The sequence below is a fragment of the Hypanus sabinus genome, chromosome 3, assembly GCF_030144855.1.
Source record: "Hypanus sabinus isolate sHypSab1 chromosome 3, sHypSab1.hap1, whole genome shotgun sequence".
NCBI classification, from domain to species: Eukaryota; Metazoa; Chordata; class Chondrichthyes; order Myliobatiformes; family Dasyatidae; genus Hypanus; species Hypanus sabinus.
In genome coordinates this window covers 164,670,152-164,795,978 of record NC_082708.1, presented here as the reverse complement: position 1 = coordinate 164,795,978, position 125,827 = coordinate 164,670,152, and the positions used below count along the sequence as shown (strand labels likewise).

General features: G+C 40.5%; 3 protein-coding genes across 4 annotated transcripts; 1 reads left to right on the top strand and 2 right to left on the bottom strand.

The window, feature by feature from the left end:
- Positions 1-4,337: 4,337 nt before the first annotated feature.
- On the bottom strand, positions 4,338-58,531 carry LOC132390869 (uncharacterized). The gene is made up of 7 exons (XM_059963413.1): positions 58,141-58,531; positions 57,227-57,512; positions 42,809-43,135; positions 37,648-37,767; positions 22,536-22,602; positions 10,984-11,048; positions 4,338-6,025 (listed from the first exon to the last, which is right to left on the bottom strand). The coding sequence occupies exons 2-7, from the start codon at positions 57,375-57,377 to the stop codon at positions 5,898-5,900; spliced, it is 858 nt and encodes a 285-aa protein (XP_059819396.1). The 5' UTR covers positions 57,378-57,512; positions 58,141-58,531; the 3' UTR covers positions 4,338-5,897.
- A 7,541-nt stretch (positions 58,532-66,072) lies between these two features.
- Positions 66,073-85,830, bottom strand: tmem129 (transmembrane protein 129, E3 ubiquitin protein ligase). Its single transcript, XM_059965584.1, has 4 exons — positions 85,071-85,830; positions 78,690-79,161; positions 78,286-78,445; positions 66,073-73,203 (listed from the first exon to the last, which is right to left on the bottom strand). Exons 1-4 carry the CDS (start codon positions 85,273-85,275, stop codon positions 72,955-72,957), a joined length of 1,086 nt encoding a protein of 361 aa, XP_059821567.1. The 5' UTR covers positions 85,276-85,830; the 3' UTR covers positions 66,073-72,954.
- An 8,646-nt stretch (positions 85,831-94,476) lies between these two features.
- Positions 94,477-121,155, top strand: LOC132391868 (transforming acidic coiled-coil-containing protein 3-like). 2 transcript variants are annotated; one of them, XM_059965582.1, is made up of 17 exons: positions 94,477-94,571; positions 96,549-96,723; positions 97,274-97,419; positions 99,019-99,062; positions 99,433-100,519; positions 102,388-102,442; positions 103,990-104,197; positions 111,575-111,633; positions 112,604-112,734; positions 113,038-113,089; positions 113,776-113,961; positions 114,437-114,513; positions 114,598-114,641; positions 114,803-114,963; positions 115,813-115,919; positions 116,420-116,540; positions 117,711-121,155. In XM_059965582.1, exons 2-17 carry the CDS (start codon positions 96,559-96,561, stop codon positions 117,774-117,776), a joined length of 2,709 nt encoding a protein of 902 aa, XP_059821565.1. In that variant the 5' UTR covers positions 94,477-94,571; positions 96,549-96,558; the 3' UTR covers positions 117,777-121,155. The 2 variants fall into 2 exon arrangements, with proteins under 2 accessions (XP_059821565.1, XP_059821566.1); XM_059965583.1 differs by lacking the exons at positions 94,477-94,571; positions 96,549-96,723 and adding an exon at positions 98,490-98,626 and having other exon boundaries at positions 97,287-97,419.
- Positions 121,156-125,827: the final 4,672 nt, after the last annotated feature.

The following is a 125,827-nucleotide window of genomic DNA, read 5'->3' as shown; positions in this document are numbered from 1 at the left end:
GTATCCAATTTAGTAGGAGAATGAAATCTTAAGAATGTAGAAGACAATGGTGGGTTAATGAGAGGTAGCTAAGAGATGTAGATTAGAACATGATTAAGTCAGTGGGTAGAAACAATAGTGGCGGATGTACTAGTGATATGCAACTGTAGACCGATTGGATATGCTAATGCAACTAAACCCAGGAGATTGCTATAAAAAATGCTATGTACAAGGATCGGTGGGCATTCAGCGACTAGCTCAATGACTGTCTCAGCTTTGATTTGCAAATTAAAGTTTAATACTTCTTGAAGAATCTTCTGCGTCTCCTGGTCATTTGTGGGGCACGAGAAACCATGACACTAACCGCTATGTGTTTGGTCTAAGGGAGAAAACTGAAGCACCTGGAAAAAAACAACACATTCGATGGGGAGGACGTACAGTCTCCTTATAGGTGACATTAGAATTGAACCCCAAACTCCTATGCTCAAGCTTTAATAGCATCATACTACCCTGGCACCCATAATAACCAAGTGGCTCTTCATCCATCACACTGGGAAGCTGTAAGTTATGGCATTTCCATTGGCTTACTCCAGTTGCTAGTAGTAATGAGTTAGAGGGAGCCCGCAGCAGCTTCCATTGCAACGCACACAAAATGCTGGAGGGACTCAGCAAGTCAGGCAGCATCTATGGAAATGAATAAACGGTCATCATTTTGGGCCGAGACCCTTCTTCAGGACTGGAATAGAAGGCACCATGATAAAAAGGTGGGGAAGGGGAAGGAGGTCAAGCTGGAAGGTGATAGGTGAAGCCAGGTGGGTGGGAAAGGTAACGGGCTAGAGAGGAAGGAATTTGATAGGAGAGGAGAGTAGACTATGGGAGAAAGAGAAAAAGGAGTTGCACCAGGGGGAGATGATAAGTAGGTGAGGAGAAGAGGTAAGCAGCCAGAGTAGGAAATAAATGAGGGGAGGGGAGGGGAAAAAGAAAAAAATACCAGAGGGAGAAATTGATGTTCATGCCATCAGGTTGGAGGCTACTTATATGGAATATGAGGTGTTGCTCCTCCAGTCTGGAAGTGGCCTTATTGTGCCACAAGAGGAGGCCATGGACGAGAATATGGGAATGGGAATAAGAATTAAAATGGATGGTCACTGGGAAATTCTACTTTTGGCAGATGGAATGGAGATACTCGACAAAGTAGTCCCCCAATTAGTGTCGGGTCTCACTGATGTAGAGCAGGCCATATCGGGAGCACCAGACGCAATAGGCAACCCCAACAGGTTTGCAGGTGAAGTATTGCCTCACATGGAAGGACTGTTTGGGGTCCTGAATGGAGGTGAGGGAGGAGGTGAATGGGAGATGTAGCATTTCTGTCCCTTGTAGAGATATGTGCCAAGAGGGAGATTATTGGGGAGGGAACTCTGTTGTCAGTTACTGGCTTACCATTGAGCCGTTGGTGAATAGGTAATGCTTAGGATTGTAGATCAAATGCCAGTCATGTGAGTTGCTTTGTTCTGGATGTCAATAGTTTTCCAGGAATCAGAAGTACTTGCATTTTTTTGAAGCAGTTCTTATTTAGACAAATATGAAAATTAAGGGAGGGAAGTTTAGGGGAGAAATCAGGGGTAAGTATTTTACACAGAGGGTTGTGAGTGCCTGGAATGACTTGCCAGGGATGGTGGTGGAGGCTAAAACATTAGGGGTATTTATGAGCCTCTTGGACAAGCACATGGATGAAAGAAAAATGGAGGGTTATGGGGTAGTGTGGGTTTAGTACTTTTTTGTAAGGATTATATGGGTCGGCACAACATAGAGGGCTGAAGGGCCTATATTGTGCTGTAGTGTTCTATGGTTCTATGGAAATATCTCTGATTTGTGTTTTCAGATGATTTGTGCTTTGGGATTCAAACTCACTCATCACGACAGGTCTTGCAAGCATAGTATTTATGTAGCTGATCTATTTTAAATTTCTTGGTGATAGCATTGCTGAGGATATTGAAGGACTTAGTGGAGTAGATGCTAATGGCATTATGGAGAACACTGTGGAGTCTTTAGAATGACCACAGGGACCCTGAAAATCCAATTCAAATTTGGAAAACATACGTTTCAAATTTGTGCTATAGTAACTTAGAGAATTGTCATTGCAATTGTCAGATACCCATTTCAGAATATTACTTATCAGTCATTGGTTTCAGGGGCTAATACCGAATGAAAGGAGGTCCTCCTTGATATATCCAAAGTTCCAACAGGATCATGGCATTTATCTATTTTAATATTTGAACAAATAAAAAGATTGGCTTACATTGTTTACATCAGTAAAATTGCTTTGACATTTTGATAAACATTAGAAGAATATTTATTACAGTATCTGTTTTCTGAACCTGTACATAAAAGCAAACAAATATTTTAAATTCACATAGAAACCTGACATGGTGAAAAGGGTGTTAGTGAGATCAAGAATCTGTTTTACCGTACTCAGGAGCTGTTTCCAGGATAGCTGACATGAGAGTTGCTCAAAAGCCAGTTGATCAAAATTTAGGATTGGAGTGTTCCAATGAGGAAGCAAAACCAGGATAGCAAGGCTCGGGAACTTTGGATGATGAGAGATGTAAATTCAGAGAAAAAGAAAAGCAGATGCGAGGTTTAATAATCTGAAATCAGACAGGGCCCTTGAGAAATATAAAGAAAGCAGAAAGGAACACAAACAAGGTATCAGGAGGGACAAGGAGGATCATGAAATGTTCTTGCCTGGTAGGATTAAGGATAATCCTGAGGAATTTTATCCATATACTAAAAAAAGACGGTGATGAATAAGTGTTTAGGATCACTCAAGAATGAAGGAGGGAATTTATCCCTGGAGCTAGAGGAAGCAGGCAAGGTAATCAATGAGTACTTTGCATTGGATATAGTGAGATCAGTGTGGGGTATTCTAATATTCTTGGGGGCATACTAATATTAAGAATGAGGTGTTGGGTGTCTTAGATAACATTAAGGTGGATAAGTCCCCTGTGTCTGATCGGATCAATGCCAGGGTATTGAGAGAAGCAGGAGATGAAATTCCTGTGGCCCTGACAGAGATCTTTGTTTCTTCTCGAGCACACAGATGGGGTTCCAGCAGACATTACCTTAGCCAATATTGTTCTTTTGTTCAAAAAGGTTAGAAGGATAAGCTAGCAAATTATATATAGGCTGGTGAACTTTATATCAGTGGCAGGGAAGCTCCAGGAGAGGATTCTTAAGGAAAGGATTTACTTGTGTTTGAAAAACTTTGGGCTCATTAGGAAAAGTCAGCATAAATTTATTTGGAGCAGCTGACATCTTACGAATTTGAGCTGATGAAGATAATTGATGAAGGATGTTGGCTTCATTAACTTTAGTAAGATGTTTGACAAGATTTCTCATGGTAGACTAATATAGAAAATTATGACTCATGGGACTCATGGTGACATCAGAGACTGGCTTCAAGATTGGTTGGCCTTTGTAGGAAGATGACAGTGGTGGAGGGCTGTTAATTTGACAGGAGGCCTGTGGCCAGTGCAGTTCCCTAGGGTCAGTGCTGGGAACATTGTTGTATGTGATAGTTATAAAGGATTTCAATAAAAATGTATGTGGGTTGATTAGCAAATTTGCAGAAGATAAAAAAAAATTGGTGGAGTGGTGAAGAGTTAAAAAGGCTTTCAAAGAATGCAACAGCATATACATCAGTTGGAGATATGGGCAAAGAAATGGCAGGTGGAGTTTAATCTGAACAAGTGCGAGCTGTTCCAATTTGGAAGTTCAAATATAAGAGAAAAATATACAGTAAATGGTGGGATGCTTAGGAGCACTGATGTAGTGAGGGAACTTGGGATGCAAGACAATCACTCCCTCAAAGTGACATCACAAGTAGACTGGGTAGTAAAGAAAATGTGTGGCATGCTTGCCTTCATTAATCAGGGCATTGAGTATGATTGTTAAGAAATTATATTACAGCTATATAAAATGTTGGGCTATATTTAGGGCATTGTGTGTAGCTTTGGTGGCAGTATTACAGGAAGGATGTGGAGGCTTTAGAGAGATTACAGAAGAGGTTCACCAGGATGTTGCCTGGATTAGAGAGGTTAAGCTATATGGAGAGCTTGGACAAACTTGGTCTGCTTTCTGTCAAACATTATAGGTTAAGGGTCAACCTGACAAAAGTATATAAAACAGTGAAAGGAAGTAGATAGGGTAGATAGAGTGCTTTTCAAGAGTGGAAATGTCACATATCAGAAGGCATAAGTTTAAGGTGAGAGGGGGAAAGTTTAAAGATTTACAAGGCAAAGAGTGTTGTGAGTGTTGGGTGCCTGGAAGGTGCTTCCAAGGGAAGTCATGGAAGCAAATGCAATAGCAGCATTTGAAAGGCATTTAGACAGGCTTGTAGCGGTGTGCTACACGCAGCGCTAAAATTACGACACGGAGTCGGTAACTGCAGTCGAAGGAAAAAACTTTATTCGAAAACTTCAGCCTCACTTTTAAGCCTCTGTCAACCGGCCCCCCATGGCACAGAGGCTCCAAAGCTCTGTGCTCGCAAACCCCCGTAGGCTATCTAATTGTGAGTCGGTTCGGATACGCTAGGAAATGGGTCGCCACAGGCTCATGAATAGGCAGGAGAAGGAGGATGTTATACTGTTCACCATGTGCAGGCAAATGATTAGTTTAATTTACTTCCTGGTCAGCAAAGACATTGTGGGCCAAAGGGCCTGTTCCTTACTGTATTGTTCTATTTTTGCGTGAAAGAAAATCAGATCTATCAACCATAAGGAGTGGAACCAAACTCAAGCCGCCATGCTTTCTGTTCTGTGCAGAGGATGTTAAAATGAAATATCACATCAGACAGGCTCATTGCTGGTCACCATTCCTGTTGGTCTCCCTCTTTATCATCAACGATGACTCAGTTTTCCTTCTTCTGTCAATTGTCCTGATGCTGAATGGTATTTAAAACAAGCTTTGAGGAACTTTGCAACCTGTGTCTGTCCAAGATAAAAGTGATGCTCCTTAACTGGGAAGCATATCTGTAGATATTGTTTCCTGGTGGTATATTAAAATTTTTTATAACAAAACTTTCTTCAGTGCCATCTTATGCCTATTGCATCACTACAATGTAAAACGTTTCCATGTGCTCTGAATCTAATAAGACCTTCATTTCTGCGTGGATAAGTACAGCTCAAACACCATTTGTAAATTCACAGGTGAAACCACTGTTGTTGGTAAAATCTCAGATGGCAATGAGGAGGCATACAGGAGTGAAATAGATCGGCTGGTTGGTGTCATGACACCAACCTTGTACACAACGTCAACAAGGCCAAGGAATCGATCATGAACTTCAGGAAAGGGAATTCTGGAGAAGACACACCAGTCTTCATTGCAGGGTCAGCTGTGGAAAGGGTGAGCAGCTTCAAGTTCTTTGGTGTCAATAACGCCGAGTATCTATCCTGGACCCAAACATTGAACCAATTACAGTAAGCAGAAGGTATGCTGGTGGCTCTACTTCATTACGAGTTTGAAGAGATTTGGTATGTCACCAAAGACTCTAGCAAATCTCTACAGATGTACCATGGAAAGCATTCTGACAGGCTGCATCACCACTTGTATGGAGGTTTGCAAGAGGCGACAGAGTGTTGTAGGTTCAAGCAGCTGAACCCGTGAACACCGCCAAATTTATAAAATCCAAAACAACACATTTAGCATCTATAAGATATGATAATAAATCTGATTCAGAATTCAGATTTTGACTCCATATTTTCTTTTTCTTCTCTGTTCTAGCTTCTACCTGCAAACCCCAGTATCCTACTTACTGGCTTGTTTCAGCTTGATGCTGCCTGACTGGTACATCAACTGGCATTACAAACTCTTCAAGATATATAATCCACAATACATGTTTAGATCATGTCCTCAATTATTTAATATTCACGTTTTCCATGACAGACGTTATTCTGATATATTACTGATGGAAGATCTTTTTTTGGCATTCCTTTCATTGTCTGATGTTTCCTCCACTGTGCAACTGAGATATTTTTGTAGATATTGTCTAGAAAGCAAGAAGGCAAGAGCAAAATCAATTCTTGACAATGATAGTATGCTTTATGAATAATTAGACCAATCTTCCATCCTTGGACTCACTTTACACCACACGCTATCAGAGCAGTGCTGCCAGGATAATCAAGGACAAGACCCACCCAGCCATCACACTTTTTGTCCCACCTCCCTCCGGGAGAAGGTCCAGGAGCATGAAGATTCGTACGGCCAGATTTCGGAACAGCTTTTTTCCAACAGTGATAAGACCGCTGAACAGATCCTGGCCCAGTCTGGGCCATACCTTCCAAATATCTGGATCTGATTTGCACTACCTTATTTTCCCTTTTCTATTTTCTAATTATGATTTATAATTTAATTTTTTATTATATTTACTTTGATTTGTATTTCAGGGAGCGCAAAGCGCAGAAACAAATATCACTGATGATTGTACGCTCTAGTATCAATTGTTTGGTGACAATAAAGTAAAGTATCTAAGATGAGCTTCATCCTTAAACTGCTGATACCTTAGTGTACCTTCTCCATTGATAAAATGTGTTAGTTTCTTATGGAAGGCAAGGAACACTGAATATAGAACAATACAGCACAATCCAGGCAATGTGGCCCACAATACTGTGCTGACCTATTTAAATCAACTCCATGATCAATCTAACCTTCCTTCCTACACAGCCTTTAACCCTCCATTTTTCTTACACCCATGTCATCTATTGAAGAAACTCTTAAATGTCCCCATTGTATCACCCTCTACCACCATACCTGGCAGTGCATTTCAGGTACTCTATGTACCACTCTATGCCTATAAAAAAACCTGCTTCTGACATCTCCCCTAAATTTTGTTCCAGTTTCCTTAAACAGATGTCCTCTGGTATTGGCTATTACTGCCTTAGGAACAAAGCACTGGCTGTCCCCCCTATCTATGCCTCTCATAATCTGTACACCTCTATCAAGTAGCCTCTCATCCTCCGTCACTCCAAAGAGAGAAGCCCTAGCATGCACAACCTTTCTTCATATGACGTATTCTCTAATCTAGGCAGCATCCTTCTATATCTCTTCTGCACCATCTCTAAAGCTTCCACATTCTTCCTATAATGAGAACTGAACTCCAAGTGTAGACTAACCAGAATGTTATAGAGCTGCAAAATTACTTGATGGCTCTTGAACTCAATCCCCTGAATAACGAAGACCAACACACCATATGCCTTCTCAACCACACAGTCAACACATGGCAACGTTGAGAGATCTGTGGACTTCGACGCAAGATGCTCTGTTTCTCCATGCTGCTGACAATGCTGCCATTAACCTAGTACTCTGCCTTAAGTTCACTTCATACTTTTCTGGATTGAACATCATCAATCACTGCTCTACCTCACTCTACATCCCGCTGTAACCTACCTACAGCAATCATTTACACAAGCCTTTTCCCAACTACAGATGTTAAGCGAACTGGCCTATAGTTACCTGCCTTTGGCCTACATCATTTTTTGAACAATGACATTACATTTGCCATCTTGCACAATCTGCCAGGACCTGCCCAGAGTCCAGAGAATTTTGGTAAATTATCACCAAAGCCTCTACTATAACTTCTGCCATTTCTTTCAATACCCTGCGATGCATTCCATCAAGACCAGGGGACTTGTCTATCTTCAGGTCCACAGGTTTGCACAGCATTATCTCTTTAGTAATAGCTATTGAATCGAGGTCCTCACCTCCCATCGCATCCATAACATCTCTCTTTGGCATGTTAGACATGTCCTCCACCATGAAGTCTGACACAAAACGGTCATTCAAAACCTCTGTCATTTCCTCATTACCCAATATCAGTTCTCCCTTGTCTTCATGGGACCTACATTCACTTTAGCCACCCTTTTCCACTTTATATAATTATAAAATGTTTCACTATCCATTTGTATATTTTGTGCTAGTTTATTTTCATAATCTGGTTTCCCTTTCTTTATTGCTCGCTTAGTGGTTCTTTGCTGCTTTTAAATTTTTCCCGATCTTCCAGTTTCCCACTACTCTTGATGACTTTGTATGCACAAGCTTTTAGTTTGATGCCTTCTTTTATTTCCTTAGCTATCCAAAGCTGGCTCTTCTCACCCTTACTGTCCTTGGTTTTAAATGGAATATACTTTTGCTGAGAACTGTTGAAAATTTCTTTGCAAATCTTCTACTGTTCCATAAGACCATAAGACATAGGAGTAGAATTAGGCCATCTGGCCCATCGAGTCTGCTCTGCCATTCAATCGTGGCTGATCCTTTTTTCTTCTCCTCCTCAACCCCAGTTCCTGGCCTTCTCCCTCGTAACCTTTGATGCCATGTCCAATCAAGAGCCTATCATTCTCTGCCTTAAATACACCCAATGACCTGGCCTCCACAGTTGCATGTGGCAACAAATTCCACAAATTCACCACCCTTTGGCTGAAGAAATTTCTCTGCATCTCTGTTTTGAAAGGGTGCTCCTCTATCCTGAGGCTGTGCCCTCTTGTCCTAGACTCTCCCACGATGGGAAACATCCTTTCCACATCTACTCTGTCTAGGCCTTTCAACATTTGAAAGGTTTCAATGAGATCTTCCCTCATCCTTCTGAATTCCAGTGAGTACAGACCCAGAGTCATCAAACATTCCTCGAATGATAACCCTTTCATTCCTGGAATCATCCTTGTGAACTTCCTCTGGACCCTCTCCAATGCTAGCGCATCTTTTCTAAAATGAGGGGCCCAAAACTGTTCACAATACTCAAGCTGAGGCCTCACCAGTGCCTTATAAATCCTCAGCATCACATCCTTGCTTTTGTATTCTAGACCTCTTGAAATGAATGCTAACATGGCATTTGCCTTCCTCACTGACTCAACCTGCAAGTTAACCTGTGGGGTGTTCTGCACAAGTACTCCCAAGTCCCTTTGCATCTCAGATTGTTGTATTTTCTCCCCATTTAGAAAACAGTCTGCACACTTATTTCTACAACCAAATGCATGACCATGCATTTTCCAACATCATATTTCATTTGCCACTTTCTTGCCCATTCTCCTTATCTGTCTTTGTCCTTCTGCATTCTTCCTGTTTCCTTAACACTACCTGTCCTTTCCTGAACTGTCCCACCATATGGCCTGTGTTCCTAGTCTACACTAGCCAAATACTCCTTCATCCCATTGTAGTCTCCATTGTTTCGGCATAATACACTGGTTTTAGATCAAACTATTGCACCCTCCATTTGTATGAGAAACTCATACAGTGATCACTCTTTCCAAGGTTCAGTAACATGCTGTTCAAGAAAGCCATCACGGATGCATTCTATGAAGTCCTCCTCAAGACTTGATTCACCCAATCCAGGTGCAAGTTAAAATGATAACTACTGTTCCATTCTTACAAGCCTCAGATATTTCTCTGTTTGTTGCCTGTGCCACTGTCATGTTACTATTCAGCCGATAGACAACTCCCACTAGTGATTTTTTCCCTTTACTATTTTTAATCTCTACCCAGGTGGATTCAACATTCTGCTCATTAGATCTTATATCATCTCTCACTATCACCCTGATCTCATTTTTAACTTAAAGCGCCACCCCACCTCCCTTACATTCCAGCCTATCCTTCTGTATTACCTGATATCCTTGGATATGTAATTCCCAATCCTCTCCACCCTGCAACCACGACTCTAAAAAAGCCACTAAATCATACCCCCTTGTGCTGATTTGTGCCACAAGTTCACTGACCTTGTTTCGAATACGACAGGCGTTCAAATAAAGTGCCCTTACAGTCATTGTGCTTTTAAAATATTGTAATTTTTTTACTCTTCTGAACTTGACTTTTCCTCACTCCACTCTTACTTTTCTCTTTTTTATCTTTTGCTTTTTCCTTATCCACACTTTTTTTTTGTACTTTACTTCTTCAATTTGTTGAACCCACCCCCCTACTATTTGGTTTAAATCCCTATCCACAGCCCTAGTTATGCGATTTGCTTGGATCCAGATCCCATCATGGTTCAAGTCGAGCCTGTCCCATTGGTACAGCTCCCTCCTTCCCCAATACTGGTGCCAATTTCCCATGAGTTCAAATCCCCTTCTCTCACACAAATCCTTGAGCCATGCATTTAACTCTTCTTGACCCTATTCCAATTTGCACGTGGCTCAGGTAGTAATCAAGAGATTACCACCTTTTTGGTTCTGCTGTTTAATTTAGTCCCTAGCTACTCAAATTCCCTTAGCAGAACCCTTTTCCTCATTCTACCTTTGTTGTTGATACCTACATGGACCATGACAACTGCATCTTTCCCCTCCCACTGCAAATTCTTCTACAGATTAGATAAGATGTCCGGAACCCAGGCACCAGGCAGATAACACAGTCTTCAGGACACTCAATCCTCACGAAAGAGAATTCTCTCTATTCCCCTGACTATAGAATCCCCAATTACCAATACATTTCTCTTCTCTTCCCATCTTGAATGGTTCACAGTCAGGTTAGCACCAGCAGGAGGTGATGGGTGGGCAAGGAGATAAGGTGAGAGAGGGAAAAGGGGATGGGGAATGGTGAGAGAGGTGGGGGGGGAATTCTCAACACATATTTCAACACAATTATCAGAACACAGGGTTCAACCCCAAATTCTTTCATATATGTAATTTGCTGAAAAGATTAAGTTACCATGTATTAATTGTATCTTCCCAAATATTTATCCAATTAAGATTTACTTTTTATAATTCTGAACCCTTCAAACAATAGTCCAGACAAACTGCTTCAGAGGAATTGTTAAGTTCTAATTGCAGAAGATCATCAGAAAAATATGCACTGAGATCAGTTTCTCTGCATGATTTGCCACTAGTCATCCTAGGTTCTGCTAACTGTGGACATGCATTTACTCAGACCACTGGATTTCTTTATACTACATGTGTGAAGGTTTGCAATGAGATTGCTAAATTATAAAGTATAGCCATACTCTAAGAAAGACATTTGCTTTTTTACCTGGTTTATCCTTGGTTTTCTGACAGTAGTGTCTCAACTCTGTGCTGTTAACATAAAATTGGGATCTGTAACAGATATTTAGGGCATAAATTAAACAAAATATTTTGACTGGTTATAAAAATTGATGTAATAACTTTCAAACTGTTGGCACTAAATTTTCTGTTAAATTTTAGGGGATGCTATGTCAATAAAACAGAGATGAACTATTCTATGTGCTTGCTCACTTTTTGCCATCTGCATAATTTGTTCTTTTTTGTGTGATGGGTGTTTGATGTTTTCTCTGAATGGTTTCCATCGTGTTTCTTTGTTCTGTGGTTGTCACCTCCTCATTCTTTACTCCTTCTACCTTCTTACTCTGGCATCTTCCCCCTTCCTTTCCAGTCCTGATGAAAGATCTCGGCCCAAAACATCAACTGTTTATTGATTTCCATAGATGCAGTTTAACGTGCTGAGTTCCTCCAGAATTTTGTGTATATAGCTTCTTCCCCTCTGCCATCCGATTCCTAAATGGACATTGAAGCTTTGGGCAATACCTCACTTTTTTTTAATATACAGTATTTCTGTTTTTGCACATTAAAAAAAAAATCTATTTAATATATGTAATCGATTTACTTGTTTATTTGTTATTATGTTATATTTTATTTATTATTATTATTTTTCGCTCTGCTAGATTATGTATTGTATTGAACTGCCGCTGCTAAGTTAACAAAATTCACGTCACATGCTGGTAATAATAAACCTGATTCTGATTCTGAATTGTCCCAGGTAGTTAATTTACAGTAACTGCAGCCATTTACCTAAAGTACTCTGAGGTTTTTTTTTGTGCAAACACGAAGAAATCTGCAGATGCTGGAAATTCAAACAACAACACACACAAAATGATGGTGGAACACAGCAGGCCAGGTGGCATCTATAGGGAGAAGTGCTGTCGACGTTTCGGGCCGAGACCCTTCGTCCCGAAAATTTGACAGCGCTTCTCCCTATAGATGCCACCTGGCCTGCTGTGTTCCACCAGCATTTTGTGTGTGTTGTTGTTTTTTTGTAATACTTTATTTCTTTCCTTCACTAAAACAGTTTAATACAGTTTCTAATCCCTTCTCCAGCAATTTCCCCAAATCCCTCATCTCTCCTGAACTCTTCATACTCCAGCTCAGTAAAATAAGCTGTGAGGTTGATTCTGCCTAATTAAATTCTAACTTGCCTACTGACACCAAGTTTGCTGCAGAGATACTCGTAGGGTGAGTTCAGGGGAATTGTAATAGGAACGGATTTAAGGATGATATTATACTGCAGTTGTTATCAGAATCTTACATTTTAATAAGAATAATCAAAGTGGATTCCACATTTTTTGGAAGGTTGATATAATAAAAATCTAATTTATACATACAACACAAGAGATTCAACAGACACCGGAAATCCAGAGCAACACACACAAAATGCTAGAGAAGTTCAGCTGGTCAGGCAGCATCTATAGGAGTGAATAAACAGTTGACGTTTTGGCTTTAGACCCTTCATCATGACTGGAAAGGAAGGATGAAGATACCAGAATTAGAAGTTGGGCAAGGGGAAGGAGGACATGCTGGAAGGTGATAGGTGAAGCCAGGTGGGTGGGGGAGGAGGGGATGAAGTAAGGAGCTAGGAGGTGATACGTGGAAAAGGCAAAGGGCTTGAGAAAGAACCTGATAGGAGAGGAGAGTGGACCATGGGCGAAAGGGATGGAAGAGGAGCACTGTGGGAGGTGATAGGTGAAAAGACGTAAGAGGCCAGAGTGGACAATTGAAGAAGAGGGAAGGTGGGGTGGGAAACACTACTGGAAGTTAGAGAAATTGTTGTTCATGCCACCAGGACTGACATGTCAGAATAGGAATGGGGAATCTTCACACTGTGAAACAATGTAGGGTAATCTTAAATCAATGTAATTTCTTTGGTGACTGCCTTCTGCAGTATATTTTAAATAGCTGTAAACTACTACACATAATATTTCAATGAACTGTCATTGATCTGAAATTTTAACTATTTATTCCACAGTTACAGTATTTATTGTTCTTATCTCTTAAAATCCCCAACCCTATTCACTAGTGATTTTTGTTTTTGAGTGACAGCTTAATATGAGCACACGTGTGAATTTGGTGCAAAAGTGCATCACATGGCTGTTGGCCTGCTCCAATAGTTAATAACATCACAGCTGATTTGATTGTGACCTAAACTTGGCATTCCTGACTACCTGCGGAAATCTTTCATCCCTGAATCAGGAATCTATCTATGCCTGCTTTAGAGATTTTGAAGGGCTCTGCTTCCACTGCCTTTTAGGGCAATGAGTTCCAGACTCTGAGAAAAAACAATATTGTCTCACAGGATTTATTAAATGTGTTGAGGAAAGTTTTCTTAAACAGTGCATACAAGTCCCAACAAGAGAGTATGCGATACTTTATCTGCTATTAGGGAATGAGACAGGGCAGGTGACAGAAGTTTGTGTGGAGGAACACTTTGCATCTAGTGATCACATTGCCATTAGTTTCAAAGTAAATATGCAAAAAGACAGGCCTACTCCATGGGTTAGGATTCTAAATTGGAGAGAGGTCAATTTTGATGGTATCAGAAAGGATTTATCAAGTGTGGATTAGAATAGGCTATTTTCTGGCAAAGCTGTACTTGGAAAGTTGGAGGCTTTCAGAAATGACATTTTCAGAGTACAAAGCTTGTATGTCCCTGTCAGAGTAAAAGTTAGAGATAACAGGTGTAGGAAATCTTGGTTTTCAAAACATATTGAGGCTCTGGTTAAGGAAAACGAGGAGGTGCATTTTGCAGGTATAGGCAGATAGGAACAAAAGAGGTGCTTACAGAGTGCAAGAGATACAGGACAACACTTAAGAAAGAAATCAGGAGGGCTAAAAGAAGGCATGAAATTGTCTGAGCAGACGAGGTGAAGGAGAATCCTAAGGGATTCTATAGATATGTTCAGAGCAAAAGAGTTCCAAGGATTAAAATTGATAATCTGTCAGATCAGGATGGTAATCTATGCGTGGAGTCAAAGAGATGGGGGAGACCTTTATTTACTCAGGACACAGGGTCTACAGAAAGAAGTAAGGCAAAATGGCATCAACTTCTATAGAGACGGCAAAGGAGGAGGTGTTTGCTGTCTATTATGTCTTGCAATGGAATCTGGACCAGCTGCAAAAGTGGGCTGAAAAATTGCAGATAGAATTTAATGCAGACAAGTATTTGGTGTTACAACTAGGTCTTACAGTAGGACACTGGGGAGTGCGGTAGAACAATGGGATCTGAGAATACAGGTCCATAAGTCATTGAAGGTGCTGTCACAAGTGGAGGGGAATAAACAGTTGATGTTTCAGGCTGAGACCCACTGCATAGATGCTGATCAAGTATCTGGGTTCCTCCAGTATCTTATGTGTGTTCTTCGAGCATATTGTTTGTTTTACTCAAGTCCCTTCTCACTTTTCTAAACTCTGGAAGACACAAGCAGGTCCTGTCCAACATTTCCTCACAAAGCAGCCTGATATGAGATAAGCAAAGCTCTGAATTACTTCCAACAATGTAGACCTTTCTTAAATGTGCTTTGTGAGAGGGGCAGGTTGCATCTGAACCAGACGGGACGATTATCCTGGTGGGGAGATGTGTAAGTGTTACTTGAGATGATTTAAGCTAGTCTGGCAGAGGAGTGAGACTCAAAGTGTGGCAGATGAGAGGCAAATACAGAAATTAAAGCAAGCAAGTTCAGTAGGCAGAACAGGGAGAAGCAGGAGAGAGAGAGTGAGTTCTGCCCATCCCCCACATGATTCATCTGTTGTCAGCCCCCAACCAACACATACTCCACTCTCCCCTCCTACCCCTCTTCACAGCTCCCCACCCTGCTCTCGTGACTACACCCCTCCCACACCTGAAACCACCATGGTGGGCTTCACAACTGAACAGGTGAGAAGACAGCTGAAACGTCTCCACCCCGGATGGTGTCAGCTCCAGGGTGCTCAAAGCCTGTGCCCCCCAGCTATGTGGAGTACTTCACCTGACGTCCTGCCTTGTTTCTGTAACGAAGACGCCGCGCCCTAGTGGCTCCAATGACTACAGATCGGTGGCATTGACCTCCCACATCATGAAGACCCCAGAGAGACTTGTTCTAGAGAAGCTCCACCCTATGGTTAGGCCACACTTAGACCCCCTCCAGTTCGCCTATCAGCCCCAACTAGGAGTTGAGGATGCTATCGTCTACCTGCTAAACCGTGTCTATGCCCACCTGGACAAGCCGGCGAGCACTGTAAGGGTCATGTTTTTTTACTTCTCCAGTGCGTTCAACACCATCCGCCCTGCTTTGCTGGGTGAGAAAATGACAGTGATGCAGGTGGATGCTTCCCTGGTGTCATGGATTATTGATTACATGACTGGCAGACCACAGTACATGCGCTTGCAACATTGTGTGTCAGACACAGTGGTCAGCAGCACTGGGGCTCCACAGGGGACTGTCCTGTCTCCCTTTCTCTTCACCATCTACACTTTGGACTTCAACTACAACACAGAGTCTTGCCATCTTCAGAAGTTTTCTGATGACTCTGCCATAGTTGGATGCATCAGCAAGGGAGATGAGGCTGAGTACAGGGTTACGGTGGGAAACTTTATCACGTGGTGCGAGCAGATTCATCTGCAGCTTAATGTGAAAAGGACTAAGGAGCTGGTGTGGACCTGAGGAGGGTTTCCATCCAAGGGGTCAGTGTGGACATGGTGGAGGATTACAAATACCTGGGGATTCGAATTGACGATAAACTGGACTGGTCAAAGAACACTGATGCTGTCTACAAGAAGGGGCAGAGCCGTCTCTATTTCCTGAGGAGACTGAGATCCTTTAACATCTGCCGGACGATGCTGAAGATGTTCTATGAGTCTGTGGTGGCCAGTGCTATCATGTTTGCTGTTTTGTGCTGGGACAACAGGCTGAGGGTAGTGAACACCAACAGAATCAACAAACTCATTCGTAAGGCCAGCGATGTTGTGGCGGTGGAACTGGACTCTCTGACGGTGGTGTCTGAAAAGAGGATGCTGTCCAAGTTGCATGCCATCTTGGACAATTTCTCCCATCCACTCCATAATGTACTGGTTCAGCACAGGAGTACATTCAGCCAGAGACTCATTCCACTGAGATGTAACACTGAGCGTCATAGGAAGTCATTCCTGCCTTTGGCCATCAAACTTTACAACTCCTCCCTTGGAGTGTCAGATACCCTGAGCCAATACGCTGGTCCTGTACTAATTTCCACTTGGCATGATTAACATTATTATTTAATTATTTATGGTTTTACATTGCTATATTTCTTCACTATTCTTGGTGCGACTGTAATGAAACCCAATTTCCCTCGGGATCAATGTCTGTCTGTCTGTCTATCAGACGATAGGCTAAGCTGCATTTATTACAATGTAAAGAGCTTATCAGGTAAAGCAGATGAGCTCATGGCATGGATAGGCCAAAGGGATTGTTCTTGGCAAAATTTTTCTACAGGAGTGATTTCCCATTGTCTTCTTTTGTGCAGTGTCTTTACAAGACAGGTGACCCCAGCTATTATCAATAATCTTCAGAGATTGTCAGTGGTCACATAACCAGGACATGTGTTATGCACCAGCTGCGCATACAGGTATCCTCCTCCCACGGCTTCACGTGACCATAATCGGGGTAGGGATGGTCAGCAGGTTCAATAGCTTGCCCAAGGGTGACCTGTAGGTTAGTGGAGGGGAGGAGTGCCTTACACCTCCTTTGGTAGAGATGTATCTGTACCCTGCCAACCTGATGTGATATTTTCCAAAAACATGATTAAGGGATAGGCAGGACTGGCAGCTCAATGTTGTGGCATACAGGTGCTACACACATGACAGAGGTGGAAACGACAGATAAGAGGGAGTTATGATTTCGATTAGGAAGGATATTATGGTGGCACAGAATATTCTCAGTAGGAGAATTACTGAGAATGTATGGGTAGAACTGATGAATAAGAAGAGGGTGATCATTTTGATAGGATTGTACTATAGGCACTCCAGTAGTCAACGGGAGCAAGTGTGTAAGGAAATTGGAGATAAGTATAGGATTGTAATAGGAGGTGATTTAAACTTCCCTCTTATTGAGTGGGACAGCTATAGAGCTGAAGGATTATAACAAAGAACTTAGAACATTATGGCACAGTACAGGTCCTGCAGCCCACAATATTCTGTTGGCCTCTTTGCCGAATCTAAGATCAATCTAACCCTATCAAAATGGACAATTTGATATGTTCCCTATTGTAATTAATTAGTTTTTTGTTTTGTCCACTCATTTAACTTATCTATAAGCCCATCTATAAGAATTTTCAACAATCTCTTTTTAACACTTGTACTCATTCAGTACGTATTTATTCCTGTCTATAACAGTTAATAACTTAGTGCAGGTTGGTTATGGCTAGTTGTCTGCCTGAGCAAGGATCTGGACCCACTGCAATTTGCTTACCACTGCAACAGGTCCACAGTGGACACAATTTTACTGATTCTCCACTCTGCTTTGGAGCACTAGACAACAACAAAACATACATCAGGCTGTTGTTTAACAATTACAGCTTGGTATTCAATCATATTAATCATCTAGCTTCTAAACACAGGCCTTTGTAACTTCCTCTGCAAATGGATTCTTAACTTACTCATCAGGAGACAACAACCAGTGCAGATTTGTAATAACACCTCCTCCTTGCTGTCAATCAACACTGGCGCACCTCAAGGATGTGTGGTTAGCTCACTGGTCTACTTTCTCGAAACTCATCTCTGTGGCTAACGCACAGCTCAAATGTCATTCATAAATTTGCAGGTTTCAGTGCTGTTGTTGGTATAATCTCAGATGGCAATCAGGAGGTATATAGGAGTGAGATAGGTTGAGTGGTGTCACAGCAACCACCTAGAGACACCAAGCGAACAAAGGTGAAAAGAAGGCTTCACTTCCAGATGAGCTCAATGCCTTCTAAGGAACGTTCATGAACTCCCACAGCCCCTGGTGACCCTGTGATTTCAGTCTCTGAGGCTAACAAGAGACCATCCTTCAGGAGGGAGACTTGCTACCATTGGCCACCTCAAAGGTTTCATCACTCTTTGCCTTCTCACCAATCAGCGATGTTGACAATACACTCACTTGAGTACTCGTGTCACACAGTAAGCATCGCCTGAAAGGGTCTCCGTAATGAACAGTAGATGACCATGGCAGGCAAAAGCCATGGTGTTCACAGACCTCTGATGTGCTGGCACTGTTGAAGTTGCAAGGCAGTTGTCACTTCCTTGTGGTTCATACCAAAGCAAGCATGGTAAAAAACATAGCCTGCGTTAGTTAGTTTCGTGTGCTTATGTTGGAGGCCTTGCTGCTTATTGAGGCAGGGAAAAGAGGAGGAATTACATACCTCTGCCTGGCTGAGCATAGATTATCAGCCATTTTAGCAAGCTTCCTATAGTCCTGCACGGTGCATTAACGTAGGCTATGTAAACTTGATCAGGCATTTGCTGAATGCAAATAAACCAAGGATGGTGATTTTCCAGGAGAGAGAGCATGTGGTCTATTAGCTTTGAAGTCTTAATATCACCAAGGCCGGTCATGGAGAGCAACGGTTTGGGCGCACTCAGATTCCGAAAGTCCAAATGATGAGTTTTCAGTGATCAGTATTTATCATCAGGCAGGTGTTCTGGTAGACACTCTTGCAGCCATGTATTTTCTGAGCAGTGCTACCACATGGTAGAATTTGGTGTTGTCGGCGGTGTTTTCTCACAGTACAAATTGGGCCTCAGCTTGTACAAACCAAGCAACAGCATTTTGCTCCCAAAACTCCAGCAGTTTCTAAGTGACTGATTGGCCAACATGTTCAATAACTCTGGAATCATCCTTGAGAATCAGGATCACCAATGTAGGTTTTCACTAATAAAATAACATGAGGTGTTTTATGTTTAAGAAACAATGGTACAACTCATTTATGGAGCTCCAAAAACTGAACATGAAAAGGTCTTTACATAATTATGTCATCAGGTCAGACCAGCCTCTGAAAGGGAACCCCAACTCAATGTATGTTTCCATCAATTACATTACTCTACACAGGCAAGAGGTACAGGAGCCTAAAGACCCACACTCAATGACTCAGGTAGAGTTTCTTCACATCTGTCAGATTTTTGAACCCATGAATACTACCTCATTATTCATTTTTTTCTGCACTATTCATTTATTTTGTAATTTGTGGTAACGTTATGTCTTTGCACTGTTCTGCTGCCTCATTTTAAATTTTTTGACATATAAGACAGTGATAAATAACCTGGTTCTGATATATAAATTAACTAACAATCTAGGTTAAAATTATTGCACAGATCAAAAATCTAAATCAATTCTTTACGAAACATTGGCAAAATATCTTCCAGCTGCCAACAGCAGGACTATCGGACTATCAAATTTGGGAACTTTCAAAAAGGCCACAAGTAGAGCAGATATTTCAGAGGGTTTAGGATTTAAGGAGATTACAATGAAAGGGAGGGAGGGAGGGACAAGGCAATAGAGAGACTCGTAAACAAGATGACAACCTAGAAATTCAGCAGTTTCCCAACATGGAGCCAATATACTGTAGGTCAGTGAACAATGTACTGATGGGTGTAACTGGCTAAGTACAAGTTTGTACCCTGGCAGCTGAACTTGTGAGTTTTCTGGTTTATGGAGAGAGGCACGAGAGGGTTTTTTTAACAGTACATTGGCATATCAATGTTTGGAGGTAACAATGGCATGGATAAGTGTTCCAGCAGCAGATGAAATGAGACAATAAGGCTATAGAGGTGGGAATATGATTAAAAGAGCAAGTATTAGGACACTCTCAACAAAATCAATTTTTTTTGCCTATCTGTTTAGTATCTACAGTTGGCTTAGGTTGTAAAAATTTTGCCGAGTGAGGGAAGGAGCAAATGATCCTAAAAATTACAGTGCAGTACAGGCCCTTCATTTCATGATATTTTGGCAACAATAGAGTCAGGTACTAGAGAGTACCCCTGTGGCTGTACCCCTTGACAATAAGTACTCCTGTTTGAGTACTGTTGGGGTGGGGGGGGAGACAGTCGAGCTGGGGGAAGCAACAGTGGCTGTGCCTCTGGCACAGAGTCTGGTCCTGTGGCTCAGATGGGTAGGGAAAGGCAGTAGTGATAGGGGATTCTATAGTTAGGGGTCAGACAGGCAATTCTGTGGATGCAGGAAAGAAACTTGGATGGTAGTTTGCCTCCCAGGTGCCAGGGTCCGGGATGTTTCAGATTGCGACCAAGATATCCTGCAGTGGGAGGGAGAACAGCCAGAGGTTGTGGTGCATATTGGTACCAATGTCATAGGTAGGAAAAGCCAAGAGGTCTTGAATAAAGACTACAGGGAGTCAGGAAGGAAGTTGAGAAGCAGGACCACAAAGGTAGTAATACTGCCTGTGCCACACGATAGTGAGTACAGGAGGTGGAGGATAAATGTGTGGCTGAGGGATTGGAGCAGGGGGCAGGGATTCAGATTTCTGGATCATTGGGACCTCTTTTGGGGCAGGTGTGACCTGTACAAAAAGGATGGGTTGCACTTGAATCCCAGGGGGACCGATATCTTGGCAGAGAGGTTTGCTAAGGCTACTCGGGAGAGTTTAAACTAGAATTGTTGGGGGGGTGGGAACCAAACTGAAGAGACTGAGGAAGAGGAGGTTAGCTGACATATAGAGAAAGCTTGTAGACATTGCAAGAGGGAGGATAGGCAGGTGATAGAGAAGGGATGCACTCAGACCGAACACTTGAGATGTGTCTATTTTAATGCAAGGAGTGTTGTGAACAAAGTGTATGAGCTTAGAGCATGGTTCAGTACTTGGATATATGATAAAAGTGGAGAGTGGTTCATTTTGGTAGGTCAAATATGTTGGCAGAATATAGTATTAATGATAAGACTCTTGGCAGTGTGGAGGATCAGAGGGATCTTGGGGTCTGAGTCCATAGGACACTCAAAGCAGCTGCGCAGGTTGACTCTGTGGTTAAGAAGGCATATGGTGTATTAGCCATCAATTATGGAATTGAATTTAGGAGCCAAGAGGTAATGTTGCAGCTATATAGGATCCTGGTCAGACCCCACTTGGAGTACTGTGCTCAGTTCTGTTCACCTCACTACAGGAAGGATGTGGAAGCCATAGAAAGGGTGCAGAGGAGATTTACAAGGATGTGTCATCAGCAAACTTACTAACCCATCCCTTCACTTCCTCATTCTCATGCATTATGAGAATAGGTTAAGTGAACTCAGCTTTTTTACTCCTTGGAGTGACAGAGGATGAGAGGTGACCTGATAGGGGTGTACAAGATGATGAGAGGCATTGATCATGTGGATAGTCAGAGGCTTTTTCCTAGGGCTGAAATGGTTGCCACAAGAGGACACAGGTTTAAGGTGCTGGGGAGTAGGTACAGAGGGGTAAGTTTTTTACTCAGAGAGTGCTGAGTGCATGGAATGGGCTGCTGGCAATGGTGGTGGATATGATAGGGTCTTTTAGGAGGCTTTTATATAGGTACATGGAGCTTAGTAAAATAGAGGGCTATGGGTAAGCCTAGTAATTTCAGAGGTAGGAACATGTTCAGCACAACTTTGTGGGCCGAAGGGCCTATATTGTGCTTTAGGTTTTCTATGTTTCTATTAACCTACTCTAAGATCAATTTAACCATACCCTTCTACATAGCACTCCATTTTCCTATCATCTGTGTTCTCATCGAAGAGTTTCTTAAATGCCCCTAATATATCTGCCTCTACCACTCCCCCGCACCCACACATCCACTACACTGTCTGTGAAAAAAACTAACCTCTTTCCTTGAATTATCTTACAATACACCCCCTTGTATTAGCCATTTCCACCCCGGGAGAAAATAAATCTCTAGTTATCCACTCTATCTATGCCTTTTATCAACTTGTACACCCCTATCAAGTCACTGCTCGTCCTCTTCCACTCCAAAAGAAAAAAAGCCTCGCTCAGTCAACCTATCCTCGCAAGACATGCCCTCTAGTCCATGCAGCATCCTGGTAAACCCTCTCTAAAGTTGCCACATTCTTCCTCTAATGAGGTGACCAGAACTGAATGCAATATTCCAAGTGTGGTCTCACCAGGGTTTTATAGAGGTGCAACATTACCTTGTACTCTTGAAGTCAATCCCCTGACTAAAGAAAGACAACACACCATACGCCCTCTTAACAACCCTATCAACTTGTGGGGTAACTTTGAGTAACTGCACCCATCTCTATTACCGTCCTGGCACTTCTTCATAAGGGGTGCTTTGATAAGGATGGAAGTGATAGGCGAGCCTCTCCCAACACTGATGAGTAGCAAATGCTGAATTGTGTGTCAGGTGGATGTTACCCTTTGTGGAATTGTCTGTCATCCATAACAAGCTCAATCTTCACAGCAGAAAGAGACAAGATGATATTGAAACAAAAGAAATTATTCATACGGACAGGCGACATTTATTGTGAGGGCATTTGTGAAGAATCATCTATGGCAGGCTTTCATCAGTGAATCATTCACCTTTTATCCTCCTTCTCTTTAACAGCTTCTCTCTTTTTTGCAGTAGAATTTTCATATATATATCTATCTGCACAGAAAATATGAAAAGGCATCAAAATTAATAATTGTCAGTGCTTTTGTTTGCAAGATATGGTGATATCCAAATTCTAAGAAAAATACCATACTGGATTACTTTGACAATGTTTTGCAAAATTGGCCTGAACTCCACATCATAGAACATAGAACAATACAGCACAGTACAGGCCCTTCGGCCCACAATGTTGTGCCGACAGTTAAACCCTGCCTCCCATATAACCCTCCACCTTAAATTCCTCCAAATACCTGTCTAGTAGTCTCTTAAATTCCACTAACGTATCTGCCTCCACCACCGACTCAGGCAGTGCATTCCATGCACCAACCACTCTCTGAGTAAAAAACCTTCCTCTAATATCCCCCTTGAATTTTCCACCCCTTATCTTAAAGCCATGTCCTCTTGTATTGAGCAGTGGTGTCCTGGGGAAGAGGCACTGACTGTCCACTCTATCTATTCCTCTTAATATCTTGTATACCTCTATCATGTCTCCTCTCATCCTCCTTCTCTCCAGAGAGAAAAGCCCTAGCTCCCTTAATCTCTGATCATAATGCTTACTCTCTAAACCAGGCAGCATCCTGGTAAATCTCCTCTGTACCCTTTCCAATGTTTCCACATCCTTCCTATAGTGGACACGGTACTCCAAGTGTGGCCTAACCAGAGGTTTATAGAGCCGCATCATTACCCCGCAACTCTTAAATATCCCTTGACTTATGAAAGCTAACACTCCATAAGCTTTCTTAACTATCCTATCTACCTGTGAGGCAACTTTCAGGGATCTGTGGACATGTACCCCCAGATCCCTCTGCTCCTCCACACTCCCAAGTATCCTGCCATTCACTTTGTACTCTGCCTTGGAGTTTGTCTTTCCATAGTGTACCACCTCACACTTCTCTGGGTTGAACTCCATCTGCCTCTTCTCAGCCCACTTCTACATCCTATCAATGTCTCTCTGCAAACTTCGATAATCCTCAACACTATCCACAATACCACCAACCTTTGTGTCCACTGCAAACTTGCCAACCCACCCTTCTACCCCCACATCCAGGTCATTAATAAAAATCACAAAAAGTAGAGGTCCCAGAACCGATCCTTGTGGGACACCACTAGTCACAACCCTCCAATCCAAATGTACTCCCACCACCACGACTCTCTGCTTTCTGCAGGCAAGCCTATTCTGAATCCACCTGGCCAAACTTCGCTGGATCCCATGCCTTTTGACTTTCTGAATAAGCCTACCATGTGGTACCTTGTCAAATGCCTTACTAAAATCCATGTAGATCACATCCACTGCACTACCCTCATCTATATGCCTGGTCACCTCCTCAAAGAACTCTATCAGGCTTGTTAGACACAATCTGCCCTTCACAAAGCCATGCTGACTGTCCCTGATCAGACCATGTTTCTCTAAATGCCCATAGATACTATCTATAAGAATCTTTTCCAATAGCTTTCTCACCAGAGACTTAAGGCTCACTGGTCTATAAATACCTGGATTATCCCTACTACCTTTTTTGAACAAGTGAACAACATTTGCCTCCCTCCAATCCTCCGGTACCATTCCTGTGGACAACGAGGACATAAGGATCCTAGCCAGAGTCTCAGCAATCTCTTCCTTCGCCTCGTGGAGCAGTCTGGGGAATATGCCATCAGGCCCTGGGGACTTAACCATCCTAATGTATTTTAACAACTCCAATACCTCTTCTCCCTGAATATCAACACAATATCAACATGCTCCAGAACATCAACCTCACTCATATTGTCCTTACTGTCATGAAGTTCCCTCTCATTGGTGAATACTGAAGAGAAGTATTCATTGAGGACCTCGTTCACTTCCACAGCCTCCAGGCACATCTTCCCACTTTTATCTCTAATCGGTCCTTCACATAATTTGTTCTTCACATAATTGAAGAATACCTTGGGGTTTTCCTTTACCCTACTCGTCTAGGCCTTCTCATGCCCCCTTCTTGCTCTCCTCAGTCCCTTCTTAAGCTCCTTTCTTGCTACCCTATATTCCTCAGAAACGTTTTAAATTTCTGAAGATCTGCAAGGTCTGGCACAAGGAGTGCTGGAAAATGCAGTTAGTATAGATATAAGATAGCTGGTGTGGAAACAATGGATAGAAACAGATCATTTGATCCACTATCCATAAATTTATTCTAGAAAGCAGAGGAACATATCAAGGTAGACGAGTGGCACTGCAGCACAGCGGTTCGTGCAATCGATTGACTGCACCAGTGATCACTGATTAGAGTTTGATTCCTGCCGCTGTCTGTCAGGAGTTTGCACGTTTACCCTGTGATTGCATGGGTTTCCTCCGGGTGCTCTGGTTACCACCCACAGTCCAAAAAGACATATGGATTAGGGCTAGTAAATTGTGGGCGTGTTATTTTAGCTGCTGCCAGCAAAGCTGTGGACTGTGTTGGTCGCTGATGCAAATGAATAATTGCACTGTATGATTTGATGTTTCAATGTGCATGTGACAAACAAAACCTAGCTTTAATCATTAAATTGCAAACTAATGAGAAAAAAAGACAATTCAAGCATCAGAAGAAGCAGGCTTTAATCTGGCCTGAATTTCAGTGTAGCCCAGTGGACAAAGACCAGCTGGCAAGCACTTCACAGAGTATAGTTATGTTACTGGATGTTTCAATGTCTTAGTTCTGCAACTCTACTCTGATAATACTGTGCTTTCTCTTTGCACATGATTTTAGAAAGATGTTTATGAGCTTTTACCTGGGTGTACTTGGCTATGGTTAAGTGTTAAATATCTGAAAATTAGGTGTGTTCCATTATAAGCACCATTCCCGTTTATGGAGGATTTGTGTGACCAAGTGTGACTCAACACAGACCAAGAACGTGTTACGTGTCCTCAGTTCTCTAATGTTATATTTGTTTTCCATCTGTTATGATCTATGTATGACTAATTTTCCCAACAGATACATCAATTTATTACACCACTAACCAGCGACAAATATATGTTTTCGTTTACATTCTTATATGAGTTTAATTTGATACAGTACTTGAATCTGAAAAGCAAAAACAAAACTGCAAATGCTGGAACTCCTGAGAAAAGCTAGGAGTCAGTTTGTACAGAGATAAACAGAACTAATCATGAAATGTCATCGAACTGAAATATCATAGTTCAGTATGACCTTTCATACCATAGTATTTCCAGTTTGTTATGTTTTTAATTTTTATATTTAAAATGTCCAGATATATTTAAAATGATCTAGATTTGCTTTCCTATTCATGTTTTTAAAAAATTAACAATCTCAAGTGTGAAAGTTCATCAGGAATTAGGTGTTCTGTAAAATATCAAAGGAAGAGAATAACTTCCTGAACAGCCTGAGGCAAAACATATTGAAAGAACCCATCAAGATTAACAGAAGCCAAATGACAGAAGTGGAGAAATTAACTGCATTGAAGGGTAACAATTTCCTAAGGATGGATGGCTTTCTTCCCAGGGTTGTAAAGGAAGAAGGTAAAAATATTGCAATGTATGACCCATTACACATTGATGTAATGCTCAATTTATTGCTGAACCTGTGATTAATTCATCTGGATTCCCTTGCTGTCTTTATATTAGACATGTATTTTAACTGCTTTCTTAGCCTGGCCTGCCTTTTTTAGTGAAATATGCATTCATGTCCCCAGGATTTACTGTTCTAAAGATCGCATGGATGAACTACAACAATTGTTCATCCCAGTTTGGCAAAAGAATAAACCAGGGAAGGTAGTGCACCCGTGGCTGACAAGGGAAATTAGGGATAGTATCAAGTCCAAAGAAGAAACATATAAATTAGCAAAAAAAAGCAGCACACCTGAGGACTGGGAGAAATTCAGAGACCAGCAGAGGAGGACAAAGGGCTTAAATAGGAAAGGGAAAAAGGATTATGAGAGAAAGCTGGCAGGGAACATAAAAACTGACTGTAAAAGCTTTTATAGATACGTGAAAAGAAGAAGATTGGTCAAGACAAATGTAGGTCCTTTACAGTCAGAAACAGGTAAATTGATCATAGGGAACAAGGACATGGCAGACCAATTGATTAACTACTTTGGTTCTGTCTTCAATAAGGAGAACATAAATAATCTTCCTGAAATAGTAAGGGACTGAGGGTCTAGTGAGATGGAGGAACTGAGGGAAATACATGTTAGTAGGGAAGTGTTGTTAGGTAAATTGAAGGGATTAAAGGCAGATAAATCCCCAGGGCCAGATGGTCTGCATCCCAGAGTGCTTAAGGAAGTAGCCCAAGAAATAGTGGATGCATTAGTGATAATCTTTCAAAATTCCTGAGATTCTGGATTAGTTCCTGAGGATTGGAGGGTGGCTAATGTAACTCTACTTCTTAAAGAAGAAGGGAGAGAGAAACTGGGTAATTATAGACCTGTTAGCCTGACATCGGTGGTGGGGAAAATGCTAGAGTCGGTTATCAAAGATGTGATAACAGCACATTTGGAAAGAGGTGAAATCATCGGACAAAGTCAGCATGGATTTGTGAAAGGAAAATCATGTCTGACGAATCTTATAGAATTTTTTGAAGATGTAGCTTGTAGAGTGGATAGGGGAGAGCCAGTGGATGTGGTATATTTAGATTTTCAAAAGGCTTTTGACAAGGTCCCACACAGGAGATTAGTGTGCAAACTTAAAGCACACGGTATTGGGGGTATGGTATTGATGTGGATAGAGAATTGGTTGGCAGACAGGAAGCAAAGAGTGGGAGTAAACGGGACCTTTTCAGAATGGCAGGCAGTGACTAATGGGGTACCGCAAGGCTCAGTGCTGGGACCCCAGTTATTTACAATATATATTAATGATTTAGATGAGGGAATTAAATGCAGTATCTCCAAGTTTGTGGATGACATGAAGCTGGGCAGCGGTGTTAGCTGTGAGGATGATGCTAAGAGGATGCAGGGTGACTTGGATAGGTTAGGTGAGTGGGCAAATTCATGGCAGAAGCAATTTAATGTGGATAAATGTGAGGTTATCCACTTTGGTTGCAAGAACAGGAAAACAGGTTATTATCTGAATGGTGGCCGATTAGGAAAAGGGGAGTTGCAACAAGATCTGGGTGTCATTGTACACCAGTCATTGAAGGTGGGCATGCAGGTACAGCAGGCAGTGAAAAAGGCAAATGGTATGTTGGCATTCATAACAAAAGGATTTGAGTACAGGAGCAGGGAGGTTCTACTGCAGTTGTACAAGGCCTTGGTGAGACCACAGCTGGAGTACTGTGTGTAGTTTTGGTCCCCTAATCTGAGGAAAGACATTCTTGCCATAGAGGGAGTACAGAGAAGGTTCACCAGATTGATTCCTGGGATGGCAGGACTTTCATATGAAGAAAGACTGGATTGACTAGGCTTATACTCACTGGAATTTAGAAGACTGAGGGGGGGATCTTATTGAAACGCATAAAATTCTAAAGGGATTGGACAGGCTAGATGCAGGAAGATTGTTTCCGATGTTGGGGAAGTCCAGAACGAGGGGTCACAGTTTAAGGATAAAGGGGAAGCCTTTTAGGACCGAGATGAGAAAAAACTTCTTCACACAGAGAGTGGTGAATCTGTGGAATTCTCTGCCACAGGAAACAGTTGAGGCCGGTTCATTGGCTATATTTAAGAGGAAGTTACATATGGCCCTTGTGGCTAAAGGGATCAGGGGGTATGGAGAGAAGGCAGGTACAGGGTTCTGAGTTGGATGATCAGCCATGATCATACTGAATGGCGGTGCAGGCTCAAAGGGCCGAATGGCCTACTCCTTCACCTATTTTCTATGTTTCTATGTTTCTTGCACCTGTTTTAGAACTGTGCCCTTATGTCTCTCCTCATTCAAACTACCAAAATGTAAAACTGAAAATGTCTCAGCTGCCACCTATGAATCCACTCCTCTATCCTATTCCTCTGTTACTGCACTCCTGTAGATTTTCTGTCAAGTGTTATGTGGAAATTGTGTACTGTGTGGTCAAAGCCAAACCCAGATCATTAAAATATTCTTTAAGAATGGTAGTCATTTGTTAATCTCTGCCTTTCCTGTCTTGTCTTTTCAGATCTCTTTCACAACTAATCTTTGCCTTCTTTTACTTGCACAACTTTCTATCAATGTTGTGACATCCTTTTTATTGTACAGCCTTCAATTTGCATGAGGAGTCTTCACTGTGACACCTTATTAAAAAAAATCAGTAAATCCATTTATATCACATCAGACTAATTTCTGTCATTGACTCTTTCTGTTTTTGTTTAATCAAAAAAATTTAATGTTAGTTGGCATAGTTTACAACTATATGTGGGCTCTCTGTAATTAATCCACATCACTACCAATTCCATTCGCAGTCATTATTTCTAGAACTTTTCCTATCACATAGGATAAAATGACTTGTTATGTAGTTTGTCCCTAAATATTCTGATTGTGAAATGGATGGGATAATGTTCTCAGGAGATGGTCAGAAAGACTTCTTAAACTGTTGATGAAGTGTCTGGTGGAGGTATGCACATCGTGCAAGGGGACAATGGATATCATCCCCTGTCAAGGTTAAAACCAACTGCTCCTGGCGAGAAGTGGCCTGGAAGGTCTTCGTAAAGACATGAGGGGGAGGGTCATTGAGCACCAGTGCTTTGAGGAACCATGCAAAAGTCCCTCTCTGCTCCTATGAACAGAAGAAAAAGAAATTACAAAAAAAAAGATTTTCAGCAAAGAGAAACAGAGTTCTCTTTCTGAAAAGATATGCTGGTTTTGGATGGGGAATGAAAGGGTTAATGTATGAGCAGTGTTTGATGACTCTGTGCATATACACCAGTGTATATGAAGAAGAAGAATGAAGAATACAGAAGAATGGAGGTGAATCTCATCAAAACCCAACGATTACTAAAAGACCTAGATAGAAACGACATGGAGAGGATGTTTTCAATAGTGGCAGAGTCTAGGATCAGAGAGCACTGTCTCAGAATAAAGGGGCATCCCTCTGCAGACAGAGATGAGGAGGAATTTCTTTAGCCAGAAGGTGGTGAATCTGTCGAATTTATCACCTCAGATGGCTGTGGAAGTCAAGTCATTGGGTATACTTAAAATGGAGGTCCTTAATTAGGAACAGCATCAAAGTTTACGGGGAGAAGGCAGGAGAGTGGAGTTGAGAGGGAAAACAAATCAGCCCATGATAGAATGGTAAAGTAGACTCAATGGGCCAAATGATCTAATCCTGCTCCTGCTGTTTGTCTTATAGTCTCATGGAGTTAATATTTCACATTGAAGACCTGTTAGCAGAACAGAGAAAAAGAGAAAACAAGCTAACCTCAGTAGCCACTTTATTAGTAATGTCCTGTACATGTTTGTGTTCTTCTGCTGCTGTAGCCCATCCACTTCAAAGTGCAATGTGGTGCACATTCAGAGATGCCCTCTGCACACCACTGATGTAACACGTGGTTATTTGTGTTACTGTTGCCTTCCTGCCAACTTGAACTAGTCTGGCCAGTCTCCTCTGACCTCTCCAATTAACAAGGCACTTTTGCCCACAGAACTATCGTTCACAGGATTTTTTTGTATTTTGCACCATTATGTTTAAACTCTCGATGGTCTGCACCTGGGCTGGACCGGAACCAATGTCCTAGGGGGAGCGTTTGCTACTGCTGTTCAGGAGGATTTAAACTAATGTGGCAGGGGGATGGGAACAAGTGTAGAGAGACACGGGTGTTGTAAAATGAGGGCAGAAGCAAAAAGTAGCAAGGTGAAAAGTAAAAGTGGCAGGCAGGCAAATCCTGGGCAAAAACCAAAAAGGACCACTTTTCAACATAATTGTATAAGGGCTCAGAGTGTTGTAAAAGCAAGCTTGAAGGCTTTCTGTGTCAATACGAGGAGCATTCGTAACAAGGATGAATTGAATGTGTAGATAGTTATTAATGAATATGATATAGTTGGGATCACAGAGACATGGCTCCATGGTGACCAAGGATGGGAGCTCAACATCCAGGGATATTCAATATTCAGAAAAGGAGGTGGGGTAGCGTTGCTGGTTAGAGAGGAGATTAACACAATAGAAAGGAAGGATGTTAGCCTGGAGGATGTGGATTTGATATGGGTAGAGCTGCTTAACACTAAGGGGCAGAAAACACTGGTAGGAGTTGTGTACAGGCCACCCAACAGTAGGAGTGAGGTTGGGGATGGCATTAAACAGGAAATTAGAAATGCGTGCAATAAAGGAACAGTAGTTATAATGGGTGACTTCAATCTACATATAGGCTTGGTGAACCAAATTGGTAAGGGTGCTAAGGAAGAGGATTTCTTGGAATGTATGCCGGATGGTTTTCTGAACCAACATGTCAAGGAACCAACTAGAGAGCAGGCCATTCTAGACTGGATATTGAGCAATGAGGAAGGGTTAGTTAGCAACCTTGCCGTGTGAGGCCCCTTGGGTAAGAGTGACCATAATATGGTGGAATTCTTCATTAAGATGGAGAGTGACATAGTTAATTCAGAAACAAAGGTTCTGAACTTAAAGAAGGGTAACTTTGAAGGTATGAGACATGAATTAGCTAAGATAGACTGGCAAATGATACTTCAAGGGTTGACAGTGGATATGCAATGGCAAGCATTTCAAGTCAAGTCAAATTTTATTGTCATTCCGACCATAACTGCTGGTACAGTGCATAGGAAAATGAGACAACGTTTCTCAGGACCATGGTTTACATGACACATTACAAAAAGGTAGACTGAACTACGTAATAAAAAAAAACACTAGAATACAGACCTACACTGGACTGCACAAAACAGTGCAGGCATTACAATAAATAATAAACAGGACAGTAGGGCAAGGTATCAGTCCAGGCTTCGGTTATTGAGGAGTCTGATAGCTTGGGGGAAGAAACTGTTACATAGTCTGGTCGTGAGAGCCCGAATGCTTTTTTCCCAGATGGCAGGAGGGAGAAGAGATTGTATGAGGGGTGCATGGGGTCCTTCATAATGCTGTTTCCTTTGTGGATGCAGCGTGTAATGTAAATGTCCGTGATGGCGGGAAGAGAGATTGCATGGATGAACTACAACAAGTGTTCATCCCAGTTTGGCAAAAGAATAAACCAGGGAAGGTAGTGCACCTATGGCTGACAAGGGAAATTAGGGATAGTATCAATTCCAAGGAAGAAACATACAAATTTGCCAGAAAAAGCGGCACACCTGTGGACTGGGAGAAATTCAGAGTCCAGCAGAGGAGGACAAAGGGCTTAATTAGGAAAGGGAAAAAAGATTATGAGAGAAAGCTGGCAGGGAACATAAAAACTGACTGTAAAAGTTTTCATAGATATGTGAAAAGAAAAAGATTGGTTAAGACAAATGTAGGTCCCTTACAGGTGAATTGATCATGGAGAACAAAGACATGGCAGACCAATTGAATAACTACTTTAGTTCTGTCTTCACTAAGGAGGACATAAATAATCTTCTGGAAATAGTAGAGGACCGAGGGTCTATTGAGACAGAGGAACTGAGGGAAATACATGTTAGTAGGGAAGTGGTGTTAGGTAAATTGAAGGGATTCAAGGCAGATAAATCCCCAGGGCCAGATGGTCTGCATACCAGAGTGCTTAAGGAAGTAGCCCAAGAAATAGTGGATGCATTAGTGATAATTTTTCAAAACTCTTTAGATTCTGGATTAGTTTCTGAGGATTGGAGGGTGGCTAATGTAACCCCACTTTTTAAAAAAGGAGGGAGAGAGAATTATAGACTGGTTAGCCTGACATTGGTGGTGGGGAAAATGCTAAAGTCAGTTATTAAAGATGAGATAACAGCACATTTGGAAAGAGGTGAAATCATTGGACAAAGTCAGCATGGATTTGTGAAAGGAAAATCATGTCTGATGAATCTTAGAGAATTTTTTGAGGATGTAACTAGTAGAGTGGATAGACAAGAACCAGTGGATATGGTATATTCAGATTTTCAAAAGGCTTTTGACAAGGTCCCACACAGGAGATTAGTGTGCAAACTTAAAGCACACGGTATTGGGGGTATGGTATTGATGTGGATAGAGAATTGGTTGGCAAACAGGAAGCAAAGAGTGGGAATAAATGGGACCTTTTCCGATTGGCAGGCAGTGACTAGTGGGGTACCAAAAGGCTCAGTGCTGGAACCCCAGTTGTTTACAATATATATTAATGATTTAGACGAGGGAATTAAATGCAGCATCTCCAAGTTTGCGGATGACACGAAGCTGGGCGGCGGTGTTAGCTGTGAGGACGATGTTAAGAGGATGCAGAGTGACTTGGATAGGTTAGGTGAGTGGGCAAATTCATGGCAGAAGCAATTTAATGTGGATAAATGTGAGGTTATCCACTTTGGTTGCAAGAACAGGAAAACAGATTATTATCTGAATGGTGGCCGATTAGGAAAAGGGAAGGTGCAACGAGACCTGGGTATTATTGTACACCAGTCATTGAAAGTGGGCATGCAGGTACAGCAGGCAGTGAAAAAGGCAAATGGTACATTGGCATTCATAGCAAGAGGATTCGAGTACAGGAGCAGGGAGGTTCTTTCTTTCTTTTTCAATCTTTTTATTAATTAAAAAAAACATAACATAATATTATATTACATATGTTATGAATACAATAGATTTGAAATTGAATTGATAACAAGATAACAATATCTTATTAAACTATCAGCGAAAAAGGATCATACAATATCAATCTAATAGGGAGGTTCTACTGCAGTTGTACAAGGCCTTGGTGAGACCACAGCTGGAGTATTATGTGCAGTTTTGGTCCCCTAACCTGAGGAAAGACATTCTTGCCATAGAGGGAGTACAGAGAAAGTTCACCAGATTGATTCCTGGGATGGCAGGACTTTCATATGAAGAAAGACTGGATCAACTAGGCTTATACTCACTGGAATTTAGAAGATTGAGGGGGGATCTTATTGAAATGTATAAAATTCTAAAGGGATTGAACAGGCTAGATGAAGGAAGATTGTTTCTGATGTTGGGGAAGTCCAGAACGAGGGGTCACAGTTTAAGGATAAAGGGGAAGCCTTTTAGGACTGAGATGAGGAAAACCTTCTTCACAGAGAGAGTGGTGAATCTGTGGAATTCTCTGCCACAGGAAACAGTTGAGGCCGGTTCATTGGCTATATTTAAGAGGAAGTTAGATATGGCCCTTGTGGCTAAAGGGATCAGGGGGTATGGAGAGAAAGCAGGTACAGGGTTCTGAGTTGGATGATCAGCCATGATCATACTGAATGGTGGTGCAGGCTCGAAGAGCCGAATGGCCTACTCCTGCACCTATTTTCTACGTTTCTATATTTCTAGACCCTGTTGGGTGTGAAAATCCCAGAGATAAAGTTTCTGAGCTACTCAAACCATCCTCTCTGGCATCAACAATGATTCCATGGTCAAAGTCAGTTGGATCACATTTCTTGTGCCTTCTGATGTTTGGTTTGAGCAACAAATGAACCTCTTGACCAATTCTGCATGCTTTTATGTAGTGAGTTGCTGCCATATGATTAGTCAATTAGATATTTGCATTAACAAACAGGAATATGGGTGTAGCTGATGAAGTGGCCACTGAGTGTATGTTTAAGTTATGGAGAGCGTGGAGAAGGGATCGAAAGGGAAAGGTGAATTGATAGTTAAAATGAGAAGAGTTGGAGAAAGATTGAAAACAAACAAAGGTGCGTATGTAAAATACTGCCCAGCATCTCCAGAAGTAACAGTGAGAGAAAAACTAAGCTGATATGCAGATGGATCATCTGCTGTAGAACTGGTAAATTCTGTTACAAATAGAGAAAATATTCAATATTGAGCCCAGAGTCTGCAATGAGACCTGGCAGAAGAGAAGGTACTGTTCCTCCTTCTTAACTTGAGCCTTACGAGAACTGTGAAGGAAGCCACAGACACAGAGATCAGAGTGAGATAGAGCAACAGGCAAATGGGTCACCCATAGAGTCTGAACAAAAGTGTTCCACAAAGCATTTGCCCAATCAGCATTTGCTCTCTCTAGTGCAGAGAGACCACATCATAAACACTAAATGTCGTGTACTAGGTTAGAGGAAGTGCGAATGAACCACTGCTTTATCGAAAACATTGGTCCTCAGATGGTAGGAAATGAAGCATTGCCCTGCTGTGACAAATTGGTGTGAGAAGAGGGGAGACCGGTGGCAATGACTGAGATGATTGATCCCTATAGAATTAGGAAAGAGAAGATATGTCTGATGGTGCAATCTCATTAAAGATAAATGATACTAGATAAAGTCTGTCTCCCTGAGCATGGAGTTTGGATAAGTTCCCTAATGCAGCAGTGAGCAAGAAACTCTGAGATGCTTTGGGTTAAAGCCCTATATCAGGATTGATTAGAATAGTCCCGATACAGGATTTAAACCCAACATATCACCAGCTCCTTCCTTTCCACCAGGGTTCCCAACCTATTTTTTGCCACGGACCCCTACCATTAACTGAGGGGCGCGTGGACACTCGGTTGGAAATGCCCGTATAGATGCTGATGACCTGCTGAGTTCTCCAAGAAGATTGTTTGTTGCTCCAGTTTCAAGCATCCGCAATTTTTGCATCTGTGAGATGTGGCAGCTATCAGCAAACATAGCCTGGACTTATCCTGGGGCTGGTAAGCTGAGAGTAATTTTGAATCCTGAGCTTTGTGGGATAAAACATCTAAGGTATAAATAAGGTCTGGACAATGAGTACAATTTGAGGTAAATGGTTATTTCCTTGAGCAATTAGAAACTGTGGTTTCTCACATCAGTGCACTTGAATTCTGTATGATGTGCTGCTGTTGGTGTTATCTTTGGGGAGTTTTATACCCAAAATTAATTTTATGGAGAATAAGAATTCCACTGATGAATGAGAAAACGTACTTTCTCATACCCAGAAATATGTACAAACCTGGGTCAGGCTGATCTCAAACAACACAGCACTTGACTTTTGTTCTGGAGTTGTGTGAATAAATTTCCAGCCCTATATCTCACTTAGTCTAATATTCTGCATCAGAAAATGACTGGTCTGTAATAAAGGACAGTGATTGAACGTCTTTAACAGAAAGACAGTGATTAGTAAGGGTATCAGTTAAGGGGAGAAGGCAGGAGGAGATTAAGAGAGATAATAAATCAGCCCTGATGGAGTGGTAGAGCAGACGATGGGCTCTACCATCAGGTACAGAATGTCCTAATTCTGTTCCTATGTCCTTGATTAGCCGGGGCAACAAAGGGTATGGGGAGAAGGCAGGGGAGTGGGGATGACTGGAAGAATTGGATCAGCCCATGATTGAATGGTGGAGCAGACTTGATGGGCCAAATGGCCTACTTCTCCTCCTATATCTTATGGTCTTATAGATTTGTAAGAGGTAGGTCAATCCTAGTGACTCTGATGGAATTTTTGCACATGGTTAAAGTGGGGGACCGGGTGGTGAATGCTTATGTTATGTTTGTGGACTTCTGGAAGGTGTGTGATAAAGGCCCATTTAAAAGTCCATTTCTACAAGCTGAAAATCAAGGAATTGATGATAAGTTGTTTACCTGGCTTGGAAATTGGCTAAGGGTAGGATACAGTGTTGGGAGAATGGATCGTTATTGTTGTTGGAAGGATATGTCAAATGGATACCCATTGCAGTTTGTTTTGGGGCCACAATTATTCAGCAATTTTATAAAAGATGGGATTGAAAAGCAAGTATGCTGATGCTGGCATTGCCAAGGGAAGAAATAACTTACAAGGAGGTATTGGTAGATCAAACAAATGAGCAAAACTGTGCCAAACGAACACTAGAAGAACTCAGCCAGTTTGAGCTGCATCTGTAGAAAGAGATACCAGTTAATGGTTTAGGTCAAAGACCCTTCATCGAGTGGATTCTGAAGCAGTTTTGATGAATGGTCCTTGACTTGAAACATTAATTGCTTTCTCTTTCCAAAGGTGCCATTCAACTTGCTGGGCTCTTCCAGCAGATCAGTTCTTGTTTCAAATTTCAGCAAATGCATTCTTATTGACTTTCCTCTACCAGATGGATTATAGTGCTGGCAAGTATGGGATCATACTTTGTAGGCATGACAAAAAAGTTAAGTTATGAACGTGTTGACAGAAACAAATGTTGTATTACAAGGGCTAGGGATATCGCTGAAGAGTGAACTTTGAACCATCTCAGTCAAACCGTGCCTGGAATTCTGATTAGACCTTCCTTCCATACGAGGGGTGATTGATAAGTTCATGGCCTAAGGTAGAAGGCATCGATTTTAGAAAACCTAGAACATTTATTTTTCAACATAGTCCCCTCCTACATTTACACACTTAGTCCAGCGGTCGTGGAGGATATGGATCTTGGACAGCGGGGGGGGGGGGGGGGGGGGGGGTGATTGATAAGTTTGTAGCCTAAAGTAGAAGGAAATGAGTTATATGGCTCTTGTTACATGCACATGCAGTTTAACTCTTTGAGTGATTATGCAGAGTTTGAAGCACTTCTACCTTGGGCCACGAACTTATCAACCACCCCGATGAGTTATTAACTTCAAACTTTCTGCATTTTCACTCAAAGAGTTGAACTGCATGTGCATGTAACGAGACCTGTTATCAATCAGCCCCACTGTGGACATTTTCTTGGAGGTCCAAGATCCGTATGCTCCACGACTGCCGGACTAAGTATGTAAATGTAAGAGGGGACTATGTTGAAAAATAAGTGCTATGTTTTCTAAAATTGACTCCTTCTACCTTAGGCCACAAACTTATCAAACACCCCTTGTATATTAACTGTTCTTCAGTTAGTGTCATTTATGTCCTTAAAGAGATTGATAATAAGTATTAATGGAATCAAAAGGTATGAGGTTAGTGCAGGAAAATGAGGCTGAAGTAAAAAATCAGCATGATCTTATTGAAAGGCACAATGGGCTAAAAGTCCAAAAGGCCAACCATTATTTCTATTTCAGATTTCATATCTGCTTTTGCAACCAAACTATCTGAGTGCAATTCATTTGGATGTTCTACTTAGATAAATGAAGACATAATTCCTAACACAGGGAACAATAGAAACTTTTAAGTCAGAATGCATTTATATTTTTCTCCTGAGTTGTGTGATCCTCACCATTCTGCTGTGAGCATTTCACTCTCCAGAAGCAGTAGCACAAAGATATGAACACGATCAGTATTATGGGACTGATGGCTACCAGAATCCAGGTGACCAGATCCGACTTAGTGGGGATATCTATATGAAAAATAGACATTCTATTAAAGAAAATCTCCAGACAGTGGTAGATAGAGTTCAATCCATCACAGACACAACCCTCCCCACCATTTACAAGGAGCACTGCCCAAAGAAAGCAGGACCCCAGCACCCAGACCATACTCTCTTCACACTACTGCCATTGGGCAGGAGGTATAGGAACCTCAGGCCACACACCACCAGGTCCAGGAACAGTTAATATCTGCATGGCTAACTCCACTCAGCTCAACACTGAACTGATCCCATAATCTATGGACTCACTTTCAAAGATTCTTTACAACTCATGTTCTCAGCATTATTTATATATATATATATGTATTTGTACAATATGTCTTCTTTTGCACATCAGTTGTTTATCAGTCTGTATGTATAATTTCTCATAAATACTTTTTTATTTATTTTCCTGTAAGTTCTTACAAGATAATGAATCTCAAGATATAGTGACATAAATATACTTTGACAATATTAAGTTCTTTGACTTTGATTTCTAACTGCCCTCAATAAGGAGGAGGTGACCTTCTTGGATTACTGCAGAAGTAGCTGTACTGTGTGACCGTTGGGAAGGAAATTACTGATTTTTGTCAAGTATTTCCCTTTGTATTTATTATGGAAATGATGATGTTGATCCAAGAAGGAGCGGAGATATATCTGCAAGTTATGATAGCATGTGACTTGTTGCAGAGGTCGGAAATGGTGGTGTTAGAACATTACAGCACAGAAACAGGCCCTTTGGCCCTTCGTGGCTGTGCTGAACCATTTTCCTGCCTAGTCCTACTGACCTGCAACTGAACCATATCCCTCCATACCCACCTCATCCATGTACCTGTCCAACTTTTTCTTTAAATGTTAAAAGTGAGCCCACATTTACAACTTCATCTGGCAGCTCATTCCACACTCCCACCACTCTCTGTGTGAAGAAGCCCCCCCCCCATGTTCCCTTTAAACTTTTCCCCCTTCACCCTTAACCCATGTCCTCTTTTTTTCCTCCCCTAGCCTCTAGAAAAACCTGCTTGCATTCACTGGTTCTAGTGCTTGTATCCTTCTATATGCTGGAGGGCATGGGAATCATTTGCAAGGTCAGCTTTAGTAACGACCCCTGTCTATGAGACAGCTACAGAAAATTTGAGGCCAAGGACTGGAGGTCCGGAAGTGGCCTGTCCTGGGGTTGGAGGTCTGTCTGTGTGTGTGAAGAGGTGGGTGGGAAAAGAACTTGTTTTGCTGTTGTTCTCATGTTGCAGCTTGTGCTGTTCTGCTGAGCTTTGTAGGCAGCTATGCTGGGGCTGCAATACGTGGAGACACTGTGGGCTGCCCCCCAGCACATCCTTGGATGTGTTGGCCATTAATACAAATGCCACATTCCACTTGTGTTTCGATGTGCATGTGATAAATAAATCTAAATGGGAACCAGGGAAGTATCTTCGAAGAAGTTTTGCCAAGTTGCTGAGAAAATCCTGCAGATAGTGTGCAGTATTGGTGGTGTTGTATTGAGTGCATGCTTCAGCATTATCCTTTAATCACAGTGAGCCCAACATCGAAGGGGGTTAGAGGAGCATTATCCCGACTGAAGGCAATTTAACTGAAATTCCCCAATCCCCAAATAACAGTTTTTTTATATATGCAGTGTCAAAGGGGTTGGAGCTGGGTTTGAACAGGGGATGTTACAATGAAGTTCCCTATGGTTAACTAGTAGGCTACCAAGAGGGACTTAGACCAGGTGGACTCAAGTGATGAGGAGACAAGAGACGAGGATGGTATTAACAAAGAATCTTCACTTGTGGATTGGTTAGTAGAGAACACAGGCTAGGACTCGAAAATCACTACACACGGGGTGGGGTAGGCTCAAGACTGAGCAAAATTGAACAAACCAGAGGAAACTTAAATAGGCAAACAAAACAAAGCACAGGTACACAGATGAATAAAACAAAGCAGAGGTGAAAATAATCATGGAAGGAGGAACTTTGGAGTCTGGAGGACTCTAGTACTCTTAGGTGGTCCGACCGAGGCATGATATGTAGTTTATTAGTTTAACTCGTCAGAGCTGTGGATTTGGAAATCAATAATGAAAACAGGAAGTGCTAGAAACATTCAGTAATCAGGCCACCTCTAGAACATAGAACATAGTACAGGAGCAGGCCCTTAACTAATTAAACTAGGAAGTAAATGCCTCACTAAATCAGAACCAGGTTTATTATCACCAAAATGTGTTGCGAAATTTGTTGTTTTGCAGCAGCAGTACTGTGCAATATGCAGAAATTACTGTATTTATAAGTAATTATTATAAAATTATAGTAAGCATTTTTTTCATTACTATAAGTAAACCCTTCTGCCAACGCAATGTCCGCATCCCTCTATACTCTCTCTGTAGGAAGAAAAAAAATCAGAGTTAATGTTCCAGACCAACGACCTTTTGTCAGAACCAGGATAGGTTACCAACCTAAAACTCTGTTTGTCTTTCTACAGGTGCTGCTTAACTTATTGACTATCTCCAGTGTTTTCCGTTTTTATCTAATTTGATTTTGGATGCATGTGTAGAAGACTTGATCATTCACTTTGCAGATGTCTTGAAATGGGAGGTATTGCAGACAGGGAAGAAGATTATCTGACATCACAGGGGGATCTTGATGAGTTAGGAAGTTGGTTTGGGACACTTGTGGGTTGCCCCAGCACATCTTGTGTTGGTTGTTATCGTAAAACGACATGTCCCTCTGTATGTTTCAAGGTACATGTGATAAATAAATGAATCTGAGCATTGGCAATTAGATTTCAATGCAGGTAAGTGTGAGGTGATGAATTTTGGGAAGTCAAACCAGAGTAGGATTTACACTACAAATAGTAAGGCACAAGGGAGTGCATTGGAACAGAGGGTCTTAGGAGTACAAATGGATAGTTCATTGAAAGTGATGTCACAGTTAGATACGGTGGTGAAATTGCGATTTAACATGCTGGTTTTCATTTGTCAGAACAACGAGTATTGGAACTCAGTTGTTGTATTGCAGGTGATTAAGTTGTTAGTGAGGCTGCACTTGGAGTACTCTGCACACTTTAAGTCACTCTGTTACAGAAAAGATGTGGTTAACTCGAAGATAGTGTAGAAAAGATTTATGACGATGTTGCCAGCACTGGAGGGGCCTGAGTTATGGGGGAGGTTGGACAGACTAGGACTTTATTCCTTGGAGCATAGGAGAATGAGGGGTGACTTTATAAAAATGTTTAATGTTATGAGAGGCGTAGATAAGGTGGATGCAACAATCTTTTCCCCAGGGTAGGGGTCCATAGATTTAGGATGAGAGGGGGAGAGATTTCAAAGGCACCTGAGGGGTATCTTTTCCACACAGTGGGTGTTGAGTATATGGAACTAACTGCCAGAGGAAGTGATTGAGGCAGGTACAACAGCATCTTTTAAAAAGAACTAGGATAGATAGAGGGGTATGGAGGGATCTGGGCCAAATGCAGGGTATTGGGACTAGCCAGGTGGGGTCTGTAATCATCATGGTCTCATTAGGTCACAGGGCCTGTATCCTTGCTGTATTTCTCTATGACTTTATGACCAAATAATAGAGTTACAGTTGCAGAATGTAAAGACATCTCCTTGTAGCTAGTTGTTACCAAGGACCTTGCTCATTGAGTTTTTGGAGGATATTTAACTGCTGATGTTTAACAGACAGTCTTGAACTGCACCCTAAGTGCAATTATATAATATTCCAGCAGAGGTCAGTGGAATACCAAAGGCCTGGAATCTAATTCAACACAGAACCACGGTAGAACACAGACGCACGTGTCCAGACACTGTTCCAGTTACTTTGCTGGTTTTAAAACATCATTATAAACTTCCCGATGGTGCATTTGTAACAGAATACATTTCTTTGGCTTTCTCAAGAGTCTTTGCTTTACTTTAAATTAAAAAGCGAGACTGCCTATGCTGCGCTGTTTTCTTTCTGGAGTGTGGGTGCCTGAAGGGTCAATTTCTAGCTTTATAAAGTCATTGGGGGCATAAGGTGAATGTTCATAGTCTGCTTCTTCCCATTGTAGGAGAGTGAAAAACTACAGGGCATAGGTTTAGGGGGAGAGGGGAAAGATTTAAACGGGACCTAAAGTGCAAGATTTTCAAAGAGATGGTGGAGGGTATATGGAACTAGCTGCCAGAGGAAGTGGTAACGTGGATACAATTACAATGTTTAAGAGACATTTTATACAGGTACATGGACGGGAAACCTTTAGAGGCATATCAGCAAATGCAGGCAAATGGAACTGGTTCAGCTAGGCACCTTGATCAGCATGGGCAAGTGGAGGGCAAAGGGCCAGCTTCCATCCCATTGCTCCCTATTGCTTCATCCGCCATAATAGCCAGGATATTTCATACTTCCACTTCCCATTCCCATACTAATGTGTCTGTGCTCGGTCTCCGCTACTCGTCTGAGGGAAGACACAGATTAGAGGAACACCTCATATTTTCTCTTGGAAGCCTCCAAACTGATGGTATCGATATTTATTTCTCTAACTTTCAGTAACCACACTCATCTGTTCCCCTCCCATTTGTTTTCCCTTGTCCCTCTGGTCTCTTCTCCTCCCCTTCCCTATCCTCAAGACCCACACCTTTCTCCCTCCGGTTATCCACCTCCTTTATTCCATTGTCCACTATACGCTCCTATCAGCTTCCATCTTCATTAGCCCTTTGCCTCCTCCACCTATCACCTCCCGGCTTCTCACATCATGCCCATTCCCCTCCCCTCGATTCACCTATCACCTGCAGCTATTGCTCCCCCCTCCCCCACCTTCTTATTCTGAGTTTTGCCCTCTTTTCTTTATAGTCCTGGTAGAAAATCAAGATGTTAACTGTTCATTTCCCTCCAGTGACCTGCTGAGTTCCTTCAGCGATTTTTTTTCCATGTGTAACTCTATGACTCCATCCGGAATGGCAATTGGAATCTGCCTGGATAGGAAAATTGCAAGTATGATAGATAAAACATACATGTCTGTTGTGCATATTTAAATCATAAGGTAGAAGCACAATGAATCATCTTACCAATGACTCGTAATATCGTCCCTTCTCCGCTTGCTTTTCTGACTGATGGAATTTCCACAAATACCTCGCAGAGGTAGAACGCAGAGTCATTCTGTGAGACACTCTGAATGGTAAGGCTCGAGCTGTTCATTTCAACAATGTACTTTGTCCTTCCATCCTGGTAATTTCCTGTTTTGTTCGAAAAAATACTGATGCCATCCTTTAGCCAATCCACTCTGACGCTCTCAATTTGGCTGCTGTTCCAGGAGCACATCATCACAACCTGGTTGCCCACAGAAACATTGGCCTCTGGAGGGTGCTGAATAATTTTTAAATCCACTGTTCCATCTGTGAATAAAAGCAGACCAATGCATTGCTAGGTTATGGATCTCCGCTTCCCTTAAGGATGTATACACTCAGTGGCCACTTTGTTAGCTACACCGACTCGTTAATGCAAATCTCTAATCAGCCAATCATGAGGCAGCATATCAATGCATAAAAGCATGCAGACATGGTCAAGAGGTTCAGACCAAACACTAGAATGGGGAAGAAATGTGATCTAAGTGACTTTGACCGTGGAATGATTGTTAGTGCCAGACAGGGTGGTTCGTGCATCTCGGAAACAGCTGATCCCCTGGGATTTTCACACACAACAGTCTCCAGAGTTTACAGAGTGTGTAGCGAGAAACAAAAAACATCCAATGAGCAGCAGTTCTGCGGTTGAAAATGCCTTGTTAATGGGAGAGGTCAGAGGAGAATGGCCAAATTGGTTCGAGCTGACAGGAAGGTGACAGTAACTCAAATGACCACTTGCCTCAACAGTGGTGTGCAGAAAAGCATCTCTGAATGCACAAAACATCAGAGCTTAAGGTGGATGGGCTACAGCAGCAGATGACCACGGACATTCACCCGGTGGTCACTTTAGTAGGTACAGGAGGTATCTCATAAAATGGCAACTAAGTGTGTACACTCCAGGACAAGAAACCTGCTGTGCCTTCTTCCATCTCACAGACTCAATGTGGCACTACATTGCTATGTCGCTCTGATCCTACCATCACCCTGCTGTAAGTAAAACCACAGTCCCCTCTCCACTAGCAGTCTCAGCTCGGTTTCCAAATGGCGTGTCAACAGAGAACCATTGCTGCTGTCTTGCAGCTCCAAGGACCCAGATTCGATCCTTACGTCAGGTGCTCGCAATGTTGCATCAGCACGTTCTTCTTCTGACCACAAAGCTTTACTCTGGGAACTCCAGTTTCCACTGAGATCTCAGAGATGTGCTGGTGTATAACTGTATTAATTAGTACCTGTAAATGACAGTCTGTGAGATCTAAATGGTAAAATAATTAATGGGGAATTGATGGGAACATGAGACGAAATACCATAAGAAAAATTTAGGAGCAGCATTATGCCATTTGGCCCATCGAGTCTGTTCTGCCATTTCATCCTGGCTGATCTATTTTCCCTTTTAGCCCCAATCTCCTGCCTTCTCCTCGTATCCCATCACACCCTGACTAATCAAGAATCTTTCAATCGCTGCCTTAAATAGACCCAACGACTTGGCCTCCACAGCTGCCTGAGGCAACAAATTCCACAGATTCACCACCCTCTGGCTAAAGAAATTTCTCCTTATCTCTGTTCTAAAAGGACACCCCTCTATTCTGAGGCTGTGTCCTCTGGTTGTAGATTTTCCCATAGGAAGCATCCCCTCCACATCCACTCTATCAAGGCCTTTCACCATTCGATAGGTTTCAATTAAGTCACCCCAATTCTTCTAAATTCCAGTGAATAAAGGCACAGAGCCATCAAACATTTCTTTTGTGCCTTTCAATCCTGGAATCATCCCGGAATGATACAAGACTACATGGAAATTGGGGGGGGGGGGGGGAAGCTAATGGGATTAATGGGAGCTGGCACAGATTTGATGGGCTGAATAGCTTTCTGTGGCAGAATATGTTAATTAGCCTTTGGCTCAGACCCTTGAGAGTTTCCATGCCCATAATTTCCAGACCAACACGTTAATTAATTCTGAGTAAAGAAAATAGCAGACTACTAAAACAGTGCACAGCGTTAAAACACACAGGAAGTCCTCAAGTGTGCTGATTTGCTATCTATTGATCTGCATGATTTCAAGGCTTCAAATGTTGGTGAATGCAGCACGTTCCTCCTGAGACCAAACCTGTGGTGTCTAACAAATTGTAGCTAGAGACCAGTCAGATTTAGGAACCTGGGCCAGAGCCTTTTCTTAAGTTCCAAAGAAGGGTCTTAGCCCGAAACGTTGACCGTTTGTTCGTTTCCAAGGGAGCCGCTTGGCCTGTTGAGTTCCTCTAGCATTATGTATGTGTTTCTTTGGATTTCCAGCATCCGCAGAATTTCTCATGTTCCTATGTTTGTCCTCCAAAACTTAAAATTACCTCGACCTTGTGTGTTATTTCAACCTATGTGACTTACTGTAACCATCAGAGTTTTGTAGGTGAGTTTTAAGTTACGAATAGATCTGCGCTCAGAGATGGGCTTTGGAGCAGGCAGGTACATGGCTGAAGCTAGGGTCAGGGACACTGGTGTTGGAAACATATTCATTTGTTATTCTTCTTTGCTATTCACAAGAAGTAAACATATTTTTAATCATTTCTGCAGAAATCTAAATGCTGTATGGCTGGGCTTGCTGAAGGCAGGCATTCTGTTTGCAGCCTGTTTTCCTTTGCAAAAACTGTAACCGCTTTGATCTTTTTGCACTCCAATAGACATTTACTTGTAAAATTTTTGTTCTTTCTTGTGAATGTTGAGGATGATAATATGTGCTTGTGCTACTGCTGTAAGTTTTTTTTACACCTGTGCATACATGTACACGTGCATACGACAATAAACTCAACTTGACTCTGACCCTTTCAGGGTGGGAACAGCAATATCATACAACTCTTTATGGAGCCAGTTTCCTCCTGGTCTCCTGCTGTGAGGTGGGCTACTAGAGACTGCACTTGCTAGATCTAGCTGAATTGAAGCTGCAGCTGGACGAGTTTAAGTTTTGATCATTCATGTATCAGGGTGTAATCTTGGCACAGTTATCCTCCTAGCAATGGAACTGAAGGCAGATAGTAACAGAAGAAAATATTGTGGTTAATGCCCCACATTCGAAAGCAGCTATTTTGTTAACAGGCTTAAAGAGCAGATGATCTCCAGCCTCACTTTTGGGTTATCAGTCAATGAAGGGAGAGGTTGATGGTGGGGGTTGAACTAGCCACTTTCAGCCTTTTTTTCACTTCCTATAATTATTAAAAGGCACTTCAAAGAACAGTGCTCTGTTTAACAACCTGCATGGGAATGCTTAAAGAAAACGTCAAGGGAGGAAAGTAACTTACAGAGTGATTGCAGATGGCTTTATTGATGACTCGCATGGAAATGAAGGCCGATTGATCACATACCATGTCCAAAATCTCCCACAAACAACCAAGGTCACTTATTAATTTGGGTCATTGCAATGAGAACCAAACACATTCTTATCTGTGTTGGTTGTTAATGCAAATGTTGCATTTCACATGTGATAATTAAATCTGAATCTGATATTCTGATGAAAGGGGGTGGTGGAATCTTTGAATAGTTTACTCCAAAGTACAGTCTGTTAAAAAAAGGAACTATTTAGAAATTAGAATGTTTAAGCAAAATTGCATCTAGACTAACATAGTGCTCCTAATCTGTATCACAATGAACTGACTTGAATGAAATGTAACCAGAAACAACAATGAGAATGTGAGGCAAAGGCTGAATAAGATCAAAACCAAGTGCAAAATTTGGTCAAATCCATCAGTAATTATAATCTGAAGGATCATTTAATGCATCCAGACACAGTGAGACCTCCATCTCTTAAACACAAGAAGGAAGGAGAACAGTTGTGATAGAAAGGAATAGATACACATAATGGTTTAAAAAGAATATCTTACTTTTAGCTGCACTTGTCTAAATAGTGATACCAGGCATCTGCATAGAGTAGATTGATACCAGTTTCACCTTAACAGTCTGATTCATGAAAGAAGAAGAAACAGAATTCTCAGAAGAGACAGCTGCTCACTATGCGATCAGTAGTCTGGCTATTAAATTGCAACTGTTCAATGTTGAACTAAGTAGCTTTAGGAAGTTCCAGTATCAAAAATATTTGCTGTTGATAAGACTTCAAGCTTACATCTGCATCACCCACCACTCCCGCACCCCTCCCTCAACCATTAACTCCATTTTGTATAGAGATTAGCTGGACTCATAAATCCAAGCTATACTTGTTAAATCCATAGAAGGTAAAATGGAGAGATCACTTTGGGTAGAGTATGCTGTGAACTTTTTATACTGCAGGAAGATTTAGTTGAGCTATGCAAATTGGTACAATATATTGCCAATTGGAAAAAAAATTAAACTAAGTCAAGTTTATTGTCATTTAACTATATACATGTATATAACCATATAATGTATATAGAAATCAGACAATGTTTCTTCAAACCAGGCTGTAAAGCACAGTAGTACACATAACACACGATAACTTATGAAAGTAAGGATAAAATCTACAGATGAACCACACATAAATAACAAACTAAAGTGCATTAATATTAAGTATTGTAAGGTATGGAACAGTTTAACTAGTGATACTTCAAATATGATGTGGCAGGGAGCTCAGAAGCCTAATAGCCTGAAACTGTTTCTATCCTGACCATTCGTTTTTTTTGCATCATAGTCTCCAGCCTGATGGTAGAAAGTCAAAGAGGATGCTGGATGGATGGGTGGGATCCAAAATAATACTAAGGGCCCTGTGTATGCTGCACTCCTGATAAATGTTCCTGATGGATGATAGGGAGACGCTTATGACCTTCTCAGCTGCTCTCACAGCCCTTTACGTATGTGTGTGATATGTGCGCCCCTCGATCAAAGTAAACATGAAGTTAGACTCACTCACGTTTCGGACTCCTGTATCTTCCCTTGAATTAGTTTAATGTTTTGAAGTTACAAAACATAACATTGTTGGCTCCTTACTCCTTTCCATAGATGCTGCCTGACCTGCTGAGCTCCTCCAACATCTTGTGTTGCTTTGCATCTGCAGAATCTCGTGTTTACAGTATGTAGGGAATAGTATTTAGATTGTAAGCACCACAACTTTTATAATAAATACTTTCCAAGTCACTGACAACGGACATGCACTTTCGATACTGAGATAGCTTTGTAAGTAGCAGTGGATTCAGAGTGGGAGGTTCAAAGGAGGCTGTTGTCCATTAAGTTGACTCCATTGCTTTCTAAGATTTGTCCTATTGCTTTGTTCTGCCCATATTCCTCCAACTTTATTCTCCTTGAAGCCTTTATTCTACTCTGTTTCCAAAGTTATCTATGAATGTGTAATATTGACCAGTCTAGCAATGGGCTCTACTGGTAGACGAAAAGAAGCAGGTTAAGAACAAATGAAATAAGAGGAAAAATAACATTGTGTAACAGAAAAACCGATAGAGAAAACAAAAGATTTTCTCAGATCTTTAGCTGAAGGAGCTGAGTTCCTCTTAGCAGTTTCAACCAGTTGAAAACTGCAGAAATAAATTGTTTTACTGTTGTATATTGCAAGGGATACAAGGGAGTGAATGAGTACTAATGTGCTTTAAGTATTTAACTACAATGAAATAACATGCTTCACGCCACGGAAATCGGCATAAGCACCGGCCTGATGAGCTACAAGGCTCGGGACAGACTTAACTTTAGCTTTTAAATAACATGCTAAGACTTCTGAAAAATGACTATTAAGCTTTCAGTTAACATTGATCATCCACATATTTTCAGTTTACTCTAGACAAGAAAGTATGTTTGATTTATTGTTTGATTTATGATATCTCCCTTATTGCCTGATAGTTAATTGAAATGAATGATGAATAATTAATCAACACATCATGAAGCAAGTAATGGAATTTAACCTTGAAAAACTTTGTAGTGTTGGTTTCCATCACGAACTTTCCAAACAACCCACTTGAAAAACCACACTCTGTTCTGCACAGATCAATGATAAAATATAACTTTGACACAAGACAAACGTGCACAGACGACAAGTTTCTTGGTCAGTCCTATAAATAGAAACACGTACATACATGCTGGAGGAACTCAGCAGGTCGGGCAGCATCTGTGGAAACAAGCAGTCAACGTTTTGGGCCGAGACCCTTCATCAGGACTGAAGAGGGAGGGGGCAGGGGCCCCATAAAGAAGGTGGGGGGGGAGGGTGGGAAGGAGAAGGCTGGTAGGTGCCAGGTGAAAAACCAGTAAGGAAAAGGTCACTGGTCTCGGCCTGAAACGTTGACTGCTCGTTTCCACGGATGCTGCCCGACCTGCTGAGTTCCTCCAGCATGTTATACGTTTTGCTTTGACCACAGCATCTGCAGTGTACTTTGTGTTTACTACAAATAAAAAGATTTATCTCTGCTTTTATGAGCACACATCTTTACTTCTAATTATTGCATTTACTTCCCCACTGGAAAAAAACACTATTACAAATATATTTCTTATATAGATTTATAGAAAAGGGTCGAAGGGCATGTTTCTATGCTGTACTTTTCTAAGAAAATTGTCAAGCCTGCCTTGCATGGAAATTATATTTTACCACTGCTCTGCGTAGAACAGAGTGTTGTTTTTTAAGTGGGTTTAGTCTGTGCCAAGCTGCCTACTCCGATCAATCTGCACTGGGAACATAGCACCCCCCCACCCCGAGTCCCCATACCTCTTGCAACCAAGTACCTATCCGAACTTCTCTTAAATGTTGAAATCAAGCTTGTATGCATCACTTGTGCTGGCAGCTTGTTCCACACTCTCATGACCCTCTGAGTGAAAAAAGTTTCCCCTCATGTTCCCCTTAATCTTTTCACCTTTCACCTTTAACCCATGATTAATTATTCATCATTCATTTCAATTAACTATCATTGGCAATAAGGGAGATATTACAAATTAGGCAATGTTCCTGACTCATACTTTCTTGTCTAGGATAAACTGAAAATTTGTGGATAGAAACAGAAAATAGGTGCAGGAGTAGGCCATTCAGCCCTTTGAGCCTGCACCGCCATTCAGTATGATCATGGCTGATCATCCAACTCAAAACCCTGTACCTGCTTTCTCTCCATATCCCCTGATCCCTTTAGCCACAAGGGCCATATCTAACTTCCTCTTAAATATAGCCAATGAACCGGCCTCAACTGTTTCCTGTGGCAGAGAGTTCCACAAATTCACCACTCTCTGTGTGAAGAAGTTTTTCCTCATCTCGGTCCTAAAAGGCTTCCCCTTTATCCTTAAACTGTGACCCCTCGTTCTGGACTTTCCCAACATCGGAAACAATCTTCAATGATGATCAATGTTAACTAATAGCTTTGGTTGTAGTCCCACCCAACCTCAGTGGAAACACCCTGCTTACATTTACCCTATCTACACCCCTCATAATTTAGTAAACCTCTATCAAATCTCCTCTCAGGCTTTTACGTTCCAAGGAATAAAGTCCAAGCCTATTCAATCTTTCCTTATAACTCAGGTAGTCCAGTCCTGGCAACATTCTTGTAAATTTTCTTTGTACTCTTTCAAACTAATTTACATTTTTTCCATAGGTAGATGACCAAAACTGCACACAATACTCCAAATCAGACCTCACTAATATCTTAGACAACATCAACATGACATCCCATCTTCTGTACTCAGTTACTTCAGTACTCTGTTAGTCCTGACGAAGGGTCTTGGCCCGAAACGTCAACAGTGCTTCTCCCTATAGATGCTGCCTCGCCTGCTGTGTTCCACCAGCATTTTGTGTGTGTTGTTCTGTACTCAGTACTGGGATTTATGAAGGTCAATGTGCCAAAAGCTTTCTTTATGACCCCACCTATCTGTGATGCCACTTTCAATGAACTATGGACCTGTATTCCCAGATCCCTTTGTTCTACAACACTCCTGTGTGTAAAACCTACCCTGGTTGGTCCCACTGAAGTGTAGCACCTTGCACTTGTCTGCATTAAATTCCATCTGTCATTTTTCAGTCCACATTTCTAGCTGGTCCAGATCCTGCTGCAAACCACGATATTCTTTTCAGCTGTCCACTACACCCCCCAGTCTTGCTGTTATCAGCAAGTTTGCTGATCCAGTTAACCACATTATCACCCAGATCATTGATATAGAAGACAAACTAATCCCTGTGGTACTTCACTAGTCACAGGTCTTCAGAAAGGCAACCTTTTACCACCACTCTCTCGCTTCTCTCACAGAACCAATGTCTAATCCAATTTACCACCTCATATTGAATGATGAGCAACTGAACCTTCTTGACCAACCTCCTATGTAGGACCTTACTATCATCATGACTGATCCCCACTTAGGCACAGGAAGATGTACATGTGAAAATTCTAAGAACAGAAGATGAACACCCACTGTGAGGTTTCGGTGAGTTAGGAGAATTGACTAACAGCTGATAATTAAGAACTCAAGGCAACATATCTTTAGACACATGAGCAGAACCATAGGAGCACTAAACAACTAAAGTAGCATGCAAAAAAGAGGACTAAACAATCATACAATGGATCAGATCAGGCATCTGCACACACTGAGGTGGAGTATTTTGAGCTAAAGGAGAGGGTAGTGTTTAGTCTCTTAAAGAACATTAAGGTGGATAAGTCCCCAGAACCCAATGGGATATACTTCAAGTTATTGAGAGACGCAGAGATAAGATTGCTGTGACCTTGATCAATATCTTTGTCTAGTCACAGACCAGATCCAGAAGAAATGGCAAGTAGGCAATGTAAAATAGGTACAATCCTAGAAACTATTTACTAGTGAGTTTTACATCAGTTCAAGGAAAGTTAATGGAGATGATTCTGAGGGAATATGATCTCTAAGCATTTGGAAAACATGACTAGGACAGTCAGTATGGCACTGTGCAGGGCATGACTAAATGTCATGTCTGACTAAATTAACTGAGTTGTTGACACGGATAATTGATGAAAGTTGAACTGTGGATATTGCCTACATGGATTTTATTAAGGTATTGGACAAGTTCCCTCATGGGTGGCTCAGCCTGAAGATTAAGATGCATGGGATCCATGGTGGATAGGTCACTTGGCTTGCCAATTGAAGAAAGAGGGTACTGGTCAATAGACTTATTTGGTCTGGAGGTCTGTGACTCATGGTGTTCTGCAAGGATCTGTACCGGATACTAAGCTGTTTGTTTTATTATCAGTCAATGAAGGTGATGCAAGTTTTGTTGATGTTGTGGATAACATAGATGACTGGCAAAAGCACAACAGGATATAGATCAGTTACAGATATAGGTGAAGAAATGGCGGATGGAACTTAATCAGGCCAATTATGAGGTTATGCATTTTGGGAGATCAAATGTAAAGGAATAGTGTTCTGTTAATGACAAGACCCTTAACAGTGCTGACGTGCAGAAGAATCTTGGTGTTCAAGTCTATAGCTTCTTGAGAGTGGCTACATGTTGATAAGGTGTAAAGAAAGCACTTGGTATCCTTGCCTTTATTAGTCGAGGAACTGAGTTCTAGAGTCGGGAAATTATGTTGCACCTTTATAAAACACGTGTTAGGCTACATCTGCGGTATTGTATTGAATTCTGGTTGTGTCATTATAGGAAGAATGTCAAGGCTTTGGAGAGGGTGCAGTAAATGTTTACCAGGATGCTACCTGGATTAGAGGGCATCTGCTATGAGGAGATGTTGGATAAACTTGGGTTGTTTTCTCTAGAGCAGTGGATGCTGAGGGGAGATCTGAGAGGCATGGACAGAATAGATAGCAGCTATCTTTTTTCTAGGGTTGAAAGGTCTTATTCCAGAGGGCATTCTTTTAATGTAAGAGGGGTGGTTTCCTGGAATAAGCTGCCACAGGTGGTGGTGGAGTCAAATGCAATATAGGCATTCAAGAGGTTCTTGGACAGGCACATGAATGTGTGGGAAATGGAAGGAGATGGACATTGTGCAGACAGATTACTCTTGTTGGACTTTTTATTACGAATGGAAATAGTTCAGCACGACATCATTGTGCCTGTTCTGTGTTCTATGTACCAAATCTCATTTTGAGGTGCGTTGGACAAATAGACAATAAACAGGAGAAGAATGTCCACGTGCTGAATGATTATAACAGTCGAGGGAAGGGCTGAAGCATTTGCTATAATTTCCAGCCAGATGTGCTGAATAGATTATCTGTTTTGACATCCTCCTGATATTCCACCCTCACAGGAGCCCTGCTTTGACCAACTTGGTCCTCTCTACAAGATATCAAGGCACAGTTGAAAATATCCGGACCAGGCAACATGTACAGAAGATTTAGAATATAGAACAGTGCCAGCCATGTTTATCATCTATTTCAGTACCACATTCCTGTTCTCTCCCAATACTCCATGATGTCTTTTGTATCTACAAACATCTATTTTGTTCAAAAAAAATTTGAGGCTCGATCCCAGTAAGCTTGGTGGCAGTGAATTCCACAGCTCACCACCCTCTGGGTGAAAAGTCTCCTCAGCAAAATGCTGAAGGAACTCAACAGGTCAGACAGCATCCATGGAAATTAATAAACAGTCAACTGTTTGTGCTGAGACCTTTCTTCAGGATAGGTCTCTTCCTCAGCTCAGTACTAAATCTTTTGCACTGTAACCTGACATTGTGACCTCTCGATCTAGGTGCCCCAGCCAGGGGAAAAATCCTTTAGATGTCCAATTATTATTGCCTGAAAGTATTGTGCGGTATGTTTATTTAGTTGTCCTCTCATGTTTTCTAAGTTGTGATGAATAAAATCTATCCTTGTATGACAGTTCCACCATTCTCAGAATCATTTTAGTTCTCCCTCAGTGGCATATATATTATTTATTGTATGTGGTTCAGGAGACTAAAATTGTTCACAATATTCCATTTGTGGTATCACCAAGGAATTTATGATTTACCAAGACATCTTTACTCCAATATTCAAATCCTTCCATTATGAAAGTCATAAAGGACTTGCCTTTTTAACTGCCTGCCATGAGATTTGTTTTGGTGGCTCATCGTCAAGGATATCTACATCAATGCTTCCCACTATAACACTTTAAATAATACGATGCACCTTCATTGTATTATTACCAATATGGCTAACTTCATATTTATCCACTTTAAACCACATCTGCCATGCCCTTGCCCATAAACTCAGTCTATCTACTTTGCCATGAAACCCCTTGCATCCTCCTCACAATTTATAATCCACTTACGTTTAAGGGCAGCAGCAAAAGTTGTAATATTACATTCTCTTCCTCATCTAAACCATTGATAAATATTATGAATGACTGATGCCCAAACACTGATCCCTGCAATATCCACCAATTACAATATCCACCAATGGCAATTATATTTGCCATTTTTTAATGTGCCAAAACTATTTCATGGACTATAGAACTTTGGAAATGATTACTACTGCATCCACTGTTTCTAATGGCTACCTTCAGTCTTCTAGGCTGCAAATGATCAAGTCCTGGGGATTTATTGGGTGCCATTGATTTCATCAGCACTGTTTTCTTCATTTTTGTTCTTAATCCTCCAATTTCATTAGATTTCTGGTTCCTTAACATTTCTGTGGGTTTACTTGTATTCTCCTCCGTCACAGTGGAACTATTTAATTCATCCATTACTTCCTATGATGAATTCTCCCATTTTTACTGGAGATTTATGTTTGACACCATTTTGACTTTCTCTTTTTAGATATCTGGAGGAACTGTTGGAGTCTAAGTTTATGTTCTCAGCAAGTGTACTCTCAGTCCCTACTTGTGCTCTTTTAATTTTTTTTTCACTTAGCTGAAATCTAAACTACTCCTAACACTTAGGTTTGCAAAGCTACTCTTCACTGGATCTAATATAATCTCTAGCTAATATTAGCCAAAATTGGGTTATTTATCCTTGTGCATTTTAAAGTTAGTCAAGGATAGAATTATAATAGTCATTAATCCTGTATTTCTGCTTTAAATGTCACCTATTACCTATCAAATATCATGCCTTTTAATGAAACTCCACAACCTAGCATTGCAACTCACATCTCACTGCTATATAATTTCCCTTGTTTAGATTCATTTCCCTAGTTCTGTATTGTAAACTGACTATCTATAACTTACAAAATTTAGTACTTACTCATTCTGACTTCCTTCACTCTCTTGCCAATCAGATTGACATCAGCAAGTAGTGATGTCCCTATTTTGGCGCAAAAAGAAATGTACCTGTATTGAACTTTATATACTGTGTAAAAACTTTCGAGGCTATCTGTATTTCTTTGCTGTTATATCTGATTGGTTTTCAGAAGCTTTCTATCAATGTGCTCTCAACCTTCAACTCTCGGGGGCTGGTAACTTAGCTGAACCGGCCAAATAAAAACTCTGACTCCTTGAGCAGTTCAGAATGGGTAGCATGCTGTGTGGAAATCTAAATTCTCTCCACAATCTGCAGACGCATTTCAGGAATGGGGTAGAATATCCTCCAACTGCCTATATGAAGGAACTCAACATCAGGCAGGATACACAGACCACTAGGTGGGCATCCTACTCACAACAACTAACCATCTAGTCCTTCCACCAGAGAGCACATCAGTTGCCATTTTTTATTCCAGGTGCAAAATGTGCTTCAGTTACTTTCCTGTGATACTTGAACAGCAGCTCTCAAATCCACAACCCTCACCAGATTTGCAGCAGTTCAACAAGGCTGCTCGTAGAGTCATACAGCACTGAACCAGGCTGTTCGATCCCAACCACTCATGTCAAACAAGATGCCCATCTAAGCTAGTTCCATTTGTTTGCAATTGGCCCATATCCCTCTAAACCAAGAGCTCCCAAATTGGGATCCACAGACACCTCGGTTAATGGTAGGGGTCCATGGCTTAAAAAAGGTTGGGTACCCCTGCTCTGAATCTTCTCTGTTCATGCATCTGTCCATATGCCTTATAAATGTACCAGTCTGAACAACTTCTTCTCACAGTTCAATCCAAACGAGGCTGACCTGAGAAAAAGACTACGCATTCATCCTTATATATGCCTCCTCATGGTTTTTTTTATACCTCTCTATGATCACCCATCCTTTTTCCTCTGCTCAATGAATAAAGTCTTAGATTGTTGAACATCTCAAAAACTCAGTCCTTTGAGTCCTGGCAAAGTCCTTGTAAATCTTTTATGCAATCTTTCCAGCAGCCTCTCCTCTATGGATTCAGTCTGTACTTCTGCCACAGTATGGAGCCAAGATAATCAAAGACACTGAGCATTCTCTCCTCTTCCCTCTCCCATTGGGCAGAAGATACAAAAGCCTGAAAGCATGTACCACCAGGCTCAAGGACAGCCTCTGTTCCACCATTATAAGACAAGTGAATGTTTCCCCAGTACAATAAAATGGGCTCTTAATCCCACAATGTATCTTGCACCTTACCATCTGTCCGCACTGTGCTTTCTCTGCACTCTAACACTTTATTCTGCATTTTGTTATTGTTTTACCTTGTACTACCTCAACGTACCATTTTAAAGAATTGATCTGTACGGATAGTATGCAAGGCAAGTTTTTCACTGTACCTTGGCACAGGTGTCAATAATAAAAGACTCAAGAGGGGAAAAGTATTGAATTAGGTATAGCAATAAATGTTGGTCTTGACTGCATGGCTGACATCCTGAAATCTGAATAGTAACTAAAACTCCACCACCTCTTAATATAAAATTATTTCCATATCTGATGAACTGGAATGTTCGTGCATCAAAACCAGAACTCTATTTATGGGATGGTCATTTCTATACATGTCCACAGTTCATAATGTAGCCAAATATGATGCTTCCATTTGCTCATCAAACATAACTTGTAGCCTAATGAGCCGTTTTGAAATATAGCACAAAATCAAATAAAACCACAGATGCTGAAAATTGTAAATTAAAACAAAATCTGGTGATATTCAGCAGGTCTTTAAAAAACCTTTCTGCTCCCTTTCTCAGGGCATTTGCTTTGTTCTGCATTTTCGACTTCTCTATGACATAGAATATGTTTATTTTCTCCATATTCCAAGTTTGATAAAGGATCATTGACCTGAAATCTATAGAGACACAAGGGACTGGCTGGAATGTGGAGCAATAAACAATCTGCTAGGCTCGAGCAACATTTGTTGGGATGAAGGGGAAAGTCTTGATACAAAGTTTCAACCCAAAACATCAGCATTTATTTTTCCTCAACAGAAGCTGCTGAGTTCCTCCAGCAGATTGCTACTCTAACCACCGATACTGCGTTAACTGTGGATTATCTCCAACATTTAATTTTTATTTGGATGTAACATTACAAATCTAAGCCTTCTGCTTATGCCTACTTGAGATGTTCCTCTTTAAATCAAAGGTACTAGCAACCCATGATCATTGGTATTATCAGCAATTTAAAAAAATCCAAAATCTAAAAATATTTAAATCAGCTATATTCTTACCTGCAATAGCCATGCAAGATAGAAGAAGCATGTGTTGAATTAAGGGTAGAAGTTTACTGTAAAGACGGGAGGATCTCATCTCCATATCTTGACAGGTTAGAAGCTCCTCAGAAACAGTGAAGCATTGTTCCTTTTGCCTTAAACCATGCATTCAAATTCTTCTGCTTCCTGTTTAACTATAGTCAGAGAGAAACAGTTGCGACTAGCCACATTTCCTGCTGACGGTCTCAATGAATACTTTTGATCTTTAGCTTGAATCGGATGGTAAACGGTAGCATTCATTTTGCTACATCAAGTAAAGACATGCAAGAGTCTTAACCCAAAAGAATAATACAATAATGAAAACAAAGTAATATTTTATACTCTAGAGCTCTGTCGACAGTGATATTTGGGGGTCAGATTACCATTTTTCTTACACAGAATTCTAGGATAATTCTGTTACTTTCATCAATTTCTGCTTAAATTATGGTGTGAATTAATATTTAGGTTCTGTCTGATCTGCTGTTGTCCAAACTGAGTCTTAGAATGATATGACATCGATACAGGCCCTTCAGCCGAATGAGTCCGTGTTGACCACAGTGCTCTCCGAGCTAATCCCAATTTCCTGCGATCTGCCCTTCTCCCTATCAGCCCTGCCACTGTATACCACTATCCAAGTACTTCTTAAATGATACTACTGTACCTGCCTCAACCACTTCCTCTGGCAGCTCTTTCCATATACTCACCATGCTCGGCATGAAAAAATTTGCCCCTCTGGTCCCTTTGAAATCTTTTCCCTGTACCCTAAATCCATGCCCCCTGATTTGAACTCCCTTACCCTGGGAAAAAAACTGCTACCTTCCACCTTCTCTATGCCTCTTAATATTTTAAACATTTCCACAAGGTCACCTACATTCTAAGGAATAAAGACCTACCCTGGTCAATCTGCCCCTATAACACAGGTCCTCCAGTCCTGGGAGCATCCTTTTAAAATCCAAAAACAAAAGAAATTAATGGATTGAAGCTCAGAGATTTGTAAGCAGAACTGAGATTTTTCACACTATATTCTGACCCTTCATTCTTCTGTTAGTTAACTCAGATGGCTGCAATCCCACTCCAATACATTTGATTAGTCCACCCATCACCCAGCAGTATCATTCTTCCCTTGACACCCTTTTCAGTGACCCTTTTCTTCCTTATTTATATGATAACTCTAAATGATATAACGAGTAGACCAAGGCAATCTTCCACGTTGAATGGAAGATTCCGGTGTTGCAGCTGCACTGTTGTAGATTAGCTGGAGGAATAACTAGTTCTGCTGAGCAGGTCTTCAGTACTACAAATGGGATGCTGTCTAGTTCCTTAGTCCTTGCTGTATCCAGTGCTCGCAGCTGTTTCTTAATATGATTTTCAGAGAATCAAACTGGTTGACTTCTGTGATGCAGGGATCTGAGAAAGCTGAGTTGGATTATCAGTGGGGTGGACTGATACTCTCTGAAATTCAGTGGTCTCACTGAAACATGTGTGTTTGAAAGGGGTAGATGATGACAGCTTGTTACTCACTTGGTAGTGTACCAAGGAAAAGGTAATGCAGGTTCTACTCCTTAAGTTCTTACCCCTGCCAATCCACTCTTGCCAGCCTGATCTTCTCTATCTCTTATGATCTCCTCTAACCACACCACCACAATACACTCTAACCCCCACTTCTTTACAACCCAGCATCTCATCCACAACTTGGTGCCACACAATAGTGGAGCATGCAGATGAAAAGACTTTGTGCTGGTCTGCAAAGCCTTTCAGTTATCCAGAAGTGTAATGCCCTCTGTAAGACCATAGACTTGCCTTTTCAAATATAGTTCAGTTTCCAGCCTTGCATCTGCTAAAGTGTTAGACACTTTTATAAGTTAGACACTTCGGTTGTGGGTGACAAACCAAAATTAGGTTTCACTCAGTCTGGCTGTACTGAAGGCTATAACATTTTCCACAAATGCACAGCAAAATGTCAGGTGAAACAAAATCTGAAACCTATAAAAGCTGTGGTAGATGCATGGAGAGGGGGAGCTTGTTGCATGGGCAACAGTTTGCTCTCCATATCGTACTGCCCAGGCTTGTGTATCTGGACAGCCAGAACGCACCATTTATGGTTGATCCTGACCAACAGAAGCCCTCATCTCACCATACTTCAAAGGAACGACACAGACCAATACAGTTTGGTACAGAAGCATCACAGGAGGTGCCAGTCAGCATTGAACTCAATGTAGGACTGCTTTAGGGACTCCAACTCTGGATTTTTCCCTCAGGGTTTACTCCCTCAGACTTCCCCATGAGTGGGTATAGCCACAAGACAGTGGAGGTTTGAGATCAGAGTTTTCCTTCTCCCAGATGAGCCGCCAACCATGGTTGATGAGCCCCATCTGCCCCAAGCGATTGGTCTTAAGTCGCCAGAAACCCACCTTTGCCCCTCCTCCTGTCAGTAAAAGCAGTTCTGCCGGGCTTAGTAGCTAAGCCACACGTAAAGGCCAGGAGCTGGTCTTGGTTGTCAGAGGCTACCTGAGGGGCAAGCCATTGGGAGCATTTAATAGGTAGTGGGAGCTTGTCCCCATTACCACCCCGGCTATAACAACCATAAGGAACTTTGAAGTATATTTAATCAATAAAAAGATTGATATTGCAATGCAATTGAGATTGTCACCTCAATTTCTATTTAAAATGAAAGAATTTTACAGCAATAATGACTTTTACACTTGGATAGCTGTTAGTTAATGTAAATATCTAATTACCCAATTGTGTGGTACCAACTCAATGCATAAAAGCTTGCAGAAATGGCTCAAGGTTCAGTTGTTGTTTAGACCAAATAACAGAATGAGGAAGAAATGCCATCTAAATGACTTTGACCAGGGAATAATTGTTGGTGCCACACAGGGTGTTTGAGTATCTCAGAAACTGCTGATCTCTTGTGATTTTCACACATAATAGTCTCTAGAGTTTACAGAGATTTTTGTGCAAAACAAAAATAATCTACTGAGCTGTGGGAAAATATCTTGTTAATGAGAGAAGTCAGAGGAGAATGACCACACTGGTTCAAGTTGACTGAAAGGCAACAGTAACAGTAACAGTAACTGAAATAACCACACATTACAGCGGTAGTGTGTCCAAGGAGCAGTTCTGAACACACAGCACATTGAAAACTTGATGTGGGCGGGCCTCAGCAGCAGAAGACCAAAAACATACATTCAGTGGCCACTTCATTAAGTACAGGAGGTATTTAATAAAGTACCCACTGAGTGTTGTATTGTATCATATGCCACACAGGGATGTTATTGAAGAACGCTGGAAACATTCATAAGGTTAGGTACCATTTGCAGAGAGAGAAACAGTTATCATTTCACATCCATAGCCCTTTTTCAAAACCTTGCCTGCTGACCCTGTGTAAATTCATGGACCAATCCAGCAGAGTTAGGAATATGATGGTACCTAACACTGGGAAGAGTGATGAATGGGGCACAAAGTTCACAAACCTGCAACTAATTAGAGACCTGCATAGAAACATAGAAATCTACAGCACATTATAGGCCCTTCGGCCCACAATGTTGTGCCGACAATGTAACCTGCCCTAGAAACTGCCTAGAATTTTGCCACTGCATAGACCTCTATTTTCCTATTACCTATCTAAGAGTCTCTAAAAAGATATTATATACACCTCTACCACCGATGCTGGCAGTGCATTCCACGCACCCACCACTCTCTGTGGAAAAACTTACCCCTGACATCACCTTGTACCTACTTCCAAGTACCCTCATGTTAGTCATTTCAGCCCTGGGAAAAAGCCTCTGGCTAGCCACATGATCAATGCCTCTCATCATCCTAAACATCTCTATCAGGTCACCTCTCATCCTCCATCACTCCAAGGAGAAAGGGCAAAGTTCGCTCAACCTATTCTTGTAGGGCATGATCTTCAATCCATGCAACATCCTTGTAAATCTCCTTTACACTCTCTTTATAGTATCCACATCCTTCCTGTAGCGAGGTGACCAGAAATGAACACCTCACTCCAAGTGGGGTCTAACTAATGTCATATGTCATCTATAACATTACCTCACGGCTCGAACTCAATCCCATGGTTGATGTCCATCTGCCACTTCTCAGCCCAGTTCTGCATCCTATTGATGTCATGCTGTAACTTCTGACAACCTTCCAGCCAATCCACAACACCCCCAACCTTTGTATCATCAGCAAACTTACTAACCCATCTTCTACTTCCTCATCCTGGTCATTTATAAAAACCACAAAGCAGAACAGATTCCTGTGAAACACCACAGGTCACCATCCTCTGTGCAGAATACAAATCATCTACACCACCCTTTGCCTTATGTCAGCAAGCCAATTCTCAAACCACAAAGCAAGTTCTCCTTGGATCCCATGACTCCTTACTTTCTGAATGAGCCTTACATGAGGAACCTTATCAAATGTCTTACCGAAATCCATACACACAACATCCACTGCTCTACCTTCATCAATGTGTTTTATCGCATCCTCAAAGAACTCAATCGGGTTCATAAGGCATTACCTGCCCCTGACAAAGCTACGCTGCTATCTCTACTCAGATTATGTCTCTCCAAATGCTCATAACTCCTGCCTCTTAGGATCATCTCCAACAACTTGCCCATCACTGAAGTAAGACTCACTGGTCTATAATTTCCTAGGTTATCTCTACTCCTTTTCTTGAACAAGGGAACAATGTTTGCAACATTCCAATCCTCTGGTATTTCTCCGGTCCCTAGATTATCCCCAGAGGCTCAGCAATGTCCTCTCTTGCTTTCCACCATAGCCTGGGGTACAGCTCATCCAGTTTTGGTGACCTTTCTAACTTAATACCTTTCCAAAGCTCCAGCACATCCTCTTTCTCAATATCTATACAATCAAGCATTCCAGTCTGCTGTAAGTCAACCCCACATTGCCAAGGTCCTTTTCACTGGTGAATATTGAAGCAAAGTATTCTTAAGTACCTCCGCTACCTCCTCTGGCTCCATACACACATTTCCACTATCGCACCCGATTGGTCCTATTCTCACACGGTTCAGCCTTTTGCTCTTCACATACTTGTAGAATGCCTTGGGATTTTCCTTATTCCTGCTTGCCAAGGCCTTTTCATAGCCCCTTCTATTTCTAATAATTTCATTCTTGAGCTCCTTCCTGGCACACTTGTAATTTTCTAGAGCTCTAACAGTACCTAGTTTCTTAAACCTTTCATAAGCTTTTCTTTTCTTCTTAACTGGTTTTTCTAAATCCGTTGTACACCATGCTTCTTTTACCCTGCCTGAATGGAACATACCTACGTTGAACACCATGCAAATGTTCCCTGAGCATTTGCCACATTTCTGCTGTGTATTTTACTGAGAACATCTGCTCCCAATTTATGTTCTCAAGTTCCTGTCTAATAGCATTCCCCCATCCCAATTAAATGTTTTCCCAAATTGTTAAGTGCAGGACAAACAATAGTTGTATAGAGGTAACACTAACTTTAAAGATTAGATTAGCTTTATTTGTCACATATACATCATACAACTAGATGTATTTTGTACTAGTCATTTGCATCAATGACTAACACAGTCTAAGGATTTGCTGGAGGCAGCCTGTGAGTGTTGCCATCCTTCCAGTGCTAATGTAGCATGCCCACATCAACACACACAAGATGCTGGAGGAACTCAACAGACCAGGCAGCATCAATGGAGAACAGTAAACAGTCGACATTTCAGGATAAGACCCTTCAGCAGGACTGGAAAGGAAGAGGAGAAGTCAGAATACGAAGATGGGGGGAGGGGAGCAAGACATACAAGGTGACAGGTGAAACCAGGAGAGAGGGTAGGGAGGTAAAGAGCTGGGAAGCTGAATGGTGAAAGGATTGGAGAAGGGAGAATCTAATAGGAGAGGACTTTAGACCATGGAAGAAAGGGAAGGGAGAGGAGCACCAGAGGGAGGTGATGGGCAGGTAAGGAGATAACATGTGAGAGGGAAACAAGAATGGGGAATGGTGAAGGAGAAGATGAGGGGACCATAAATTCGAGAAATCGATGTTCATGCTATCAGATTGGAGGCTATCCAGATGGAATATAAGCTGGTGCTCCTCCAACCTGAGTGTGGCCTCATCGCAGTAGTAAGGAGACCATGGACAGACCTGTTGGAATGGGAATGGGAAGTATAATTGAAATGGGTGGCCACTGAGAGATTCTGCTTTTAGTGGCGGACGGAGTGGAGGTGCTTCTCAAAGTGGTCTCCCAAACTACATCGGGTCTCACTGATATACAAGAGGCCACACCAGGAGCACTGGATACAGTAGATGACCTCAACAGACTCACATGTGAAGTGTCACCTCAACTGGAAACACTGTTTGGGGTCCTGAATGGTAGTGAGGGAAAAGGTGTAGGGCCAGGTGTGGCACTTGTTCCCCTTGCAAGGATAAGTATCAGGAGGGAGATCAGTGGGGCGGGACAAGTGGACAAGGGAGTGGTCCCTGAGGAAATCAGAAAGTAGGGGGGGAAACAAAGATGTGCTTGGTGGTGGGATTCCTTTAGAGATGCCGGAAGTTATGGAGAATTATGTGTGGAGGCTAGTGGGGTAGGTAAAGACATGAGGAACCTGGTGTGGCGGCAGAAGGATAGGGTGAGTGCAGATGTGCGTGAAATGTTAGAGATGTGGGGGAGGGTAGCACTGATAGTGGAGGAAGGGAAGCCCCTTTCTTGAAGAAGGAGGATGTCTTAGTTGTTCTGGAATGAAACGCCTCATCCTGAGAACAGACGCAGTGGAGATGAACAAACTGAGAGAAGGGTATGACAGAGTGGGAAGAGGCATAGTCCAGGTAGCTGTGAGAATCAATGGGTTTGTAAAAGATATAAGTAGATAGACTGTCTCCAGAGATGGAAACGGAGAGATCAAGAAAGGGAAGGGAGGTGTCAAAAATGGACTAAGTAAATTTGAGGGCAGGGAGGAAGTTGGAGGCAAGTTGGAGGAAATCATTGTGCTCAGCAAGGGTGCAGGAAGCAGCAACAATGCAGTCGTCAATGTATCATTGGAAGAGTTGGGGAGCGATGTTGGTGTAGGCTTGGAACATGAATTGTTTCATGTAGCTGATGAAAAGAAAGGCATTGCTGGGACCCATGCCAGTGCCATGACTACACCTTTGGTTTGAAGGAAGTAGAAGGAGCCAAAGGAGAAATTATTGAGGGTGAGGGCCAGTTCCGTCAAATGGAGGAGAGTGGTGGTGGAAGAGAACTGGTTGCGTATGCTGTTCAGAAATGAGCAAAGAGCTTTGAGGCCCTTCTGATGAGGTGGAGGTGTATACGGACTGGTCACCAGTGAAAATACCCGCAACTTGCTAACCTTAACCCATTTGGCTTTAGGAATGTGGAAGGAAAACAGAGCACCTGGAGGAAACCTACATAGTCACTGGGACAACATACAAACTTCTTAAGGACAGAGATGGGCATCAAACATTAAGCACTAGTAATGTTAATTGTTGCATTAAGACTAACAAATAAAGAATGAACAGAACTTCACAAGACATTCACTAGAATTGCATCAGTCATGGATAATCCTGATGAAGGGTCTCTGCCCAAAATGTTGACTGTTTACTCTTTTCCATAAATGCTGCCTGCCCTGCTGAGTTCCTTCAGTATTTTGTGAATGTTCTACAGATTTCCTCATGTTTGTAATCCTATATCTAAAACTTGTGCTATCTGACTCTCACCATTCAAGCAGCTTCAATTTTTCCAATTGACCTAGCATGTCTGTCAGGAAAATATATCTGCCAACAAAATATTTTCTGATACAAATTGCAAAGAATAGCAGTGGCATGAATCATGTAGATAGCCATAACCTGTTAACAGGCATCCTCCAGGATGGTAGCATAATCCCAGCAAAAGGTTGAACTACCTGGTGAGGGCAGTGAAGATACCAGTGCTCTCACCCTCCTTCCTATTGAATATAATGGGCTACAATTCTACCACAGTCTTCTGCACACTTCCATATTACATTGTGTTTCAACCTTCACACAATCTCACAGGACATACCCTTCCTGTAATATTTCTGCTGTGCAACTAGGAAATGAAAGTTGAAAGAAGTGCAGCTTCTTTATGAGGTTTTCTTTCTTTTCACAGGAAAGTAATGTTACTCAGAGTCAGAGACCTGGGCCACTAAGTATGAATTCCCCTCATTTTAGGGAGAAGTCAGACCCCTTGGAAAGGCATTCTGCACTGGGGACAGAACATTTGTAAGGAGCCAGTGCTTGTAAAGAGTTTGTATGCTTTCTCATGAGTTTCTTATGTGTGCTCCAGTTTCCTCCCACATTCCAAAGTTGTATGGGCTAGTAGGTTAATTGGTCACATGGGTGAAATTGAGCAGCACTCTTTTGTTGGGCTTGTTACCGTGCTAGAAGTCTCTAAATCTAAATATCTCTAAAAATTGCTCTCACAGCCTCTCAATGTCTTATCTTCCCAGCTCTTTGAAATTAATTAGGAACTGCACACCATTATCTACTTTGATCAAGTTTTGGCAGACTTTAATTTAATCAAAGTAGTTCAATGTGTCATCCTATTTTGCAATGCCCAAGTCAAAAATTTATTATATTTCATAATGGAACTAGCAAATGGGATGAGCCTGGATGGGCATCATTGTTGGCGTGGATGCGTTGAGCTAAAGGGCGTGTTTCCATGACTTATTACATAGCTCTGTAACGTTGTGCTAAAAAGGACCATAATCTAATTAAACTTGATTCTGTCTTGAATACAATGTTAAGACAACTGGGATGATCAGAATTCACAAGTTAGTATGGGCTTTGGGTTCGAAGAACAACGAAGGAGTAAGGATCTCAATGAGGTATTAACATGCAAATAATCCATGCCTTTATTTCCTTTGTGTGTTTTTATTACAGAAACTAGAATTAGAATCGATAGCTTATGCCAATAGTATTGTGGTATTTGGTGAGATTGAAGAAATTGTTCTCCTCCATTGATGCTGTCTGACCTGCTGAGTTCCTCCAGCATTTTGTGTACGCCTTTCAGAATAGTGTCTGTTTAGGGATACTAGATTCAGGCAAGGCTACTGAGCACACAAATAAGAAAAAAAATCTTTCCTATTCACACTCTCTAGGGCTCTCATAATTTTATAAACTTCAACCAAACCTCCATGCAGTTTAAATTCAATATTCCTGACAATCCTGGCTAATTTGTTCTACGCCCTTTGTAATGCTATCACACCTTTCCTATAATGTACTAGCCACAAGTGTACATAATGCACTAGTTGTGGGGGTAATAAACTCAGTGGCCATTTTATTAGGTACACCTGCTCATTAATGCAAATATCTAATCAGCCAGTGATGTAGCAGCAACTCAAGGAATAAAAATATGTAGACATGGTCAGGTGGTTCAGTTGTTGTTCAGACCAAACATCAAAATGGGGAAGAAATGTGATCTAAGTGACTTTGACTGTGGAATGATTGCTGGTACCAGACAAGGAGGTCCAAGAATCACAGAATCTGCTAATTTCCTGGGATTTTCACACATAACAGTCTCATGAGCGGAGGTTCCCAACCTTTTTTATGCCATGGACCCCTACTGTTAACTGAGGGGTCCCTGGACCTCAGGTTAGGAACCCCTGCTCTACAGTTTACAGAGAATGATGCAAAAAGCAATAAAAAAGCATCTAGTGAGTGCCAGTTCTGTGGGCAAAAATACCTTGTTAATGAGAGTGGTCAGAGAATACCCAGACTGTTTCAAGCTGACAGGAAGTCAACAACAACTCAAGTAACCACACATTATAATAGCGGTATGCAGAGAGCATCTCTGAATGCACATGCCGAACCTTGAAGTGGATAGGCTTCAGCAGCAGAAGACCACAATGGGCTTCACTCCTGCACCTAATAGGGCTGCTGAGTGTATGTTACATAGATAGCTGTGTTATGACATCTTTCTGCTTTATTACATGATTCAACTAACATTCCATTTCTTCTTAGCTACCTAACCTACACACTCTGCTATCTAAAGGGATCCATAGCTTTTGGTTCCTCCACATCTTCCATTCCTGTTCAGATTTTGATGTTATAACTCCTAAGAGCAACACTTTTCTTTCCACTCTAGCTTTCCACCATCTCCCAGGCTTCAAAATCCATTTATGTACTTTAACCAGACCTTATTTAGTGTTTGATTGTAATAGAATTTGGCATTTGCAGGTTATTAACTGCAAGATAATAACTAGAATACGTACACAACGCTGGAAGAACTCAGCAGGCCAGGCAGCATCCGTGAGATAAGAGTAGCCAACGTTTCGGGCCAAGACCCTTCATTAGCAATGGGGGGGGAAGAGAGGCCGAAGCCCAGTAATAGAGACAGGGGAGGGGGTAGGGCTTAGAGGCGCCAGGTGGAAAACCAATCAGAAGAAAGATAAAGGGGGGAGGGGATAAGCATGAAAGAACCTTAGAGATAAAGAAGCAGAAAGTTGAAAGGGGAGAGAGGCAGAGAGGGACCTGGGATAGGGGAAGGGGCAGGGGGGAATTGGAGAATTCAATGTTCATACCACCAGGCTGGAGACTACCCAGATGGTAGATGAGGTGTTGCTCCTCCAACCTGAGTTTGGCCTCATCATGGCAGTAGAGGAGGCCATGTATGGACATATCTAGATGGGAATGAAAAGCAGATTTGAAATGGGTGGCAACCAGGAGGTCCTGTCTATTGTGACGGACGGAGCATAGGTGCTCGATGAAGCAGTCACCCAATCTGCGTCGGGTCTCACCGATGTAGAGGAGGCCGCACCGGGAGCACTAGATGCAATAGACGAATCCAGCAGACTCGCAGGTGAAGTGTTGCCTCACCTGGAAGGACTGTCTGGGGCCCGGAATGGTGGTAAGGGGGGAGGTGTGGGGACAGGTGTAGCATTTGCGCTTGCAGGGATAAATGGCAGATGGGGATTCTGTGGGGGGGGGGGGGACGTGTGAACCAGGTAGTCGTGGAGGGAACGATCCCTGCTAAAAGCTGAGAGGGGTAGAGAGGGAAAGATGTGCTTAGTGGCGGGGGTCCTGTTGAAGGTGGCGGAAGTTGCAGAGGATAATAACTATCTTGTGGAAGCCATCCAGTACATACCAAGTTCACAATGTGCTTTGTTGCCGCTAATGTTGGGGGGGGGGGGCTTTGGGGTTCTAACATTTAACTGTCATTCATTCTTTGGGGCACTCCTCTGTTTTTGTGGACGTTTGTGAAGAAAAAGAATTTCAGGATGTATATTGAAGAATGGATTAAAGATCACAAAATAGTGAAAAGGGCAAAATTCAATATGCCCAAACAGTCACACATAATCCAGAGATATCATAAGAGGTGGAAAAAGAAAGTGAATATAAAGTCGCACAATAATTAGTTACATTCCTCGTGGGGAAAAATAAGTAAATTCATCAGTGTGCTGAAAGCTAATTTACTCATCAAAAAAGTGACATATAGATGAAAGACGGATTATTTTAAGTTTGTAAGCAATCCATTGCAAATGAATAATTAATTTGAACTGGCTATGTACATTTCAAAAACTATGGTAACAGACTTAAATATAAAGTACCAGCATGTTCAAACAGATGGAGTATTTATATTGGGATACACTAATTAGAAGAAACCCATCTATATGGATGGATATAAATGATTGGTAATTTTGTCTGTATGAAAGATATTCTGAGATTTAAAATGCAGTATCTAGTTTCCATTATTGAAAGGTAATTGACCTGGCATTAAAAAAAAACCATGATCTATCCTTCTCAATTCTAAATGTTTTGACAACAGAAATCAATCTAACTATAGTTTTGCTTACAATATCAATTTATGATATGCTCCTTATACTTTTGATCAATAGACATTCAAAACATTGCTTAATTAGCATTGTGCACTCCAGTTCAAATATTCACTTCTTCCATCTTCAATACAATGAGGCTGCACATTACAGTATTTACCAAGCATATTCCAAAGCTGTGATTCAAATGATAGCAAGAGCACAGCAACAATGCCAATAGCAAGTATTGTGTCAAATCACACCCCATCCTGACTCACCAATTCTTTCTCATGGCTGGTTTAAAATTTTGGAACTCAACACAACAAATGGGATTACATTTCCATAATGTGACAGTTCTAGAATGCTACTCGCCTTCACTTTCAAGGAGAGAGAGCAGTGGTTAATAAATGCTGGCCTCAAAGATGCCCAAATCAAAGTGTTTGAATAAGAACATCATTAATTATGCATATCACAAGATCAACATATGGGACACTTCATATTAGAGAACATTATTAGAGCACCAAAGATTAAAACACTCAAGAATCTCAAGGTGGCAGCTTTATAAATTACACTAGAATGTAAACATATTAATTGGATTTCATAAGTAGAATAGATGGGAACACAATATTCCATGACAAGTAATATGCTTGATGGGCAAGCCATAGCCTATTTAAGGATCAGATTGGTCCCACAAGATACTATCTGCCAATTTGGGGAAAAAAGGACCCATTTCTGTTTCTTTTCAGACAGCCAGTTCTCTATTCGTCAACACTTTGCTCTCAATCCTAAGTGGTTTAATTTCATATACCAATCTCTTATATCTTTTACATGTGAACTTTATCAAAAAGTTTCTTAAAGTTGAAACAAAGCTCATTAAAAAAATTCCAGTTGAATTGCTAGTATAATTTTCCTTTAACCAATGTTAACTTTGTCAGATCATATCTCTCTTCCACAAGTCCCAGGCTATTACATCATTTATAATGGACTCTTGCAATTTGCCTATTATTGATCTCTAAGATAACTGGTCTCTAGTTTCCCTCTTTTCTCTATCTGCCTCTTTTTAAATAGTCAGATTATCTGTCCTCCAATCCACTGCAAAAGTTCCAGTTGATCAAAGCATCTCATATTTCTAGGTCTACTTCCTGAAATGCTTTGGGATGCAGACCATCAGGGCTGCGGATTTATCAATCTTTAATCCCTCTAATTTCCCCCAAATTATTTCCCTTGTAATATTTATTTCATTTAGTTCCTCCCTCTTACTCAATGCTATTTTTCTGTAAGATTATTTGTTTCCTTTGTGAATGCAGAACCAAACTATGTACTTAATTGGCTTGCCATCTTTTTTCTCCAGTTCCTGACAGTAGTGGCCTACATTTGTCCTCATTTATCTATCAAGGCCTTTACAATTAGTTTGTGCTCTCTAGGTTGTGCACACACTGTTTTTCTTTTCTGTATCAACCCTTTTGTCCCCCTTAATTGGCTCCAAATCCTCAGGTTTCCACTTTAACTGGCTTTTTCTCTACTTTTCCCCCAGAAATTTGATATTAACCCTCACAGATGTTGAAATTCATAGATGAGTCACCTTTTCTGTTTTAGTTTTCCATCAGACAAGAATGAATGACTGTTACCATTAATTCACACTCTCATTAAAGATATGCTTTTGACCATCCACTGCCGTACCTATATGTTTTCAACTCTGGCTCAATAATATTATTGCTTATTTTGATTCAGGAACACATTTCAAAATCAACTCTAACTTTTCATCTTAATGAAGAATTAGTTATGATCAGAAGGATTATTCTTTTCCCTCACGATTGTTTAGTAATCCTTTCTGATTACACTGCACCCAGAATAGGACAGCCTGTCTCCTGACCATACTGGTATCAACCTTGCATATACTCCAGAAATTCCTCCTCGACAGTATTATTTGTAATTCGATTTGTTTGACCTAACTGTACATCAATTATCCTTTGATTAGAGTTGTGTCCTTATTTTATGGATCCGATTTCCTGTTTAATGCCATCCCTACTATTGATGGTCAATATACAGCTGTTCCTTAGTTCCAACCATGAAAATTCCACATCAATGTTCTCAGAACTAAGAATCTTCTTCGCTAATGTATTGGTTTTCCCTCTCATTGAACAAAGAGCAAGGTCAGCAAGAGCCTAGACTTAATCCTAGAGAAAACCCAATCAGCATGACAATTTTCAAATGCTGTTTAGTTTAATCAAAATGTACATTTTTGTTATTACCAGATGGAAAGAATTAAAATGGCCTTTACTGATGATTTCAGAGTGTAAAAATTGTGTTAAATCATCGTTTCATGTGAATGAGAACAATGTCTTTTCTGTACATCTACAAGGATTTAAAATGAAATTGCAACACACTATTCTTTGCATTTATTGTTAAACAAGCTAGAGAGAGTCGCACCATTTTCCTCCCTCTACTGGAGGAACTGTGGAAGCATCATCATCATTAGACTACTGAACTTCAATAAGGTCTATTACCAAAATCTCTGTTAGGTAATAAATCCAAGCTTCCCAATGCCTCTGTTAATCAGGGAACTAACAAAGTGCAGTTGAAGAACACCCTGTCCCAGAAAATGCAATGGCTAATAACATTTTCCTGTAGGAGATCAGAAAATCCCATCACCATGATAGCAACAGGATTCAGCAATTGTTCATAAAGTAGAACTGTGTTTAAAAAAATACATCTCAATTCTCTCAATTGCTACCCATTATTATGTTTTTTTTTGCAGTAATCGTGTAATTTGTAGTGATAATGTGGACAACTGCAGATATAAAAATAAGTAATCATTGCCTCTGAAGTATAAAGCTAAAATACAGTTTAGAATTATATAAAACATACAAGTTTGAAGTTCAGAAACAGTTCAAGCAATTTAAAATAACTTCTAAGAGTTCAATTGTCACCCACTCACACAACACAGAAACAGACACTTCAGCCCATCAAGCCAAACCTTACGTGACCATTGTCCATCCATTTACACCAATCCCTCTTTAATTGCAGTTTTATTCTCTGCATTTTCTAATCATCTCCTCCCAGATTTCTCATTCACCTGAACTCAAGAGGCAATTTACAATGGCCAATTAACCAACCTGTACAAACCTTTGAGAACGTAGGAGGAAAGCCAGGTAGTCACAGGAAGAATGTGCAAACTCCACAGCATCTTAGGCCAGGATTGAACCCAGCACTGTGGGGCAGTGTTAGCTGTGACCCCCCCCCCCCCCACCTCCCTGTAGTGAATTCTTGATCTGACTTCTTCTGTGACAAAAGCCATTAGATTTTAACCTTCCCACCAGATGGAGACACAGGTTTCAGTTTAGGTGTAATAAATTTAACCTGCTAATTACATCAGAGAAGAAAGGCACTCAGCCCATTGAATCTATACCACCAACCACAATGATTCCATCAACCTTAATCCACTCCTCTTACTTCCAGTACCCCTGCAACAGATTCTCCTTCAGATCTGCAAACTATTCCCTTGATCCTTTAAGATGACAATTTACAGTAGCCAATTAGCTACCAGCACTTCTTTGGGATATATAGAAAACTGGTGAACCTGGAACAACTGCATGGAATGACAGGGAGAATGTGGAAGTTCATACAGATGGCAGCCAAAGTCAAAACTGATCATGCATCTCCAAGACAATGAGGCATCAGCACTAACTGCTGCAGCACTGCGCCACTCTGCAATGGAGTAAAAAAGAGAATGAATACCTCAGGAATTTTGTTACAGAAACTCCTCCAGTTTGTTGGATTTTGAGGCAGCAACTCACAAATCCTTGGGTCAAAATTGTAAACAAGTGAATAATGTAACTTTCAGAGGCATTCAAACCATCTAACAAAAATTGGTTGTTATTACAGTACCAGAATGCACAAGGCCAGAAATGAAATCTTGCATGTAAACAGACAACTAGGCTCACAAGTAATTTTTAGCTAACAATAGAGATATCAAGAATGCAGAACTTTGATCGACAAGTAGGGCAAGGCACCCGGTTTGAAAGCCACGTTTCTGGATGCTGCTGGTCTTGGCGGCTGGCAAACCATTTCCCCATGCAGGTCAGACACCACATAGGACGACAGTAGCACTGTTGGCATTCACCCTCAGTTGGGTCCATACAGACTTTGACAAGCTTGATGTTAGCAGCTGTCTGCATACAGCCAATGCATGGCTCCAGTTCCTGTTTTAAAGAAACAGCGTGCAATTAAAAGAAAATTAGATAGTATCTCTATCAGCCACCTCTAAAAGATCCTTTGAGAACAACTGTGATTCAGTTAACTTACAAAGTTTTAGGTATTATACAATTCTTCAAACTATATTAGTTTTCTAATAACAAATCCAATTCTGCCCTACTTACCAGTATATGTCTTCAAGATCAATGTTATTTTTAATTTGATTAAATACTGACAGCACCATTATAGAATTGAATTATTGTCACACGAGGTACAACTTGAATTTATATTCTACCTTTTGTTAACGAAATCTGAAAACCTATCCTTTTTTTTAAAGCAATAAAACAACTTTCCATTTACATAGCTTCTGCTATAACAGTTTTCACAAGTGATAAACAGGAACAGATTACCATTTTGAAGTGGAATATGATCTGTAATATAACACACAACTTGGTCACACCACATCCCCACAGACAGTAATTTGAAATCTACTGGAAGGTGTTGGCTGCCTTTAATGTGTTTCTTTTAAACACTCCTCCTCTCTTTCAAACATTTCCATGGCTCTTTTTAACCCAGCTTAAGAGTTTTGACAGCTCATTCACAAAACAAATGATCAATTCTTTGATTTTCCTCAATATCACCCATTTTGATTTCTTTTGGGACTAGTACATGGCTTACTCATTACAGCACAACAGTTTATTGATTCCTTTTACTCAGATGAAGTACTTAACATTTTTCTAGTTCAATTTCCCCAAAAGAAATCCAAACGTTCTAAAGACACACTGTCCTCTCCACCCACCTTCCCCCTCACCTGGATTCACATATTACCTGCCAGCTTATACTGTACTCCTTCCCATCCCCCCACCTTCTTATTCTGGTTTCTTCCTCCTTTCTTTCCAGTTTTGATGAAGTGTCTCAGCTGAAAATGTTGACTCTTTACTCCCCTCCATGGATGCTGCCTGACTTGCTGATTTCCTGAAGCATCTTGTGTGCATTGCTCAAGATTTCCAGCAGCTGCAGAATTTGTTGTGCCTATGATTTACTACCTTGTTATTCCTTTTCTTGCACTATTACTTTTGCAATTTAGAGTAATGTTATGTCTCTGCACTGTACTGCTACTGCAAAACAACAAATTTCATGTCATATGAGAGACAGTAAATCTGATTCTGAGCTGACAGATCTGTGCTGGATTTCCCATGACTGAATACAGACAGCGAATGTATGGTTGTAATTCATGGTCAAACACAATTCAGTAGTCATTTTAATTCTAAAGCAATCAAAGTGATCAACCCCCACATCTCCTGTGACAAAGGAAGTAATTCACCTCCTCTTTCAGCACAAATTTTCATGTTACAAATTCCATGAAGCACAAGCCAATAAAGAGAGTAACAGTGCTACTGGGATCTTGGTGAATGTCAGTTTTTATGGACTGTGGGAAAATGAACCAGAGTCAAGAGTGTACTTGAGGAGCTAGGAACTGCTAGCCTTTGAACCCTGTGATTGGGCTAGGAAGGGTAGTTCTTTCTGGATTCCTTCCTATTGTAATATTTCTATGTCTCCAAGTTGAATACAGAAATAAAGAATGAATCAGGGATTGGAAAGAGGGAAAGAGAGGAACAGTTCCTGTTTTGAATGGTTATAAATTTCCATGAACAACTCATTACCTGCAAAAATGAGACTCCACTGGGCCAGAATATTGAATGGCAAAACGAGAAAATAAATATCCCCATTGAAAGAGTTTTTACTTTAACAACAGGCATTACATTACATAGAGTTTAATTGGCAATTAGTATAGAAATGCTGAAGTTTCATAAAACGCAAATGCTGAACCAATTTTCTGCAAGACCAATCACAATAGTGCATTATAATCACAAATTGCCGAATGATTTGTGCAATTACAATTCATATGGTTTCTCTTTTGTATCACAAGACTGTGATGTGATTTCTTTGTTTATAAACTCCAAATGCTGTTATTTTACTGCAAAGTTCTAGCTCGTTATCCTGGAACAAGTTTAATATCTTGTAATTGTGTCTGCTAGATATCAGGACATAAACACAAACTAAATAAAAGAAAATTCAGTATTAATGACAAGATGTTTTTTTCCAAGTAGGATTAATTTCTAAAAGAGTTTTCAAAGTTAAGACAGCAACTTATCAATCATTGATAAGTGGCAGATGGAAGCAATGACTATGCTTGGGGTATGGGAAACAAACTGCAAATTTCTATGGAAACATGTTAGATTTAATAAATATCCTCTGTAGACTCCCTCATCTGTACATGCCTTTAATCTTCATTATACTCAAATCTGAAGCAGAGTGAAAGGGTTTACAAACTTGAGAGCATAGTTTTAACATTTGCTTCGATGCCAAGCTGCAAACTACACACTTACTCTCTTATAATATCAATTATATTCTCTTCCAGATGATTGTGCAGAATAGAACTGGACTATACAACTCCAATCTGAGCACTTTAGGATCGCAAAAGAGAACCCCTTACAGATGATGGATACGTTAGGAATGCTCTTCCAAAATTCCCCTCTTTATGAAAAAAGTCATGATAGATAAGAAAACACAGCCAAGAGAAAATAGGGATTTAGCAGCCAGTTATCTTGAGATGCATATACTATTGATAAGAAGCTGTTCAATACAGAACATAATGTGATTGGGCATGAGGCACCTGATGGAGTTTCAAGGATACAAGCAGCAAGGTTTATGATAGAAAATTAATAGATGTAGTAAATCTGACTTTTCCAAATAGCTTTTGATAAAGTAGACAAAAGGTTCTGACAGGATTTATCACATTCAAGGCTACAATTAATAGATTTTTGACAAATAGAGCATCTAGGGATATGACAGATCAAACTGGAAAATGGATGACCTTAATAAATTGTATGACTATATGGACTACTTTGGTTTTTATTTCTTTTGTTGACATGATCTCAACTCTTATAATCATTGACAAGGATTACAGATTTCCAAGGGATTATAAATTTATGGGAAGAAGTGGGATAAGGGGTGTGAAGCAATTTTTAAACAATAATTTAGATAGTCTGGGTATGACATACTCAAGCTTTCATATCAAGGCACAATCCACTTTACATTTCCCTTTTCAGCTACGGCAGCAGTGCCTCAAGACTTTCTAAGACAAATATGACCTCCTTTGAGAAAACCATCCTTTAATCTGTTACTGTTTCAGAAGTCATTAAACAAAACTCTACTGTTTGCAAAGCTGGATAAAACAATACATTTTTTGAACAAGTATGCAAGATTAAATCATTTAAATCAGTCTGGTCAAAGTTGCAGTAAGATGAAACCCATCCAGCTTCCTATGTTTCTAGTGTGTTTATCACCTTTTTATGCACTTTCTGGTAGCTTTTACACTTTATTCTATATTATTATTGTTTTACCTTATTTTATCTCATTTTGATCTGTATGAACAGTAAACATACAGATCAAGAGAGCAAATTGCAATAAATGATCAGAAATGTAAGAAACAGAGAAAAATTGATGGTTTTCACTGTATCTTGGTATTTGTAACAATAATATGTTGTCCTGTCCGTGACCAGAAGAAGCTGCAGAAGATCGTGAACATAGCCCAGCACATCACATAAACCAATCTTCCATCCTTGGACTCACTTTATATCGCACGCTGTCGGAGCAGTGCTGCCAGGATAATCAAGGCCACAACCCACCCAGCCAACACACTTTTTGTCCCTCTTCCCTTCGGGAGAAGGTTCAGAAGCTTGAAGATTCATACGGCCAGATTTGGAAACAGCTTCTTTCTAACTGTGATAAGACTGCTGAACAGATCCCAACCTGAATCTGAGCTGTGCCTTCCAAATATCTGGACCTGACTTGCACTACCTTAGCTTCCCTTTTCTATTTTCTAATTATGATTTATAATTTAAATTTTTTATTATATTTACTTTGATTTGTACTTCAGAGAGCGCGAAGCGCAGAATCAAATATCGCTGTGATGATTGTACGCTCTATCAATTGTTTGGTGACTATAAAAGTAATAAAACAATACCAAATTTCAACCCATAATATATTCCTAAGGTGTTTTAAAATATCTTGAGTAGATGTTAGGACAGCTAATTCCTCTCCAGCTTTCCTGCCCACCTGGCTTCACCTGTCACCTTCTAGTTATCCTCCTTCCCCTCCTCACCACCTTTTTATTCAGGTGTCTACCTCTTTCTTTCCAGTCCTGAAGAAGGGATTTGCCTGAAATGTTTATTTCCATAGATGCTGCCTGACCTGCTGAGTTCCTCCAGCATTTTGTGTGTGTGTGTGTTGCTTTGGATCTTCAGCATCTGAAGACTTTCTTATGTTTAGGACAAGTGATTTGAAATTTAGCCAAGGAGGTACACTTGAAGCAGTGTGATAAAGATTAAAGAGAAAGCAGGAGAGGTAGCAACAGATATGTTCAGGAAATTCTAAACCTTACAGCCTACACAGCTGAAGGGAAAGCCGTAAACAGTGGAACAAGGAAATTCATGGTCAGAGCTTTTGAAGCAGAGAGATTTTGGAGGGTTGCATGGTGTAAAATGGTTACAGAGATAGAAGTGAAGAAGGATGTAGAAGTAAGAATGAATTTGAAGTGAATATACATCAGCAAGCACAAAGATGATGGAATTTGATGCAATGTAGGGAAAGTGCTAAAAAATTTTTAAGGCCAGTTCAATTCACAAGATGGGAGGCTTCCAATCCATTGTTAAATAAGGTAATGAACAGGGACTGATACCGAGTTTGTGGAGTAGCTTTGTTTTATTTCTAAACAATTAAGCCCAACATACTTTGCATAGTAATGATTCTATCTCCAGTTTAATTGGAGAAGCTTTGTTTACTTTACCTATTTGCACCCAACTTTGCTTTGCACAGTTATTGTTTTTCATTTAACATCAGATGCTTTCCATAATCAGACCTATTCCCCAACTTTACCACTTCTGTGCATGGTTAAACCCTGTTACCTTTCCTGACGAAGACCATCAACCCAGAATAAAGCATGCAATATTTATGCTTTTTATTGTTTCTCTGTGATTGTGTTGCCACAGATTCACTGTGATATTATTAATTGTGGCAATGCATACCTGATTCCCAGAAAGATGATAACGTTGATTCAATTCTACTTGGATTTTGAATGTGTCCAAAAACATGTCACTCAGAGACTGATGGATGACCACATTATGGGCATTCCGGATTGTAGTATGGAGCTTCTCACGCAGTTCACCATATTCTGTTGAATTCAACCTGCAAACAAAAAAAAATGAAATTTCAATCTGTGACGAAAGCTAATGCTAACCATTTTCTTTTATTTACACCCCACTTGCTATGGCTTTGTTGTATTAAGGCAAAGAGGTTTGAAGACTTTAAAAGTGTTAAGGAAAGAATATTAAGAAATCGGCTCAAAAATGATCAGACAATTAGTCTCAACTTTTAAGCAGCAATAACTTGGAAAATTAAGTCTGACTCTACATTGGGCTGCGTCACCTACCTAATGTCAAATGGTGTGATATGTGGATTGATGATGCCCACTCGGATTGTGAGGAATTGCACTGGTGTATTTAAGTCAGGACACAGTTCGTGCTGCCTTGATTCAGTCAGGGTGAGGTGAATGTCCTGTTGCTGTGCTATATAAACACGATACGTAGTCACCTTTATCACCCAGGTATCAGTGACAACAACTCGGGCTCCTGGTGCACCAGAGGCAAATTTATCAATCCGTCGGAACTCTGTATTAACAGAAGATGCCACAGCTCTCCAACTGGACTGAGGAAGGGCATAGTGTGCAAGGCTTCGGGCTATCGGATGATTGCCCCAATTATTCAAGGACCAATACCAAACGATGAGACTAACAATGACAGGAATTAGCACAGCTATCGCCAAGTAAATAATCCATCCCTTGCTCACAAGGACATAGTAGTGCTTTTCATCAGAAGTTGCAAAACACATTCCAGCATAATAACCTGCAAGAAAAAAAACAAACAGTAAAGAAATATTGACAATAGGAACATACATATCAGTAAAGGAATATCATGTACCTACTTGCAAAGTTCGTGTCAAAACTTAATTGGAAAAAAAATTCTCTGTAGTTCAAAGTCAAAAATGAATTTACTATATAAGTACATATACAGGGGCATGAAAAAGTTTGGGAATCCCCGGTCAAAATTTCTGTTACTGTGAATAGTTAAATGAGTAGAAGATGAACTGACCTACAAAAGTCAAAGTTAAAGATCAAACATTCTTTTCAACATTTTAAGCAAGATTAGTGTATTATTTTTGTTTTATACAATTTTAGAGTCAAAAAAAGGAAAGGAGCACCATGTAAATGTTTGGGCACCCCTAGGGATTTGAGCTCTCAGGTAACTTTTACCAAGGTCTCAGACCTTAATTATCTTGTTAGGGCTATGGCTTGTTCACAGTTATCATTAGGGAAGGCCAGGTGATGCAAATTTCAAAGCTTTATAAATACCCTGACTCCTCAAACCTTGTCCCAACAATCAGCAGCCATGGGTTCCTCTAAGCAGCTGCCTAGCACTCTGAAAATTAAAATAAATGATACCCACAAAGCAGGAGAAGGCTATAAGAAGATAAAGTGTTTTCAAGTAGCCGTTTCCTCAGTTCGTAATGTAATTAAGAAATGGCAGTTAACAGGAATGGTGGAGGTCAAGTTGAGGTCCGGAAAACCAAGAAAACTTTCCAAGAGAACTGCTAGAAAGGCAAATCAAAACCCTGTTTGACTGCACAAGACCTCTAGGAAGATTTAGCAGACTCTGGAGTGGTGGTGCACTGTTCTACTGTGCAGTGACACCTGCACAAATATGACCTTCAAGGAAGTGTCATCAGAAGAAAACCTCTCCTGCATCCTCAGCACAAAATTCCGTGTCAGAGGTTTGCAAAGGAACATCTAAACAAGACTGATGCATTTTGGAAACAAGTCCTGTGGACTGATGAAGTTAAAATAGAACTTCCTGGACGCAATGAGCAAAGGTATGTTTGGAGAAAAAAGGGTGCAGAATTTCATGAAAAAAACACCTCTCCAACTGTTAAGCACGGGGGCGACTCGATCATGCTTTGGGCTTGTGTTGCAGCCAGTGGCATGGGGAACATTTCACTGGTAGAGGGGAGAAGGAATTCAATTAAATACCAGCAAATTCTGGAAGCAAACATCACACCGTCTGTAAAAAAGCTGAAGATGAAAAGAGGATGGTTTCTACAACAGGATAATGATCCTAAACACACCTCAAAATCAAAAAGAGGCGCAAGCTGAAGGTTTTGCCATGGCTCTCACAGTCCCCCGACCCAAACATAATTGAAAATCTGTGGATAGACCGCAAAAGAGCAGTGCATGTAAGACGGCCCAAGAATCTCACAGAACTAGAAACCTTTTGCAAGGAAGAATGGGCTAAAGTACCCCGAACAAGAATTGAGAGACTCTTCGCTGGCTACAGAAACCGTTTACAAGCCGCGATACTTGCCAAAGGGGGTGCTACTAAGTACTGACCGTGCAGGGTGCCCAAACTGTTTCTTCAGGCCCTTGTCCTTTTTTGTTATTTTGAAACTTAAAAGATGGAAATAAAGAAGTAATCTTGCTTAAAATATTAAAGAAATATGTCATCTTTAACTTTATGCCTTTTGGAAATCAGGTTAAATTTTACTTGCTTAGCTATTCACAGTAACAGAAATTTTGACCGGGGTGCCCAAACTTTTGCATGCCACTGTATATCTCCATATACTACCTGGAGACTTATTTTCTTGCAGGCATTTACTGGAAAATGTAAAATTTATGAAAAACTGTACATATCGGCTAACAACCAATGTGCAAAAAAAGATAAACTCTCCAAATAATAAAAAAAAATGAGAACATGAGCTGTACAGCCCTTGAAATTTAGTCTGTAGGTTGTAGAATCAATTCAATGTCGAGGTAAGTGAAGTTATCCACTCTGGTTCGGGAGCCTGATGGTTGTAGGGTAATAACCATTCCTGTACTGGTGGTGTAGGACCCAAGGCTCCAGTACCTCCTGCTCGATGGTAGTCACATGGCCTGGATGGAATGGGTCCTTGATGATGGATTCTGCTTTCTAGTGGCAGCATTGAATGGTGGGAAAGGCTTTGCCTGTGATGGACTGGGCACTATCCACTACTTTTTGTAGACTTTTCTGTTCCTAGATATTTGTGTTTCCATACCAAGCCATGATGCAACTGGTTAGGATGCTCTCCACTGTGCATCTATAGCGGTTTGTTAGTTTATGGTGAAATGCTGAATCGACATAAATGTCTAACAACGTAGAGGTGCTGTGGCATTTGCATGCTGCTCCCAGGACAGATCCTCCGACATGATAATGCCAAGGAACATATAATTACTGACTCTTTCCATCTCCAATTCCCAATGAAGACTGGCTCATAAAATTCCAGCATCTTCCTCCTGTCTATAATCAGCTCTTTGGTTTTGCTGACATTGAGTAAGAGTTTATTGTTGTGGCACCATTCAACCAGATTTCCATTCTCACTTCTATAATGCCAATTGGTTCACCTCCAACCTTGCTTTCTCTGCAAAATAACACTTACATTCAAGTGTTAACTTACACCTTTTGAAGTGCAAGGACAATTTTATATTGCATGTAAACTTTGTTTTAATTAGATTTCATCTTGGTCCTGTGTTCGGTGGGTTTCAATGCGATGTAAAAGTTATAAATACCCCAGTGGACTAAATTAAACTGGCAGAAGTTCAAATTTATTATCAAAGTATGTATACAATATGCAACCTTGAGATTTATCTTCTTGCTGGCAGCCACAAAACAAAGAAACAAGGGGGTCCCTAAAAGTCAGTCCACAGCTACTGAGTGAGTTCAGTGCTGAGGTGAGTGAAGCCAGTCCAGGAGCCCAGTGGCTGCAGGGCAAGAACTATTTCCAAACTTAGTAATGTGGGATCCAAGTCTCCCGAACCTTCCTCCCGATAGTAATGGTGAGATGAGAGGGAAGCGGGTTAAGCGCAGACAAAACAGTTCCTCCTTCAGGAGATTGCAAAATTTCTAGTTTGCTTAGATGGTTTAAAAGTACATTTCTTAAAAGAAAATTACAGGTTGCAGATGGCAGTGATCATAGTTCAGACAAAATATATCTAGTAGAGTATCTAGCAGTTTTGTGAGTTGCTGACAAAATGTTGCTGTATGTCCATAAGACCATAAGACACAGAATTATCCCATTCAGCCCATCAAGTCTGCTCCACCATTCCATCATGGCTGATTCCGGTTCTCACTCAACCCCATACACCCACCTTCTCACCATATCTTTTGATCAGGAAACTATCAACTTCTGTCTTAAATATACACACAGGCTTGGCCTCCACCACAGTCTATGGCAGGGGTCAGCAACCTTTACCACTGAAAGAGCCATATGGACCCATTTCACACAGAAAAGGAAACACTGGGAGCCACAAAACCCGTTTGACATTTAAAATGAAATAACACTACATACAACGTTTTTTTTTGCCTTTATGCTATGTATAAACAAACTATAATGTGTTGCATTTATGAAATTGATGAACTCCTGCAGAGAAAACGAAATTACATTTCTGCATGCAACAAAAACATTTTGAACTCCGAAAAAAAGATGTTGTGTTGAAGGTTACTCCATAGTTAGCCTACCTTGGATCGAAAAATTAAAAGAAATCGCGCACTGGCGGGTGTCAGGCATTGGCAGTGGTGATGTATATTAATAGCGATAAAAAACACGTTGTAGCGGTGTGCTACACGCAGCGCTAAAATAACGACACTGCAGTCAAAGATAACTTCATTCGAACTAAACAGCCTTGCTTTAAAGCCTCCCTCAACCCGTCCCCCGTGGGCGCGGATGCTCCAAAAGACACGTACTCACAAACCCCCGTAGGCTATCTCCCTTAGCCGGAACGGTGGCTAATTGTGAGCCGGTTCGGATGTGCCGGGAAATGGGGTCGCCACAACATTTTATTTAGATTGTACAAGATCACCATAATCTTCAAATTTCGAATTACATTTCAAAAACTAACAAACCACGGGGAGCCGCAGCACAGAGATGAAAGAGTCGCATGCAGCTCCGGAGCCGCGGGTTGCTGACCCCTGGTCTATGGCAAAGCGATCCACAGATTTACTACTCTAGCTAAAAAAAAACCTCCTTACGTCTCTTCCAAAGGATTGCCAGTCAATTTTGAGGTTGTGCCCACTAGTTCTGGATACCCCTACCAGAAGAAACATCTTCTCCACATCCACCCTATCTAGTCCTTTCAACATTCAGTAGGTTTCAATGAGATCCCCTTGCATTCTTCTAAATTCCAGTGAGCACAGGACCAAAGCTGCCAAATGCCTCTCATATGTTAACCCCTTTATTCCTGGAATCATCCTCATGAACCTCCTCTGGACTCTCTCCAATGATAACACATCCGTTCTGAGATATGGGGTCCAAACCTTTTGACAATACTCTCAGTGCAGCCTGCCTAGAGTCTTATAAAGGCTCAGCATTATCTCCTTGGTTTTATATTCTATTCCCCTTGAAATGAATGCCAACCTTGCATTTGCCTTCTTTATCACAGACTCAACTGTTAATTAACCTTCTGGGAGTCTTGCATGATTCCCAAGTCCCTCTACACCTCTGATGTTTGAACCTTCTCCCCATTTAGAAATGATCCACACTCTTGTTCCTTTTATCAAAATGCATTATCATACATTTCCCAACACTGTATTCCATCTGTGTCACATTTGCCCATTTTTTTAAGTCCTGCTGCAATCGCATTGTTTCCTCAGCATTACTTACCCCTCCACCCATCTTCGTATCATGTGCAAACTTTGCTACAAAGCCATTGATTCTATTATTTAAATCACTGACAAAGTGAAAAGTAGCAGTCCTGATACTGACCTCTGAGGAACACCACTAGTCAGCAGCAGCCAACCAGAAAAGGCCCCTTTTATTCCCACTCGCTGGCTCCTGCCTGTCGGCCATTCTGCTATCCATGCCAGTATTTTTCCTGTAACACCATAGGATTTTATCTTGTTAAGAAGCCTCACGTGTGGCACCTTATCAAATGCCTTCTGAAAATCCAAGTAAATGACATCCACTGCCTCACCAGTGCCATCTTGCAAGGGAGCTACAAGGAAAACATTTAGAACTGACATGGAATTAGATGGAAAGAAAGTTAATCTAGTACATTGGCTAAAGTTGAACTACTATAGAAACAAGAACAAGATTGCAAAAAGCAGTAAAAGACACAAAATGCTGGCAGAACTCAGTAGGCCAGACAGCATCTATGGGAGGAGGTAGTAACGACGTTTTGGCCCAAAACCCTTCATCAGGAGTGAGCTTCGGCCCGAAACGTCGTCACTACCTCCTCCCATAGATGCAGTCTGGCCTGCTGAGTTCTGCCAGCATTTTGTGTTTTTTATTTATTTCCAGCATCTGCAGATTCACTGGTGTTGCCTTGGAAAAAGCAGTATGTGTGAAAAAGAGAATTAGATTTAATAGGCTAGTATATAGACTTTATGTCAGAACAGGGTTGCAATTCCGATTTAATATAAGGAATTCATTCAATTCTCAAAGAATTGATCAGTTTCTTTCTGCAGAAAGCTAAGAGAGGAAGTAGAATGTAACTTTCTTTTCCTACACGTGTCAGCAAGTACAAATGACACGGACCCATACACACCTGCCTCAAGAGTTTCAGTAACTACAATGATCACTGGAACTGAAATTAGAGAGTTCAAACCTTTTAATACAAGCAATTGACAACTCCTTGATTGGACGCCAGCAGAGGGCCCGGGCCGGTCCCACGGTCCCAGCAGAGGGCCCGGGCCGGTCCCAGCAGACCGCTCGGGCCATCCTCCCCTGCCACCGGCGCAGCGGCGCTTACCTAGGGGCAGTAGTGAGTGCACGGCGAGAGTGGCGGCCGTCCTGCGGATGTGGTAGTGGACGAAGGCCAGCTGCTCGCTGCCCAGCTGATCGGACAGCAGATCCTGCACCGTCAATCCCGCCGAACGGAACTCAGTCGGGGTTAAAACGAAGCAGAAGCACAAAACGACGTAAAACAACGTGAACACCACCTCGGGGTTGTTCATTGTCAAAACCCCCAGCTGTGGTCTCCGTGGAAACACGAAAATCAGGTCCGGGGCCCGCCCGTGCACGCATGCGCATATAGAGCAACTCCAGGCGACCTGAGCAGTGTCTGTTCCCGGGGAGAGCAACTTTCGGGAGTTGATTCTATGTTAGTTATGCAAAAATATGCAAATTGCTTTCGAGGTTTTATCGCGCAAGAGACTAAGGTGTGTTCGTCTGAATTAAAAACGAGAGATAGCTTTCACTAAAACTCATGGGATGAGAAGAAATAACATTTTACCCCCTCCCCCGACATTTACATCGTGCCTTTAACACGGTAAGAGAGCCCAGGCTTTATACTGCATCAATAATTGGCAGTATCTTTCATTCATAGAGCACTACGGCACAGGAACAGGCCATTTGGCCTATCTAGTCCATGCTGCCCAGTGCCATCGGCTTGCACCTGAACCCATCCATGTCCGTATCCTTTCTAGTGGCTAACTTCCCTATTTTAGCGGCAATATTTATGCATGCTACGTCTATCAGACGTAGCTTTAATAATACTTGAAGAGTAAATTTCCATTGTAAAATTCTGCACATCTGCAAAAATAAACTACGGAGGGGCAGGTAGACTTAACATTTCAGATTAAACTTTTTGTGACATTAAACATACAGATGTGACATTTCATGCTTTATTTGTTTCTGCATTTTTGTAACTTTAAAACAAAAAATGTTATCCTGCAGCATTACCAATGACCATAATAAAATAAACGAGGAATTGGGAAGAAGTGGGTAGAACTGCTATTTTAGTTAAAGAGATTGGTTGCAACAGTTTGTGAAGTAACCACAACATTCAAGTACAACATGGCTGAAAGATCAGATACCATTACTGAAACAAAGGAAAAGGAAAAACAGATGGAAAATCTGCAAGGGGCTGAGCTTTTGATGGAAGACTGGAGAAGACATACCACTGGGAAAAACAGGATGCAGGGATTCATCAATTAAAATTTGGGAGATGGAGAGGCAGTAATATTAAGAAGAATGAGCATGATGAGTATATGGGAAATCATGCATGACAGGTTATTTACAAAAAATGTTTTAACTGAAGAAGGCTATTAAAATAAAATCTTAACACAAATTTAAAAAGTTTCTTCCTCCAAGCAGTTAATCTGATGAACCATTTTAGTTCCCCACCCCTACTCCCTTTGTAAATTACTCCATCACTGCATCACATAGACAGTGATGCTATTTGGAGTTTAGCCATTGGTGCTTAGCTCTTGGTAGGATCACCCATGATGGTAAGGTAAGGTCAAAGGAGAAGTCCAGGCAACTACATTGAAATATTTGGATCCCAGAATGGCCTCGACAGCCAGGTGAAGATTCATCAATAGGCAGCTCCTTGGGAGAACATAATCACGCTCACACTTTTTATTATGCTGTTTGCACTGCAAATATATGCTGGCATTTATGTATTTATGCACATTTTATTCCATATATGTCCCTTAACCTCTAACTTTATTTTTTAAATCATCCTTTGTTATTGCTGAATGTGGCTTTTTGCTGCATGTTGTGCCCTGACCATCACAACCACAGTAAATTCCTAATACATAGCAAATAAAATTGATCTTTGATACTTTGAATTCATGTCAAACCACTGGCAATTTCAGGATGTCCCAAGTGCTTTTTGAAGTGGTGTTGACGTTTCAGGCCGAGACCCTTCGTCAGGACTTTGCCTAGTCCTGGCGAAGGGTCTCAGCCCGAAACGTCGACAGCGTTTCTCCCTGTAGATGCTGCCTGGCCTGCTGTATTCCACCAGCATTTTGTGTGTGTTGTTGTTTGAATTTCCAGCTTCTGCAGATTTCCTTGTGTTTGCTTTTTGAAGTGCTGTCATTGTCAGTGACAGAATGAAACTGCACAGTATCTGTCCCTTTGGCCTATCATGTCCATACCAAACATTTGAACCTATCTATTCTTCTCTCTCATTTAGCAGCACTTCCATCTGTAGCTTCATTCCTTAGTGATTCAGATGGTCTTGTTCAGATATGTTTTAAATGATGTGAGAGCACTACCTTCTGAGGCAGTGCACTCCAGATGGCAGCTAGGGAACATTTAGAAATCCCCACGAGGATACCAGCAATCTCCTCTCTTACTCAGTGAATATGGAGGAGAAGGATTATTTTAAATACCATTCATTTTTTTGGTTCCGAGTACTGATTGCTCCCTGCATGATCCCCAACAGGCCTTGTTCTTTCCCTGGTTACCTTCTTGCTCTTAATATACTTTAAAATGCCTTTAGATATTCCTTAATCTTGTAGGACAGTAATACTTCATGGCCCCTCTTTGCCCTCCTAATTTCTTTTTCTGTTACCCCTTACACATTCTGTACTCCTGAAAATACATCAATTTTGGCAGCCAGTACCTGCCATATGCATCCTTTCTTTACTTCAAATCCTCAAAATTCTTCAACATCCAGAAATACCTTGATCTCTCTTTACTGATTACCTCATGGAAACACCTTACCCCTGAGCTCTTATTACTTCAGTTTCAATATAGCTATGTTCTTATCTTTTTCACTTGCTTCCCTCTCTTGCCGGAAACCTGTACACACTGGAGTACTGATTTGCTACTCCTTCCTTTCTTTCAACCATGTCTCTGTGATTATAACATATTCCCAAGTACAGATCAACCCTCTGCCTCACCAGTCATTCTCCTTGCATTAACTTTCCAATTCTTCCATGTGCTGTTATATGCCCATATATCTGTTCTTCCTACAGGACTAGCAGTTCGTTTTCTGTGTTTGACTGTACCTACTCCCTGATGGTAGCAATGACGGAGGGGGGGAGGAACTTAATGATGGATGGTGTCTTTTTGAAGCATTAGCATCTGAAGGTGTAATTGATGCCGGAGAGCTTCGTGCCCAGGGTTGGGTTGGCTGAGTTTACAACCTTCTGCAGCTTTTTTTCCGATTCCTTCAAACAATACATGGAGTTAATAAAATTATCTGTATAGATGGCATGCAAACAATGCTCTTTATTGTACTTTGGTACATGTGATCTCCACGGATGCTTCTCCACCTGCATTTTGGCTTTTGCTCTAGATCCCAGCCGTTTCTTGTGTCTCCTTATAATTATAACCGTTCTTCCCTGCTGTGCCATAAGCCTGACCGTTGCTGCTTTCCTGGAAGGCAGTTCCTCCCCCGCCCTCGTAACCCCTGTGGTAGGTATACAGAATTTATTTGCGCAGATACCCGACTTCATCCACTGCTCCACCTGGTGGTCACTCATCACTTTTCCATCTGCGCAGCTAATAATTCTGGATGACCAGCTTGCTTACTTATTAACCGTGCTATATAGTGACCACAGCATTTTAATCAAGAAACAAGTTTAAATAAGTAAAATTGATGGAGGGTAAGTCTACAAAAAGGACTTTAGAATAGCTGATGGTGATATACTAAAGAATTAATTATACTCTGTAATCATTATTATGCGGGGATTAGATAATTTTCCTTTGGGTGCAGAGATAAAGAGTTCTGTTTAAGTCTTAAGGGAAGAGATGTCTATAGTATGTGAACAAGAAGTTGGGAGAGACCGAAAAGTGGTATTGGGGGTTCATTAATGTACACACAAGACTGGTCTGCCTGCCTGTGACAAATATTTCTGAGAGGTTGAATTTTGGTAGTGTTAAGTTATTCAAGAGATTGGAGACCAGATTTGATAGAGAAATTACTGCATGGATGGGAATAAACTGATACTAGACTGGAATAACAAAGCAGGTCTATTGGAGAATCACATTGGCTGCTGTGGACGATTCAACTTCAACACTGGAATTGGGTATATTTAAAGCAGGGATTGATGGGGTTCTTGATTAGTAAGGGGTTCAAAGGTTATGGGGAGAAGGCAGGAGAGTGGGGTTGAAAGGGATAACAAATCAGTTATGATCGTATGGTGGAGCAGACTCAATGGACTGCTTAAGCTAATTCTGCACCCATGTCTTACCGTCTAATTTGGAATTGTAGCTGGCACTATTTTAAACTGAAACAATCTAAACAATCTCAGATTGTTGAACAGCAACAAATTATTTGGCTGGTTACATTATGTTAAAGATGGGGTGGGGGTTGCAGAGTTTTCTGAATCAGGGTTTTACCACTGTTTTGTGGCAGCTATTTGGACTAAGTAAAAATGTTAGACATTAAAGATAAAATTCCATATTGGTAGTGTATAAAATAGGAAGCAGTGCACAGATACAATCAATAAGACTCCATTGTTTTCACTTTAGGTTCGTAAGCATAAGATTGCAAGTTTGATTTCTTTTATGAAGTACAGGGTTATATGATGATTGACTTTTGTCAATATTCTAAGCAATGCATGTGGAGCAGTCACTTGAATAAAATTAAAAGTATGTTTGTACGCCTCATTTTAGTTTTCATTGAAGCTTTTGAATACACAGTACGTACAAATAGGAGCAGCTAAGTCTGTCATCCTTGTCCAGTTCTTCAAGATGATTCATGGCATAGAGTTGTAAATTATCAGACAAAATAATAAAAGAAAGAAGATTTTTAAGAAAGCAGATTGTGATTGTTTCAACTGGTGTATAAGAAATTAACTTTATTTGCCGTATTAACATTGAAACATATAGTGAAATGCATTGTCTGTTTATCTTTCAACAGAGTACTAGGAGCACTCCACAAGTGTCACCATGCTTCCAGCATCAACATAGCATGCCCACAATTTACTTGTACATAACCTGTATGTCATTTTTGGAATGTGGGAGAAAACCGGATCACCCAGAGGAAACCCATGTAGACACGGGGGAAACTCCTTAAAGACACTGGTGGGAATTGAACGTCAATCTTCCAATCACTGGTGCTGTAAAGCATTACACTAACTGCTACGCTACTGCATCCAATTTTAAAAATTCTGTCTAGGGATATGAGAACCTTCCCACTGATACACATCTATTCCCTTCATACAGATAATGGGGAAGTGATCACTCCCTACTGTTGTTTCATTGTACACTTCTCAGTTACACACACTTCAGAAACCAGCATAAGGTCTATCACAGAAAGTGTTAAACCCTTGTATTCCTACCATCATTCAAGTCATCAAACACTTTTCTTTCAGATAGTCATCTATCAACATCCCATTCTCATTTGTGTCATTAAAACCCCACCTTGAACATAAAAATCCCTACACCATATAACCTTATTTTTCTCATTTCCAACCACTTTCCAATATATGATATTAAACTTTCACAGCTGTTATAAAAATGTATTATCTGTACTTCACTATTCTTTTCCCAAATTTCAACCACAATTGACTCAAACATCCCTGATTTCCATAGCTATTTACCAACCCACTTTTGACAAAGGTCATTTTTGACTCCTCCTCCATTAACCATTTTCCAAACAAATCAAAATTCCACCAGGTTTCTTATACACAGGTTCATTTGGTAAATCTTCAGTAAATTTCTTAAATTTGTTACTATAAGCTAACAGACTTCTGGTATTCCATTATAAGATTAGAAAAACCATTAACCCATTAACCAAAACCCATTAACCATTAACCAAAACCCTCCTTTGAAATCTGAACATCATTTACTACTCCTTGTAAGGCAGAGGTTCCCAAACTGGGATCTACAAGCACTTTGGTTAATGGTAGGGGTCCATATCATAAAAATGGTTGGGAACCCCTACTGTAAGGCATCCAAAGTCCAAAGTGAAATTTATTATCAAAGTACATACATCTCACCACATGCAACCCTGAGATTCTTTTTCTGCAGGCATACTTAGTAAATCTATTGAACAGTAACTGTGAACAAGCTGTGAAAATGCAGATTTAAGTAAATAGCAATGAAATAACAATATTAACATCTATCAAGATAACAGTCTTTAAATGAGTGTAGTTATCTCCTTTTGTTTAAGGTTGAAGGATAGCAACTGTTCTTGAACCTAGTGGTGTGAGTCCTGAGGCACCTGTACCTTCTACCTGATGACAGCTCTGAGACAAGAACATAGCCTGGGTGGAGGACTTTTGATGATGGATTCTGCTTTTCTACAGCATGGAATTGTGCTCTATGGTTGGGAGTCCCATGATGTACTGGGCCAACTCCACCATCTTTTGTAGGATTTTCCACTCCAGTGGGCATTGGTGTTCCCATACCAGGCCATAATGCAGCCAATCAACACACTTTTCACCATATATTTATAGAAATTTGCCAAGTATTTTGATGACATGCTGAATCTCCTCAGACTCCTGAGGAAGTAACAGTGCTGTCATGCTTTCTTCTCAATAACATTTACATGATGGGCCTGGGACAGGTCCTCTGAGATAGCGACACCCACGAATTAAAAGTTACTGATCCTCTCCACCTCCAATCCTCCAGTGAGTACTGGCGCATGGACCTCTGATTTCCCTCTTCTAAAGTCTACAATCAGTTCCTTGGTCTTATTGACAATTTGCAAGAGGTTGCTGTTATTACACCACTCAGCCAAGTTTTTAAATCTCCCTCCTGCATGCTGATGCATCACCACCTTTGGCACAACCCACAACAGTGTGGTCATCAGCAAACTTGCATATGGAGTTGGAGCTGTACCAGGCCACACAGTCATAGGTGTAAAGCAAGTAGAGCAGGGGGCTAAGTATATAAATAAATTCTAAAGTCTTTTAGCTCTAGATGTTTTTTCTGCAGCTTTTAATTTTTTCTGTACTACTTTTCATTTGTGCTGTACAATTCACCACATCTGCCATGAAAGTGACAAACTTCAGTTTATTAACAAAGATTGAATCCTTTGTTATACAATCATGCACTTTACACACTGTATTCAGACACCAGGGCAAGATCTATAGCAGAAATTATTAAGTAAATTCATCCTTGTACTCCCACCATCATTCAAGCATACCAAGCATTTTTCTTCCAGAAAGTATTCCTGTATTCTGGATATTAATGCTCCATTGACACAGTCTTCTGTACTGTCAGCAGAGACACTGCATATGATAGGCCTATTTCCACCAGAACACACTGCACTTGTACGTCTTTCTTATACACTGGACACCCAGCACAAGCAGAGCTATGTTCTCCTCCATTAAATCAGAATCAGGTTTATTATCATCAGCACGTGATGTGAAATTTGTTAACTTAGCACCAGCAGTTCCATACAACACATAATCTAGCAGAGAGAAAACAATTAAAATAAAAATAAAATTTTTATTAAAATAAAAATAAAAATAAGTAAACAAGTAAATCAATTATGTATATTGAGTAGATTTTTAAAAAGTGCAAAATCAGAAATACTGCATATTAAAAAAAAAGTGAGGTAGTGTCCAAAGATTCAATGTTCATTTAGGAATCATGGAAGGGAGGAAGCTGTTCCTGAATCGTTGTGCCTTCACTTCTGTACCTCCTACCTGATGGTAACAGTGAGAAAAGGGCATGCCTTGGGTGTTGGAGGTCCTTGATAATGGATGCTGCCTTTCTGAAATACTGCTCTCTAAAGATGTCCTGGATACTTTGCAGACTAGTACCCAAGATGGAGTTGACTACATTTACATCCTTCTGCAGCTTCTTTCGGTCCTGTGCAGTAGCCCCTCCATACCAGCCAGTGATGCAGCCTGCCAGAATGCTCTCCATGGTACAAATATAGAAGTTTTTGAGTGCATTTGCAGACATGCCAAAACTCTTCAAACTCTCAATTAAGTATAGCCACTGTCTTGCCTTCTTTATAACCACTTCGATATGTTGTGACGAGGTTAGGTCTTCAGAGATTTGACACCCAGGAACTCGAAGCTGCTCACTCTCTCCACTTTGATCCCTCTATGAAAATTGATATGTGTTCCTTTGTCTTACCATTCCTGAAGTCCACAATCAGCTCTTTCATATTACTGACGTTGAGTGCCAGGTTTTTGCTGCAGCATCATTCCATTAGTTGGCATATTTCATTCCAGTCCACCCTCTCATGTCCACCTGAGATTCTACCAACAATGGTTCGGTCGTCAGCAAATTTATAGATGGTATTTGAGCTATGCTTAGCCACACAGTCATGGGTATATAGAGAGTAGAGCAGTGGGCCACTCCTGAGGTGCGCCAGTTTGATCGTCAACGAGGAGCTGTTATCAACAATCCGCACAGACTGTGGTCTTCCGGTTAGGAAGTCAAGGATCCAATTGCAGATTGAGGTACAGAGGTCCAGGCTCTGCAACTTCTCAATCAGGATTGTGGGAATGAAGGTATTAGATGCTGAGCTACTACATTTTAGTCTAACAACCTCTCCACAATTGCTATATTCATGTTATTCACATTTACCACTCTGCTTTTTTACTCTTACACACAACTGCCACGTGGCCAAACTTCTGCTATTGAAAACAACTGAAGGGACAGCAAATTGACTCAAACCATGTAATAAGATAACCTAAATTAACCCTATCCAGCAACTATTTTTTCATCAAATTTAATCAGCAACGATTAGCTATCTGCTCTTATTCACCACAAAGTTTTTCTAAACATTTAGCATCTACAGCTTTGCCCTAAACTAAATTATTTTAAACTTGATCCATGAATAATTTAGAGGTACTCCAATGAATGCTCCCAAAACCACTGTCATTCAGTATTATTCTTTGATGTTACTTTCCATCCTCCTACAGCTTTTCATACCCAAAGTTTTCTCATATTGCTTACTACCTTTACAAAATACTGAGTGTTTGTTCCATCTCTTTAAAGTTTTGCACCCACATTTCCTATTTTTTCCAAGTCATTAGTTTATTTGGATTGTTATCAGAAATAAACTCAACAAAACCTTAAACTCTTCCTTCCTCATTTGCCTTAAATCCAGTTTACTGCCTTCATCTCTGGATAAGTCACTACTACCCTCAATCGTTCTCTTGTTCAGAAACCTGCCATTTGCTTTCCTCCATATAACTCCTCTCACCCAATGCCTCCGTCTTCTCCACCGCCTCCATCCCCTTCTTGTCTGAGAAAACCCCCCCCCAACAGCAGGCTCAGTCCATTGCTTCAACCCCCATCACCAGGATACAAATAGGCACTTTGCTAATAAACGCAGGTAGCAACCCTCACGATGTGCATTCCGCAGATGATATGGGCCGTTGCTAATCGCCGTGTGCAGCGCAGTGTCGAACAAGCCGGGATGCCATGGCGCGCATCTTCTCGCGAGAGGACCCGCGCCTTTCTCCGGCTGCTAATTGGTCCGTTTGTAAACAGCTGAACTATGACCTTGGAAAGCGGAGGCTTGGTATTGGACGTGGCGCCAAACGGTCAGGTTTTAAAATTTGGCGAGCGAGAGCCGGAGTCGGAGCGGTCGGTGGTCAAGGTAGGGCCGGGGCGCGTGGGAGGGGGCCGGCCGGCCGGCCGAGAGAGGAGGAGGAAGGTGGTGGGATGGGGATGGGGATGGGGAGGGGAGGGGAGGGGAGGGGAGGTGGAGGGGTCGGGAGAGGACCGGCGGCGGACGGGTCGGGTTGGGTTGGGTTGGGTGGGGAACGCAGACAATGTTGACAATCCAACTCAGCGAGATATATGATAGGCAATGGTGCGACTACCGTTATCTAGGCTACTGTAAGTCGTAGGAAGGGAGGTAGCGAAGCTTGGTGCAGCTAACGCGGTCTTTGTGGGGAAGGACCAGGGTCTAGTGTTGCTTTGTTAATGAACACCGGTGGGAATCTTCTCGAAAGTGAGGTGTATAACGTCACAAAAGTAGAATGTTACTAAGGTCTTTCAGAAAACACTGTTACCTCAACTGAATGTGCTGTACAAATGACACGAAGAACGTCAAGAATAAAGTATTGTGTTATGTTCTGCAGCCCTCGGACTACTGTACTTGATGTTCATCTGGGTGGCGAAGGATTCCGTCTCCATCACCCTAGTGTTCTGCCCCTGCCCCTCTCTATTAACTGACTCCCAGAAAGAGAGCAGATGTGCTGAATCCAATTGCTGGGATGTTACTTGAGTTTACTGTACCTGTTGCATTAAAATATGTTTAGGAAAATGCGGGATTTGAGATTTGAGGGTGTATGTAGGCATAAGATGCTGTGATAAATCGAGAAAATCTATGTTTATATAGCATGTAAGTGGGATCTTTAAAGGCCTATCTTGTCATTGCCAACCAAGTTGTCTACCTGTTATTTTCATTTTCCAGTGTTTGGCCTATATGCCCCTTCTAAAACTGTTTTCAATTATGTATTTGTGAATAGGAAGATTTGAAGGGTCAAATGCAGGTGAATAGGGCTAGCTGAGACAAACAAAGATAACAAATAGCTTGTCATTAGAGTTTTCAGAAGATGCAAAGATCCCTTTTTGGCTGTAGGCCTAATAGAACCAGTGCATAAAAAGTATTGATATGTTGGATGTGGAATTGGCTGATAGTTGGCAGTAAGATTGTGGTGAGGGGTCATTATTGAAACGGGGGGGGGGGGGGGAATGTATGGTGATATTCCCAGGAGTCAGTGTTTCTAATCCATATTAACATCCTAATTTTGGGTGAAAATCACAATTTCTAAATAAGAAGCTTGATTACACTGTAAAATGGAAGTATAGTCTATGTAAAAAGGCTGATAGAGGGATAGAAGCATGGCAGGTGAAGTTTAAGGCAGAGAAATGTGAGCTCATGCATTTTTGGTAGGAAGTATGAAGAGACAACATTAGGGTAAAAGATAGTGTTGGTAAAGGAATACAGGACCCTGGAGATACGGGTTAACAGGTGACAGGGCACAATTAATAAAGCATATTAAATTGGGATTTTATCGATTGAAGCTTGTATAATGGGAAAAGCTTGCTGAGCCTTTACAAATCTCTGGTCCTGCTCTTCCTGTCTTGTGTTCAATTCTGGTCACTTAATTTATAGGAAGGATGTGAGATAGAAGGGTACCGGAAAAGATTACAACAATAATCTCTGGTTTTAGGGATTAGAGGTTAAGGTCCAGAAGCACATTCATCTTTCATGTTGACCCTGAAGAAATGGTTTTACAACTTAGTATGTAATTCAATCACTGCTCTGTAGGAAAGGCATTGAGACATTAGAAGATGCTGAATAGGTGTAAATTAATGGAAGAGTTTTGATGTTCGTTATTTAGCTGACAGTTTTGTATCTCAAGTACAACTTTTGGATGGCGTCTTGATGGTTCCATGTGTGAATATAAAAGAACACTATGCTGCGTAAAATCTGTTCAACACTGAAAAATCTGGAAGTAGTGTATTCAGGAAACTAGTGACTTTGTATTAGTGTTTAATGTTGCTTCTATGAATTATTTATAGACAGTTATAAGTGGTTTATCTTGCCTTGCATCTTTCTCAGCTAATCTGGTATGAGTTTGCATTTGGATGAAAACAGTTATTTGGACTTTCAAGGCTCCACTATAATGAATGAACAGTGTGACCCGTCAACACCGATTGCAAACACAGGGAAACCAACTCTTCGAATGGCAGAGAAGGAAAATTTCCCTCCCAAAAGTTCAACAAAACTTTCCAAGGTGCAATTTTTTGCATTATAGCATTAATAGTTTTAGTCTATTTTCTGTTTTTAATCAACTTGTTGAACTTTAATGTTCATCATTTGATTCTCTAAAGATCTGAAACTTAAAGCTGGTATATAAAATTTCTCCATTTCGAATAAATCGAAGGATGGGTATTTTCAGAAAATTTAACAACTGAAGCTTTTTATCATACAAGATGTCACTCTGCACTAAAAGTATCTGCGTAGCAAAACTTAATGGTGCAGTTGGCAATGGTTATTGGTGGAAGCAAGTTTTCTGGGGAACTATGCGTGTTGAGTCTAATTTCTGATTTGACTTCCAGTCCATTATTTTGTTCCCTACTTGGTGCAATTCAGTACATTAAATACGCTGCAGAGGTTAGGCCAAATTTGACCTTCATTTGTCTCTTTAAACATTCGAGTTTTCTATTTAAGTTTAATTACAAAGTATCACCACAGATACAAGAGTTAGCTGCTTTGGGCACTGAATATTTACAGAGATATTATTGATATATTCCTCTGTTCTAAACTGACTTTTCACGTTGTAGGTGTCCTTCCAAACACCTGCAAGAGACCCTGTTACACGGAAAATATTGAGTCCACATATCACCAATGTTGCATTTCAGAAAACTGGAAAATATGAGGAAATAGCATTGAATATACAGGGTCCAGAAAATCTTAATGAGGATAAATGGTAAGAATAAATGAGTTCCTCCAGCATTTTGTGTTACAAGAATAAATGCTCTGTCACAGTGAGCCAAAACATGTATTCTTGGTTTTGAGCTAGTTTTATTTAATTGAGACATTAACAGTCCTGTGATATTTTATTCAATTATGAATATTCTCTATAAGGTTACTCAGTTAAATGCTTTCTCAGTTCTGATGAGATGTAACTGAAGCCCCTGGAGGAAGCCCACAAAGTCACATGGAGAACATACAAACTCCTTACAGACAGCAGCAGGAATAATCCTGATCAGTAATGGTTGGTGCTTCCTGGTTGCCTGTTTTCCCTGTAAGGTATACTTTGAGATACTGCTTTGCCTGCAAAGGTAACAGGATCCAAATGAGCATTCAACTCCATTCTACACAAAGATGACTTCTGTATTGTGTAACATCTGTGTAGTGTTTGTCTTACCTTGTGTGACTGTTCGCTGCATTCTTGAAGATCAAGTTACATAGTATGACACTAGGTCCCAGTGGACCATCAGAAGCTTTGAGTATTGGAAGGAGGCAGAGAATTAAAAAATGCACACTTCTGGAGGTAAATTTATTTATAAAAAGCAATATATACAAAATATTTGAGTAAGAACAATTCAAAGTTCCAACATTCTATTTAGATTCCAAATCTCAAACATCAAATTCCTTTTTAGTTGGAATCAGTAATGTTCATTAGAAAAACATTTATTACTCTAATTTCTGTAATTAATTAGGTCTAGTGTTATTCCCTATTTAAAGGTTTACAGACAAACCTTTTCCTTTCTATTTATCCCTAGTTGGTTAGAACTAATTGAATTCCTATTCTTGGGTATTATGGTTAACTTCAGTTTCAGTTCAAGTCACTATGTCTACAAATTTAAATTTTAAAAAAATTCAACTTAATTCTCCAACATCACAACTTTTAAAGTAAATCTCATTTAGTAACTTATCAAAGTCTTTGCAAAAATCAGTCCTTGCAAAAAATCAAATTCAGATCCTTTGAATGAAAAATAAACTTGTACATCCAACTATATTAAATCCAACACTTCATGAGGCATTTCGTTCCAGTGCTGGTTTGTCGATCTTGGGTGGCTCGTCATCTTGTTTCTTGGTTCATTGGATGAAATAGTTGGTCATCCATGGAAAGTCACTTCACAAAACTTGCACAACAAAAAGACCTGACCTGTACAACAGGATTACAGTCAGTAAGTTCTTGTACTCATTCTGATTTCTATCTCAAAATCATTGTCATTTCCAAACATTTCTCAGTTACACCACTGAACATATTTCACATGCACATTTTACACTTGGGACAGTAAAAGTGTTTTAACTCACCAAATCATTAGTATGATTTAACTAATTCCCAGTAGGGACTTTGGACACTCGTCTCTGCTGATTATACCAATGCTTTTTCCTCCCCTTTCCCCTTGAACAAAGGGACATAAACTACTCACCAGTCCACAAGAACCTCTTCTGTGGCTGGGAAGACTATCTGGGTCATGGCACCCCTTAATATCATGGGGTAGATTGTGTCAGACCCTGGGGACTTGTCCACCTTAATGTTCAGAGACCACTTAAATTTCTTTTACAATTACAGGCACAAAGATTCTGGTGGTAGTTCTGAAGTATCTAATCAGCAAGGCAAGTATATTTGGTTATCTTATTTGGTATATTTGAATTACAACTCTTGATCTTGTGTTATTGTATACAAAGTAAGTTAAACTTTATCATAGTTTCTAAAATACTATTTATTTGGAAGAAAATCCAAAATTTGAAAAAAAAATTGAACTTTCTTTTTTTTTTGTCCAGTTCACTTTTGAGTTAAGTCAAGATATTGTTAGCATTTATTCTGAACTGAAGCTAGTTCGCAAAGTGACTTATAAGGTTTCTGAACTTAAATTGGATTTTGAAACAAAAATAAAATCTTTGGCTGATTTATTTAGCGGGCTACTTTTCAAATATGCCTCTGGTTGTTATTTATTAAATTTGAGGTGCTTTTTATATCTGACAGAGACCAGCCAATCTGTTGCCAATGAAGAACAAGTTCCATCTCATGGAGCATATACACTTGATCTTGACATGCTTGATTCAATAAATCCATTTCAAAGTAATTCAAAAGTCATGAATTCGCCAGCTCAGAAACCGAGTGACAACGAGCTTGACTCTCATGAGCAAAGTCTCAAAATTACCCCAGTGAATAGTCAAATGCTTCTTGAGGAGACTGCAAACATGTCTTTAACCCCTCCTTATAACATTAATGCAGATCAGAGAATGAATACATCAGCAGACATGCCTTTACAAATGGAGTGTCAAAGAGGAGGCATAGAGGAGGATTCTGAGGTAATTGTATCTCAGAAGTTGAACAGCTTTGAAGGAGATTGTCTTGAGAAGACTGATCTCTGCAAAAGTGAGGCAGAAGTGGAAAGTTTAGAGCTTGCTGTAGAAAATTCTTTGAATCTCAACTGTGACAGCACAAGTGTCACATCTGACTCCCTCCAGATGGAAGTGCAAGAACCAAAGACTTCCCCAGTGCTTATTCAAGATGTTGCATCTGAAAATGCCCAGAAAGTTGACGCTGATTCTTTGCAACCAGTAAAGTTGGAGTTTGCATTTGATGATGAAGTGAAGAAGAAACCACCACTGAAGTTGGGGAAAAGACCTGGAGGGCAGTTATGCCCCAAGAAATCCAGAGAAACTACAGAGAAATCAGCGCACAACAAATCTGAAGAGCAGATTAAGGAGGTTGTAAAACGGAATGAAATCCATCCTGATGAACACTGCAAATTGGAAGAACAGAGTAAGGAGGCTATAAAATTGAGTGAAACTGATCCTGTAGTCCCAAAATTTAGCTACAGTGTTGACTGGGACAAATTAGATGACCTAAATTTCAATCCTTTTGGTGGAATTTCAAAAGTTAGTAACTCTCCCAGCTCTAAGTTGCCAGAAACCAACTCTGCAAAGCAATTATTGCAAGATGAACAAGAGAATGTTGAGCCTTCTGCAGACAAAGTGGATATATTGCAGAAGCCAGAAAACACTCCAGGGGCAAATGGATCTACTGAAGGAATTAAAGAAGTTCAGAAGCAACCTGTAAAGAAGTAAGTGGATCAAATTTCAATGGTTCTTTTAGTTAAATATAGTAAAGCACTTGAATGCCTGGTCTTCATAGTTTGTTTGTTTTTTTGTTTTTTTTATATATAGCATTGAAGGATTTTTTAAAAGAAAACAAGAAACATTCTATAGTACTCTGGCATGGGCTAGTCATGGTAATATGCTTACTAAATGGGTTGAAACACTATCTTAGATAGTTGACCAAATTACTATAATCTGTTTAACCTACTCTTCAACCTTTTACAAAACCCTTCTTAAAATTTTGTGGGGGATTTTTGTATGAAGCCCTTCTGTGAATTCTAAATTACAACCTGGCATTCCCTATGTTAAAATTTAGGGCACAGGTACTGCTGTTAGGGTCAGGGTACATTCCTAATTGCTGTTAAGGTAGAGATGAGCCATCTTGACCTACTGCAGTTAAGCTAAAGATCCCCACAATGCTGATCGAGGTTTAAAGTTTTAAGATGCAGTGGAAATTAAAAAACGTTAATATTGTTAGAGTATTTTTTGGGTTTAGTAGAATGACACTGTTCGTACCTTAGAGTGTATGCTGGTGGTAATAAGAAACTAGAGATAGTAATCTTGAATTTTGCTTATTAGGATTTGTGTTAAAGTAGCTCTCTGAGCAGGAGATGCATGAGAATCTTATCAATTTGTAGGCTTAGCAATGTCCTTTAAAGTCAGTGAATCAAATTCCTAGATAACAAAGCTTTGGAGTGGCTCGAGGTGAAGGATTGCCCCACATATTCTAGGATAGTTGGGGATGCAATTTTTAGCTATGCTTGCATTCCCCAGAAGAAATAAGAAATTCTAAAAATCTTGTTAATTCTGTGGATATTAGGTGATCACCCTGCTAAAATCTATTATTCAACGATCATACAAGTATTTTTAATCACTTGCTATTTTTCCCTTTGACCTGATTTGTGCCTCATTGAGATGATTGCTGAGGACTATTTCATTCTTCATCCTCCAATTGTTCCATAATTCTTTATGACACATGATTGGCAAATAATTGACATTGACAGTAAGAATATATCTCTACCTGTCGCAGAATTGAGCCGCCACCATTCCTGATGTTATATAAACCCCAAGAAATGTGGGTAGATATTTTGGCTTGTAGTTATGACCTTGTACACTCAATGGCATTTTATTAGGTACAGGGGTAGAACCAGGTGTGGTCTTCTGCTGCTGTAGCCCATCCACTTCAAGGTTTAAAGTGTTGTGCATTCAGAGATGCTCTTACGCACATCACAGTTGTAATACAAGATCTGAGTTGCTGTCACTTCCCTGTCGACCTGAACCAGTTTAGCCATTCTCCTTTGATCCCTCTCATTAACAAGGCATTTTTTACCCACAGAACTGGTGCTCAGTAGATATTATTTTGTTTTTTGCACCATTCTCTGTAAACTCCAGAGGTTTGTGCATGAAAATCCCAGGAGATTAGCAGTTTCTGAGATGCCCAACAATCATTCCATTCAGTCACTGGTCACATTTCTTCCCTGTTCTGATGTTTGGTCTGAACAACTGAACCTCTTGACCATGTTGGCATGATTTTGTGCATTAAGTTGCTGCAACATGATTGGCTGATTAGATATTTGCATTAATGAGCAGTGTGCCTAATAAAGTGGCCACTGAGTGTACACTGAAGACTAAGGCTTGGGAGGCTTAAACTGTATTCACTAGTGTGGAAGCATCACCTTTAACAGAGCTTATCACAAGATGTACCTTGTTTTGTCTACAGCTCTTCTGTCCTACTTTGTTTTTATCCTTTGTCTCTCAAATGTGTGTATTTTTTTCTTTTAAATTGGATTTGCCTGCCCAACTTGCATTAATGATTTGAATTTATTATTCTTAGGAACACTTGTAAGGTTAAGCCCATGAGGGAAGTCTCAGCAATTCCTTTATTTCAGGTGGGTAAAATCTTGAAATCTAAAAGGACAATAATTCAAGTACACAATATCAACGCTGTTTACTTAAAACAGCAATCCCTCAGATCATGACTGGTTTATATGATTCAGTACTGAGGTCAATTGATCTCAGATTTCAATTGATTAAACTGCATTGCAGACGTGGCAGCATTTCAACCCAAAACATTAATTTGTTGCCTCCTACAGATTCTTCTCAATTAAGTTTTTTCAGCATATTGTTCCAGGTTACCAAGGTGCCAACAATTTTTCTCCTGAATGACTTACCTCTTTATTTTCCCTAGGATTTCAGGTTAATGAAATGATTTTTAGATTTTTTTTTCATTGTTTCTCCATGCTCTAGCCAAGGAATTAGTACCAGTTAACTTAACTATTATATTAAATTCAAGTTTATTGTCAGTGTACTGCCAAATGAACAATTTCTTCCAGACTGAAGTACACAATGCATGTAACTCTTTCAACAGAGTAATATCACTGAAAATAAATTAATAAAAATAAGTTTATTAAAAAACACAACTTTAAAAAGTAAATAGTGTAACACTACTGGTGCTTCATGCATGGTGAGACCTTGGAGATGGCAGGGAATTGAGTAGTCACTCAACCTGGGACAGAAGTGTTTCCCATCCTAACAGTCCTTGTCCTTGTGCTGTGGTGAATTCTGCCTGGTGGCAGGGGGTCATAGAGATTGTTGGATGAAGGGAGGGATTATTGACAATGCTAAGGGCCCCACATACACTGTGCTCCTGATAAATGTCGTAGATAGGTGGAAGGGAGACTCTGATCTTCTCAGCAGTTCTCTCAATCCTTTGTAGGGTCTTGTAGCTGGTAAGGCACATCTGTGGCAAGTGTTCCTGTTTATAATTTTTAAAAAAAAAAGTTAGATTGGGAGGGATTGCCACATGCTCACTTCAGTTTCCTCAGGAAGTGGAAACTGTTGTGCTTTCTTGACCAAAGGGCTGGTGTTAAGGGACCAGGTCTGTTTCGTGCTCTCCCAGGTACTTGCTGCTCCTAACTGTCCATGGAGAACTATAGTTGTCATTTGCATCTCCCTTATTTCTGTGCTACCATCCCCCAGTACATGCTGCCAACAAGCAAATCTGAATAGTGAAACCATTGCTAAGTTTAAAGTTTCTCATTGTTTCCATTTTTCTTCAACATGAACTTTGAGTCTGGTATCTCTTCTTCCTCAATTTTGGCAAGATAATGCTAACACTTAAGATGCACTTCATTTGAAAGATTTACAAAAAGACCAATTGCTGGGTTAGTAATCCTGCTTTTTGATGTTACTTTTAATTCCTGAGCAGCAAATATGGGACAGAAGGGAAAGTGCAAAATTTACTTCTGTATTCCAGTTAGAAACATTTACTACATAACACAAACTTGAAATGGAACAGTTTCAGAAATAGTTTCACCAATCAGAAGGGGCAGTCTAGATTTACAAACCACTGAAAACAAATTTTCAGTTATAGTGTAAATGTGCAATGTTAGTCAGACAATGAACCATGCAAAAACAAATATTTTTTCATTTTTAGGAGCCTCAAATTTTTGCTATTGGAGATATTATTGAGTCCATGCCAGTATCTAATTCTGAAAGGAAGATTTCAGACCGAGTACAACCAACGAGGAGTGAAGAAGTGACACAGGACAGGAAAGATCTTGAGTTCGCCATGGCAGGAAGCTCTGAATTTCTCGATGGCATCATTGAAGGCGAAGCTGAAGAATTCAGACCGGCTGACCAAAGTAAGACTGGTTTTCTTGTTTTCCTTGTTGAGCTGCTTTTATTGTCAATAACATTTGCCTGTGATCTCATCTAACTTCAAGATAATTGTCTTGAAACTAATCCATCTATGTACTCTTAGCTTTGGTATCACTGGTAGAGAGCAAGTCATTAATTCTGATATTTTCAAATCAATAACTAGTAAGCATACAAAGTGTTAATTCAAACATCTGGAGCTGAAGGTGATCAAATTTTTGAGCATAAATTTCAAAACAATACAATTAATTGGTCTTGCATTTACTTGAATGTTATAATCCCATCCACCTGGTAATCTTCCTTTTGTCAGTGATTGAATGCTGGGCATAGCGTGTTAGCGAGTTCAATTCCAGTGTCATCTGTAAGGAGTCTTTGTCCGTCCTCCCCATGGAATGCAAGGGTTTTCCCCAGGTTTTCCAGTTTCCTCTCCCTGTCCAAAGATGTATCAGGTGGGTTCATTGGCCATTGTAAATTGCCCCATGATGACAATCGGCTTCTCGGGATTGTCAAGGGTTGCAGAGGCAGTGTGGCTCAAAGTGTCAGAAGGCCCTACTGTGTTTTATTGCCAGGTAGATAGATAAATAAATAAAACACATTTAAACTTTTGAATGTTGGGAAACAGGAATAATCCTGGAAACTGCACTGTGGATCAAGCTGCCTGAGCAAGTGGTGGATGCCATTTCAATTTCAATGTCTAAGAAGTTTGGTTGGTACATGGATGGAAGGGATAAGTGGCTATGGTCCAGGTGCAGGTTGATGGGACAAGGCAGTATAAATGGTTCAGCATGGACTGGATGGGCTGAAGGGCTGGTTTCTGTGCTGTTTTTTTTAAAGTTTACAGGATGTTGCTCTTTCTTCCTCTGTCCATGTCATCCATCTATTGTCTGCAAGTGGAAATTTCTTTTTAGAAAGGTGTTATATTTCAGTCATTGTACTTTTGAAATTTTTTAGTGGTGTTGAGCATATCTGGTCAAGCTGCAAATGCAGTTGCCCCTCCCAACCCAAACAATTTTTGTTCATCAGAGATGCGGGTTTCATTCCAAGTGCTTTCCTTTCTGAGCATTGTAGGGAAATTCAAACAAGTTTCTATGGTACACCTATACCTCTCAGTCAACAGCGCTGAATTGAAGTCTCCTGCCCATCTTTGAGGGGACGACCAGCCAGTGTGCTTTTAGTGCTCAATAATACAGTGGATTCTGTTTAATTGGGATGCATCAGCACCAGTATATTTTGGCCCAATTAGTCTGTTTCATGGAAATAGTTTAAAAAGTGCATTTAAAAAAGGATAAACCAAACACAAATCGTATATTTTAAGTTCAAAGTATATTTGTTAATATGCACATGCCACCATATACAGCCCAGAGATTCATTTTCTTGTGGCATACTCAATAAGTCCATAATAGAATAATAACCATAACAGAATCAATGAGAAAATGCGCAAACTTGGGGTGTTCAACCAATGGGCAAAAGATGACAAACTATAAATACAAAAATAAAGAAATAATAAATAAGTAATAAACATCAAATGTAAGTTGAGTCCTTGAAACTAAGTGCATTGGTTGAGGGAACATTTCAATTACTGCTAAGTGAAGCTGAATTCCCTCTGGTTCAAGAGATTGATGGTTGAGGGGTAATAACTGTTCCTGAGCCTGGCAGTGAGTGTCCTGAGGCTCCTGGGTGCTGGGGTCCCTGATGGATGCTGCTTTCCTGCGACAGTGCTCAGTGTAGATGTGTGTAGTAGGGTGGGAGAGCATTACCTGTGATGGACTGGGCCATATCCACAACATTTTGTAGGTTTTTCCATTCAAGGGCATTGGGTTTTCCATTCCAGGCTGTGATGCAACTATTCAATATACTCTCCACTGTGTAGGCGGCCGTTAGTCTCGACAGACCATGGATTTGCACCTTGGAAAGTTTCCAGGGCGTGAGCTTGGGCAAGGTTTTTTTACACATCTATAGAAGTTTGTCGAAGTTTCAGATGTCATGCAGGATCTTCGCAAACTTGTAATTGCACCTGTGTGCTGATCCCAGGACAGGTTCTCAAATAATAAACACTGAAGAATTTAAAGTTGCTGACCCTCTCTATCTTTGATCCTCTGAGGACTGGCTTATGGATCTCTGATTTCCTTCTGAAGTCAATAATCAGCTCCATGGTCTTGATGACATTGAATACAGAAATGTAGAACAAATTGGAACACTACCAATACTACTGAATTTGAAACTGTTTTAGTTCCTAATACTTAACAATAGGGGAATTGTCTATGTTGCATTCTTTTGACGGTAAATAAATAAAATCAGTGCAGACACCTGTTGCACATAATGGACAGCAGTTCATGCAATGCTTTCAGTGACTGCATCCTCTATGCTCATTTCATAACATCCAGGATGCTGGCCAATGTCTTCAAATTTTTAAGTCCTGATTTGCTGAAATAGTAAAATCATTTCATTTTCACTCCCAGGTGTTACTGGCATTTCCAAGTCTGCTTAAAACCACAGTGAGCAAAACAGTCCGTAATGTCTTACTGCTTATTTCTTGTCGGTTGTCAGTGACAAAAACACTGCTTTTTGAATAACTAATGCTGTTTTAAAACATTTGTTCTGAGCACAATGTAGTGTTTAATGGCTACACAAGCACACACAACTGATGTTAGTTAGAAACTGTTTGACAAGTTTCATGCCTCAGTTAAGCAGCCTATTGTAGTTTCCCAAGTAAGGGGAATCCTGGTTATTTTCTTGATTAATTTGTTTGTTGAGAGTTGTCCCAAATGTATGGCTACCCCGATTAACTGATGGGCCAGTTAACTGGAATCCACTTATTTTAAACTGTTTATTTTCCTGATTGAGGCGTTGGTAATTGAACATTTTAAATCAGCGGATCAATAACCAATATACACAATAGAAGCAACAGTGGGGCGGCTGTTCCTCTCATGGCAGTTACTGCACTGAATTTAATGAATCCCTTGTCACTTAGTTCTCTTAATATCCAGAGATGTCTTTGATACAGACTTCCAAAGATTTGCTGCTCTTGATTCATGACATTTGATTTTGGTTTTGCATGACTATGTTGATATTGAATTCTATTTCTAAATTTGCAAGTGGATGAAATATTTGTGCTCGTGCTTGAATCTACTGTCAAGTCCTGTGAGTTTTGTACTGTACACTGTTCTTCAATGGGAACAGGTGCTAATACAAAAAGTTCTCATGTGCCATGATAATTCAGAACAGATTATCATTGATTAATAAAGTCCTATCAATAATGTCCTTTAGGAAAAGATGAGTCCTGTGCTTCAGTGTATTCATTGTTTTACTCTTAAATCATTGCTTCTCCCATCATTTGAATGTTTTATTTCTTTACTATTGTATCTGACATTCTGAACAAGGGTAAACACAATTTTAAAATATCTTGGCAGCAAGCAAATAGTTTTACCTAAATGTTTAATGCAAAAACATTAATATTCATAATGTTGCCATTGTTATCACTGAATCTTCTGTGTTCAATCACAAATGGCATGAAAATGTAATCAAAGCAAAACTAATGCCAACTGACCTATTTACTCTTCAAAACTCGTGTATGCAAGATCTGCGAGGATCTCAAAATATATCGTCCAACATTACTGTATGTCTTATCTAGCTGGTATGAAGCTGGTGCTGGATATTTCCTGTGAAAACGTCTCGCTGCTCTTTACTGCTTCATTTGGCAGTAAAGCTTTTTCATTATGGGCGAATTTAAAGAATTGAGAGGTGGCATTGCATACCCCATGCAAACAAGGTATTTGTCTTGTCTTGGGTATGCGTTCTATAGGGCCACCACCTCAGTTTTCCAGGGTTGAAATGTCTAAGGTGATAGGTGCTAAGGCAAGGTTTTAGAGTGTTCAGTACCTGGAAAACACTGCCAAGGAGGATGGTGGAAGCAGATATGAAATTGGTATTTGAGGTACTTACAGAGTGGGGAATGTGAATCAAGTGCAGACCGATGTGATCTGTTTGATTTGGCATTATGGTCTGCACAGTACAGCATGACCACGGTGGGACAGGCTGTTCTATCCTTGCCAATTTCAGTCTGTTCTCATGATAAACCATGTAGGTGCAAGACTGTACTGTACAAGTGTGTCTGAAGGCCACAGCACAAATTCTTATTGAGCCCTGCTAGCTGCAAGCCCCCCAGAGTATAGCCTGTTTGTGCCCACTTGGTTAAATGGTAGGATTACAGTTGCTAGCTTCTGGTCTGTTCCAATATCTACATATGGCATTGTGGACAGTGACAGTGTTTGCTATCTCCATTGAGATATCTACAAGCTTGGTATGTAGTTCTTGAAGATTTTAATTTTATAGCCTCTATGAATTTCTCCCAATTTTTTTTTACCTAATGCTAATTTCTTTGATAAAAACACAAAATACTGGCAGAACTCAGCAGGCTAGACAACATCTATGGGAGGAGGTAGTGACGATGTTTCAGGCCAAAACCCTTCATCAGGAGTTAGATGGTAATTAGAGATGAACAGATCCTGGGCAGGGAGTCCATGAGGAGGAAGAGGGTTGGAGACGGGAGAACGGGTCATCGGTGGGGGTGGGAGAGTCCCTACTGAAGAAGTGGGCTCGAAGACGGAGCTGGCGGAAGAAGAGCTCCACGTCCTGGCGCATGCGGAACTCACTGAGGTGAGGGCGAAGGGGGACAAAGGTGAGGCCCTTACTGAGGACAGAGCGCTCGGCCTCAGAGGAAGGTCGGAGGGGATGGTGAAGACCCAGCATGGTTGAGAGCTGTGGTCCGAGGGGCCAGGGAGGCTGGTGGAATCAGCGGGGAAGGGGTGGGGGTAAGAGGAAGCTGAAGCCCCCCGAGGGCCCGGGAACCGGTGATTGAACCTCAGACTCGGAAAGATCAGATGTTAGACAGCAATTAGAGATAAACAGATGAAGGGTTTCGGTCCGAAACATCGTCAATACCTCCTCCCATAGATGCTGTCTGGCCTGCTGAGTTCTGCCAGCATTTTGTGTTTTTATTTATTTCCAGCATCTGCAGATTCACTCATGTTGCCTAATTTCTTTGAACTGGGTTCTCACTCTAAGCTTGCAGTTCTGTAATATTTCTGGGACTTTTGTTATCTTCTAGCAATGCAGATGCTCAATATTTATTTTGGTACTCTACCACTTCCTTTATTCATCAATATTTCTTTTATACGTAGAAGCTTTTGAAGCTTGTTTCCAGCTTGCCAATTCTTAGTCTCTTTCGTTATCAGTCCTTTGGCCCCACTTTGCTGTCTTAAGTATTTCCATTTTTTAAAATGTTATAATAGATTAATGCATCAGAAGAGGGCATGTTTTATCTCTGTACAGCCAGATCACAAAACTAATGGAATCCAGTTAAGCCTATCAGTTAATTGGGGAAGCCACTTATTTGCGACAACTCTTAAAGAACAAATTCTAATCAAGAAAATAACATTACCACTTAATTTGGACTGGAGACTGCTGCTGAAGTTTTTAATTGGTGTCAGTGGCATGCACTTGTGTGGCTATTAGACACTACACAGTGCTAGAAGTGAGCAGTTTTTAAATAGTATCAGTTGCATGTGTTTGTGTTCAAATGCAGTGATTTTTGTCACTGATGGTTGGCAAGAAATAAACAGCAAGACGATTCAGAGCTGTTTGGTTACTGTAGTTTCAGGCATTCTGGTGTGGAGAAACCAGAAAGGGCAGTGAGTGAAAATTAAACAATTTCGTAACTTTGTTAGGAACAATGAAGAATTTGAAGGCATCGACAATGAAAATAAAGATCTGGAGAATGCAGTCGTCAAAAGCATGGTATAAACTCAGTCCGTTATCTGTACTAGGTATCTGTGTTGATTTTGCTCATTTACAGCAAAATCAGAAGATTACAGTCCAGCATAGTCCTTCAATAACTACCATATTAGAAACTGTACTGAGGTACAGTGTTTTAATTTGTTACGTATTTAATTTAAATGCATAATTTGTTACTCGGTTAAATTTTAGTTTGTCTTTTTTTATATACTTTTAGGCTATTTCCATGAAACTTAAGCTAATTAGGCCAAAATATACTGATCCTGATGTGTTACAATTAATTGGAATCCACTATTTGATGCAGATTTTAAAAGTTAGCAATTACTCCATTATTGTCATGCATTTCAATATGATTCTGTGTCTCATAGCCATAATGGGCCTTGACTTCATAATTTACTTAATTTAAGAACCTGTTTTTAAGTAGAGCTAAGTTGCTGTGCTTAAAGAACATTTCTGTATGTTTTAATCATTTCTTTTAAAGGCCTCTTTAACTGCCATTAATCCTTATTGTGGAATTTTAGATCAAAACTGTTCCTTGGGTCCTTTAGAAAACCATCTTGTGTATGCCACGAACGTCACCACAGTCATATTTTGTTTGGGTAGTGTAGTGTTCTTGCTCAGGTGTAAGAGAACTCTGAACTAAACACCGAGGTAAACCGTAGTCAATGAAAACAGGATCGCAGTAAGATTAACCGTTCACTCTTCCATATTAACGTATGGTAAAAACTGTTGATAAAACAATACAAAATGTATACAGTATTTGTTTCCTTCTTGATATCACATTTATATCATAAATACTTGCAAAAGTAAAACTACAACTACATTATATTAAAGTGTAACATACAGTCAAAATCTACCTACGCCATTGACTGCTTTAAATACACTTCAACACAAACTATCCGCAACTCTTTAACTAACGAAAACATAAACCTTATCAACCGTCATTACTTTTAACAGAATCAGCGTTAACATTTTTAATTCAACATATTGATTATCTCATGAACTTACGGCGTTGCTTCACTGATATTTCTAGTGTGTAGAAAGAAAACTTCTCTTGCGCTGATCCTGCACATGTGAGCTCCCTCCTTCCCGTTTCTCCAAACCTCTATTTTCCCACAAGACGCGGTGAAACCGGGCGTGACGTCATCGCATGCCGCGATATATCACAGACAACGAATTTACTTTAAACAATCCTAACTTTAACTAAAAAATGTTAACAAATGAATTACTAAAGCGAAAATATTATAAACTAAACAAATGCCGTAAAGGCAACACAGGTAGTGTAGATTATGGATCCATGATTATTTTCCTGCCAGAAGCATCTAATTTCTGTATTATGTCCTACATTACTACTGCTTGTAGCTGTGTTAGTAATTCCTAATACTCTCTGCCCCTTCTTTCATATAATTTTCCATGGCTGAAATCCTTTGTCAACCTTTTGCTGATTTGAGATTTGAACTATCCTCTGAAGTGAGATTTAATTAACAATTCTTAGTGAAGGTGATTTTTACTTGTGTTGACAAAAAATTAGTACTTTTAAACATTGTAATATTGAAATTTTTCCCTTGTAGTTCCAACATTTAATGAACCAATTGAAGTTGACTACCTGGAGCAGTTTGGTCACTCACTGGTAAGTTTATTTTAAAAATAAATAAATAAATAAACAATGCGTTTTTTATAATTAACTTTGATTCCTTGCCTGGGTGGGCCACTCAGATTGAGGCAGTAGGCAAATATAAGGTAGATACAATGTGTAGTTAAATCTAGTTATTCACGTTGACAACCAAAACGGGAAGATGGTTGTTTCTGAACAGAGCTTATGAATCAGTGAGGTGCAATGAAATGGAATGAAGCCATTGAAAGTAAACGTGTAGGTATAAATGCAAATATGTTAGCCACTATAATAAGCATAGGAGCAGGGAGGTGCATATGTTTGAGGACTTGATGAGATCCCCATTCTGAAGTTTTGTATGGTAGTTTTGTCTCTGAAGGAAGATGCTTTTGCAATGAGGGAAGTGCAGCGGAAGTGTCCATGAGATGGCTTTATTGATGTATGATGAGTACCAGTTAGGTTTGTATTTGCTAGAATTTGGGTGAATGAGTTAGAGATCTTGGAAAGGCAGAGTGGGGGAAAAATCCAAAAGGTCTGAACAAATTGGACACTGTAAGGCTGTTGGAGACAATGGGAGAATCCAGGGCCAGTGCTCATAGACTAAGGTAAAGCCAAGTAGCACTGAGTGTGGAAATTTCTTCGGCTAAGAAACTTCTCAAATTGAAATTAATTATAGCCAAACTAGCCTTATTCAATTCTATATTCAATATTCAATCGGATATAGCTATACTTGCAGTGTTGATGTTTATTCTTAAAAATTAAGCAACAATTGAGATCCAACTAAATTAGTGGGTCTGGATTTGCCCATAGGCTAGACAAGGTAAGAATTAGAGCAGCATAGAATATAGACCAGTACAGCACAGGAACAGGCCCTTCAGCCCATATTGTTGTGCCCAACCAGTTAAATTAGTAATAAAATGCACACAATGTTTCTTGTAAAATCAAACTATTTTAACTGAAGTTGCTTTTTCTATTGTAATTTGTTTAGTTTCATGCTTCTGCTTTGAGAAAGCAGTCTCTATACCTGAAGTTTGATCCTCTGTTGCGGGAAAGTCCTGTTAAGGTAACTGCTAAGCCCCTGGAAACGAAGCCCAATGTGGCAGATCCACCAACTGCAAGGTATAATGTTTGTTAATTTACTATTTTCTTTACCCCCTTTGGCTAAAGTGTTATCACAGCTGTTGCCAAAATGTAATTTGGTTTGGATAATATAAAATAAAAAATGTAAAATTTCTTGCTGTGCCATTTTTTCTTAAATATTGACGTGCAGTAAGGTTTCAGGTGGGAAAAAATACCACTGCTGGAAGTAGTGAGTTTTTAAAATGTTTCCATCTTTTTGCTAACTTGTTAAATCACAATACAAGCATTTTAAACAATATAAAAATACTTGGCTAACTAAATTCTTTTGTCATGCAATTCCAGTATTATTGATCTTGAAACCAGATCTCTTGCTCTTCCTAATGAAGAAACAGTCGTAAGTAACTTAGTTTTTTTAATGTAAGATGGTATTAGAATTGTGCAGTTTCATTATCAGAATTAATAAATGCTTAATAACCTCAATGGAATGAAGATTTTTGAACAACTTGATAAACAGCCCTAAGTTGTGAAAATAAATCAAATAATCTTTTGTTCTTTAATTAGGAACAAAAATTTAAACTTGTATGGACTATAATTTGAAATTATTAGTACCAGAAACATGCTATGTTTGCAAAAATCACCATCTGTCTTTCTGACAACAATTGAAATACATTGCTCAGGACAGTGGGGACTAGGGAAGCATTCTATCTTTTGTTTCAACAGTTTTTACCAACTTTGAAGTTTGAATTGAAAGCTGTAAAGGTTTGCTAGATGTATTGAAAAGAAATTTGAACACATTTGAAGAAAATTCTGGTAGATCAGGAGTGGGGTACAGACTTGTAACCTTTCGTCAGAAATGGAATATATAAGATTAAGCTTTGAGATTTATACGAAGTAAACAAGTGAAGCAAAGTTGATTTGGTTTAATGTTAGAGAAATTGAATGAGAAACTGATGGCACACGTTAACTAAAATAACCTACCTTGAGTTGTAAAAAAGTCTCCTTTAAGGGTATTAAACCCTAATCTAGTAACATCTCTATATCATTGTACAAGCAATTCACACCCATATTTTTTCTTTAAAGGATACGGCTCCCTTAATTCCTGATGTGCAATCTATTCTTAATGATCCAGTGACTGATTTTGCACCTACTGTTTTTGCTGAAGATACAATTATTGATGTACTCAAATATAGCCAAAAAGACATGGATGCTGCAATTCAAGCTGTGAAGCAAGAGGCAGATGAAGCCATATCAGCTATGAAGCAAGAGGCATGTACTAACTGTTGTCTTAATGTTTTCAAAGTTCAATTTTGGTAACTTCCATCTAAAATTAAACACACCTTCCTAAGTAGTAGTGCTTCTTGGGGAATTTTCTGATTAATGCTGCAAACCCTGATTTGTGTTTTTGTACCATTGCTTAAGAAGTATTGTTTTACAGTTTAGAGATTAGTGCCATTTTATGGTGTGACCTGTATGATTTGTTAACAAACTGTTCTAATCAACAGATCAGCAACTTGTTCTGTTTGACAGATCCTGAGAATCTTAAAAACTATATAATATAGTTTTATACATTGAGGTTTGTTTTGGACCTTGGTAGGATTTAAATTTTAGAATTTGTAGCTTTTGCATTGCTTGATACATAGCTGCCCTACCGCCCTTTCCAGCCTATTGGGTTGATGGAAAGTCTTTGCTTGTCCTTTAACCTGGGATTTAGAATTTACTGTGGAATACTTTATTTTGGTAGCTTGCTCGTCAGGAAGCTATAACTTTGGAATGGAAAAAGAAGCATGAGGAAAACCTTGTACAACGTGAAGAAATGAAGTAAGTATTTCCCACGTGAAAAGTTTTCTCATCCATTTTAATAATGGGAATGTGGTCTTTTATTGCTAAATTTGTTTTTTCTAGGCAAATTATTGATGGATATACTGAACTGGTTTTGCAAATGAATGGTAAGTTTTATTCCTGTTTTATGGTTTGGAGATCTTTCAAATTTAAGAGACTTGATAATTTGGGCAATGCATTTTTTCCTTTAGCAATGGTTAATGTATCAAACAATTAATGTAGTTACTTAGAAATTGTACTTCTAAAGGTTATTTTTGAAATATTTCAGAGGCATCTAGCAAAAAGATTGAAATGGCCAAGGCAGAAGTGGACAAAGTAACTGAAGAAAAGCAGCAACTCTTAAAGGATCTGAATTCAGCTGAAATATCATTTTCTGAACTATTCAAACGATTTGAAAAACAGAAAGAAGCAATTAATGGTTACGTAAAGGCAAGTTTATTTTGCTAAAGATATGCTATGATCATCTGTATTGAGTTTTAATATTTACACCCATGAAGGTTGTCTTGCAGACCAAACTTTAAAAATTATGACAATAGACAATAGGTGCAGAAGTAGACCATTCGGCCCTTTGAGCCTGCACTGCCATTTTGAGATCATGGCTGATCATCTACTATCAATACCTGGTTCCTGCCTTGTCCCCATATCCCTTGATTCCCCTATCCATAAGATACCTATCTAGCTCCTACAATGAAATAGGAGCCTCAGTAAATTGTTTTATCATCCTGCTCAATGATAAACAGTCCTTTAGTGTGGTGCACGGTTTAGTTTTTGGTGAGGATTCATACTGAGCTGATTCATTGTTGTCGTACAGTTCTGCCTTGGACTTGGAGATGTGAGTAATTTTTGGACTGGTACAGTGTAATGTAGAAATGGCAAAATGATTAGACTATGGGCACTATCAAATTACCTTTGATATAATATCTTCCTTTTAACCACCCATGAGCATCAGATGAGAAAAAAAAACACACTTTGCTTTGGGAATTTATGCCTTGATAGCAATGTACATTCAGAGTAAGACTCCTAATCTGTAGTGTCTCCTGTATATCAGACTTGTTTCTCTTTTGCAATCCTGCTCTGACCTGTGAATCTACTATTATTACTGAAATGGTTTGCTTTCAAATTTGTCTTAGAATAAGTGCAGAGCAAATGTTTCTGCAATTGATCTGTTCTGACTAGGAACTCTAGAAAGACGTTTTATACTGGCTCTTCTGTCTCAAATCATTGCTCAGGAAATGCAATGTTGACAATGGTTCACTGAGCTATTTTGTTTTTCTATAGAATGAAGAGATACTAAAGAAATGTTCTCAAGATTATCTTGCAAGGATTAAGAAGGAAGAACAGAGATATCAGGCTCTAAAGGCTCATGCTGAAGAAAAATTGAATCAGTGAGTAATCTTTAGCATTAGTTCCACTATTTAAATATCTTGGAAATGAGTAGGAAGAAGTTAATAATGATCCTAGTTAAATATTAATAAAATGCTAAATGAAACCAGTACGTATTCCTTGTTTCATCCATTCTGTATGTTCTAACCATCTAAAAATCATTTGAATTGACCTGAAATTTCAGAGGTCATAATTAAAGGAACGTCAATTTGGATTGAAATTGCAGGTACATCAGTAATCTAGAGCAACAATGAATCTGGTGGAAGAACTTGATGGGTTTAATAGCATCTGTGGGATGAAATGTTTGAGTGGAAATCCTGCCACATTTGTAATCTAGTTTTGGGCCAATTGAAGACTGGGATTTCAAATGAGTATGGAGTCAAATATACAGTAAATCAGTCAGTGGGGTTGCAATTTTAGTAAACAAGTGCATGCTGTTTAGGACATTTAGAGTTTAACAGTACAGTTGCTGGTATTAACATTTTCTCCTGTTCCTGTACAGAGCAAATGAAGTGATTGCACAAGTTCGCAATAAATACACAGCAGAAATTGCTGCTGTCGAGGCTCAGCTGCGGAAGGAGCAAATGAAAATCAATTCCTTGGAAAGGAGTCTGGAAGATAAGGTTATGAGAAATAGACTACAATTCTTTTCATTCAGGCTTCCATTTTCTTATCATTCACAACAAATCCTAATGAGTACATTAGGCCACTTTAATCATCTCACTGAAATGAGGCAGGTGGTAATTGTAAACCTGCACTTAACCATTAACTTTTTAAATCATTCTGGTCACCTTCATTCCCCCTTCACACATACCCTACCTGAAATAAGTTGTTTAACACCACAATGGTTCTGCCTGGAACTAAAATGTAAGTTATGATGTTTGATTTGTTTTAACTGGATCAACTATTCGGTGATGGGCTTTCCTCTGGTAGAGGATTGTTATCTGACTTGTTTTGAGCCTAAATGTGTACTGTGTATGCTTTCATGTGTGTTATTTGAAAATGCCACTTTTTGGATTTGTATTTAATATTTAAATCCTCTCCCACACTGGAATGTAGAAGGGTTCTCTGAAAGTGGGAAATGAACAAGTAGTTTGCAAAGTACACTATTATGAGCACCACTTGGCACTTCAATAACATTTCCAGATTTTCTTTTATTAAACAAGTGGATGGAGTTTTGTCTTATGTGAGAGTTAGAGTTGAGGGCAGGAGACGACCACATCTAAATGCTTGATTTTTGCTCTTCTGGGAATCTCAAATATTATACCACCTTCTCAAAGGCATTCCTAATACAATCCAATATGGAAATCTAGCAAATGTTATAGAGCAGTAAATCATAGGACACGGCCCTTCTGTCCACCATATATTTACCAACCGTAGTGCTAATCTAAATCCCTCCATCCCTTGCCTGTTCGTGTCCAACTAAATGCCTTATATTTTTATGGTATCTGCTTCTGCCCTCTTCCTTGGAAATGTATTCTGAGTACCTACTACTCTCTTCCTTCAAGAAACAATTTTCCTTGCAGATTTATGAACATTCCTTCTCCCCTTAATCTATACTCCCTGGTATCTGACATTTTGCCCCTGGTGGGAGGGTGGTGTGGCTTATCAGATTTGCTTTGCCACCACCTTGCAAGCTAGCAAGCAGTTAAAGATGGCACATTGAACGAACAACAATGATAAATTTAAAAAATAGACTTCCTGATGAATTATTTCAAGATATGGGCAATGTGTAGAATTAAAGTGGGGTTTAAAAACCAGTTTTGTAATTGCAATTTTTTATTTCCCTACAGACTAAAGAAAACTTGGAACTGTCAAAGATCTGTGATGAACTGATTTCCAATATGAAAAAGAACTGATTTTCCTGTCTTGTAAATAAAAATAGCTTAGTGACAAGATATGAACTTTCTTTTATAACTAAAATACTAGAGAAATAAAGTTTAATATTTAATTTGCAGTTGTGTGCAAGATTTGGAATAATAAGAAAGCAGTAGGAATAAGCCTGATCTTGCATATCTGTTCCTACATGAATCTTTATTCCCTTGTATCATAAAATCCACCAGTCTGGAACATGAGGGGCTCTATACAGTGATCTTTGTTTAGAATAAAATTCTTTTAGGAGTTAACAAGGGAGATGGTTCTCTGTAGTGGAAAGAACCAGAGGTCACTGTACTTTCAACAAGAGAGAAACATCTCCCCAATCAGCTCCTATAAGAATTTTGTACTTCTAAACTAAACAGACAAGACCATACTTTCTAATCTCTGTGCAAAATTCGTGTATTTTGGAATTGAATCTTTGCTACACAATTGTAAATATATCCTTTGTGACTAGACACTTACACAACATTACAGGTGCTGACTTTCTAGTGCTTTTGGTAATTGGGAACAAAGATGTCGCTAGTATTTGCAACAAGTTAGTAATTGTCCTTAACTGCTTGCTGAGCCATGTTAACTAAACATGCTAACTAAAAGATTTATACACAATTTGTGAGAAGATCAATAGAAAGCTGATCCTTGCCTCACTTGTGCTCCCACCTTTGCATTACTTTATCCAATAGATTTTTCAAATGTATTGTTTGGCATAACATTTCAAGTTGCTTTTAGGTTGCAGATTGTGCAAGCTGTTGCTTGTGGTGAGTAATTTTAAAAATTGAACAGGACCAGGTGGGATATTCAGAAATGCTTGAGCTTGTTGGGTAAATAGACACTTGGCATTGGGTTGAGTGGGAGGATGTTTTCATTGTGGGGGCCAGGGCAAGGATAGTTTGGGAACTTGTAGATTTGGCTCAAGAGGCCAAGTGTGAGAAGAGATTGTCCAAGTTGTTTCTGGCAAGTTTCTTGCACAATGGAATTCTTTTGTGTGATGTGGGAAGATGGGGAGACCTCTAATATTCCTGACTACACCTGCAAGAAGTGCATCCAGCTGCATCTCCTTGGGGGAACTGGAGCTGTATGAATTCTGGATCATTCAGGAGGCTGAGAGTTTATTGCCAGATGTGAGGAAGTAGTTACGCCTAAGGTAACTGTTAGGAGGGTGGGGTGAGGGATAGGCAGACACTGCACTTATTCCTATGGCCATTTCCCCCTCTAACTGGTATACCACTTCAGATAGTTGTGGGGGGAGGGGTAGTGATTACCTAGCATTTGGGTCTTCAGCACTGAGTCCGGCTCTGACTCCGAAGAAAGGGGGAATTTTGTGCATTTTTGTTTTTGATCAGAGCATTTGCATATAATGACAGTGCTAGATTAAACTGGAACTGAGCTGAAACTGAATATGCCTGGACTCTTTCCTCGATTTTTGTGGGTTGGTGTGTAACATTGTGTTTTGTGTGGGTTTTTTTTGCATGTGGGGGGAATTCTAATTTTCTCCATCTGGGTTCCATGGTTTTTGTTTCATGGCTCTCTGAAGACTAATCTCAGGGTTGTAAAACTGCAAACATACTTTAATGTCCTTTGAACTACCTGGAACACTAATTTTAATACTGACAGACTTGCTAACTATGCCTTGTACATTCACATCAAAAAGATTTGTATATATTACAAACAATATACGTAGGTTCCAGAGCTAACCCCTGTGGCACACTGAACACAGGTCTTCAGTCTTTGCAATCATCCTCCTCCTAAACTTGCTCACAATGCTCCAAGTGTGGAGAAGGAAAACTCTGATTTATTCATTTTTTTTAAACCTCCGTGCCTTGCGGCCCCACGGGAAAGGCTTCAGGAATAAACCCCGAGGAAGAAATGCGGAGCTGGGGTCCCTGAGGTAGTTTGATGTTTAAAACTTCACTCTAGCAACCTCTGCAACAACATTGGTGCCAAGCTGTAGTGGCACTTGCCCTTCCCTTGGTGATGCAGAGAGGGGGAGCAACAGCTGATTCTTAAAATCTTCCTGCCCAGGCTTGTGCCCTGGAGAGGACACAGTTCACCAGAGGTGCAAACCCACTGGGATCGACAGCTGCCTACTACTACAAGTGAGGCCTCACCAGTACTTTTCTAAAGCCTTAATGGTGCATTCTTTTTTTATATGCTAGTCCTCTCAAAATCAATGCTAACATTGTATTTGCCTTCCTCAACACCAACAACCTACAAATTAACCTTTAGGGAATCTTGCATGAGGCCTGCAATTTAAGGTCCCTTTGCACCTCATTTTTAATTTTCTCTTAGAAAATAGTCTCATTGGCCTCCATCTGAACCATAATCCTCCCAACTCCTTCCATCCAAGTACCTGTCTAAATTTCTTAAATGGTGAAATGAACCCTGCATCCACCTCTTCTGCTGCCTGCTCATTCCATGCTTTCACCATCCCCTCATATTCCCCTTAAACATTACACTTTTAACCTAGTGGAAAAAGCATGCTTGGATCTGCCCTTTTGATAGTGGTCATAATTTTATACATCTATCAAATCTCCCTTCATTCTAGTATGCTCCAGGGAATAAAGTCCTAACCCATTCAACCTTCCCCTATAACTCAAGTCTTCAGATCTGGCAACATCCTCTTAATTTTTTTTTCTGCACCCTTTCAATTGTATTGATATCTTCCTTGTAGGTAAGTGGCTGGAACTGCACACAATACTCCAAATTAGGCCTCACTTCAGGACTGGGTAAAACTTAATGAGATGAACAAAATCTGTAGCCATAATGGGGTAATTTACCACTTGTCTATACCAGCCTCCTATGTTCTGCCTCTTGTCACCAGGTGACCAGAATTAAATCCTGTCATGATGCAGGGTTTCACTGTGATGTGTCAGAGTCGATGCCCTTGAGTGGTCACTCTTCAACATCTCCATATTTAGTAAAAGTCTTGGTCACTGGCCTGGTTACAATGGTGTAACGATTGTGAAAGGAATAACTGGTCTTCACAGTGACCTTGGGGATGGTGGAGGAGAGATTGTTCATTTTTCCTGCTCCTTGACAGGGTTAAGGGAGATCCAAGGCTAAAAGGTGCTTGAAAGCAAGAAAATGGTGGGGGCATTGCACAATATATTTTGAATTATTCTTCCTTGTTCTATTTAACATTAAAGTATTAGGAAATAAAATGGAATGTTGAAGGGAATATTATGAACAGGACATTTGCAAAGTCACATCGCCTGTGAATCTGTTGGGGCAATCTATTGTATCTGGTGCTGCTGATGTGACCTCCTCTACATTGGTGAGACCTCATGTAAATTGGGGGACCACTTTGATCTTAGCTGATCAAAGAGGAAGTAATGTAAGGAATAATAAATTCTAACACCAGCAGTATTTTGTGGGTTTGTATGTCCTGTGCTCTACTGCAGTCTCAAAATAACACTTCATATCATATGCCAGTGATAATAAATCTAATTATGATTTCAAACACGAGAGGGTATGCAGATGCTTGAAATCTTGTACGACATACAAATTGCTGGAGGAACTTAGCAAGTCAACAAGCGTCAATGGAGAGGAATTTAAAAAAAAGTCAATGCTTTGGGCCGAGATGCAGCTAATGATAAACAATGACTGGTGAGAAAATCCTTTATTACTTGCTGCAGGCCTGCTACATGTGTTTTGTGAGAGTGCAGATGAATGAGAGTGACAACAATCAAACCCAGAGGTGTTCAAAGTTCTTATTGACAGTTATTTTATTTCTTTTAAACAATGAACAACAAACTAAACTTGGTAGTTTATTATCCTTAGAATAACTTCAAGTTCACTTCCACTTAAAAATTCAGTGCACGTGTGTTATCATTGGGCAAAAAATTGCACAGCACACAATTTTTGTGCACACTGGTCATTACAAATTAGAGGGAACATTGCTTACATGCACAAAGCCATGTTGGCTCTCCCTAGCAAGTCCCTGTCTATCCAACTCCTTATATGTCTCTGGTAAACTATGTGTATACCTGTCTGGACATGCCCCTCTGCTGACTGATCCTGTGGCTCCTCCCACGGACCCCTGTATAAAGGCGATTGGAGGCACTGCTCCTCCCTCAGTCTCCAGGATGTTGTGGTCACTTTTACAGCTAATAAAAGCCTGTCATTTGCCTCCCGTCTCTGAGAGTTATTGATGGTGCATCAATGTCTGATCCCTTAGAGTACCTTCCAATAACTCCCACTATTGATGTCAGATTCACCAGACTATAATTTCCTGACTTATTCTTAAAGCCTTTTTTAAAAACAATGGAACACCATTAGCTGCCCTCCAATTCTCCGGTCCCTTGGCTCTTGCCAAGGATGTTTCAACTATCTCTGGTAGGGCTCCTACAATTTCTGCACTAGTCTACTATGGGGTCCGATGGGATCCATTGTCAGTCCCTGGGGATTTATTCATCCTCATGAGCCTCTGTCACACTTCTCGTTCTTGATCTCAGTAACTTTCAATTCCCTGGCCCCAGCTGCCTCATTTTCACCATGGATGGCCAGTCCCTATACACTTCTATCCCAAATCAAGAAAGCCTTAAATCTCTCCACTTCTTTCTCAATAAAAGAACCAAACAGTTCCCCTTCACCACTACCTGCTTCCATCTGGCAGAAATGGTCCTCGTACTCAGCAACTTTTCCTTTGGCTCCTCCCACTTGCTCCAGACTCAAGCACCTGAATGGGTCCCTGCTATTCCAGTCTTTTCATTGGCTACGTAGAACAGTCCATGTTCTGTGCCTTCCCCAATGATGCCTCCCAACTCTTCTGCCCTGCCCTTGATGACTGCATTAGTGCTGCTTCTTGCGCCCATGCTGACCTCATCAATTTATCACTTTGCCTCTAACTTCCACCCTGCCCTTAAATTCACTTGGTCCATTTCTGACACTTCCTTTCCCTTTCTTGATCTTTCCATCTCCATCTCTGGAGACAAGCCGTCAACTGACCACTTTAATAATCCTACCAATTCCCACAGTTATCTTGACATTACCACTTCCCACCCTCTCTACTGTAAAAATTCTATTCCCTTTTCTCAGTTCCTTTATCTCCACACCATCTGTTCCCAAGATGTGGCTTTTCTTTCCAAGATGTTCTCCTTCAAAGAAAGGGGTTTCTCTTCCTCCACCATTGATGCTGCTGTCACTCGCATCTCTTCCATTTCCTAAACATCTGTGCTCACCCCATCTTCCCACCACCTTAACAGTGATAGGGTTCCTCTTGTCCTTACCTCCCTCCCCATAAGCCTCTACATTCAACACATCATTCTCCACAACTTCCACCATCTTGAACGAGATCTTACCACCAAACACATCTTTACCTCCCCATCCTCCTTCCGCAAGGATAACTGTGATTCTCTTGTCCATTCGTCTCTCCCCACTGATCTCCCTCCTGGCACTTATCCCTCCCTGCAAGCTGCGAAAGTTTCATGCCTGCCCATTTATCACTTCCCTCACCTCTATTCAGGGCCCCAACAATCCTTCAAGGTGAGGCAAAACTTCACCTGCAAACCTGCTGGAGTCGTCTCTTGTGTCCAGTGCTCCTGATGCAGCTTCCTCTACATTGGTGGTGGAACACATCGATGCAGCTATAAAGGTGCCAAATTAAGCTACATTTCATTAGGAGTTTGAAGAGGTTTGGTTTGTCAACTGAAACTCTAAAGGGAGGATGAAGCAACTATGCCTGACAAGAACAGTCAAAGACAGTATAAAAGCAAATGAGAGGGCATATGCAGAAAAAATTAGTGGAAAGCTAAAGGTTTGGTAAGATTTTAAAAACCAACAGAAGACAACTACAACAGCAGTAAGGAAAGAAAAGATGAAGTATGAAGGTAAGCAAGCCAATAATATCAAAGAGAATACAAAATGTATTTTTTCAGATATATAAAGAATAAAAGATGGTCAGTGATTATTGGACCCTTGGAAAACGACACTGGAGAGGTAGTAATTGGTGACAAAGAAATAGTAGATGAACTTAAGTACAAACGTTGTATATTGCGTCAATCTTGACTGTGGAAGACACTATCAGCAAGCCAGAAATTTGACAGCATCAGGGGGCAGAAGTGAGTGTAGTCACTATTAATAAGGAGAGGTGCCTGAGAAGCTGAAAGGTCTGAAGGTAGATACATCACCAGAACCAGATGGACTACAGCCCAGGAATCTGAAAAAGCTAGCTGAAGAGATGGTAGAAACATCAGTTGTGATCTTTTACTAATCACTAGATTCTGGAATAATTCCAAAGGACTGGAAAATACTTTACGAAGGAAGGGAGGCTAAAGTCAGGAAATTATGGGCCAGTTAGCCTGATTTCAGTGGTTGGGAAGATGTTGGAGTGCATTATTAAGGATGAGGTTTTGGGGTCCATGGAGTCACACGATAAAATAGGCCAAAACAGCCTTGGGAAATATGCCTGACAAATCTGTTGAAATTCTTTGAGGAAATAACTAATGGGATAGACAAAGGAAAGTCTGTGGATGTTGCTTACTTAGATTTTCAGAAGGCCTTGGACAAGGTGCCACACATGAGGCTGCTAAGCAAGATAAGAGCCTATAGTATTACAGGAAAGATTCTAGCATTGACAGAAGATTGGCTGATTGCCAGGAGGCAAAAGTAGGAATAAAGAGGCCTTTTCTGGTTGACTTACAGTGACTAGTGGTGTGCTGCAGATGTCTGTGTTGGGGCCGTTTCTTTTTATAGTGCACACCAATGATTTGGATAATCGAATTGAAGGCTATGTGGCCAAAGGGGCAGGTAGTGTTGAGACAGCAGGGAGTCTGCAAAATGATTAGGAGAATTTGCAAAGACATGGCAGATAGAATACAGTGTCGGGAAGTGTATGGTCATGCACTTTGCTAGAAGGAGTAAACACGTGGTCTGTTTTATAAATGGGAAGGAAATTTAGAAATCAGAGGTGAAAAGGGACTTGCGAGTCCTTGTGCAGGATTCACTAAAGGTTAACTTGCAGCCCGAGTTGCAATAAGTAAAGCAAATGCATTGTTAGCATTTATTTCTAAGGTGAATTATTTTTTTTATTTTCTTACTTTTCTTCTAATATTTGTATATCTGTGCACCTGTAATGTTACTGTGATATTGTAATTTCCTTTGGGGTCAATAAACTATCTATCGATCTGTCTCAAGTGGACTGAAATATAAAAGCAAGGATATAAATCTGAGGCTGTATAAGGTAGTTGTCAGATCTCAGTTAGAGTATTGTGGATATTTTTGGACACTTTATCTAAGAAAGCATATACTGCATTGGAGAGAGGAGGTTCATGAGAATGATCCCAGGAATGAAAGGGTTAATTTATGAGTAGTGTTTCACGGGTCTAGGCCTGTACTCGCTGGAGTTTAGAAGAATGAGGAGTGATTTTATTGATTTTACAAAACTAAAGACCTTAGAGCAAGATTATTGTACTAGAGGGATGCCAGTGACTGCTGTGTACTCTGCTTTAAGGAAACGTGGCTCATGCCGGTGATTTCAGATGCAGCGCTGCAGCCTGAAGGCTTCACCATTCTTTGCAAAGATAGGACAACCCGGTCTTTTAAGGGCAGAGCAGATGGAGTATGCTTTCTGATTAGCTCATTCTGGTGCACAAAAGAGGCGATTTTGTTTCAGTTCCACTCACCTGATCTGGAACATCCAGTGGTCAAGTGTCAACCACTTTATCTGCTGAAGGAGTTCTCTCCACAGAAACCTACTGGCTGTTGATGGAGTGGCAGCATTTTTATAGTTGCTCCTACTCTACTTAATTTACTGTTTCCAACTTGTTTTGAAAACTTACTTTTAAACACAATATTGTTTAACGATGAGGGGTTTCAAAGCTGCTAAAAAAGAAGAGGACCCTCCTATAACTTTGGAATCTATTATGGAGACACTTATGCATAGAAATGAACTTCCAGAGGAGTTTCAGCAGAAATTCCGGCAACTCAGTGCTGAATTTAAACGAATGGACGTAAAATTGGATTCTATTCAAAAAACTTTAAGTGAACATGATAAACGGAAAGAGAATGAAGACACTTTGATGATGTTGGATGTGAA

Coding starts and splice junctions, on each gene's coding strand:
- LOC132390869 (XM_059963413.1), bottom strand. CDS start 57,377: ATGCATGGTTTAAGGCAAAAGGAACAATGCTTCACTGTTTCTGAGGAG. Junction 43,136..57,226: donor ATCTTGCATGGCTATTGCAG/GTAAGAATATAG, acceptor TTTTATTCACAG/ATGGAACAGTGGATTTAAAA. Junction 37,768..42,808: donor GACGATATTACGAGTCATTG/GTAAGATGATTC, acceptor TTTTTCATATAG/ATATCCCCACTAAGTCGGAT.
- tmem129 (XM_059965584.1), bottom strand. CDS start 85,275: ATGAACAACCCCGAGGTGGTGTTCACGTTGTTTTACGTCGTTTTGTGC. Junction 79,162..85,070: donor GCACTCACTACTGCCCCTAG/GTAAGCGCCGCT, acceptor TTTTTCTTGCAG/GTTATTATGCTGGAATGTGT. Junction 73,204..78,285: donor ATCATCTTTCTGGGAATCAG/GTATGCATTGCC, acceptor TCTTTAAAACAG/GAACTGGAGCCATGCATTGG.
- LOC132391868 (XM_059965582.1), top strand. CDS start 96,559: ATGAGTTTGCATTTGGATGAAAACAGTTATTTGGACTTTCAAGGCTCC. Junction 99,063..99,432: donor TGAAGTATCTAATCAGCAAG/GCAAGTATATTT, acceptor TATATCTGACAG/AGACCAGCCAATCTGTTGCC. Junction 104,198..111,574: donor ATTCAGACCGGCTGACCAAA/GTAAGACTGGTT, acceptor TTTCCCTTGTAG/TTCCAACATTTAATGAACCA.